This window comes from Accipiter gentilis, chromosome 12 (assembly GCF_929443795.1).
Source record: "Accipiter gentilis chromosome 12, bAccGen1.1, whole genome shotgun sequence".
Taxonomy (NCBI): Eukaryota; Metazoa; Chordata; class Aves; order Accipitriformes; family Accipitridae; genus Astur; species Astur gentilis.
The window spans coordinates 10,310,853-10,455,031 of NC_064891.1; the positions used below are offsets into that span (position 1 = coordinate 10,310,853).

General features: G+C 40.7%; 1 protein-coding gene across 4 annotated transcripts; it reads right to left on the reverse strand.

The window, feature by feature from the left end:
* Positions 1-7,137: 7,137 nt before the first annotated feature.
* Positions 7,138-114,462, reverse strand: LOC126044922 (bifunctional heparan sulfate N-deacetylase/N-sulfotransferase 4). Of its 4 annotated transcripts, none has more exons than XR_007507828.1 (15): positions 113,863-114,462; positions 97,282-98,525; positions 67,504-67,591; positions 62,366-62,520; positions 53,403-53,588; positions 51,563-51,691; positions 27,032-27,214; positions 25,225-25,321; positions 23,960-24,083; positions 22,187-22,361; positions 20,926-21,096; positions 18,629-18,738; positions 13,293-13,395; positions 12,448-12,993; positions 7,138-7,589 (listed from the first exon to the last, which is right to left on the reverse strand). XR_007507828.1 is itself a non-coding variant. In XM_049815322.1 (14 exons), exons 2-14 carry the CDS (start codon positions 98,260-98,262, stop codon positions 12,874-12,876), a joined length of 2,622 nt encoding a protein of 873 aa, XP_049671279.1. In that variant the 5' UTR covers positions 98,263-98,525; positions 113,863-114,462; the 3' UTR covers positions 11,695-12,873. The 4 variants fall into 4 exon arrangements, 2 of the variants coding, with proteins under 2 accessions (XP_049671280.1, XP_049671279.1); XR_007507827.1 differs by having other exon boundaries at positions 12,443-12,993; XM_049815322.1 differs by lacking the exon at positions 7,138-7,589 and having other exon boundaries at positions 11,695-12,993.
* Positions 114,463-144,179: the final 29,717 nt, after the last annotated feature.

Below are 144,179 nucleotides of genomic sequence, written 5' to 3' on the forward strand. Positions count from 1 at the left end.
ATCTAATAACTTTCAGCTGAGGCAGTTGAGAAAACTAAAGTTTTCCAAGTACAAGCAGTTATTTCCAGTTCTAATCACCTTATTTCGGTTTTATGCCATGCAACTCTATTCAGCAGAGTGGATTTTCCTACGCAGTCTATGACTCAAGACCCTTGAGTCATCCTGGCTTCTTGGGATCAGCCAAAGGATTTTAGGGCGTTACGCTTCTTATTCCTGGAGCGGTGATTTGGGATTTTTGAGATTAATGCAGCTTTTCCCTTTGATCCTTATTTTCTCCTTCCCGCGGTGCTAGAAGTGCAGATCTGGACGTGGTCCTCCTCTGCCCCAGCTGTACCCACAGCCATGCAGCTGGGTTTTCAGAAGGCTCCTCCAAATTTTTGGGAGGCTCCTCAAAAGCATTTCCAGCCCGGTCCGACCGCTGTGCTGCAGGAATCCATCCGATCGTTGCACTGGCTGTCATCTTTGCTCTGGTGGCTAAGGGAAAGCGTTTAAACTCTGCCACTTCAGAGAAGTATTTCTGAAATCAGATTTGGATTCCCACGGGCTTTGATTATTTTGGGAAGCTGGTGAGTGATGGTGCGATTCATCGAGCTAATTACAGCAAGGCATACATAGCGTAGGCTTCACATTGGAAGGAGTGGAGCTTGCTGGTGAAAACCAGCTTTGGCTTTCCCAGGAAGTCTACAACCAAAAAAACCCCTCTTGCAAGCTGTCAGATGGGTCAGGACCTCCAGGGTTGTCACCTGTGGCTCTGTGGGTGATGCTCGTGGTGGACCCCGGGAGCTCCCACAGCAATGGAAGTCCCTGATCAAACTCTGCCCAACTGGTTTTGCTTCCAGCAGGCTGGCTTGTGGCTGAAACCAGCTCCCTCCTCCAACACTGCTAAGGCATTTAATAATATGGAGTGTTTAAACACGGCAATTGCTCCTCTGATCTAGTCCCTGTAAAAGTACCTCTTAAGGTATGACGGCTAATTTGTCTGCCACTAAATTCCCTTTGTTGAGGACTCGTACTTCATGCTGCCACCAATTTTCTCCTGCTCTCGCTTGCTAAAATAATACATTGCACTTGCCTCTTAAATTAGATACAAGCTTAACCCTCTAACAAAGTTTGTGAAGCCTGTTTGCTGTGAGGATACATTTGAATATGGTTTTTTATTTGGGAAATGCCACACGTACCAGGTCTGTCAGCTGCCTTTAACATGGCAACTTGGTTTTCTTGTGACAGTTTGCTAGGTTTCAAGACTTTTTTTCTTTACCATAGACAAAATCCTCTCTCCAAGAAGTGCTTTCTGTTTCAGCGTGTTAGTCATTTCCTATTCATTACGGTTTTCAAAAACATCTTGCTGGCATTACGGTTTCCTCTTCATTAACACATCTCTAATTATGGTGACAATTATTAGCAAAGCAGCAAAGGAACTGCCTAGTCCACACTGGAGCTCCTAGCTTTCCTACTCAGGTGTGAGAAGATATTCTCCCGCAGTGCTCAGCCTCTGCAGGTAGGACAGTGTCGTGGGAAGGATTCCTGTAATCCAGACACACGAAACTCTAGCGTTTTCCTTTGCCCTTTTATTACACGGAAGAAGGATGGCTGTCTGCCCCAGAATTCAACTTGTCTTGGAAAAACAACAAAGCTATGAAGGAATAAATTATTAAGATAATTAATCAACAGGTGGCAAATGAAAAAGGCAGCCAAAATGAAATGGAATTATCTGTGGACAAATGAGTCATTTCATTTTGACTCTGAGCTTTGTAATTGAAGGTACAAGAGTGCAAAACTTATCATTGGAAGAAAACCAGAAAATGGATGTACTGAAGGTTGGGCATTTATGAAAGTAGTTCTATTGCACGTTACCAAATTTTATAATGTCTTTATGGTGTCACTGTTAAGTGTCCAGATTTCTTCTTGTTTAATGAGTAAAATAAAAATGTGTTTAATGTGCCAGTATTAAATAGGTCCATGGGAAAGACAAGGCTGCAAAGGATATTTCTACTTTAGTACTCCGTATTTTGTCAAATGATGTCTTATTGGAAGTCATGGAAATAGAGAGCAAAGAGTGGGTCGTTGGTAAATGCTTCACTTAGTTCTCCCCTGAGCTGAATTCTCTGGGGTGGTCTTTCTGAAGGAGGACAAAAATTAATTTCTCTTTTACAAAGGAGCAGCGTAATGACTGGCACGAAAATAGCACTGACAGGCCCATGTGCAGGTGTATCAGCGATTGACTGCAGAGAGAAGGGTGATAAATTTCACAGCATGTAGTTTTCTGACAATTTCTAATAGCTCTAGTTTTTAGATGAGTCAGAGCTGTAAAGCCAGTGAGGTCTTTGTGTAAATTTTATAAACACAGAGCATACACAATTATCTTATTTGAGGATTTCCCTTTAAAATAAGCATTTTTTTTTTCCTGATTTACAAAATAACCTTCAGAGCATTTTTCTGATTTCTGCTTCTGTTTTAAGCCCATTTGTTGACTCAACCTGTGAAAATCACCAGTGATGATGGAGCAGAGGACCAGCTACAGCAGCTCTGGGCCTGGGGGGGTCCTCTGTGCCAGCCTGGCACGTGAACACGTCCCTTTTGGGGTTTAAAGAGTGTGCACAGCTTTCTTTCACCGGTTGCAGTGGGACGGTGGGTTCAGCCCTGATCCTCTTTTTCCTGTGGGATCACTGCTTGGCTGCCATGCACATCTCTCCTGTGGGGCTGGAGTGGATGTGGTTATTAGTGTGTGATTCTGTGATTTTTTTGGATGCTTTCTCTCTGCACAACTCACCTTGTTGCCTGATTAGTGGTTGGCTCTGTTACATGAACGTGCTAAGACTTCAGTAAAAGTGCTTGGGATTTACGAAAATATAGAGCTATTCTGGAAAAGAAGTCTGCAGCACTACAGAAACGGTGATTTAGGATCCACACTAAAACCTTCAGCTGCCAAGCAGGCTCCTGTGGTCGTAAAAATTCTCCATTATACAGATGTTTCCCACGCCAGACCAAAAACACTGTTGCAAGATGTTACCGATATAAAACACGTCTGTCAAAATTTTGTGTCTCGGCTTGTCCCACATGAGGGAAAAAAACCCCTTGCTTCTCCTGAAATGGGCTTTAGAAAGACCACAACAACATGGTCTGTGTTATAGCACTTACACTATAGTTTCCTACAGTCATCCACGCAAGCCTTGAAATATTTCTTCTTCAGCCAGATCTTCTAACATGGAGGGAAAGAAAAGAAGTGGCTTCCTGGCTGTGCCTCTGAGCTTTGGAAAAATGAGTTTTACTGTTGCGCTAAGGTGCTTGTCCATTCTGATCGTTCCGGCTGCTTTGGATTGCTTCCCTGTATCTTCCTAAGCTGGCAATGTTTTTATCTTGAAGTATTGGATCATATCTTTTAAGAAGATTGAATGGAATTAAGTCTCCAGGTTCAAGTCTCTCCCCTTCCGAGCAGCTGACAAATTTTATTTTGTTCTGTGTGGCAGTTACTGGAAATAGCTGAAATCTGCAGAGGATGGACCAAGATCCATAAAATTGTTCTTCCTGCTTAAGAAGACAATTGATAATTTAAATGCAGCTCCCAACTTAACGATGGCGTATTTACACATGGTGCCATCCAACTCTGCCTTGCTTCAAAATGGAGCAGGTTTCCTGAATTGATACTGGGCATCTGAACAATTGGAAAAGTGTGGAAATAATTCAGAAAAGCTAGCAACATCAAAGAAAACCTCAGCACGCTCCTAGTACACGTGGTCCTAATTAACTAGGATATTTAAAAGTAATTAAAGTGAGTATGGTTTAGAAAATGAAAGATGATGCTTACTTGGGAGATTTACATTTTTTTCCTCTGTTAAAGCTAGGAGCAGAAGAAATTAGTACAGAAAGAAATTCAGCTGGTATTGACACTTACAGGTAAAGTAATAGATCTTGATGATGAGAAGTAGCCCCAAGGAGGGTGGGTAGGTGGGAAGAAATGGTGAGGAAGCAGGGTACAGTATGGCAAGGAAGAAGGCCTTTTAGGAGGAGAGAAAACAACAAATATCTAAGACTGGAAACTTTCTCCTTAAATAAAAAATTCATGAGCCCTGTATATCCACATAATAAACAAATGTAAGTGAAGACTATTTCAATACATATTTTTATTTTCCTGTATAAAAAGCCCTTGCTTCAGTTCATATTGTTTTTTATTGCCAGGTGCAGCATAGAAATCTCATGCAATAGTAGATGTGATAACTCTCAGAGACTTGGTAGGCTCTTAATCTCCTTCCCAACCCTCGCAGAAAGGGATCCACCTTCAGTCCATGGATTTAGACATGACCATTAAGCAACCGCTCCGGTGACTTTTACATCTGGGTATGGAGGGGGAATCACTTGATAACAGAGACATAGATTGCCAAAAACAGCCAGGGCACTAAATGTAGGACGTCTTAAATCACGTTTGTGGTGTGCCATCTTAGATATGCCTCAGGCTGCTGGAAGGCACAGATTCCCTGCCCAGAAATGAACCTGAGCAATAGCAAGTTTGCCTTTGGATCTCGATCTGAACGTCTCTCCAGCTACATAGTGCATGAGGAATTTCATATCAGTAAAATCACTGGGGTTATTCCAGTCCCTAGCCATTATGTGGTACCTGAAAAGTGATTTTTGCCTTTTTTTTTTTTTTTTTTTTTTTAACTAGATTGCTTATGAAATTTTAAATGCTTCGCGTTGCAGAACAATTTTTCTTTGCTTACTTGGTGCGATTACACAAAGCTCTGCAGGAAGATGTGCTGTAACTACAATGTCATTAAATAACACTTGCTGTTGGTGGGTTTATTCTCTCCTTCATGAGAATATTTAATTGTCATTGGTGCTAATGGGAATTGTGTGTCTTTGGAGGGCATGCAAATTAATACTGAGATGATTCCCTGGCCAAGGCAAATGCAGTGAAACAAAAGAGTATTAAAGAAAAATATCTGTAAATAAATATCTGCCTCACAGTAAGTTCTGTGAAAACTCATCCCCTCATATATCCAGCTTTTTCTTGTAGTTCAAATCATACTATGAAAGGAAGTTAAATTACCCACCAGGGAATGTGTCTTACAGATAAGTTCTGCAAGACAGCAGAGCATACACCAGAGTTAGAAAAGTGGCAAGTACAAAGTCAGTTGAATGGCATGCAATTATCTCCCAAATTATAAAGCGCATTTTTCAACCCCCATAGATTTTATGGAATTGCAAGTTAGGTTAAGGAATCCCACTCCACCCACTGCTGACCTTCCTCTGGCTGAAAATAACCTCTAAAAAAAAAAAAAAAGAGGGATGATTCTAACTACCAGCTCATAAAGCTAGTTGACCTTCTGTGATGAAAACAGGTTTGTGCATTAACATGTCACATTCCTATTCCCAAAGAAATAGGAGTGCTATAAAAGTGGCCCATGTTTGGTTAGAGTTAGCTGTATCAGGACAAACGGCTTTGTAGACCCGAAGTGGCAGATATGGGTTTATTTAGATATTTTAAATGTTTTTCTCCCCACCCAACAGCTGCAGCTGGCCGAAATGCAAATATCAATCTGGTTTCACTAGCAAGTTTTAATTCTTCATGAATGGAAATATGAGTATAAATTACATGTAGAATTAATTTCTGTAATTCTATAAATCAATCTCTAACTGGAATTTGGATATTTACATGCATGAAAAAGCAGCCTTCCTCTCCTCTCTCAAACTGCATATAGAAAAAGCCCTCTTCACAAACAGATCAGCTCAGAAGTTTATTTACTGCTTCTAGGTTTCCAGTAGTCTGGGAGGGAACAGTCTGATTCCAGAAGCTAGAAGGGAAAATGCAAACCTTAATGAACTTAATAGAAGTGGTAAATCTTTGGAAGAACTCCGCTATCCTTTTACTAAATAAGATTCAGGCAGGAAACTCGACTGAGCATGGAAAGATTTCTGTTTTAGGCAAAACCCATTCAGGTTCATTGGTGGGTTTCGGCCGTGATTTCCACATGGCTTCCTTTCCTACCCAGGGAGAACAAAGGAAATACAAGAGGTGACCAAGAAGGGACAGGGATCTGTGAGTGACAGGAAAAAACTGGTTGTAATTTTTTTTTTTTTTTTTTTTTTTTGCTTTTCAGTAATCTCTTCATATAGCTGTATAAGGGCATTTGGGACCCAAAGCAGCACACAGGCGAATGTCTGTGAGGGCTTTTAAGGGTGCCTAACTGACTCACTTGATAACAAATAATTATGATAGAAAGCTGATTGCTTTTTAGTTTTTAAGGGCTTACAAGGAATTTTTTTGAAAACAGACTTAAAGTCCTAAATTATTTTGAAAATTTTACCTACCACATCCCCCTTGTCTGAAAGTGTCAAGCAGATCCGGAAAGAAGGCAAAACTGGTATTAATATGTCTGTAATGTCATTTCTGATTTGTTTAATGATAAAAGCTCTAGTGAGGCGTAATTTTCTACTGTGTAAGGTTTATACTAAGAATCCTTGACTCTGATACGATTTAACCTCTTTCTGACACAGATCTGTAAAACAAATGAATATTTTGAAATAAAAAGTGAAAGCATTATGATATCTTAGGGGAAAAAAAAAAATTGTATCTTGTAATTCTGAGCACAGGGTTTAAGCCACCTTCAAGGCAATTTGCATCAGCTGAAATCAGTTCCTTTTAAGATTCCTCAAACAGGGCAGAGAAAAAGCCTGGTGTGTTAATTAGAGAAAGAGCTTATGTAGGGCTGTCCGAACATCCACACCTCTCGTTGAGCGCAGGCGGGTAATACTTTGAAAAGGCAGGCCCGTAAATGCACGTTACGCGGCGTAACAAACACAGAAGTGTCAGACTTGCCTGAATTAATGATCCCTGCCTGGGAGGTGGAGGAGGAGGAGGAGGCAGGAGGCAGAGGATGAGGTCGATGGCACTTCTAGCATCGGTGCAGCCGGTGCTGTAAATCCCACGGCGTCAGGGCCGCCGTGTTGAGGACAGGGGAAAGCCTTGAGGAGTTGCCGAAGCAGAAGAAGCTGAGTCGGTGCACGACTTGAAATATATGGCAGAGGTTATTGAAGATCAGATTTTGGCTCAGAAAATGGGAAAGAGGATTTAAGGAAAGAAGAAAAGTGCTCTCTATAATACACCATCAGAAGTGTTTATTCTGCGGCAGTGAGAAGAACCAATAATAAGGTGTGTGCACATCAATTTTTTAAAACAATTCCAGCAAATACAGACTTTGGCCTCCCTCACCACCCCCCACAACAAAAATACTTTGAGTGATCAAAATTTATTTTGATTCCTTTTTCTTCAACACCAAGTGTTTGTTCAACTGGATTTGCTGTCGTCACATAGGAAGGGAAAGAAAAAGAAAAAAAAAAAAAAAAAAGAGCTTGGGCAAGACAGTGAAGTTTTTCCTCAGCTCTATCAAGAGGGTGTCTTTTGTTTTGAAATACTACAGAAATGATAATAAGTCTTATAAAAGTTATCCAGTCACTGGAGCACTGAACACTTCAGAATCTGTGTCGCTTGCAAATCCTTATTTATTTTTGGTAGCTTTTCTAGATAGGATAGTGATGGAGGAATCGAATCCATAGACAGGTCCACGCCTTTGCAGTCACGCTAAAAGGATGAACTGGGAGGAAAAAAGAGAAGATAAAGACAATGTAAGAAACGTTGTCTGACAGGGAAATTCCTATCCTAAGAACATACACTTAAATCAAAAAAAGTCTCTGAAGCAACAACTCCTGGCAGATGTAAGCAGAGCTAGCTGTATGAACTAATATAACGATGGACAGACTGACTGTTAAAGCTAGATTTCGTGATCCGATATCGATGAGGATAAACATAGTGAGGTGATCACGTGAGATGATCAAAGAGAGTATCCACTGGTAAGAGAGAGATGGCACTGCAATCCAAGAGCTAAAATGGCAAAGCTAAATCACGTGTGCAAAGAGAGCTTCTCCTGACACCAGTGGCAAACTTAATCTTACTTAACTACAATAAAATTAGACACTTAGTCTCTGCTGATTTATATACCTGTGTTGTACCTGTTTTACACAGCTGTCACATGCTCACACACCTATTATAAACATCAATTTTAAACCCATTATAAACATAATTTGCTACTGATGGGAACTAAATGACTAGTTTGGACTTGATGTCTAATTTTAAGGTGGCCCAGCTTAGGGGAAATGAGCACCCTGCACCCAATTTATTCTCGGCCAGTCATTCTGGAGATGAATAATGTTCCCCTGTCTCACGAGCTCTGCCCGTCGTGTGCTTTTCAGATGCACTACGCTGGCACAAAATTTAACACGAAGGGGAAGGAAAAGGAGGAGGGGGAAGAAAGGGGAGAAGATATTCAGCTTCTGCTTTTGTATTCAGGACACGTCCCCACTGCTTTATTATCACATCAGAGAGTCTGGACCCATCAGCGCTTTCATTACGCAACATTTTCCTCCCCCAAGAATTTATAATTCCGCCATCTTAATTTGTTTTGGGGACACTCGGCAGTCTGATTCCCTATCAGAGAGAAAATTTGTTTTATTAGAAAACATCTATGAGCAGTTAATCCGGCAACTTTATTTTAGACCTTGAGAGGTCAATGCATAATTTAGAAGGTTTTGGATTCTGTTCTGATTGCTTCTCACTCGAAGACAACCTCGATTATACAAGCTTGGTTTTCTGAGGGCCAAAGTCCTGCTTTAATCATCAAATGCGCTGCCATAGACCCTGATGCTTGTGTCTGGCCCATAGGGTTTTCCGTGTCTCGTAGCCAGCAAGGCGGGAGGATGGAGCGGAGAGGGACCTGCGTGGCACGGCAAGAGCAGAAGTGCTGGAGCCCTGCGGGGGGCTGTAGGTGGGACACAGCTTGAAGCTCCAACCATGGCAGAGCACTGACCAAGAGAGGTGGGGGGGGGGGGGGCAAAATTGCCGCTCGGTGATAGAAATCAAATTAGCGACGGATTTCCAGCAGCTAGAAGGCTACGTGATGCTTGAACCACACAGAGTGTGCCTTATGAAACCTGCTCTTTGGGGCCAACTGGGGTCTGCTGGAATTAATAGGAAGACTCCCACCGGTCTCCACAGGCAGTAGGTCAGGTCTTCAGTGCAGCAAGGCTCCTTCAAACCTCTGCAGGAATCCGTATTTCCAGGGGAATGGGAGCAAACTGCAGCTGCAGCCCTCCAGCGTGTAAAACTCCTATTGATTTACAGCCTGCACCACATGGAGGTATTGTGGAGATGATTCCTGTAGCTTATGAATAGGAAAGAAGGGCCAGCATTATCTTTCCCAGCTACAGCCCCCTTGCCATGAATAAATGTTTCATTTTTATTGCATTTGTTTTGCTGGTCTTTAAGAATCCCAACAATTACATGGTCAGTGATATGAAAGGCATAAAAGAAATCAAGATCATTTACAGCTAGTTCACAAAGGCACCTCTATAATACGGTGGTCCAGAGATATTCTGTGTTGATGGGTCCTATTACAAGTGGAAGGAATGAAACTTTGAAATAGTGTTATTTCATCTTTATATGACACATAATGAAGTCAATTCAAATGTCAGTTTTCAATGGAACACGAGATCTCTTGCAAATGTGGTGCCCATTCAAACTTAAAAAATAACAATGAAGTATAAAAATATCCAGTGTGTTTTAAGGACATGATGCTATTACAGAGCTGAGAGTTGGAAAGATTTTTTTTTTTTTCCCTAACGGAAAAGGTAAGAACAAGAAATACTTTTCCAGATTTTACGGTATTTGTCTCATTTCCTTGAAAACCTCCTGAAGCCAATTTCATGTTTACTTAGCTTTTAATCAAGAAGTTATGAAGTCATCTTTTAATTAATGATGAGCCAATTCTAATGTATATTAACAGCTAAAATTTTATCAAATGGTTGATTTAGGTATTCTTCTGTGACCAAGCCTTACTTATGCAAAACTCTCATCAGACTAGTCATCTTTGGCATTATCAATGCTAAAAGGTAAAAGAGTGTGAATTTGAAAGAAAGTATGTAACTGATTCCCCCCCTCACTCCCTGCAAAACAAAAAAAAAGCCCCAACCCCCCACATAAGGTTCGTTTTATTTGGCATTTAGTTTGCCCTAACTCATTTTGAAGAGTCCTCCTGGTCGAAATAGGAGAACTAGAAAAATTACTTCAGGAAACCAAAACAAAATCAGACCCTTCCCTGAGACCCTCCCTGCTCCCTCTTGTCTTCAACAACTATAGTTGTGAGATAAAACACCATCTCCTTTTCAGCTCACCTAATTTTAGACCTATACAGCCAAGCTCTTCCCCTGAACAAGTTGTCTATTGTCCTTTTACAGTCAATAGAGAGGAAGAGGCAAGATTAATCTCACTCATTTAAGAAGTCTGCTTTGTGATGAGATGAATAGTGTCCTAGAAGTGCTATTTCCCTTCATCAGCTATAAAATAAAGTAGATGTCTCACTTATGTGAAATGAATCCCATTTCAATATTTAAAAGCAAACAGGAGACTGGGCTTTCGGGCTTTCCCGTACGTTCGTGTACATCCTTCTGCAAGTAGGCTGGTGCAGCACTGGTGGGGCTGGGCATGCCGTGCTCTTGCGGCAACCGGCAGCTGTTGGGCAGGGGTTACCTGTCCTTGTCCTCTTCCCACCCCTCCTGGGGGTCCTCCTGCAGAAGGAGCGAGGGCCGAGGTGGAGAGCAGGATCCCAAGGGGCCGTGCGGGGACTGGGTGCTGGTTGCACCTCAGCCTCTCCTCTGTGCAAACCCCGTGGGCTGGACGTGCGGGACCAAGGAGGGCAGTGCCGGGTCTCGCACGGATGAGGGACCTCCACCAGGGCAGTGCTGCGACTGAGAAAAGGGCTGGAACGCTGAGGAGGGAAGGAGCGGCCAGGCACGTTCAGATGGGCAGTGGTGGAGGAGAAGTGATGGAGGCCAGGTGAGAAGAAGCAGTGTGGCAGAAGGGTGGTGCCACTGCTGAGCTGGGAGCAGGACAGGTGGCACTAGGATAGCTCTGGGAAGCACTGGACTTGTCAATCTGAAATAAGCTGGTGTCATGATCTTGGCAGGCAGTCTCAGGATTTAGGCGTTTGGAAATGCTAAGATAGCTATCTACATGTATCAACTGGTTTGAAGCCTAAATTAATTTGTTTAAGTGCTCCTGAATACCATAGTCTATGATGTGCACTGATTTGTGCTCCCCGAGGCTAGCTCTCACTAATCTGAATTAATGGTGCAACCTCAGCGTCCAGTTCTGTCTCCTGAGCTAGGAGGTAAGTATCAAATTCATGGGGAGGGGAAAGCACAAAGCCTCTGCAGCACCTGAAATAGCTTGTGCCTGGGAACTAAGATGGGGAAGTTTGAAAACTAAAACCTACTCTGTTTTGTGCTGCATAAAGAACATGTAGCAAAGCTTTTGCCAGCTTTTGTTTTCTTGAGAAAAAGTGTTACGAGGCTAAAATGCCTAAATGGTATTTGTTCCCTCAGCTTAAATTTCCCAGCGAGTTTCTGCCCAGTCTTGTCGACCTTGCCCACACAGATCTAAGAAGAAAGCGCAATTCATAACAATATCATGTTTTTGGTAAACCACCCTTTCATTTACTTATGGGCACAAAAAGCAGACATTTAAAACTAAGTCTATGTCTGATCTAGATATACAGTAGGTAGATATGCAGGCATAAAAACACATCCATCATATACGTATATGTGCTATTTAGTGGATGCGCTTGTCTTTTCAACTTCATTAAAAGAAAGAGTTTATTCAACAGACTGTAGTTTGTTTTCAAACCTTAACAATTACCTTTGGTCATTAAAGTTTCTTTTCTGTAATAGCTTGCAGAATGAGACCCTAAATGACTAACCCAATTTCTTACTTTGAAGGCTTCAGAGCAAAAATATTGCTTTCCATATAGGAAAAAAGTTGTTGATATTGGGTTATTGTCAGTAGACTGCTTGCACAGGCTGCTTAGATTTTAAAAGACTTTGGTAGTGTTTTAAGGAGTCCTATGGCATTATGACAAAATATTTGATATGATTTCACATCTCAGAGCTCTGTCACAGCTGCTGTAGGAACCCAACAGATGCGATGAAAAACCTTATCAGGGTGGCAAAGTAGCCATGGCCAAAAGACAGGTAATGGATTTCACCAAGACCTGGGAGGAGGGCCACCTTGCTGCCTGCACCTCAACAACCCACATGACGCCAGTAAATCAGGTTATATCTTGTTGTGAAGGGAAAAAAACCCCAACCCAACAGAAGAAAGAGCACAGACTACCATCAGTTATTACAGGAACCCCAGGGAAGCAAGTTAGGCGAGAATTTAGCCCACCTCCTTCTAGGGAGAAAGCAATGATGGTGCATTAATACTATACATATCATAACCATTAGGGATCCCGACTGCAAAGTGCTGAATATCCCCCTATAAAACGACAGGAAAACTTGCAGGGTTGGGGGAAAAACCAGCAAAATGGAATGTGGAAAACACCAGCGGATGACCAACCTCACCGTCCAGCGAGAGATGCTCCCATCCTTTGCTCGTGTCCTGACAGACTGCAATTTGTCATGTACACTGAAGTCAATCCGTCCTGCACACAGTTTCTGGTGTGAACAGAGGAACTACGCTATGCACGAATCCGGTCTGGATAAAGAGTAATGCCACGTAGCTCTGTATTATTTCCTGGAAGCTGACAAAAGGGGTCGATGCTAGTAACTGTCAGCACGTGCATATAAACAGTTGTCGGGTTTGGGGTTTTTTATTCTTTTGTGTTTTGGGTTTTTGTTTTTGTTTTTTTTTTTTTTTTTTTTTTTTTTTTTTTTATAGAAAGAGCATTATTCATGAGGTCCTCTACTGATGATCACAAGTGAGTCGGAGAAGCAAGGGGTCTGACGGTGAAGGAAATCGTCCTTATTTGGGTCCTCCACCCTTGGGTGCTACCTGACCTTCTGCAGCTCCTGTCTCAGCCAGGAAGGCAGGGGCTGCCCCAGCCTGTGCAGCAGCTTGGACAACTCCACGTTGTGGTCTCTGTAGTAGCTTGACAGAAACGCTCGAGACTGAGAAGGGTGGAAAAAAACAAACAAACAAAACAGTCAAAGAAGGAAACCCACCCAACAGCAGATTTCGGCAGGCGTTCCTGCCCAGGAGCTATGCACTGCTCCCAGAGAAGGGCTCTTAAGAGGGGGAAATTAATATCCTGTCATTCAAAGCTCATTAAAAGTTTCTGATTTTTAAAAATATCAAGCCAATTTAAAAAAAAAAAAAAACAAACGGATAAATCAGTATGTTTATTTTAGGAGTCAAACACAAGGTCAATATAAAAAAATGTTAACTTAAATCTCTAGAAAGCCCTTACCTCTTGGTCCATTGGTGGGTATTTTCGACCTTTGCTTTTTCCCAGGCACTTTGTTTTCCCTCCTTCCAATAACTGGCACCAAAAGCCTTTCTGAGGGTCAAACCTATAGAAGATTATATTTTTTGAAAGACCTCACTACAGAAGAATCTCCCAGCTACTAAGGCATCAGTGCTAGCCAAAAATTATTGCTACACATATCTCTCTAAATGACTGAAATACTGAGGACAGAGTGGGAAACAGCTTTCCCCTCTTGTGAAAGCTCTGGGAATTTATTTTTTTCCACAAATTTGCCTTGGGAGTGGCTCAAGGCAAAAAGTTTTTCACATTTTGCTTTGCCTACACTAGCTAATTTTTATTCTACTTGTCCAGCAATATAGGGTACAAGTTTTAAGCATTGATCTATAGGATGCCAGTCAAGGTCCTGAGCCTCAGTCTCAAGGATTTTACACAGCCCCACTCCAGACTGTCTCACATTTTATTGTCTGGTTTTGGTCAGGGATTTTATTCATGTCAAACTGTTCCTTGTATCCTTGTGGGATGCTAATTTTTTGATCAATTTACACTTGAACAAAGAGCGTTTTGTTGAAAAAATGACTAATCAGCTCTTTTCCTGGAATTAGATGCGCTATAGTCTCAAGGACATTATCACCTGTGCTGAAGGAAAGCTCTCTGTACGGCCAGCTGGAGCTGATGCTATTGTAGGTCAGCACTGTCAAGGTGAGAGGGGTTAAAAAGGGCAAGCGGATTTATTTGCTGACTTCAACAGGTATAGACTCAATCCCTAAGTCTATTTATACAGAAAAGCATGTGATTGTTGCAGGACTACAAAACAATGAGAAATAGAATGTTGAAATGTTTTATGTTCATTTTTGAGTGAAATAAGCGGCGTGCAGGTCTACCAAAGGAACTGCTGGTTGGTTGTTGATAATTTAACTGCACCTGAGAAGTTGCTTGTTCCATATCATTAGATCTAAATATCACTTTCATTCCAAAGATGGCATTATAGCATAAACACTGTCTTAGCAGTCTTATCTGAAATACACAATTTGATTTTGATGTCTAAAATTCAAAGGTATAGGAATTTTAGATTAAGGCTTTAAAACACGTACTCACTAAGGAATGAACAACACGCAGTGTTAAGTTTTGAATTTATTGCTGTGGGACTTGCAGCATGCATAAAACATCGAAAAGGTTCGTATTTCTGCTATTCAGCAAATGTTTGAAAAGGATGAAGTATAATTGGCTGGAACATGGAGTTAATTAGTTACAGACTACCTTTTTGCCCTGGGTCTATCCGTACGACACAGGTATACCTGCAATTTGCTGCTGTACATAAGTGAACTAATTTCTGGAGAAGGGTGAACCTTCTTCATATTTTTTTTCTTGCTCAGCCTATTATTGCAGGCCTGACCCTTGTTTCTGAAATTGTCTCAGTAGCTGTATCAATTATAAAGAAATAAATCATTGATTAAATGGATATATCAATGATGGATTCATTGCTACTTTGGCCTTTTCCATCTGCTCATTGCATGGTGAAGTACTTTAGCTGGCTTGCACTAATTTCCCAAGAGAAGCAGCAATATAGTGTACTGGCTAAAAGGAAAACTGCAAAACTGTGCCCCAAACAATATTTCTGCCTCAGAAGGAGCATATTGAACATTATTAAGAGAATGTGCAAATTTGGGTAGGGGAAAAGAGGGTAAGACAGCTCCGGCTGAATTCAACCCATTGTGTTCAGGTATTATGAAGCTCTCAAGACTCCTGAAAACGTAACTGGGCACAATGGCAGTATTTATTTAAAAACAGTGATGGCCTTAAGGCTGTAGTTAAAAGTGAGCTTTTAAAAGCACTCAGCAGAACTCTTTCCTCCACGCCCAGTTACCTTTTCTTCCCTTGCAGAGTAAGCCTGTGGGAGAAGCAGGGTTGAAGCTGGACACCCGTACGCCCACCCCACCTCGCAGAGGTTGGTACCCAACGCTAGAGGTGAGGAAGGTGGCTGCGAGGGCAGGACCAAGCCACACCACTGTGAGGATCTTTCTCATATACCCTGACAGAACGTAGCAGCACTCCAAGAGAAAACATTTACTTAAGCCTGCTCCCCTAATCCTGTGTTTTCCTTTCCATCCTGTTGTTCACATGAGGGAAAATGAGGGAAATCTCCCCGGTGAGGCTGGATGTGGAGCTGCCTCTGCGGGCAGAGCGTGGCGTGATGCGCCGGGCTGGAGGCAGCGGCATTTTGGCAGCCCTTTGCCGGAGCCGTGCTCTGTCCTGCCTCCCTCCTTTGCTGCCCATGGAGAAAAACAAAGGAAGAAGGGAACCACTGGCCCATGCTACCCCGGACTGGGAGTCATCTGAGGGTGTTGGGCATGAAATACATCTTCCTAGCAGTCAGTGGAGCTTCGGTAGGGCCATTCTGTGATTAAAAGGAAAGGTCTTTTGTGACTTTAGTCTCATGTGTCTTAGGTTTCTGTTCATTAAGTTCAGATACTTAAAAAATTTAAGCCCTTGGTTACTGCCTGTGAAAACGAATGGGTGGGGGAAGAGGTAGGAAACATCTCTTCAGTGCCGTAGTGGGAACTTCATCAAGACCACTGACAAGTTTCCCTCTCCTAGCACTTTGCGCAGGGATCCCAAAGCCTTTCTGTTGATGGCATTATGTGTAAAAGCCTTGCAACATTAGTTGATTTCCCCCCTTTGTTTTCACTACTCTCATAAAAAGTGCAGGTCATGGAGCCATCGAATGGTTTGGGTTGGAAGGGACGTTCAAAGATGACCTAGTCCAACCCCCCTGCAATGAGCAGGGACATCTTCCACTAGATCTGGTTGCTCAGAGCCCCCTCCAGCCTGGCCTTGAGTGGTTCCAGGGATGGGGCATCAACCACCTCTCTGGGCAACCTGTACCAGTGTTTCACCACCCTCATTGTAAAAAACGTCTTCCTTATGTCTAGTCTGGATCTAGGTCCTCTTCAGCATTGTGTGTAAGAAGCAACGACCCAGTTGCCCATCTCAGCTGTGGCTCTTATTAATCCGGCGTGATGTGCGCTTCTCTCCAGATGCCCGAGCCCTGCCTCTGTCTCCCCTCTGCTCTCTTTCCATGGCTCTGATTAGTACCTTCCTTCTGCCTGGCTTGATTTTACTTTCCTATAAGACAGCCACGTAATTACTCAGGGTGATGAACTTGTTGCTCACGAGTGTTTGCAGGACTGGGTCCTTAGGCTGTTTTGTGACAACTTTAAAAATGTGTGGTATACAGTTATTAGGCAGTAATGACTAGGAACGATTCCATGCAATCTTTTTTACTTTGACAGTCTTACCATAAAGCAACTACATTGTTTAATGCATTTTTCTCTTCCATCTTAAATCCGTACAGAAGTGTGTGCTTCCACAGCACATTTGCATTCTTGATGCCTCTAAACAGCGATTGCATAATTTTATAGATCTGTTTACAATCCCTTTTTCCTGTCCAAACAAATATGAGAGGCCAAATTTTTTTCCTGGTGTGTGACTCCACTGACTTTAATTTAGTTACAGAAAGGAAGATAGATGTGTGTGGGTGTGTATTTTTGAAAACCTAGCAGAAGGCGCTGCAGATGTGTGGCAGCAGTTGTTCAAACATCAGTAGTTCAGCTGTGTATTCAAATTCCTCCCCTATTTCAACCGCTTCGGAAAGCGATGACTTAAAAAATTACATTCCGAAATCCAAAATTTTTCCTCTAGAAAAAGATTTTGGCAGAGGAACATTCTTAAGACCTAAAGAACAACAAGCACTCAACTCTCACTTTATATTATATGAATAACCATAACCGTGCCAGCAGAGGAAACATTAAACAATAATCATAGGCAGAGAAGAGGCGGTGTAGGGTAGGTGGAAAGTCCGTGGTCTCGTTTTCCCCCAGTTTTTGTGGTACCAGCCTGCAGGGAATTTGAGGTACAGGCTTTTCTGCTTCCCACCCCACGCGCAGGCTTGTGCTCTCTGCTTGCACATTGACTTGGAAAAACCTCCGCCGCAGCCCATGGAGACCCCAGGACTCTCCCAGCCCAGTGCTTCTGGCTGGAATGAGATGATGCTCCTCACACGGAGAGGCTCAGTGCAAAAGCCTCTTACAATTTTCTGCCGGACTAAGAGGGGAGAGAGAAGTTCAGCCCACTCCCGCCCCTGCAGAAGCTCTGCCTTCCTGCGGGGAATTGAGAAATGTGGAAGAGAGAGTGCCGCACAGGCCATTAATCCCCTTTCATGGGGAAAGCCTCACCCTCCGGGTAACGAGGATGAGAAACGTGATCCAGGCTTATCACAGCTGCCTTTGCTAGATCCCAACCCAAGGCTGCGGGCAGTCAATCAAAGGGCTTTCCCTAAGTTCAGGAGACCTTGATGTGGGCTCCTGCAGAGCACCTGCAGTTTGGGCACCGACACGCCAGGCCGTGAACACTCAGGCTGCTCAGTCTGAGGGTTTTGTGCTTCGTAGGCAAATACGAGCTTCTCCCCATGCTCCAGGTGCTGCGCTTAAGCCTGGCACTTCCAGGTTAGGGATCTGATCTACTATTAGTAACTTGTAATTTTACCAAGCGTACAGATTGAATTCTGCTGTGCCATGTGCCTGGCTACCTCCAGGTAAAAGGTCAGTAGAATCGGCTGAACCATATACGAAAATGGGATTAGGGAATGATATATTTGGTCCATGTTTAAAGCAAACAATCAAAGAAACCATGCAACCAGATGAACCTTATCATACTGAGTGCTTCTAATCCACTCTCTGTCATTAGACTCCTATCTGAATGTGATAAGAACATTTAAGCCAAACTTTTCATGCCTGACACTTAGTGGTCTTCAGCTTCTGGAGACTGTCATAAGGTTCAACAGTCTGATATGCAAACGTGTGCTGAACTCTTACATGCACAACTCACATCAAACGAACGTACATTTTAAACAGTGCGGCGATGAAAGCAAAACTAGGTACCCAGAGAAAACAAGTCCTGGACATCTCCGACCGAACACTCAAACTTAGCAGACATTTTTTACGTGAATCTGGACCTTTGTTCTTCATCTAATACAAAATACTGAGCAGTCATTTGTTCTGTATGTTGTGCAAAGTAGAGTTTGCATGTGGAAATGCATGCAATCATGCAGTTAAATTCTGTAATATATTATATGTATGCAAGTTAAGGGAAAACTGGACGGGCATTAAACTGACTTTAAGAAAAACCCCCAGACTCTGCAAAATTATCATTGTTGTAATGTGGTTTTTCTTTGCTTGTAATTAACGATCAAGTGATCTTGGTAGGAGGGGATGTACACCGTGATCCCATAGGGCAAATTGATAATAAAGGAACAGACTCACGTTAGAGCTTCAGAGTAATTATAGTGAGGAGAGACTCCAAGAAACTTCTGCACTTCATCCATCACAGTAGCTGGGTCACTTCTTAGCTGCTGTCCATCAATAATAAGCAACTGTAGGGTTAAATATGCTAGCTATTTAGAAACAGGACTAAGGTTAATGAACGAATGACATTATTTCCCTTCTGTGACAACATGGAATTACATTAGCATGTGACTTTGTATAGTGCTAATAATCATATGGATGAACTTCTTTCTAGATTTGCCTTTTACTTTATTATGTTGAATTTGTATAGGCGGGCACCTTGTCACTCTGTGTGTGCACATTGTTCAAAAGCAAGTGTTAAATCTCACAAGCCAAACCTGAGTGTCAGAGAATTCTGAGAAAAAGATATAAGAAAGGAATGTGAAAATATTGTTGAGGTTTACAATGTGTCCATAGAAAATCTGGCATGGAATAAGAAAAAGAACAAAAAGCTCATATATATATCCTAGAATTAAATGTTCAGAAACTATACGATTACATGCTCAAAAGTGATGTCGTGGCAATTTATTTGAAACTCACCACCAGCCTATCAACCATATAGGCTTGCAAAATTGTTAGCAAAGGGGTTTTTTTGTTTTTAATTAAAGATTGATGTCATGTAAAGGTACATTGACCTCTGGCAAATGTTAAGACAATGTATCAAAAGTCTACGGGAGTACCAAGCAGTATTACTAATAACTATTCTGGGCAGATGTGTTTTATATTTATTGTGAGGGCTTATTATGAATTATTAAGTTTTTGAGTGCACAGGCTGAGTGAATGCATATTACTGAGTGCCCATTAGTAAGCACCGTGAGTGCACTCTCTGTGTGCACCTCATTAAGAATGAGTGCATTTTGTTGTGTATCTTGTAAAATTAATCACTGTAACTATGAAACATGAGCGGTTACCGGTTTTACAAGAAATATGTCAATGTGTCCCTGAATGTTTAATAAGAGGGCTGCACTTGCTCTTCGCTACAGCAGGAGGAGAGAAATATTTATGAGAGGGGGCAGCAGCCCCAGGTGAGGGTGGAGAAGGGGCACAGGTAACAGGGCACGGGGTGTTCGGCACCCTTTGTGTGCTCCGAATTTGCCGGGACAGGCCCTTGTCCTTTGGAGGAATAAGTCGGGATGTGGCGGCCAATGAGGAGACGTGCCCCATTTGCTCCTAGGACAATACTGCCTGGGGCCGGCCCTTGCTGCAGGTTCAGCTGCTTTAGGCAGCACTCCTTCCCCATTTATGAAAGACTAGAAAGGCCAGAGATGAAAGAAGAAAATAAATGACTAACTGAGACTTTCTCCTTTCTCCTGGAAATAGGATTGACCTGCTTCTCCTCTTTGTAGTACAGCTGAGATTGTATAAAAAGAAAAACGAGGATTGCAAAAAGACAGAGCTTCTATTTCTTTTTTTTCTTTTTTTTTTTTTTTTTTTTTTTTTTTTTCCCCAGGTCCCTGACTAAATAGGCAACACTCAGTTCTACCTCCTTTCAACAAAATTCTGTCCCGCATAGAGCAATCTCTGGAGATACTTGTCCATTATGCTTACTCATTAAATACTCTTTTACAACTTTTTCTTACAGTAGGTAGACATATGAACTGTGCTATGGACCATGTCCACAGGCAAAGAGTGCTCAGGCATATATTTTGTAGTAATAAAATGCTTGCTTTAGGTTCATATCTGTAAACAATTTTTTTAGCAATGGGAATTTTCTTTAGGTCTATGTGTTTATGTAAATTTTTCATGGGAAAGGTTATAAAAGACAATTCAGTAAAACATCTGAAGAAAGATGGGGCAAAAAGAAGTAATTTCTGCTCGAACACTGAGGAAGGCTAATTCCATATCAGGATCAAACAAATGTGAAATTTTCTATGAAAGGGAGTGAGTGGGAAGCAGAATGAAACTTCTTTTCAGAAAAAGCCCTGGCATTTTCTTAATGAATTTGTCAAACCTTCCCACAACGTCTCATGCCGCAGCTGCTTGTTTCTTGGGACCCAGAAGCCTCGACAACCTTGGCTGATCCTGGAAGGAAACCCCAAAGTCCCCCATCAAGCCCATGTGGCCACAGTTCATGGCATTTTCCTGTTGCATCTTTTCCATCAGAAGACAGAAAAATCAACACACTTCTGCCAAATAACCTGATCTTGTCAAATCTGCATTTCCTAACAGCTAAGAGTTCCAGTGGGAAATATCCCATCACCTCTGATCATGAGGCCATTCTGATTTGGGGACTTTTGAAGTCGATGAGCTTGGTGAAACAACAGGTTGGAAATTACCTGTGAAGCAGGGTAATGAGTTAACCATCTTTCAATATGGACAGCATACCATCCGGGTGTCAGGCATCTCTTCTGGAGAGTCCTTATCTCCGAGGGTGCCCAATGGCTGGATGTAATGACTTCATAAAAATTGAATTTCAGGGCAGCGGGGTCCTCATGGGATCGCTGATGCTAAAGGGAGATATTTAGGCACATATCACAAGGATGCTGAAGATTAAGCTGTAAGCCTCCCAAGAGCTGTGCTGGCATGGCCAGCCCAGCTGCAGCCCACAGCAGCCCCTTGGCTCCCCACCAGTCCCACTTCTACTGGGTAGGAAGCAGGATGGGGCCACCATTCAGCCAAGGGCCCTCCTGGGACAGGTGGGAGGGGAGCTGAGGAGCCAAATTCTGCCAAAGTAGGCACAATTTTTTTATTACTGCTTTGCATCTCGCATCAGCAGTTGTAAAGGTGCAAATGAGATGTCAAAAAGGGTGCAAATTGCAGCCCTAGGCCATGTTTCGTTCCTTGCAGAACTCATAATAACGGTATCAGAAATGGTGTATTTTATGCTTATTGTGACATTATAAGTTTGTGTCTGTTTTAACACTGCTTTTAGTATTTCCTTGATCTGTATGACTACACCATGTTTTACATGCATGCTTAAATGTCTCTTTAAAAATAGCTTTTTTAAACGGTGCAGACTTTGTTACGGAAAGGTGTGGGCTCAGTAAAAGGCAAGAAAGAGCATCTTAGAGTTTCCTCGGAAAAACAACAGGCTTTCTTTTGTTTCCAAGGAGAGGAAAAAAAACAACCCCAACTCTCCAGACACAGCTCTTTAACTCATTGGAAACTTTAGAAGACACTGCATACATTTATACGCCACCGCATATTGCTCAGCTTACATGCTGGAGGATGGGAAAAGGTACCAGATTCTCAGCATCAAGAGCTCTGATTTTCTAGTTAGGCCATGCTCATTTTCCCCCGTGTATCTACCTGGGTGAGGAGCACTGCTTTTCCTCTATGCAGTGTCAGCTGTAATTGAGATTAAACTGCTTGTTTACAGCTGGTGTCAGCTCAGCGCTGAGAAGTTTCATCGTTTATGACACTGGTGTCACAGGTGCCAACTGCAAAAGCTGGCATTCAGCATCCTTCCATTTCTACGCAGCGCAAAAGCCTTGCAATAAATCCCATTCTTGCTCAAGGACACAAATTCCCACTGATGTTGGCCATCATCCCCTGCCATTGATTTCACTGTCCTTTTCTCAAAGGCAAGGTCCATACCTGGTACCAGGAATAGGCCCGATCAGATGGGTCGATGAGGATGGTGATGATCTTGGCCTTGGGGATGAGGGAAGCAGCTCGTTTAGGGGCTTCCTCAGAATGGAAGTAGTTGGCACTTTTCTCAAAGAGGAGGTCCGTGGTGACATTAGAAGGAGTGGGGAAGAAATCCATGTACCTGCAAGGTGAAGAAACTCGTTAGAATTAGCAGTTTCACAAGTGGGTCATACCCCTGTGCTTCCCATTTCATGGTAGGTGAAAAGGTGAATTTTCAGACATAATTCTCAAGAAGCAAAATGGAATTTCTTGGCTCACTCTGGAACTGGGAGAGGTGGAACACATCTTGGCTCTTACATGGTGCTGGTAATAGCTAAAGCCTTTCATGAAGTCAGGTAATCAGCTTTTTCCTTTGATGGATGGGATTTTTGCTAACAAGTTCAATGTCAAAGGGATGTCTTTCACTAGTTTGGAATGAGTTCAGTTTTAGCTGCAGAAAAAAATGGAAAAAGCTTCAAAACGTCAACTATTTAATTTTAATATTGTTGAAATATTTCATTTTGGAACCAACAAATCTTTTCTTTTAGACGTTTTCAGAATGCAAGATTTGCATTTTGGCATTGAATGGTGTTTTCCACTTAAAACTGATTGGAAGTAAAAGTAAGTAAAACAGAAGGTTCAACTGAAGGGGTGAAGAATTCAAACAAAGCAAAAGATGAAATTGTTTTGGAGGCATTTTTCGGTCCCTGTATTTTTTCTGAGCACTCCAGAAACTTCCAGTTTTGGTGGGACTAACTGTTTTCTGTGTCCTTTCTATAGAAAGGAAGTATGTGGGGCTTCACCGTGCACACAGAACCCTACTGACTTTTGAACCTGCAGACCAATTTGGGTGAAGCGTGGCAGATGAGGTCTCCAAGAGGCCATCCTCTTCCTCCACGTGTTGTGCAAAGGGCTGCAGAGGAGAGACACTCCCCATTCTCCGCTCCTTCTTCTCTGAGGGTGCTACACCATTTATTTACTCTATGACAGCCACAGGTGATCTCTTTCTTTATGCAGTATGGGAAAACAAATGCCAAGCATTTCTTTCCCTTTATTTTTCGTGACTCCTTGAACTGAGAAGCTGTTCTCGCAGCTGCGGGGCCAACCTGCTTTTATCGGTCAGCCTCGTTTGCTCCGCACCCTCTCCATGCCATACGTGGGCAAGGGAAACCACTCAAGATTAATCTGTTTCTGTGTAGCGTGGTGTTTGTCTTATATTTCAGTTTTCACACAAGGATGAGAACAGCTGTTCCCTGTGGAAATGAAAGCCTTACAAAAATGCCTTTCTTAAGCAAAAAGAGTAAAAGCAATATTTAAAATTGTGATAGGAATACCAGTTGAAATGCTTTACAGTGGCGTTTTTTCTCTCATGGAGAGAAGAATCGAACCTTACTTCATGAAAAGCCGCTTTTGAAGAAAAAGAGTATAATTCAGTATAGATACAGTTATGAAAAGACAGAGATGCTATTCAGCGTGAAGACAGACATCATAACTAAGTTAGCTATTGTCTTCAATTGTGAAAAAAATAAGAAAATTGTTATTGTAATATCTAAAAAAAAAATTAAGGACTTGATTAAATGTCCCATCATTACAAATTAGTTTCTTTTTCTGTCTGATAACGCCAAGCATAATGAATTCATTGAGTAATTACATTGATGTCATACATGCTTCTATAACTGTTCCATTGTGATTTACCATGTATTAATAATGAATACTTCTTTTTTTTTTAATTCTTCTTACCAGTCAATTCCCTTGTGATAGTTGTTTCCATTGAAGAACTGAACTTCTTCAAAAGTTTTTGGACTAGGGAGATTGCTGATAATGGAAGGATGCATTAGAAGAAATAAATAAAGAGCTGTTGTTCCTACAACAACAAAAAGAGATGCCATTAGGAAACAGAAAAAAACCTCTTTGAATTTATTCATTAAAGAAAGTACTTCAAATCAATGCACACTGAGATATACAGGAAAATTAGATTACCTTTTATAAGAAAGTTGCCTGTTGATGAAAGGCCTGTGTAAGCACAAGGGGATTTCAGAGGGAGAGGGGAATACGTGCAAACTTCTCTGCTCATCGAACTTTTCCCATTTCCAAACCGAATTCTGCTCTCCGATGCAAGCGTGATTTTGCTGTTGATGACATTGCTTGCTTGACTGCGTATTTAACTAGTGAGGGAATTTGGCCTGGACATGTTTGTTTTCAAACTATTTATGTTTCACAAAACTTTTCAAAAGCCCTAACTGTGGGATTATGCTTTTGTTGCTCCCAGAACCGCACTTTTATCCTCTGTGTATTTTTCCTGGGGCTCTGCTATTGAGGAATAAATCATCTATTTCAATGCTAACAAACCTGTGTGTCACAAGTATGCTTTAAAATCCCAGTAACAATACTTTTGTATTATTTGTTTGACAAAAACAACTGGAAATTATGTATGGTGGTAAATGAAATTTTGGAGAATGTATCTTTAAACTTGCTCTTCAATGATTTTATGCTATGCAGGCTATCATTGGACTATGAATCAAGACCTGCTGTCTCTGTCACTGTCACAGAATTTCTGTATGATCTTGGATTAGTCATTTATTTCCCTGCCTCAGCATCCACTTTTTGTAATATGTCCACAACAGTAATAGCTATCTTCGGAGTGGGAATATGTGGCTTAATTAAAAAAATGCCCCGAGACCCTCAGAGGCCTGCAAGGTGGTAAATACATTTATTGTCAATTAGGTTCTCAAACGATGTTGAAATAACTTGTCAGAGAACTTAATAACAATCTTAACATAGGGCTGCCTGACAGCATGGGTTTTTTTTGTTGTGAACGAATGCAATTTTACTATACAAACAGTTACCCCTTTCTGTTGGCAGTGAAGGAGTTACTACCCGAATCCCGTAAGGATGGGCAGTGTACCATCCCTGTAGCAGGGAGTGGGCTTCAGTTTGCAGGACACAAATACACAGATACAAAACTGGGGGGGGCTAGCTTCGGTTACAAATTCATTACTTCTTACCTGTTTTCTGGGGTCCTATCACAAGAAATTTGGGTAGGTGGTCACAAGTTTTGTCTCTGGACCAAATATCCCTGTGTCGTTTATCATCACACGGATTCTGAAGAAGAAAAGGTGGTTGTGTACATCACACTGAGGCTATCCTAAATGTTCGCATGCACGCGAGTCTTTGCAGGATCTAAATGTTACGCGCTAATGCCAGAGCCTTACACTAAGTAGTAAAATCCCACATTTCCTCATAAGAGTTTACTCTTGACAGATATTGAGCACTGCGGTATGGATCCATGGAAGCATTCAGGTACACAGGGACCAAATCCTTCCAGGGGTCCCAGTGAAGTCAGTAATGCTACACAGTTGTGCAAATCCTGGAAGGATTGGTGTCAAAATCCACACCTTGTGAGATGACTGCATTTAGTTAGGCTCATTTTAGTCAGGCTCATTTAAGAAACTCAGAGTCCATAGGCATGTAGGTAGGCACATATGTGGTCCCTCTGACTAAAATTCAATGTGTATATAATGGTTTTGCATGACTGAGGATTAAGTTCAGTCATTAGGAAAAAAAGAAAAGAAAAAGAAGAAAAAAAGATTAAAACATTGATTTAATCAAGTTTTCATTTGAGGTTAAAATGGAAACCTCTGTTTGAATAGCTTCAAGGCATTACTTTCTTAGGTGACAAAATGGTTTCACATGCATAGGACTTAGTGCCAATTTTAATTTGCATAAGAACCCAGAAGGAAGGACAAAATAGAAATGTGGGATATTATTCATGTCCTTATCTTTCTACTACCTATGAATGCAAAATAAAAATGTGTGAACAAAAGACCCCACAGAAAAGGTTAGGATTGACTGCTCTTTAAAGCAGTTATCATATAGATACTGCTTTTGCATAGTATTAGCTGGTAATAGAAGATACAGCTTGCTAGTGAATAAAGTTAACAAAATATAATGGAAAAAATCAATCACTGCTGTGAATCACTGCAGCTCCACTAAACTCGCTGGAAATATTATAGATTTATACTTCTTTTGCATCTGGGCCAAAAATAATAGGGAAATATTTTGCTCCTTTTTGCCAGTGTAAGCCCAAAATAAGTCCACAGATCTCCGTGGTGTCACTCTGGATTTATAGCTAAAAGCACAGCGTGGCATATCATATTCTGAATAAGGTATGTGTAACAATGATTAGGAAATTACAGTGTAGAGATTACAAGCGGCACTATTGTGAATTTGAAACAGAGACAGAAAATAGCCAGTCTGTGCAGAAACCTTTTTCCGTTCTTAAAAGAGCTGCCCATTCTGCATTTGCTGCGCTGACCCTTCCTGCCCTCCCTTTTCCTTTCTGTCTCATTGAAGGGGGTTCAGATGGTGGGAAATCCTCCTTGTAGCTGCCGTGATCCAACATCAGTGATTCCTCATTAAGGGGATGCAATGAATCTGCATCGTTTGCCTCGAGGTAGCTCTCGCTATCAGCTGGCTGTCGGCATCTTACCGATAGTGCAACACTATTAGTTAACACGACGCGGTGCATCAGGAAAACTACAAGGCAGGAGGGATGGGAAGGGAAGCTTTCTCTCACATAAATGGCAATTTGGTGTTTCTACCATGCCTCATTTGGGGTGAATGGAAGCTAAGCCATTTCTAGTCGAAAGCAGTGGTCTCTCAAGAAAATTTAAATAATCTAAGGCGGCATCTAGGAAGAAATCATGTATCTGAATGTGAAGTGGGATTTTTATTTTTATTGTCTTTTACAGGAAAAGATCCTTATTTCCACGAGCGGGTGGTAATCGGAGGAGGAAGAGGATGTGACGTTACCTGCCAAAGAGGGTCCGTCTGCTCCGGGAAGAGCTCAAAGTACTTCTGAGCCAGCTGGACTGGGGGCAGCGTCTGCAGTTTAAGGTTAGTCGAGCTCTTAACGAAGTTGGCCAGGTTCACAAAGGTGTATAAGCCCAGGCGGTCATTCCCATAATTAGACAGATGGGTCATGAAGATGCTGATCTGGGAGGCGAGAGAAAGCTTTCAGTTGCAGGACAACGGGAGATGGCAGCGTCTGGCTGGAGGGGCAGGCACGGGGGCTCCTGGGAGCTTTGCTGAACCCTCTCTCCCCCACCCAAACCCAAAAGACAATGATGAAAATGTTAAACTGGTTGCACTTCCTAGCCCCTCTGTGAGGGTCAAATCTCCAAACTTGTCTTGTATGCGCCATTTCTTTAAATTCCCCCTGCTTATCTGAAGGGATGTATCGCTCACGGGCTTCCCCAGGGACTGACATTCAGGGGATGCTTTCTGAGATTTGTTTTTCTTCTTCTGTTTTGACTTCTTTTTACAAACAACATAAACATTTATGCATGCCTCCTGTTTACTTCACTGTTCCTTATCCCCGGACAGGCGTCTGGGAGGTGCTGGCGTACGTGACCCCTCCGTTAGGATCCCCAGCTCTCCGGTCCTCGGACATGTAGGCAAAGCTTAATTTCAGGGCTGCTCTTTATGGAATTAACCTGCAAATCTGGCTGATACGCTGCCTCCTCGGAATGCAGGGTTGGCTAATTTGTTTAAAATGGCGTGGCTGTAAGGAGGTGAATAAGTTCTGAAACAGAAAAAATTCAAGCTTTGCTGAATGATGAGATCTCAGCTAAATATCACTGTCATTGTTTTCTCCTTAAAGCCAATATAGCTTCTGCCTTTTTATCACCCTTACTGCGGCTCCCCTTTACATGGCCACTGCTTTGCAGATCTCATAGTTTCTTTCAGAGGGATAAAGACAATTTGTAAGAATAATGCGAAGAATATATTTCCCAGTATTTTTTTTACATGAGGTGATTAAACCCAGCTCTGCGGCTGCAAAGGCCTGGTTTATCTGTAGATTGTCATTGTTTAGTTTTATGAAGATTTGATCAAACTGAGCGTTGGTACTTGACTGTTTTACTCAGTACGCCGGCCTAAGATAGGATGCGCAATGACCGTGGAATTTAATTAAACTGTTATCAAGATATAACATACTAGTGGTAACTGAACAGCGTATATTTTTCTTATTTTTCAGCACCATCTCCAAAGCTGACAATCAATAACACGCGGCAGGTTGCAAAAAGTACAAATTAACTAACGTGACCACAGCAATTAAACAGGACGGCATGTCAGGCGGTGCACTTAATGATATCGTGCTTCAAGGGGGCCTTGACGTGAAGTAAAAAATTAGAGGCATAACGTTGGTTACAGCAGACTCCAGGATATGGTGGTGGGAAGTTTAGCAGTTTGCTGTCCTGCCATAATGCAGGAAATTTCCAGAAAAAGGAAAATAAAGCGTCAGCTTTGTGAAGACCACGGGCAGTGATCCCTTCACCTTCAGGTTGGGCTGGGTTCAGGAGACGGACCCAGGCTCAGCGCTCTGTCTCCTCGCCTTTTTGTGCCTGATTTCAGTTTGGTATCTGGTTTGTAAAGTCTTGGGAGGGTTTGGTGCCTGAAGACTGGCAGGAGCAATAGCCAGCCTGCTCAGCCGCTTGTGTTACCTGCATTACCCAGCTAGGATGTAGGTCTGCAGGCAGGGGTTGGGGTATAAGCGACCCATGTTTTGGGGTCGGAAGCACCTGACTCTGAAGAGAGTAGTCATCAGCAGTGAGGACACCTGATTCCCAGGTAAATTGCTTGCTTTGCACATAGAGATCTATGTCCAGGTGAGTCTCTTTTTGGATGATAAGGAATGGGAAAGGACAGCAGAGCTGGGTGTGAGCTTATAAAGGCAGCAGAGAAGGGGCTGTAGGAGAAGCAGCATGTGCACCTTCCCTTTTTGAGAGCTGTAGCAGGAGATCTGTGTCCCCAGCACCCCGAGTGCGTGCTCAGGTCAGTAAGCTTTTTTCTTCCCCCCCTTGTGTCTCAAGGGAAGCTGGATGCAGTTTGAGTGATGCCTGGCACAACCCAGACAGGGGGGACAATGTTTAGGCTGCAGTATGTTGAAGCCTGAAGTGTATGCTAGACACGTTGGAGATGTAAAGGTATATGCTGTCCTTGCCGGGGGTAGGTTATGGGTGGGAAACCAGGTAGGCTGTGCTGGCACCCTGGGCCCTGAGTTAAAGCCCTGGAAAAATGTGTCTCAGCTGGGTGGCAAGAAGGTTCCTCAGCACGCAAAGTGTTGGGAAGTGCTGAGTCTCAGAACTTGGGACCTTCACGCCTTGAACAGCTGCGAAATGCCCTGGTGTCTCGGGAAGGTTGTTATCACTGATCTACATGGCTCAGTCCTGCTGACTGTGCAGATCTTGCCAAAACAAACCACTGCTACCACCTGAAGATGAAGTTTGCCCTTCAGGATGTTGCCGCTTTGCGGTCTCAGGCTTGAGCTCTAGCAGAAGAAAGTGCTGCGGACAAAAATACCGTGTCTGTAGCACATCATGCTGTCCTGACTTTCAACATAACCACAGAATAAAAAGCCACAAGCTTTCCACTTTCACCATCTTGCTCTTCCAACGTGGTGCTTCTTTAAGCATCAGCCCACAATGTTTAAAAACATGTCCATTAGTTTGTTAAATTATTGATAAGGCTTTTAGTACTTCTATAAGGTGAAGATGGATGGAGCTTCGGAGAAAGTGTCCCTTATGGCCCATCTGTAGTGTGTTTGCGCTGTGCCCACTTTATTCCACAAAAGGTAATTTATTCTTCACTTTTATTCTGTTCTGAGCCTCTGTTGAGCAAAGATTGGCAACTGTACAAGATCTTTATTCCGTCAGCTTGACTTTGGGGGTTCCGGTGCCTATGTATTTTATGACTGAAAGCGTTTAATGTAACTGGAGTGAACACTTAAAATTGCCCTGAGCTTTGTCCATATGTAGTACCCTAGAAACTTATAAGCGAGGCAATGAATCATCTTCTTTGGGTTTCCAGTCTCCTGACCTTCTCCCCCACCCCCAAATACCCCAAGACAAACATATCCTTTTTAGTTTAGAGTTCAACTCCTCAAAATGTGACAAGTGCTTCCTGCAAACTATTTTAAAATGATGAAAAGGAAAACACTTATAGGAAATATTGATAGAGAATATAATCTTGTCTCCGAAGTGGTTTTTTTGATAAGTGGTAAAGGGTCTGTCAATGACATTTAATATTATTGCAGCAAATAAAGTATGCAAGTAAATCTACTTGCTTTTTTTGCTTTTTTTACACTTGAATTTGAATGAGGGTTTTTTTTTAATGTAAAAAGGTACTTACAGGAGATGGATATTAGCTTACTTCAAGAGTTTTATTAGGCTGCAGTCCAATCCCAAAGATCCAATTGATCACTCTTTACCGAGTCAAAAGATCTTGGATGTCTCTCTTGACTTCTTTTGCTCCATTGATCTTTTTTTGAAGTGAAAAAACCCCCAAATATGATGCATTGTACATGGGATAAAACCATATCTAATTCTTTGCCATCTATCTCCAAATCAGTTGAGACAAAAAGAGATGGGTATTAACTGTTCATGTTTACAGCGTGGATGGACACAAAAGTTTGTTTTTTCATGCCAATGAGTAAATCCATAGAAAATGCAGTAGTCTAGAAATGTGCTGAGCTAGCATAATGCTGCTGCATGTCTTGAGCCTGGTGCTGGGATACACAACTCTGTCGCACTGCTTTGCTGTGCTGCTTTGGTGGACCCAAAAAGGCTTTGGAACCAGCCTTGAGGACAAGAGTAAGGGAACCAGTGAAAACCAAGGACTGTCCCCTCCAGTAGTGCTCTGAGCAAAATTGGTGAATAGAAGGAGCGCTTTTTTTTCATACTTTCTATGACAAAAAGTAAGCTATAGCACACAGACTGATGCTAACCAGCAGGCAGCACTTCATCAAGGTAGGGATAATGCTTTTATGAGGGAGGTGAGATGCCGCTCTGCACAACGGTGCGGTACAAAGGCAATAAATTGTTTCAAATTCCTGAGGCTGGGGAAAGGGCTCTGGCTGCATTGCATTACTCTTAAGGTTAAACTAGCATAAGCAATGTGTGTTACACAATTGTGCGGAGAGGCACTTAGTAAAATCCCTTGCTGTCAGAATACAAACTATAGCCAACGTGCTATGGGAAAGGAGGTCAGTTGTGTGTTACTTTGGCACTGGTCGTGTTCCCCCATTGGTGCCAGAACACAGATGGTCTGCGGGGCAGCAGTGTTCAAATGATGCTGTGGTTTGTACTGATGCAGTATCTTATTAGCTTTGGCAATTTATCTCTCCCTCTGCCTCTGTCACTGTGATCGCTCATATTTTGAAAGGTGCAAAGGGGAAAGAATGCTGAAGGTGTGGGTAGGAAAACTTTCTTTTTTCTTTCTTCTCTCTTTCCACCATCCACCCTCTGATCCAGATCTCAGTCGCTGCTTCCCTCTCATATCCTGTAATACGTTTTTCTCAAAATCACTTTCCCTTTTCTGCAGTTGGGGTCCTTTTGTTACAGAAACATTGTTTTTAATTATTTTTTTTTAACCCCTGATTTTATTGTAAGAAACATCCACAGATTTTTAGCTGTGGCTTTCAAAGACTTGCACAAAAAAGAGAATTCTGAGATTTACATTTTGCTGGCGACAAAACTGCGGCACGGAGGGATGGTGTGATTTGCAAAGAATTAATCTCCTGCAGGGGAGCCTGCTGCTGGGCTGGGCTGCCCTCCCTAGGGTGACCCACACAGCACTTCCAGGAGCATCTTATTTATATCTAGATTAAGTGGGAATGAATGGAGAGCTGTGGCCCACAGGCTGTGGAAATTCTGATTTAACTATTGTAATGGGCTTTTTTCTCCTTGTTTCTGTTGTCTGCTCTGTATTAACATTTCAGAGGTGTCCACAATGGTCTGCAATTTCTCTGTTCAAAAGAAAGAGGTGGGAGAACAGTGGTCCTAAATTTCTCAGACCACCTGTGCAGTTAATATGCCATTCTGGTTGATAAATCATATTATTTCCATTAGGCTGTGTGGGCAAGGGGGAAGAAAGGGTATTTTACACTTCCTCCACCTGAAAGAATCCAACAGAAGCTATATCCTACATCTGGCTATTTACCAGCTCCTCTGCTCCTAAACCATAATATTTGGTTAGTGACATATTAACAAACCTGAACTAGTCACACCTATGATATGAGATTGTTTGTAAACTAGTAACAGGACCACCAGACCATTTTACTATCTGGTTCTTGTTTCCAGGGCTTTTTAAAACCAGTTATGTCCAGAAATTATAGATATACAGCATATTCTTTATATGTAATGTTTGTATATGCATGCTTGTGTTGTATACATAAAATGAAATCTAGATTAGCTAGTAGAGGGGGAAAAAAGGGCTTGTTTCAAAATTATCGGCATATAAACCATGCTAGATCTGCTTGCAGTGCCTTAAAACTGCATTGTCTACTCAGAGTTAGTGCACTTTCTCCAGATGCACAGCCCTATGTACCTATTAATGCAGAATATAGAGGTTTATTTCCTCCTGTAAGTGCCAACCTCAGTACAGTCTTAGCTAAAAGCACTCGTTTTTGGACGAAGGTTAGCTACCTGTCTCTGGAGCACACTAGGAGGCTAGTCTGCTCTAAGACTGGAATTCATATTTGTCTTTTTTTGGGGACGATCATCCCTGAGAACTGCAAACCACTGTAGATCCTGCAGTGTGGTCATAGCTTTAAAGAGAAGTTTGCAAAAAGTCTTGAACTATGGTAGGATGTTCAGACTGGCTGGGTGACCCACATCATGCTAGCAACGGCCAGGTAGCTATGAAGATTCCATTAGCCATTTAGCTATACTTTCAGAGGCTTAAATTCCTTACTGTATGTGACTGCCAGGAACGCAAATATCCTGAAGGTCAAAGGGTAAAAGTGACTTCCAAACTCAGGACATATTTGCTTTTAAAACTCTATCCTTTGTGTGTGAGCATTTGTTTACTGCAGTATTCAGTTTATTCTATACATGCAGCTTTGAGTGCAGGAGTGTTTGATGTTTCACTTCAAAGCTGCGCCTTTGGATGACTGAGGGTAAGTCCTACCCTCAGCTGGTGTGAATCCCTCCAGCCTGTGTGAAATCTGCAGTTGTGTTGGTTTGTACAGGAGCTGATATTAAATAAGGCTGCTTCCTCTGTGTTCCCCAGGAGCCCGTGCTCCATAGCCACCAATGTCCTTGCCGTCTATCCTAGTGATTTAAAACAATTACAAAATTAGCACAGAGCTGCTGGTTTCTCCTTGAGAATAAAATATGCCTACATGCTAGAACAGAAATTCCTGGAAAAAGAACTGTAGAATGCTCCAGCTTCCAGCTGAAGCGTAACCCAACCAATCTCACTGGTGTACCTGGCCAGTCTCAAGTATGGCTATCCAATACTGGGAATCAAATATTGGCTGATGCCTTTATGTTGATATTTCAAAATATGCCTATCCATCCATCTAGCCCTTGCAATGAAAAAATCAGTTACAAAAGCTATGTATAAATGTGCTCCCCCTCCCCCTCTCAGCCACTCAATATTTAAATAGGATCAATGTTCCCTTTTAGGTCCTTTCCTCCTGCTCGTCCTTTGGCCCTGCCCCGTTGCTGGAAAGCCCAGCAACAAAGATAGGTCTCATGTGCGAATCCTACTCCTCTAAGAAGAACTTCACTGTCTTTAACAGCTTTTTTTTTTTTTCCTTGCTTCTGTGCCTCTTAAACACAATTTGCAAGAAGGGAGGAATTAATGCATGCAAAAGAAACCGGGGTATAGCTCAACCTTGTGCAGAACAAAGACATATTGGGAAATATATGGTGCAGGCATCCTGTTCTTGTAGAAATTTGGTAGCATATTTACTGCTCTTCTCTGCTCCTCTCTTGCATGAGTGTTTCCCAGAAAAAACGAATTTTGCTATTCCATCTTTTTCCATTGTGCTCAGAAAATGCTGTACAGTTGCTCCAAGAGCAAACTCTCATAATTGGATCTAGATGGCAGTATGTTGTATTTCTGAATGTGTAAATGGGATGTCATGGCTGAGAAATGCAAAACTGTCAAGTGTCCATTTACTAATACCAAGTAGCTCTATGCTAGGCTGACCACAGAAATACCTCTTTCAGTTTCAAGTGTTTAATATATTTCACATCCTGACAGCCTCCTATTATGGATTACAGACTTTTCTTGTACCTTATGAGCCAGAGCCCCATTCACTGATAATGAATCCCAGAACACTTGGGCCCTTAATGCAGCTGTTTGTGCAGTAGCACAAAAAGGAAGCTGGGAGTGAGATTTTTGTGTTGACAAAGCACTAATTTTAATAATGACAAATTGTTTCTCTAGAATTCAGCACTATTCATATTCATGACCCTTCTGCTACTGTAGCAAAATCATTTATATGCTTGAAAATCGCTTTTTTTTACTTTTACTCTATTTCCACTCTGCACATCTTTTTATATTTTAGCATTCTTGACAGGATAATCAAATATTTTCCAAACATGATATCTCTAAAGAAAGCAACAAAGGCAGTGTTTGGAAAGAAACGTTTTTGTCCTGGATTGAAGGGGAAACAAAAATGTCGAATGGCATTTTATTTCCCATGCCCATATTCATTACAGTGTCTGTATTCCACCCAAAGTGCTCCCAGCCATGGGAGGGGAAGCTGCTGTCAATCAATGGTGGTATGTGGCCTTGGGACAGCTATACAAATGCTGTAGTGTATCTATGTTGTTTTAACATGCCCTATTCGAAGAGCAAAATGGTTTCTCATTTACCCAGGAACGCTTTCTACTTTTCCATTATTTAGTTGGTATGATTAAATGAATTCTTTATTATTGACAGAAAAATCCTGTGCGTTGTTCCTTTCCCTATGAGAATAAAGTTGCTATGTTTGTTCTTTATTTTTCTTTTCTAATATCTACCCATGTCTCACTTCTAAAATAAAGGCTAAATCATGACCACATTCCAACGCAGCAACTGTTTCCCATGTTGTATACATCTTTGATACCCCTGACACGTGGGGTACTAGATGAAGAAAGCTACTTAGGAGGTTCCACTCCATTAGGTTCTTGTTGTTTGTTTGTTTGTTTTTTTAAAAAGCCTGAAATAAAAAAAAAAAAGTGTTTGTGGGTTGGTTTTTTTTTTTTTTTTTTACTATTAGGGCATGCTTTCAGAGCCTGTGAAAAAATAACTGCTGCTGTTGATGACTTTATGCAATCAGTGCATAACTGCATTAGAGTGGAAAAACTAAATGGATTTTTTTATGTCTGTTCATTTATCACACTTGTATAAGTGATCAGCAGTACATCTAATTGTGGCCAAAGTTTAATGAATTCTGTGCAAATGCAGTGCTACCGGTTATATCTGTGGGCCCCATGAAGTCTTTGCAGAAGTCTAGAGCAATTCAATCCTCCTGTTATAAACAAATATTTTCATTTTTAAGCCAAATTCATGATATAGGAATTTGTTTCACTGCCATCTGTGTTTTCTCATTGAAAAGATGTCTTTAGACTATAAACTTCCTCTCAAAAAAAAAAAATCTATTCAGTTCAGACTCAAGAATAAACCCAACTTCAAATTACACAAATGAACTAGACGAAAATGGATTTGTGTACTATTGTCTTAAGTCAGATTTGTACACCAACCATTTCTGACAGAATAATAAATGTATCATCAAAGAAACAGCTCTGAGAAGTCTCAGATGGTTTTGGTCTTCAGTTTTCAAAGATGATCAAAGGAGTTTGTATACGGAGATAGCTATCAATAACCCATTTCCTTGATGATATATGTTGCATGCTCCTTGTTAACTTCTATCAAGCAACTACAAAATACTGGTCGAGGCTGTCAACCTCTTTAGTCATAATCCTCTGCAGATAAAAATCAGTTCAGCTTCAATAATTTTCTGCCAATAAATAATGTGAGTATTCCTTGGCATCGGTTTACGATACCAAATTACATCCCGCTCTGGCTGCATCTATAGAAAATTGTGAAGCTTTCTCTGTTACTGCACTGAAATAATGATAGTTCTCCCTTACTGTTCTTAACGTCGCAAATATTGTTCTGACAGTACTGCTGTTGTAGCAGGAGGGCTGGCCTGAGCTGATGGGTGAATGACCACCACGGGCCAGCATTAGTCCAAGATCCTCTGCAGCACCTTTGAGTGGTATGCTGTAGGCAGTGCTATCTTACAAGCCTTGTATTTATCACAGCATGGGAAAAATGCAAAAATAACTCTAAATAATATGCTGTGCTTCCCATGTATATGTAGGTAAAGTAAAATTTTTGCTTTTGGGTCTGTGGGAGTGAAATGATGACAGCACTGTTCATTCAGTTTTGGGCCCCTCACCACAAGAAAGACATTGAGGTGCTGGACTGTGTCTGAAGAAGGGCAACAAAGCTGGTGAAGAGTCTAGAGCACAAGTCTCATGAGAAGTGGCTGAGGGAAACTGGGGTTGTTTAACCTGGAGAAAAGGAGGCTGAAGGGAGACCTTATCGCTCTCTACAATTACCTGAAAGGAGGTTGTAGCGAGGTGGATGCTGGTCTCTTCTCCCAAGTAACAAGTGATAGGATGAGAGGAAATGGCCTCAAGTTGCACCAGGGGAGGTTTAGATTGGATATTAGGAAATATTTTTTCACTGGAAGGGTTGTCAGGCATTGGAACAGGCTTCCCAGGGAAGTGGTGGGGTCACCATCCCTGGACGTATTTAGAAGACGTGCAGATGTGGCACTTAGGGACACGCTGTCAAGTTCACCACTAAACCATGAGGTTTATGGTTGGACTCAATGCTCTTAAGGGTCATTTCCAACCTAAATGGTTCTATGGAAATATGTTACCCTAAAATATAGTTTCTAAGCTCCAAGAAGGAACAGATACACCAACTGGAAGAGGGGGGGCACTGGGCACTTACAAGAAATCTTACGGCTGTTTCCTCTTTAGAACCAGTATGTCCTGTGCAGCAGACTGCCTGATCCTTGGCACTGCATCATTTTGCCGAATCGCAGCTCCAGGCAAATGCTGGATCTAAAGCTCTCCATGGGGATCACGGGGCTGGTGCTGATTAGTGCTGCCCAGCAGCCACGAGGAGGTGGGGTAAGAGCTATGGGTCAGTCCTGTTCTTCATGCAGGAGAGTGGGCTGGCATGGGCTGGGGACAGAGCAAAGCCCACATTTAAGGGTTGAATGTTGCAGCTTAAGAAAGCAACTGCCGTCAGCTTATGTACCTTGATTTCTCTTCAGCAGCCCTCGCAGACAGCTGTTTGGGCAGGAGCTGTTTTATTTCTTACCTGACATTGCCCAGGTGAGAGGGACCGTGCATGGCCAGAGAGGTCACAAACTCTGCTTTGCAACACGGAGCAGGGCTATAGCGGACAAGGGGCAACCAGGCGAGAGTTGTGAGCGACATGAAAACCCACTGGTTAAATGAAGTGCTGCGTTGGATGTGGGTGAAAATATTTTGCTCCCCATTGCACACATGTATGGGGACGAGACAGGTGACAGCTGGGTGCTCAGGCTGGAGCTGTGACCATCAACCAGCCTGCAGGCTTTACTGCTTCTCCCCTCACCAAGTTTTCCCACTGCTTGGCCTTATTTCTAGGGAAGGGTCAGATTTGCTCTCTTATTTGTGCATGCTAGTTCATAAATGCCTGATGTCTAATTAAATAATGACGTGTTTTAGTAGCATGTAGATATTGCAGATAATCCAGGAGGGATCACTTTTTAGCATAGATTAAATATCTTTGCAGCAAAACTAATGACTTTTCCAGAATTTCCAAAATATCTTATGGGGCCTCTTACTTGTGTGAGTGGAAAACAGTCAGAAAATTTCTTCCAGTTTGACTTTTATTTTAATGGAAATTAACAGCGCTCTCATTAGTTTGAAGAAATCTAAATATGATGCTTATGTTTGAAGAAATATTAAACCTTAGGTAGGTAGACCGCAGAGGATATGAGGCGATATAACTGGGAGAGTTTGCTCTACACATGTAGTACCTGCATCCCTACGATTCCTGGAGAAGAGGAGGAGACTCTGCCACTCAGGAATCTGTGTAAACAACTAGACGGCATTCAACCAGGGGAGCCAGCAGTGGCCAGGCTGCCAAACAGCTAATAACAGTGATAATGAATATTTATGAATGCTGCATTTGAGCCAAGCTGTGTGCTTGACTCGAGTTTCTCTGTGTACGCGCTGCGGGTCACCTGGGAATGCTCCGTCAAATTTCTCTCACCTGCAATGACCTGGGATTAAATTTTGTCATCTCGCAGCTTGGAGATGTCCCCTGGCTACTCTGGCAGGTTCTAGAGAAGACAATATTTCTAAGCAGGATGAAACTAGTCCTGAAGTAAATGTGGACTTTAAGGTTGGCAAACTGGGCACCTTAAGAAACAAAACATTTGTTTTAGCACTGCAGGTGCAGAACGTATGGCTTGGCGGGCCGTTGATGTTAATACCCATAGAGGAAGCATGATATTTCACAGATCACAGTTCAGTACAGCAGCCAAAGATGCAAGCTGCCCTATTTGCTTCAATAGGACTTCAGTAAATTCAATAGTAGCCTGACCCTGTGGCAGTGCTGGTCTTTTTTTTTTTTTTTTTTTTTTTTTTTTTTTTTTTTAATTGGATCTTCAGTCATTTTTATCTCTATTGACCCTTCCAATTAATGAGTTAAAACATAATCCTCTGAGCTGGCTGAACTTTGGGAGAAATGTGTTCACATATCTGATAATGGCAAATAATGGTCAAAATGATTATTAGCTTGGATAAGAGTCCATAAGTGACTGTTTCTTTGACATTTCACTTTATAGATATGCTTAAATAAGATCTGGTTCTAAGTGTGTTTCGAACGATGGAATGAATTATGTCTATTATCATTAATGTGGCACTTCATAGTCTCCAGGTAGAGGAAGGTAAAGTCTCTCAGAGTAATAGTGACATTCCCTCTGGAAATTACTGCCCAGGACCCTGCAGAGCACAGAGTTGTAGAACAACCGTAAATCATCCTGTTTAAACTGACCCCCCCCCCCCCCTCCCCTTATAAGCACTGAATAAGAGTTTTCATCAGGATACTTTCTTTCAAACTGCAAAGAAAGAAATGTCAGGCAAGTTGATATAGATTGGAGATGCAGGAAATTTATCATTTGTTTTTATAACTGTTCTACTGTCATGTTGCTATTCTAGCAGTTTTATGAAGAGCTGACTGCTCTATGTTATAGAATATTCATAAATGATGATTAATTAATCCATTTTGGTGGCCTACTCTGAGCAAACAAACCTCACAGTTAATTTAATTCTCCACTCTTGGTTTCAGAGGAAAAAAAATACAGCGTTTTCAGTTCACTAGAGGATATAATATTCTCAAATCAGCCACTTTCCAATTAATTTTGAATGGTGAACACAGCAAGGAAATTTTGTTCTTGTCCATTTACTTCTATTAAGGATTCATTTTCGAAAATCAGAGAATTCTGCGTCAGCTCGTTTTTACCTTAAAGGCTGGCTCCTGACACTTTAATAAATTATCGTATGGTGTGTGCTTGAAGGTAACAGATTCTTTTTCTCTTTACCCAATAACCCTCTTGTTGACACACAGTCATTTGTTACTGTTTCTGCCATCACCTAACTTGCTGGGAAGTAATTTTGATAAAGTACCAAAACGCAGGTTGTGAGTATCAGCTCAGTATAAGAAAGAAAGGAAGGAAGAAGATGCGTTATCCCTGAAATGCTTTCTTCATGCTCTGAGTTTCAAGCTAATTATTTTCTAACTATGCTGCTGAAGGCTTGAGCTTCCATGGGATAATACTTTCCTACACCAGCTCTTTGCAGCTGGGGTAGCCATGTGGGAGGAATGAAAAAAGAATGATTTACAAAGGGGAAAAAAGATTCAAGAGCCTGAGCAAGGTTGGAGTGGATTTAATCATACACCTGGAGTTGGAAGATAAAAGTGGCTTCAACTTTTATGTTTGTATTATAATATCATATTATCAGTGCTTACAGGGTTTCTAGTTGCAAAAGGAAATATCTTTAGGGGAAGGGGCGATTGTGCTGTAGATTCAGGCACTTTTGTAGCGTGCTATCTTTCAAAACAAATGTACACCAGTTGTACTGAACCTTAATGTGTGCCATGGCAGGAAGAAAAACAGAAGTGTTTACGATGCTGAACGTGCGCGGGATGTAAATATTTTTCTAAATAAAGAAGAGGTACTACCGTCTCCTTGGGCAAAAGCTAATGACTACGTCCTGCCATTACGCTGCCTGCCCAGGCAGCTCTGGCTGGGATACCCCTGGGATGGCAACCCCACAGTCCTCCCTACAGGGACAAGTGTCTGCCACCCTCTTGTGCTTCACTCTAACATTCCCTTAACGCGGTAAAATGGTTCTTTACGTTGTCCTGGCAGGTTAATGCGCTCCTGTGCAAAGAATCATAAGGCCCAGCTCTCCCCCTTTTTTTTTCATTTGATTTGGTATGGTTTTGACCATTAAGACAAATTCTGAGATACCTGGTTAATAACAGAATTCCCTTTTTAATTTGGTAGAATGATCGTATCCCTCTCGTCGTGTTGGAGAAGGACACGCCTGTCGCTGTAGGCAGTAGCCTGCTAACTATGGGTCAAGCAGTATTGACATTTTTGTAGTGGGGAGGTTGCTTGCTTTCTTCTTCCCGTACCTGAAATATGCTGAGATGCTCTGTTCACAGGCCCCTTAGTAGAACTGCGTTATGAATTATTTTTGGATTGCAGCGTATTTCTTACAATGCCCAAGGTTATTTTTTATTCTTTCTACAGCTATGCTCAGAGAAACAAAGCAAATAAAAAGAAAAATATTATTAACACTCCAGATGTTTCATAATAACACTCCCAAATCTCTTGTGGAAGGTATAAATTAACCCCTCTCTGCATTTACTTTTAATATTCTACAGCAATAACGTGTGATTCTCATCTGTTTTTGTGATGAGTGAGAGCAGGAAACAAGAACAAAATGTTCGAAGTATGGCACTTGCGGGACATGCAGAATCTAGATCTAACAGACTGGAAATGAACAATAACCCTTTAGTTACGGTGAGAATTTAAAAATGTAAATGCATTTAAGTGGCCTTCAAAATTAAAAGCATCCCATGACACTTACAGAGGATTTGCCTATTTCTGCAACGTGTGATCACGCCTTGTTCAAAGTTAGAATAATAATGTACCTTATTATGGACTGTCTGTAGCTTCTCCTGAGTTGAGTTCAAAGTTACCTTTCAATCACAAGTCTGATTTCACTCTTGACAACCAAATTCCCGCAAAAGAAGCTAATCTTCCTGAAATTCGTATGCCACATTTCATCTCAGGTTAAAGCTGCTTAGGGATGTTTGACTGAAGTGAGAAGAGGAGTTTAAACAAGTTTATCTTTTCCCTTTTTCTGCTATGTTTCTTTATTTTAACTTCAAAAATTGCTTGATCAGTCAGTTGCAAATATATCTTATTTTGTTGCCTTTGCGGACAAAAAACACGTTTTGTGCACGGTATGCATGTGTCTCTAGATACTATGTGGTGATGCGGGTATAAATCTAGAGTAAAGAAATTTTTAAGGAAAAAAAATATAAAAATAAAATGCAGGAATGGTATGTGCAAGTTCTTTATCGTGGAACTATGAAAAGAAAACAGTGGGCGACTGAATTAAAACACCCCGCGAGAAGAAGGGGAAAGGAAGAGTTAGCCCAGCCAAGTTCATGCGTGTAACAAGGAGGTAAAGGAAGAAAGAATAGGAAATGAGAAGCATCTTGTGAATTAAGACACTGGATGTAAGTAACAAGCTGATCCTTGGCAGAGATCTTCAATTTAACCACCTCTCTAGGGGTATCTGACCTTCTCGGTTCAGGCTACAGGAAAATCTTAACTCTGTGTTCAGCTGTGACCAGGACAGACATGGGAATATTTTGAGATGGTGGGGGCCTCATATTAGGTTTCATTTTCTGCAAGCTTTTCCACTGTTTGAATGTGGCCAACATTTGGGTCATACTTCACAAGAAACTTTGCCATTGCATGCACAGGAAGGTCTACGACTACTTTGGTTTCAGCGTTGACTTGACATTGTGTCTCAGAAGGGGTTGGCGTCTGCAGAGCTGCAATGGGGCTAGAGCAGAAAATAGGAAGAGCACTGCAGGAAAGGGGGTGGCAGTGTTAAGGGTTATCCATTAGCTTTTTGAGGTGAACAGATAATGAGAAAAACATGCACCGGACTGGCAAGTAAATCCAATTAACTGACTTCTCAGCTGAGCAAGTGAGTCTTGCTGGTTCTTCTCAAAGCCTGATGCACTGATTTTTGCTTTAGTGTTCAACTGAGGTGCCTTTTGTGCTGTCACTTGCTGGCTTAATAAAAAGCTCTCTGGTTTAAAGAGTTGGGGTTTTTTTTTGTGTGTGGTTTTTTTTTTAGGAGAAATTGCTCTCTCGCTCTTGGTTGTGGGGGTGATAATATTTAGGGCTGTATTTATTAGCTTATCTTGGCTGTTAAACATTTATGACTGTTCTTTATCATCTGTGAAGCAGGGGAGTAAAGGAGACGAACTAGAAAACAGATACTGGAAGACCTTGTGGATGCTGAAGATGTGATATATAGAACAATTTGTAAAAACATGCTTTAAATATGTCAGAGAATTTCTCAGGAGACTGAATGAAGGGCAATGGTCAGAGAACACGGACTGAACCCACTTAGTTTTGAGCCTGACATTTGGAGGTGGAAAATCCCCCTTAAATTTAAACTCCAACTGAGTTCCCTAACTTTTCTTATGAGAAACCTGCTTTTTGCTGCTGAAGAGTATATCAGTTTGGGAACTGTATGTTATGAATGTGAGGTTTTTTCTAAATTATAAATTGTCATGGTTTACATTTTGAAGCAAAGCAAGGGTTTTGCTCTTTTCATCCCATTTGCTTGCTCCACATTTGCTCATGATAGCAGATGATGTGCCCATGAGTGCGCCTTAGAAAAATACATTGGCACGTGACTGGCATGTCACAGCTTTCATACCAAAGCCCTGTTTCAAAAGAAAGAAGGTCACTCAATGCAGGTTGATTTTAATGCCAGTTAACTTGTCTTTCTCTACTGAGTATGTCAAAGACAGAAGTGCATGTGAAGCTGGTTAATGTTTGATGGGAAGGTATTAAAAAAAAGGGACTGGGGCAAAGAAAAGGAATATGACGCCTCATTGGTGAGGTGAACAAAGAGGAAGGGGGATTTTACAGCTGTGTTCTGGGAATGGATAAAGTTATTCTAAAGCACAATTAAGCCAAGTAAATAATGAGAAGTAGAATTAAAAAAAGCTGAAAATGACTGAAATGTTGAATTCTTTGAAATGCCATGGATTTATTTTTTTTTATAGTTATGTAACTGAATAAGCAAACATTTAAAAAAACCAAACCAACTTTGAAAGCGCCTCAAAGCACTGCAAAAAGGTTGTAAAGAATTGGGGAGGTTTAGGAAGAGAGTAAAGGAAATGATGCTGTTTGAAATGGTCTAAGAAGTAAATAAACTAAAAAAAAGCCTTAGGTTGACTGTTTTTTCTGTTGAAGCAGTGGAATGCTGTACACCTGCAGAAAACCTAAATATTTTTTCCCCAAGGGATGGGGTTGCTACAATGCTGGTCAGAACCAGAGAATTTTCTATCACATTTATGTAGCTGGATAGTGTTATATTCAGATTAAGGACATGGTATTCTTCTTGTCTGATGCTCTCTGGCATTAAATTCCTGGCTTTGAAGATATGTCTTGAGCAGCAACGTACTTTCTTGAGTAGTAATATACTTTCTTGTTTTAAGATCTAACTACAGTTAATAGAGACATACACGCTGTCATAGCACAGCGGTAAGAATCTTAGTCTTGCGAAAAGTCTTATTTTACTATCAAAATTAGATTAGGCACAAAAACAGTTTTGTAAAACTTTTTTTACTTTTTTGATTGTTTGAAGTTTTAGATGTCTTTCTATTTTTTTTTCTCTTCCCTTGCTTATTTCTACTGATTGTAGTTGGTTTTGCTGTTTTATTTTCACCACTGACATGTAATTGCTGATGCTATGACTTCTAGGAGTTCTGTCCTAATTGGGATTTAGTAAATAACTGATTTTTGATCTTGTTTGTCAAACCACGAAGTAAATAACATTGATGATGATGATAACATAACACTGCTTGAACATCTAGCTTTGGTCTGGCAAGGGAGAAAAAAATCTTTTGGTTGAATGTTTCGTTGCTTTTCTTGTACCAAATAGTAAAGGAAAACTCCAAGAACACAGTAATGTCTCATTTTCTGTCCCAAACTGTAGGTGTTTTTCTTATTTGTAAATACATCTGAAGCTCCTTGTTATTGTTCTAAGTCTCCAAAAGAATGAAACCCTTCAGAGAGGAGCTAGATTGATACCTTTCAAAAGAGTTGCACTATTTAGGTTTATTTCAAATCCTGTTTGCTGAGACTTTTTCAGATAACTTTAATGAGCTTTGCCTTGGAGTGTTTATGCAAAGAATAAGTACCCCAAACTCTGGACTTGAGCAGCCTTCTGCATTAGCTGGATCCTGGAAAGATCTGGCTGGGATTCCTGTAACCCTCATTAAAACTCAAAAGAAAGTTGGTTTGATTTCTCTCTGTCTTGGTGGAATTTATCCCTTCTCTGCATCCTACTAAATCATCTCTGCCAGACATGACTCATCTTTAGGTTTCATAAATTAGAAAGTGAAAATATCTCTCTGAGCCACAGAGTATTCAGTAGAAACCATTAAAAAAAAAAATCCATCTGAAGATTCCCTTGACAATCTCTCTGCAAACTCTTTATCCTAATGCAATGTCACTTGGGCATTTTCTAATTTAACCATCTATGTGGTATTGCTTTATGGAAGTTCAAACATTTTTGGTATATGAGCTTAATATTTATTTGTAATACACTTGCTGAAATTGCTAACTCCAGCCTGAGTAATGGATGGGGTTTCTGTAAACCACTTGCTTGTCAGGGCTCAGGAGGGGAAAAAAGAGAATTTGCCAGTTGCCTTCACTGGTGGCATGTGTTAAAGTTAGGAAAGGCTAGCAGATATTCAGTTCTGGCCTTTTTCAAGATTTAGTTGCAGGTTCCTTACGTCATGCAAAAACTTCATTATCTCGCACCTGCTCCCTGCTGAGGCCACTTTGTAAGCTTCTCACATGTGAAGTACATGGAATATATACTCACAGAAGAAATAGTGTTGCAGTCGGTGTACTGCAATGTCAATGTTACTGCTCGCCATTATCATTGAGAATTGCAGTCTGACCCTAAATTAGTTGTAAATAAGTTCTTCCTATCTGATACATTATTGCTATTTAGTAAATTTGCTTCCCCACATTTAATTATTCTTGAAATGTGCTTCAGTAATGAAGCTAATTGAAAAAAAAATATTTAATCAAAACTTGATTATTTAAGTTGTGTTCCTACTTCCACTTGTTTGGGGGGATGGGATAAAAGATTATAAATGAATGTTGTAACAGCCTAAGGAAACATGGACTTCTCTGTGCTATCTTTTACAACCCATCTTCACTGCTGAAATCCTGTTAAAAACACAACTACAAATCCAGTCGCTGTTTTTTGCCTGGAAACCCTGGTCTACATCATCCAGGAGAGGCATTTTCCGGGACAAAGCAGAATCATAGTGCAGATGCCGTGCCCACACAATGAAAAGAACTGTGATCTACTGCTTGTTTTTTAACTCTGCTGGGGGCTGTTTCAGTTAGATGTGATTGATCTGCTCAATGTATCGATGCCAATGCAGAAAGAGCATTAGTCGGCGGTTATAGGGTTGAAAAGCAGGCAGTAGTCCTCCTGGAAGCTGGCATTGATGTTGACTTTGGTTCTGTTGTGCTTGGGCTGCTATTCATGCTCAAGTTTATTCATCCACTTATCGTGCATCTGTGTCTCTTCACCACTTATTCACAGACTTTCAGGTTTCTGTTTCTTTGCCCCTGACATCTTAAGCTAGAAGGCCAGAAATAGCTGACATCTAGTTTGGTTTTAGACAGTTAAAAAGATGTAATCCACGGCAAAAGGTGGTGTTGTGCTGATTTTAATCAAGGCACTGTGATTATTTCTAAAATTTGAAACAGTCTAAAAAAGACTGTCTTGAAGTGTGTGTGCATGTGTGTGTGTGAAACCTGTAGTAACTCTATTTACCGGAGGGTAAAATATGGCTTTTCACTTCTGGAAGGCTTGCCTTAAACTAACTGTGGACATGAACTGAACTATTCTCAGCTGCACTCTTGTCCTCCCTAAGTAGTGAATAATATATTCACTATGTTATTTCAATGTTATATTCAATGGTAGTGCAAAGGGGCAACTGTTGGACTAGTAAGATGAAGCAAGGAAGCTGGTAAATCCAGCAAGGAGGCTGGTGCTGGGTGGTGAAGGGAAAAAGGGGCCAAACTGTGCAGTACATCTTTGTACTTATTTAGCTAGTGTTGTTAGTCTACTTATTAATAAGCAATAGATTAACCTACATGTCTCTTCAACAAGGCAAACTGAAAGTCAGAGAAGTTGTTTGGTTTTAGTGCTCCAACAGCTTTGGTCATTTCTGTGCGGCAGTAGAAGACCCCTTACAGCAGCGATGCTCTGTGTGTGTGGGGTATGGGACGTGGAGTGTGCTGCTCCTCTGTATCCGCTCATGGAATAAGCTCATGCCTGCATTGCTCCTGCCACATCGCGTTTCTGCAGATATGGCTCCAAAATAGAATGCTTATTTTGTACGTCTGTTTTTTTAAGTGTCTGAAATAGTGCAGGAACTATGTTGTTGCTTTAGAGGGATGTATGACACCAGTAATGTGTGTTGCACACTGAAGGATATAGAGCAAAAGAGTGGGAAGATATGAGGATTGAAAGTCTGCTGGGAATGGTGTTGGAGGTTGACAGAGAGCCAAAGCCAATGCATCCTTGTCCGGACTGGTTTTTGAGACCGCTCCCTAAAGTAAACCATCCTCAAAACCCAGGTCCAGGGTTTTGATTTGGAGGAAACTAGGTGGCAGCCTCTGAAAGAGAAGCCAAGAGCAAACAGGCACTTGTGCACTGTGTGGGAGACCAGCCCTTAGCGTAGCTGCTTTGGGTAGATGTCACTGAACTGCACAGCTCATTTTATTTTTGGTTGAAAAAGTATATTAGCAACTATTTATGGGTTGGCTTGTTTTTATGGAGAAAGCATCTAGATTTTCAATCATCTAAAGCTAAAAGGTTGTTATAGATCACATCTAACTTGCAATTGTTGCCCAACTATTCTTAAGCTCATCTAGAGAAACACACCAATGTAAAAACTGGCAAAGAGAACAAAAAACCCCACAGAAATGAGACGGGCAACAACCACAAACTTGCTCAGAAACCCTCTCCTAACTTTCAGCCTACTGGATGATCAAGAAGGCACCTCATAAAATGGTAACAAAATGATCGTCTGCTGTAGTTGTAGAAAGGGGTCTGTGAAACCAGGTATTCCTTTTCTTGGTTTTTTTTTGTTGTTGTTGTTGTTGCCCCTGTGCTTTTCGAATCAGGTGGGGGTAGTGAACGACACTGTGCACCACAGGGCAGATAACTAGCTGCATAAGGAGATTTCTAACCCAGTCTTGGACTCTGGAATATGATCTTTTATGGTAATAACACACATAATTTGTATGTAACTTCAGTTGTCATGGTAGCCTGGCAGGGCTGTGAGAGTGCACATGCATACATTCTCTTTCTGCAAGCAGAAATAGTTTTATACCACCTTCACCCTCCAGAAGAGCACACTGCCCTTGCGGAGGGGTTTCCCTTTCCCCTTGCTGTATGCACATAACTCACGCTAATGCTGGTGGCAATTGCGCACACCCGCTTGAGACCAGAGCCCGGCGAGCAGACTTGTGCAACCACATGGCAGTAGAATTTGTAGGAGCTACTCTATTTCTGCGAATCATCTCCACACCAGGAAAGAGTCTGGTCAGTGTTTTTAAAGAGTAAAAGAAAAATATTTTTAAACAATGTCAACAATGCAAAAATAAACAATGGTACAGGCAATCCCTTTCCTGCAAAACTTGAAGCAGGATAGCTGGAATGATGTGTAAAGCAGCCTACCTGCTGGGGGGATGGTGCATTCTGGTTAGGATTTTATTGTATGGATATGGTTTCTATCCACAGACTACATTAGACATCTCATTCACTATGACTCAATAACAACTACAAAATGTTAAATTATGATTTTGAAAAAGCCTTTACATTCCAAGCAGTTGTTCTTTTCCATAATCCATTTGGAGAGCACACGCTGGTTTACACTGGACTGCTTGCAGTAAACCCCTGAATTGTGCTCGTGGTAAAGCCCTGAACTGCACCAGGGTGATATTCAAATACTAAGGAAGCTTACAAGTTAGTGGATGTGTTTGAAAATTCTCTAGGATATAAGACGGGAAGTCCCTTGTTGCTATTCCAGTTTGCACTGCTGCCAGATTGGAGAACACGCATTCAAAGCATGTTTTTTTATTCAACTGAATTTGCGATTGGCCAGTGGAATAGGCTCTCTATTGATCCTTTTCAGAAGCTACCATAGGTTTTTGGATATTAATCTATAAACTTTTTCAAATTAACCACCAAAACACTACACCTCTTACACTGAATAAAATAAAGCTCTTCCCATTTGTTCATTTGTGTGCTGTCCAAACTTGGTATTTAAAAAACGAAAAAAAGGGTGTATGAATATAGATGACTTTGTTTCCTACTCACACCAGTTTCCTTCTGAGATAAGGCTAGATTTTGCTTTTACTGTTGTCAGTGCATATTTCATAGGGTAGTGTACCAACCTGACTTGAATGATGGTGGGGTTTTGTGGTATATCTTACTTCAGCTCACAGATGATTAAATTATATTTCTTCCTGTCTGAATAAGCACTTATACTGGAACAGATTCATACTTAACTCAGAGTTAGGTAAGTGCATGTCAGTATTGCACTTGTGTCGTTTAGCTCAGTAAAATATCAGTTTTGATGAGGTAAAGATAGAAAATCAGGAAAGTGGGAGTGGGGAATCAAACATTAAAAGTATAGAAAAGCTGTTGTTTTCAAATACTACCCAATAATATATATTGCACTTTCAAGTTAATGGAACATAGCTTGGTCAAACCAATGAGTTCATGTACAGAAGAAAATCAAAGAAAATCTTCACTCCCCCCTCGACCTTTTTGTTGGAAGATGGTCTTCTCAGTCCTGAACATCAGAGATGCATGATTAAATCTGGAATACTTTTCCTGCCATTATGTATCGCCTTCCTAGGAAAAGTCCTGCCTCTGCTGCATCACTCCTGAAACCTAAAAGACGGACGGTGGCACAGTTTCTCTCAAGAATTCTTTGTGTCACGCTCAGCAAGGCACCAAGAGCACCTGTCTGTGCTGCAGGACTTGTCTAGGGAGACATTTGGCCATTTCATGGGGAAGCAATTGGACCCGGCTTGGGGAAACCTCCTGCAGGGCTGGTGCAAGCAGCTGGGGGTGTTAGAGCTCCCAGGTGGAAGATGCTCTGGCACCTCCAAGGTTGGTCCTGCTTGGGAGCTGCCTGGAAAGTCCAGGCTAATGAATTATGGAAAGTGTAATAAATGGTGGCATAAGCCTATCTGATTCCATTTGAAGTTCAATAGTAGCCTTTAAAATAATTTTTAGATGAATTGAAGAGCAACTCTTCCCCATGGCCTCAGCCTGTCTTTGGAAAGAACGTTTGGATGCAATTGTTTAAAAGATCCAAAGGCTGAAATTTCTAATAAGCACCTGTGAGCTTGTGCCTTCTTGCTTATTTGCTGTCAGTAAGAAAGAAAAACCTGCAACTAGGGAAAAAGGGAGTTGTAGGGGAGGAAGTCAGGGTGGCCTGAGCATGCTCACAGGCTTGGACATGGTGATCGACTGAGGAATTTGGGCTATTCTGAGCATCTCTCCTGGAGTAAGAACATTGCTACAGACTGCTGCACTGCCTAAATCTGAGGAAATCTTCAGATAAGTGAAAGATGCCCAGGTTGTTGATCAAAGTACGACAAAGCTAAGGATAAATTCCAGTAGCATCCCAAGACAGCAATGAGCCAAGTTACACTTAAGGAAACCATGGGAAGAAAAGCCAGCCTGAGAGAACTGCAGGTAATGGAGAGACAGGGTAAAGAACAGGGATATTTTTTATTCTCAAATTAGGTGTCGCATGTGTGGTACAGAAAAATTCCTAATAGAAATGTCCCATTTCTTTAAACCCACTGAATCTTTGACTTGGCCACCAACTTAGCTCCCCAGCCAAAATTTTCACCTACAAGCATCTAATTATATAATACTAAAATCTATATTTAGGTCTTTAAATAATTAAAGTGACCTGGATTTGAGACTTAGCTCCACCTGAATTTCTTTACCTCTGCAGAGAAGTCAATGAGTACTGCAATTCAAAACCACTGGAAATTAGGCCACCTGACACGACATGAGACATTTATCTTGTGAGTAGTATAGCTTGTTTGGGTGGAACAGGAAGAAGGGAGGACAAGGGCAAAAAAATAATTGATATATGATTTTTTTGTGTGTGGATTTTTTGTTCTTGTCCTCCTTCCTTCCACCTCTAGGCTGCCATCTTAAATGGCACCAGATTGTTGTTCACAGGCAAGAAAACTGTGACTTCAAAATATAGCATTTGCAGTCAGGTAGCTTTCCTCCTTGATCCTTGGTAAACCCAATCGCTCCTATGCACCCACCTACATTGTCTTGTCATACGTGTGTGTGTATGTGTATATTAGCGTAGCGCAGTTCACACCACTTTATTAGTTGAGAGACAAAATTGTGTAATAGCCCTGCAAATCCTTAAAGTCTGTGGCACTTTTGACTAAACCATATACATGTGTGCTTATACATATGTAGGTTGTTTACATGTGCACACAGACATACGTATATATAGTTTAAGGTTCATGTAATGCTGACAGGGAAAAAGAAATGCAGCACTAAGCAAAGCAAAAATGTTCATTAGAAGGCTGTGTACTGCTTAGGGTAATTTTTAGCTGCACAAAACCCGTTTTCAAGAGCCAGTGGTGGGGGAATGACATCAGGTCTGAGCCCTGGGGTTTCCATTGAGCTATATCAGGAGTGCCTAAGGGGCCAAGCGTATGGAAAAAAGGAAAAGTGGAATAAGATCACACAGTTTTCTCTACCCTCACTGGTTTCTTTCTGTTTCAGTTAGACAAGTCAGCACACTCTTCTCTCATGGGGACCAGGCTTCAGGTTGGGAAACAGTATGGAGCTCAAATGAATGCATTTTCCAGTAACTTGTTGCATACAGTTGTAGTTAGAAATTAGCAGAAGACATTTTGTTCCTTTCCTCTTCGACTGCTTGTTACCTTTGAGCAAGTGGTCTTGATTTTTATTTCTCAAAAAAGATCGAAGAAAACTGATCTCCTTCCCTCCCTCCCTCCTCCCCATTAGTCAGAGTGTCCAAAAAATAGCAAAAGAAGGTACCTACGGGATTCAGGAGAATGGTGAGGAAGAGTTCACCTCCTCGGATACTTTTGTCCAGCTCCTGAGGGCCCCCAGGATATTCCTTGTAAAAAATAGTATGAGTGAAAAGGCCACAGGTCTGTCGAGGGAGCACCTGAGAACAAAATAACAGCACCGTTGTGACATTAACTTCTTTCTGCAAACTTACCCTGGCGCAGCCACCCGAATCCCTCCAGTAACTCAAAGTAAACAAAACTGTAACCCTTTCTGCCTCTGTGCACTGGTGTTTTTTATTTATGGGCTCCTTTGTGCCTTCTGTAGTCTTGTGGTAAGCAAGCACGGTCCTGCAGATGTGGAGATTTCCAGATGCCAGCTCCGAAAAGCTGCTACGCACATGTGCTGCGTTTTCGTGCAGACCGTTTTATTCAGCTCGTACGCTCATAGGAAGTGTTTGTTTCTTGGGATTTGGAAGAGGAAAAAAATAAAAAGCCAAACCTCTCTTCCCTTAGCAAGGTTGGTTTATTAGCAGATAAATAGTGCTTCCTGGCCGTCTCCTCTATCTCAGGCAATTAATCTTCCTGTTCTTGAGACGCTGAACTGAATTTGTATTCAAGGCTGCAGACCACAAAAGACCTGTTGCTTCCTACTTTCCTCAGTCCTGAAAACCATACCGAGCCCCTCATCCCTGTTGGTGAAATGTTTACGGACCGGTGGGATGCTCACAGGAGACCAGCCTGAGGTCAGCTCCCTGTTCCACCATAAATCAAGGGGCTGCGTGTCAGAAACACGCCAGCTAGCAGGAGAGGGAAAACAAACTCATCTCGGACCACTAGATAGTTTAGTTACATTATTAGCTAAGTACAATCAAAGGTCTCTGGTAAAGTAAGGACAACAACTGTTAGGGCTTATGGGTACTGCCTAATCCATGCAGAGATATAATTCACCTGGGAAAAGCCTTTTGTTTCCCTCCGGTCATGTTTTCACTTTTACTCAATTAAAACAACAAATAAAACCTACATTCGGCAGAGGGTTTTAATACATGTGTCAATGCACTGCTGAATTGGAGTCTATTTCAATATTAATTGGACTCTGGGCAGTAACTTCTTGGTTTTGATTAAGATGTTCCTTTTGTCTTGTTTAGGGGATCACAGTTTTGACTTCATATGCGTAGGCAATATTCAAGTCAGCTGGGACTTGAAAGCATTCTGGGACCTGCCCTTAAAATATTTCTAACTTCACTTATGCATGTTCACTTTTGGTGTTTCATCTATGTATAGGGTTGCAGCTGGCTGGTTAGACAGGCCAAATAATTTTATAAGTTATCCTGCCCTTCATGCGGTTCAAGTGTGTATGTGAGGAACCTTCTTTCTCCTCACACAAATACATGGTCTGGAAAAGTAGGGCACGTGTCCGGTCCCTGGCTCTGAGAGTTTCGGAAGCAAAGCTCGGAATGAAACCTTGGCCTCAGAGAAGCGTCATCCTTGCTGGAGGAGATTACTTACACCTGCTCACCTTCCCAGGTGGTGGATTTCTAATCCTTTCATGCATAAAGATGAACCATAGCTTGAAACATAGGTCTTAGGCAGTTTAATGAATTTCAAAGTACGCCTTTATAACTCAGTTGATAGTTGATGGGACTACAAGTACGTTTAGTTTCTGAGGATTACATTTGCAGTTGCCTGAGTTTGTGTGACTTTTTTTTTTTAAACTGGCTGCATAACAAATGCACTATTTTGGCACCCTTACAAAGCCTCGATCACAGAGAATTTTAATGATTGCTGTAAAACTTGAAGCATTCGGTAAAAATAGCATACTTTTGAGTCACTTAAAGTACTATTGCTATGAAGCATGGAAATGCAGTGTACCATGATGCCATTGTGGATGAAGCCCCGTCTGTACCGTGCAGGCTTCAGGTGTGGATATTCTTCTGTGCTGGTCACTCGGATGCGCCAGACCTTCTTCCAGGCCTCGTACAGCTGGATGTGAACTGGGTAGACTCCGGAGTGGTGCGGAGCCACTGCGTACCCCATGCCAGTCGGTATGCCGTGCTCCTGCGACACAGCAGAGGGAGGAATATATTTAGGAATGGGAAAAGAACATGTAATTATTCAGAGTTTTTTTTCCTGCAGACAGCAGCATCGGAGAAGCTGTTGTCCTTGGACTGACTTGTGTCTATTTGTATGTAGCACAAGCTAAAAATGGGGAAGATATGAGGGCAACTGGAATTACAGTTTGATAACTGCAGAGTGATAAATAATCCTCTTGGATTATGTTGCGTTACTGTTACATGGAACAGATTTGCCTGCCTGTTCATTATAGATTGTGTGTATTTTAATGTGCATCCTACCTGTTTGGTTCTTTTTAAAGGTAATCCGGCAAGCTGATGCTGCTTCTTTACTAAGCTATCAAACAGCATTAGAGCAGTAAACAGATGGAAAAAATTGTTGTAGTGACATATGTGGGATTTTTATTTCCTATTTCTGGAATAAGAGCAAGATTCCTTCCTGATTTAGGAAAAAAAAATCCTGACGCTCTCCTGCCTTTGCTCTGCTCCTCATCCCTCCTGCTTCCAGCTTAGCATGGGCTGTCTGTAAACCCCATCTGATGACGAGGCCTGATAACCACATCCATAGGCCGGGATTTAAATATATCTTAAAAGAGAGCAAATCATACAAAGCGTAAGCTGTACACGTGAAAATGAGGTAATTAGTTTCATTGGTCGGAGGGACCATTCAGAAACGCATCCAGCGTTTATCATCAGCTACTGGCAGAAAGAAAAGCTGCGCTCTGCCTCTTCTCCTGCTGAGGCCCATTTCCAGCAGGTCCAGTAAAAGCCCCATTCAACTCTTCCACAGCATCTCCAGGTTTGCAAGGGTGTCCCACCACTGCGGCTCTCGCCAGATCCCTTCCCAGGCTCCGGGTGTTTACTGAATTAATTTTGCTCCCAGTACTACAGGATACATCAGCTGTTTTCTGTTCATTTAAAATTGATGTTCAGAGGGAAATGGCTAAAATGCGAGACAATTTTTTATGCCTTTTTGTCCTTTCTCTTGCCCACATTATCCAAGAACTGTTGATTACTTTAATTCCAGGAACAGCAGGTTCTGCTGGGCATCTTCAAGTACTTTGCAAAGAAAGGTTTTTGGTTCATTGACAAAAATTAGGTTAAAGCTGTAGGGAACACTTGTTCATACACCATATAATGCAACCACTTAAAATTATCCATTCGTTATCAGTAAAGATCTTAGGTTACTGGCTGATCTTGAAAAAAAGAAACCCAAACTCACTACTTTTGTAATTTACTAGAGCAAAATGTAATTTCTGCTTATTAATATTGTTACCTGCCTGAAAGGCTTGAGTCAGTTTAAGGGTGAAATGAGGAGCAGTTCTATAATGAGAAGTGTTAAATCGCTCTTTTCTCTATTTTTTTTGCCATGAACACATATAAAAGAAAAAGCTATGTCTAAAGGTTTGTGAAAAATCTGGTCATTTATTACTCTGCCTGAGTAGTTTACGATGCTCACGCAGTCAAATATGCTGTGTTAACTTAAATATACTGTATTAACCTGAATCTACAAACCTTCACCAAACCTGTGTTAGGGAGCATACAGACACATAAATGTAAGGCAAATGTGTCCTGAGCTAGATAATGAATACTACTCCGAATGGTATGTCCGAAAGTAGGTATCTGGATGAATACCTGCAAAATCCTGTTTATCTACTTACTAGTTGCTGCTGGTATTGCCATAGCAACAGAATGGTGAAATGGTAATCTGCCATTCACAAATAAAATAAGGCAGCTTTTCATGAGTTCTTAATATAAAAAGCTACTATATAGTTCATCACACAAATACATGTCAGTCACTCAGATACCCAATATGACTTTAAGAAACAACTAACAAATAACCAGATTTTCTTTGGTCAGTTCTATGTTCAGTTTACTTGGGCAAATTAAATATTGTATGTCCTCTTGTAGTGATCTCTGTTGCTCTGTTTCCTTTTTTCCTCTCATTTTGTTATTAAATTTTGTCTGGGATTGAGAACTAATGTCTTAAAGGAGGAGTATACATTTGAATCTAAGCTCTTGGGCAAAATTGGAGATGCCTGTAGTGAGTATATTTCCTTCTACACTCAAAGGAACATTATCTTACAAGATTTTATTAGGTTAGCTTTACATTCAAGACCTCAACTGATTTTTTTTCATTTCAAAATTTGTTCACAAATTTTGTGCATGTGTTTGTCTAGTTTGGAAACTTTCTGGACCTTTTTGGCACTGAGAACAGCAACATTACATGCCATTGCACGCTTAAGCTGGGACCCCAGAGCCATTAATTTGAACAGGTTAAATTTGTATTCTTATTTTACTTGTGCGTTGAGAGACTTTCAATTCTAATTTAAATGACGGTGTAAGCTGCAGCTGCAGCGGTGGATGAGTTCAATATTAAAGGAGAATCACTGTTATAACCAATGAGATGGGGGAAGGTGATTAAAACAGTCATTGCGTTTTTGGCAGAAAATTCCCTGAGTTGATGCTACTTCCCATGCATTGGTTTGCATCATGGAGCGAGCGGTCTGGGAGCGCGCACCCTGCCTTGTTTTAAGGGCTAGACCAGACTAAAAGACGTTCTCCAGAAGCACACCTCATGTCCTCCGGGGACCAGTGAGCAGGCTGGTATGTGGATCAGTCTACCCTCAGCTCAGAAGAACCCTCTCTCTGATGCCTGCATCGGCCAGCACATCTGGCCAGCGGCAGCCGCTTCACGTGGCAGAGTGCAGGGAAACGCCGTCTCCCACTTGCGATGATGCACCCGCGCCGGGAATTGGGAACTCGTAGTCCTGCCGACGCAGCCCGGCTTGTCTGCCCACCCTCCAAAGTTACCTTGCCCAGAGCCCACGCGTAGGACAGGTACTTCTACAGGTGATCGGAAAGGCTGAAGCAAATTGCCAAGGCTGCTTATCTCTCTCAATTATCAGCTTCGTTCAAGCAAGAGAAGATTTGCTTGAAACTCCTGACCTCTTTTGACCTTCCTATTTGTACAGAAATGAGCTGTGTTTGCCATGAGTCAGCATGTGCTGTGCGTACTTATTCTGCATTTGCAAAAAAACCCCTCGGCTAAAGGAAGGGCAGGTAATGCTGAATGAGCACCGCTCTCCAGAAGGAGGTATATTCTCAACAAGTAACTTGGCATTCCTATAGCAGTTTTTCTGTAAGCAGACATTGGAAACTTGAATAAAAAATGTCATATGGAAGATTGACTACTTATAGTAGCAGGATCTTGTCCAACAGAAAACCCCCAGTTTTTGATGCACCAAATATTACATGTCCTTGTTAAAATGCAGTAAGAAATAAAATGAAGCAAAACCTAAAACTGTTGTAACATAACTGGCATTCTGGTTCTTAAAATATCGGGTGTTTTTTTTTACAGAAACATCTAGTATTGGCTATTGTCAGAGAAAGAATAAAAAAGCAAGCTTTTGTTTTAATTTAATAAATCTAATGTCTACTGTAGAACTCGTCACACAGTCAGTTGAACTGCAGGATTCCCTTAGGTGTAAAGACTTTTCTAGATGAAAAAGTTAACAATACAACCTCAGTTAAGTTTGCTAAACCTTTTGACTTTGTCCAATGGTAGGTGATAGAGTAAATGTAGTACTTTTTAAGATGTTACCTGCCAAAGTTAAAAGATTTATATAAGCTTTGCATATTTTTAGTACTGCGATACATTTCTAACATTGCTGCACATGGGTGAGATTTCCTGTAAATTTATATGTTACTATGCCAGTTTAAAATACTTAGATTTCTCTTATTTGGTAAACGAATTTGCTACTTTCTTGCTTGTCTGCAGTGACAAACATGTTGTGTTGCATTTCATCCTTTATGGACACATGATTTTTGTTCTCAAGGGTTACATTTCTAGATAATTTTTATTGAATAAATATTTCAGCCTTCAATTACTTTTAGTTCAATTCTAACCTTCAAAAATCTGTTTAAAAGCTCTCTAGCTAGACAAGACTGTTCAGTGAACGAGAGGTGATTGTTACTGAGATACAGGGGCTCTGCGTGTTGGTATTTGCTCTTGCAATTGTTTTTTCGTCTCCGTGGCATGTTTCCTTGCCACGTGGCTATACAGCGCGCTAAGCAGAGAGTACGAGGGGTCTTAACAAAGCGGGTTTTCTGGTGTCGGCATTAGATCCAGGATTGATAGGGGCATGGGAAAAGCCAGCTTTTCACCAGTTGTACATAGGAGTCTCCCAGATATCACCGTGACTCCTGCTCTAAGCGTGCTTCTCACTGTAGTGGGCTACCAAGAGGCGGAGATGAGGTTGGGATTTAAGATATTAAGTTTCGGAGGATGTGAAATGAAGAAAGGCAGCCCAGCACTGAGGAAGCTAGACATGACTAGGAAATGCATAGACTCTGCATGTGTGTGGTACTAAATAAAGCCGAGAAGTTACAGGCAGTCTTAGAGATGTGCTGTCAAAGCACACGCCTGCTATGGACAAAAGCACTAATGAAGATGGACTATTTTGGAAGGACCTTAAAGTTAGGCAGAATAAATCTCATCCTGTCTGCACAAGACAAAACTATCCTATGTATGCAGACTATTTACAGAACAGTTTTAGAGGCAATGTCTAGTAGGCATCTCTCCTTCCCAACGTTAACTACAGATATTAATAATGGGACAAATTAGATTCTCTTTTCATCACATGTAGATACTTTGCCTTCGATATGTGGTCACTGGTCTTCATGTTCTTGGTATTTAATTGGTATATTAAAAGCTCATGGTTTCTTTGTGGTTTGGGCAGCTCAAAAGTTTTAGGCAGAGGAAGTGCTAATGTGCAGCTGTAGTTGGTTTATAAACAGGAGATTGAAGCCAAGGAGTGTTAGGCAGGCTCTGAATTGATTTGTTTGCTTTGTATATGTGTATCTCTGAATTGATTTGTTTGTTTTGTATATGTGCGTCTCTCACTTCTTCATATAAGATCACAGCTACCTTTTTATAGTCGATGGTAGTTTTTGCCCTATCTCTACCGTGCTTCTGGCACATGTGCTCACAAATGAGCACAGAAGATAATCACTGAGCAAACAAATCAAGGGACAAAATAGAGCTACAGGCTTTGACTTAGATATATTTTTCTTGTTTTTGTCAGATAAGGATGTACAAAAGGCGGGGAGGGGGAGGAACGATATCTTGTGATTAGAGGATGGCAGTGAAAACTTGGTTCGTTTTATTTTTGGAATATGTACTATCAGACTTCTGCTTGCACAATTTGTTTACCTCTTTGTGTATCAATTGCATTGCCTATAAAGCAGGAGAATAATACTTGAGATATTATCAGTTTGTAAAATTTAATCCAAGGCTTAATCCATTAGTGTCTTTAATGGATTTTGGGATCCTCTGATAGAAAAAACCCCCACAAAATATGATTAAGTCAAACCCAACTGATAATCAAAATTAATGTAATTTGCCATTTTCTTAGCCAGGCTCTGAAGCATACCATCCATATTTAAGTAAATAAGACAACACGGGGATAGCAAAGTTCTGGGTAGTCTGCAATTTACTTTACCAGAGTTAAATCTCTGGCTCTTGTTCCTCTGAGGTGGAGGATATCGGGAGTGCTTGAGAAGGGATTTGGCAGGGAGGGCTGTGGGAAGGGGCTATGGATGGAGGCAGCTGTGGGGCCCAAGGCTCAGGCACGTGTGGACAAGGATTTTGTCAGGCAAAGCTTCCCATGCTGCTTGCCAGATCCAGAGCAGTGGGGCAATAACATTTCTGAAAGATGTGAGAAATTCTCTTCCTCTCACCAACTAGGCATGAAACAGTAGAAATGATAAATATCTCAGTGACATATAAAATATAATAATTTGGAGGGCTGTTGTTAAAGGCAGTCTCCTGATTCATAAGCAATTCACATGTAAAGGAATCCTTTAAACACTGTTGATTTTACTAAGCCCCAGGTAGAGAGGTATACATATCTGCGCTGAAATCAAGGCAGTTAGATACCTCATTAGCAATTAGTTGTATGTATACAAAACTGTTTAGATATCCTATTTCTACACCTATTTTGTGATACAGCCATTTGAGGCAGGCTGCAATTGTAAGCCCCTACTTTATAGAGCATCATATGAGATATGGATATATCAGAGTAAACCAGAACGAGCTCTTATTTAGTTGCCAGCTGTAAGACCTGTATTTCTTGCCTGTGTTCAGTAGACTGTATGTGTACGTGAGCTCCTGCAAACCAAAGATTATGCATACAGTGTAAGTACAAGAGCCAATAAAAATTATGCTTGTGTACATTTATAGCTCCATGCAATAATATCCATGAAATACTGTTTCAGGTGCACTGTCTTGTGTTTATTAAGCTAGACTTTAATCCACAATAATCAAGAGAAGGACATTCCTTTCATGAAACCTTTTCCCTTGTGAAAACCTCAGTCCCAAGCCTGATACTCACTTCACGGAGAAACAGCTGACTGTGATGGGATTTGTGTGCAAGTTTCCAGACAGTGTGATCTGGTTTAGCTTTCTTCTAAAATGATAAAACCAGGAGGAGCCAACAGGTCTTAATGAACAGAATTTTTGCGGTGGTGTTTGGGATCTTAAAGCAACTTTGACTGTTCTTCTCAGGCATAACGATGGGCTCTCCCATCTTGAAGACCCCATTGCCTTCCTACCCATGTTTAAAAAATGAATGAAGAAATACCACAGTAGGTGAATAATGAATGTGATCATATTTCCAAATAATTACTGCAGCTTTCTTTGCAGAAAGTGACACAAAGTGTCATCTCTACTTGCAGCTTAAAATGGGAAATGCGAGAGAAAATGGCATCAGCATCAAGCTGTGTTCCCCTGAGTATAATACTAAATAAAGACATTAAAGCACAAATAAAACATGCATAACATCGAGCAGATTTTCTATGTGTTGTTCTAGATCTCTAATTTAAATTTGGATCCACACTGTGAAGTCAAAGAATAATGAAAAGAGGTTTGCTTTAACTTTGGAGGACTTATAGAAATGCAGCTGTCAAACAGGGAGTTTCTTTCCAAAAATAAGACATGATGCTGAGGATGAGAAAGCAGAAGAGGATAGAAAACTGCTCTGAAGTCATGGCTGGGACCTCTCTGATAGCTATCAGGAAGGTTGTCATATCACGAAGATAAATTTCTCCCACAGAGAGGATTTCATGGGAAGCCTTTTGAAAAGAAATGTTCTCATAAGTAAATTGTACAGCTCATATAGATTCAAGGTTAAGAGGTTGGTACAACCCCTGTCCAAATGTTAGCAGGAAATAAAACTGTAATAACAGCAGCCTTTCACTGACATCAGCTTCTTATTTATAGGCACCCTAAGGAGTCTCTACACTTCAGTAATGATAGGGACATGGGCTTTATCTTTCTGTAGTTGAAGTTGAAAACAGATTCTATTACAAGCTCTGTTTTCAGGCTATGCTATAGATTTTACTCCTAAAGGTTGTTCGACCTAGAGGACTTCTTGTTTCCTGAAAATACTAGGAGAATTTCTCCATAAGTTTAAAGATGAACGGACCATGTATTTTTGAGATACAGTTTATTTAAATAATTACTCTTGCATTTAAAATCTCAACTGTATTCGGATCTCTGGGCCAGGCTACGCAGAAGGCACACAGAGGCCATGCCAGGATGAAGGCTGACAGTAAAGCAGAACTGTAGAAAGGAAAAGAAGTCATTCCACACACTCCTGTACTAACACCCTGCCAGGCAGGAGATGGGAAGGGGGGAAGTCTGGCAAGAAGAGTTAACAGCTAAGCCATTTTTAATGAATTTTCTTTAAAGGTTGTGGAGAAAATATTTTTGTAAACAAGGGAATAAATCGCTTCCAACTGCTTGTTCAGGCATCTGCCTCTGCCCATTCCCTGATGCACCTTGGCTGATGCGAGGGCTGGGAGGAAGGGGCAGCTGCTGGCTGGCCTTTTGGAGCTGCAAAGGGCTGAGATTTGTGTTCCCTGAACAGTGGAGAAAGCCCCGCCGTGTCACTCTGCTCTTTTGAGTGGCTTTGGTTGCTTGGCATTTCTATGCCTTGTCTAAGACCACACAGTCTTTTTTCCAAAGTGAGCATTTACAGAATTCAGGTTGTCTTTGTCATGCTCAATAAGCAAGTCGTATTACCCTGAAAGGACTCTAAATGGTTTTCCACCTGACCTTGGAGAACAAGTACTCCAAGCTCTGGACAATGCTAGGAGGATAGCTCTTGTAAGTTAACAACAAAGATGAGCAAAAATGAAACATCATTATCTATAAATATTAGCAACAGGTCAGCTGTGTAAAAAGTATATTTTCAAGCAGGTCATCTAAAAAAAGCACAGTGAAATCCAGCAGCTTCACTTATTTGCTTCATTAACTTCAAGATTTCTCACAAACCATATACAACAAACATTTAGGGTTCACTGCAAATTTCTCCCTCCCCTATTGAGGATGTTCGCACCAGACTTCAGGAAGCTGATAATCTGTGTATAAACCCCTTCCTAAAGCTTAAACGGCCAGCTGATACCTGCTGAGATTTCACTGCTGCTGGTCCCTGTGGTCTCACAAGGTTGCTTGGGTGAAGGGCTACTACCTTTCCAGAAAGCCCGTGTCAGAGAAAAAGGCTAAGACAAAATTCAGCCCAAGTTTGAGTCACAGGAAGGCTTTTTGGGGGGCTGCGTTTCCAATCTTGCTGCCTTATTTGCATTTCTATGTAAATATATATATATATGTATAATATCGATAAACATAAAAACAGCTTGGAAAGCATAGCTATAATATGCAAAGCTATCCTAGTGAACCTTTTGGTATCTTTTACTCACTATTGCAAATTCTTTGTTGAGGATCATCTGCTCCACCAGTGACGACTCATTGTGGAAGAGGTGAGGCTGCATATGACTCCACATATGGGGAAACCACCAAAACTCATCCACAGATCTCAATAGCAGGTCATCACCTTCATCTTCCTCTTCAGTCCCTTCAAAAGAAAGAAAGAAAGAGAAAAAAAAAAAGGTAATAGAAAACCAACAGTAGAAAAGGCCTATAATTGTTTTTTCAAACACAGAAGAGGCTGCCATAAAACCTGATGTCCCTGGCCTGGATATCACACTGTGCTGCAGACAGGCTCTACCATGTCACAAAAAAGTGAGGTGAATTACCATGGATGGTAGCTATCCCTTTCTATTCCTGGCAAAGTGTTAACTGACAGTAATTCGAACAAGAATTAGTTTTCCTGGGCTGATTGCTGTGCTATGTAATGGACTAGGAGTACTTAGAAGTTCAGGCTCCCCGTAAGGGTGGAGATTGGGTGGACTTGTACCCACCAGCTTTGGTCCTGCCAAGCACTGCACTGTTGTAGCTGGTCAAAGTGGCATCACATGTGTGCCAGTCTTGCCAACACCACCCTCTCCATTGTAGCTACCTCATTATTAGCCTTGGTAAATTGAAATCTGATAATCTCTGGTAACGTGTGAAACAAGTTTGCAGTAGTCTCAAAATATAATTATGTAGAAAACATGAAGCTGTAATGGCTAAGGGCTTCCAAATGTTGTTTCCTATGGTTCAGTATTTAATTTCTGCTAGGTTCAATCTTGAAGTAAAAACAATAAAAACTCCTGTGTTCGTGAAAAGTATCTGCTTCAGGCAGAAGCAAGCATGTGTGGTTATAACAAAGAAAACCTTCCATTTGAGAAATGGTACAATGCTGCTTCCACCATCTGCAGACATATGTCTGCAGTGCTTTTGCAAATTGGAAAGACAGAGTCACATTTCAGTAACTTCACTTTCAAATTACTCAATGTATTCAGTTTATTAGCAGCCTTCCTTCTTGTTCCTTTACCTTTTAAGTACTTTTATTTAGCTTCAGTCAAGGAAATAATTGTCAAAATCAGTCTACTGATGCAAACCTAGATATCTTATCTTCTTACAAGCTTTTCAATGTTTTGCAAAACTCATTGGAAGAAAATGCTCCGTGGATGTCACTGTTTGCTTTTGTGGCATGACGCAGGAACATACGAAGATGGCTGTTCAGTGCGTGCACTTCAGCTCTTTAGTTTTATTTTTCACTTCTGCAGTGTTTTTTGAAGAATGCTACTACACAAGGAGAACATTACTTTGAAACTTTTTCCTGGTGTCACTGAATCACTTTACTTCCCTCTTTGCAGCACTCTGCGAGTTCTAAGAAAGTTGCTCCCACTGATGGGAGTGCTGCTGGAAGAAGAAAACAACCTTGTTTTCTAGGTAATTCCTTGTTGAAAAGAAAGGACCGATGGCTGCTCCTTCGTGCAAAACTTCTGTATACTGCATCTGTCGAATGACCGCTCTCTTGTTTTTTGGGGCGTGTGGTTCACTTGGAGTCACCCAGGCACGTGCAAGGGAAATGTGATTGGGAGAAGAAACTTAACGCAGGCTTTCAAAACAGGACAGGATAGAAAGGGATAGGAGTTTGTGAAATCACTGAAGATCTCTGGTAACCCAGAGGTAGAAAACTGAAGGTAGGGATGAAAAGGAAAAAAATGGATATTTGAAATATATAAAGAACTACAGTCATTTGACGTAAGATTTAGGTCAAAGTATAATTTAGTGCCTTATTAACATTTGAAGTAGAGTATGATTCTTGAAATAATTTCATTATTAAAAACTGTATTTTAAAGTCCTATTTTTTCCTAATAACTTCTTTGTAAACTTAAATACAACTAATCAAACTTTGCACTTTTTTTAACGTAACAAAAATAAAACAAGATAAAGCAGTTTAAACAAATAAGCCCACCCTGTAATGGCAGAGCTGAAACAGAAAGGTGGGAAGTTTAACATTTGGTGGTGGTGTTGCTTTTGAGGATAATTTTCTTTACAAGCCTTTAAAAAGAGTGTTGCTTGATTTTATAAATTCTGAAGTAATATTATTCCCAAAAAATCTTATGCAAAGATTTAATGGAGTGTTTGGTGAGTGTTTATATTATTTAAATATTTTTGCCCAATCCTTTATTCAGAGTATTGGAGGCAAAACAAGGGATTCTGAGGCTTTAATTTCTTGTACAATCAACATTCTTTACGTAACTTTCTCTCTTCAAAATTAATGTGAAATCTGAAAAATGAAGTAGACCTAGAATCAAGGACTTGAACATATATCTGTTTTGAGATGTAGTATGCACTTTACACAGGTAAGTCATAATTCAAAGTTTGTTTGTGCATAATAAATAATCCCATATTTTAAAACTACAACCATAACTTAGAGGTCTCTTGAGCTCAAAACTCCAACTAGGTTTGAAGTTGCTCTCAATAATCGTATAAATCTTAAATGCAAATCCTGATAACATCTTAATTTCTATTGCCGCAGCATGAAAAAAGTAGAAGCGTTTGCTAAAACTGCATAACTAATAGGGTCTAGTAATTTTTTTTGCTAATAATGTTATGTCTACAGTGCATAGTTTACCAGTGCCACAGAAGGGAATGGTGGTGGTGGCGAGATGATGAGCAGTGAGGCTGATGTGTCAGCTATTGTACTTGTGTGCAGGCATACCTACTGGAATTGGTATTTGTAGTACAGATGTCAGCAACATCTTTTGATGAAAATGTATAACTGTTTAGTCTGCCAACACATTCCCACGCTCATCTCCCTCCTGTAGTTTTAAAATGATCCAAGTTTTGGAAAGGAGAGCAAAATCACACATTAAGGAAGTCAATAAGGCAGAGTAGTTGCAGTGCGCTAATAAAACATGTTGAATATCTGACACTGAAAGCCTTTCTGGGTAAACAAGCCACATTTACAGTAATTAAAGAATACTTTTCCATGTTTTATTTATAATGAGTCAGTAAAGTGTATATTGCATGGAGAATACTTTGAGACCTTTCCACTAAGCTGATATGACAAAATGCTACCACCAACCTGTAAATGAAGTGTTCACTTAAAAACTCAGACACATCGCTGAGTACAGGCAGCGGCGAGTCCCTTAATGGAGGCAATGACATGCTTCAACTCATTAAGTAGTTCTGTGCTATTTTTGTAAGCCTTGAAAGCCTTAGGAGGACAGGCACACATGCGCATTCTCCTATTTTCTCTCTCTACAGCAGCAGCAAATCTGAAATCGGTCAGCATTATATCAGCCAGGCAAGAAAACCTGTGACAACAATATGGAGGCCATTGGGATGAACAAAATAAAAATATATTGGCAGGTAAGGGGTTTGGTTTTTGTAGAAAGGCTGCATGTTTTGTGCCAGCCACCGTTGGGTATGTCAGAGTATTTATAATAAATTATCTCTTTCTCCACCTCCTCCCCTCCTTGAATTACCTTTCTATGCAGTGGACACTAGAATGACTGATATCAGCTTTACGCTGTAGATGGCCACGACCAGCAGCATCCTACTTCAGAGTGGCTCAGAGCCTTGGGCTATTTTTCTTTATTTTGCTGTATTACGTGTGTGTCCAATTAATCTCCAGAAGGAATAACTACACAGGCAGGTCAAGATGAAGTGAGGAGAATACTGAAGTTCGGTCTCCGAAGTTGCTCTCTAATCATAGGTCTGCCACTGGCTTGTTATATGACTCCAGGCAAGTAATTCCATTTCTCTCTCCCTCTCATTTTTCTCTGGCTCTCCAGCCTATATCTTTAGCCTGTAAGGTTTCCTGGCCAGCAGTTACTTAGCATTATGTGCTTGCACGAGGGGAAACCGGCCTGGACTTTGAAAGTGACAGTGATACAAATACATAATTTTGATTGCCTTCACTCTACTCATCCCTCAAATGCTTCCTCATTTCCCCTTCTCCCAGGGACCTCTGTACTCTCCTAATGAGTGGTGGGACGGACAGGTAGGATCTGGGTCAGCCTGTCCATCTGGTGTTCAAATACCAGCAACGAAAAGGGGAGTACTGCTACGCCAACGCCGAGAGGGGTGACCTACCTTGCTCCACAGGTGACCTGCCTTACTTTTTCCGTGACAGCCGGGATTCCATCTTTCCTAGCTTTTAAACTTACCCTTCCACCCTCTTGCTGCTTGTAATGCCTCCTCTGCTTCAGATAAGCTTCTCGGCTTCCCTAGCATCGCTTGGTGAGTGCCACTAAATGTGGCTGAATGGCTGCTGAGGATTTTGGAGGTGGTCTTCAAAGGTGGGAAGGGTGTGGGCTTTGGAAAGGAGAAGGACAGGAGGTGTCTCCTTTTGAAGGGAGTTGCTGGGTATGTCTTTTTTTAGCCTTAGCAGTACTAGGGAGCAGCGTGGCTCAGTGGCAGCAGAGGTAAGACTGAGGGGAGGTGCAGCAAAGCGTTAAGGAGAAGGCAAAGGAGGAGGGGAAAAAAAAAAATTTAAAAAAAAGGGGCATTGTGCTGTGGAGAAATGGAGCAAAAGAGAGGAAGAGTCAGGAGGAGGAGGAGCAGATGTAAAAGTGCCTAATCTTCCACAGAAACACAGTGCAAGTGTGCAACTTGTTACTGCACAGAGTGTGAAAGCAGTAGGGTTTCAATACAAATTGCTTTTAATCTTGTTTTCCTTTTATCATCCCTGCTGATTTGCAGGCCACTAAGGTAGATTACTTTTACAGTCATAACAAAATCTTGTGCATAGCGTTCAAACAGTTTTGCCTCTTCAGAGGTTGTAAGCCATGATTTTTCCAATCTTTTATATTTCATCATACCTATCATAGTGGAAAAACCTTAGTATGTCTTCTGTGAAATTATAGATCACTTAGCAGCTACTTTGCCTCCTTTATAACCTTAAGATTTACTACCACACATCTTTCAGAAAAGCACCAAGGGCATCTACATGTTCCTGAGAAGCTCATCCGTAGCGTACCTTTGCCCCTTTGGACGCTGAATTAGACACTGGATGCTAAAATGGTGGAGCATGTATTTCCCACTGCTCCACTGAGTCAACATGTTACTTACTTAAAAAGGGCATGTTTAAAGCTAGGTTTAAAATCCTGTCACCTATTTAACTGCAGCTACCTGAGAGCATGAAGTTCCTTCTTACCTGTGTGGTAAAATTTTCCTGAAAATCCAAGGTTGAAGGTAAAATTTGCAACCTGAGTGCGCAGTAAATTTTGAGTCTCTAGTAAAGCCTGAAATAAATAAGAAATTAACATGCATTTAGAAAAATGAATATTAATTTTTGGAATGCCTCATTTGAAAAGTTGTGTCCATCTGAGGAGATACAAAAAAGAAGATCCTGTTAAATATTTCACGTTTTATTTCTGGCTCATTCTTTTTTATAAGGCTATACAGTGAACTTAATTTGTTCCATCAGAGTTTGATGGTCTAGCAATGGTAGTAATAGTACCTAAGTAGGTGATGGTTCTGTAATTTGGTATACTTTGTTTGCAGTGATGTGTGTCAGGGCTCGAATCCAGCCCTTCAGAGGCAGCAATATATTAAATCACTAAGTCACCCATGCTTGGGGTTATTAATGGAGCTTGATGAGATGTGCTTAAAACCCAAAGTAAAATTAGGAATACTACTTGCCATCCAGATGTGGAGGTGTTGGGATTTACTTACCTGCAGAAACAGTTTTGATTGTGTCTGAATACCAAATTCAGGCTTAAGTGTGAATGAGCAAAACTCCAATTTTGACCTATGGTAGAATTAGTGTCCATGTCAGAAATTAAACCCCTGTTTATTTTTATTCTCTATTTAATTCCTCCAAGCAAAAGATAAGACCAATCTAAATGAAATGGAGGAAAAGTGTAATGCTTATAGAAGAAATAGGTGTAGTCTTGGTCACCTATCTGTTTTTTCTTGGATGTACTTCCAGCCACTACAGAAAGAAAAAGATGGTTCAGCCCGCATGAGCTATCTACATCTACTGTTAGTTGTTAACTCTACCCTGCTTCTAAAGATAGTCCTCGCTGCACAGATACCTGCCCACTTTCAATCACCTGCCCATGTAATTTGGACATGCTACATATGTGAAATGGGTAGTGCACTTATCTCCCTATTGGTCTTGTCAATGGTGAATGGGTTACAAGCTCTATTTTCATCAATTTTCTGTGTCTCCATTATGTGGCTCTTGAGAACTTTTACCATTATCTATTAATAACATTTCTATTGATCGAATGTTCATGTTCTTGCACAGTTCAAAGACAAAATGAATGCAGTGTTTTACATGCAGTCCGAGTCCAGCTAATGTTTCCTTTCATTTGAAAAAATTACTTTTTTTTTATGGTCATTAGTAATTTCACTTAACATTACAGGAAAATAGTTTCACGTTTTTTGCTCAACCCACTGGTCTAATTTAAAAAACAACAACAACAAGCAGCTTTACTTGTGACCATAAACCAAAAGTATCGCCAGTCCAGCATAAATGATGAAACCAGGTTCTAAGCAGCTGAGATGCAGACTGATGGCCTGTGCAATCCTAGTCCAGAGCGAAGCTGAACTAAGCAGGTCAGGTTTTTGTAGTCTCACGATGTCCTATTTCCTTCGCACTGCGATGGGTTGGGAGGTGCTGTCAGCTACCGTCAGCATTTGCTGTAGGACATTAACTTCTTAAAGTTACTGCCTCACTCCTAATTACACCGATATTTGGGCACCGTGCATGTTGGAGCGCAAACCTCTTCGGAATCATCATTTGCTAACAGCCATGTTCTACAGAGGCATCATTCAGATGCCAGGCAGCTTGGGAGTGTAATACAGAAGATTGTCAGACTGTGTGCATCTGCCTTCATTTTTTAGATAGAAACATTTATTGGGTGTTAAGAAAGATGTAAAACAAAGATAGTGGTTGTCGGCTACAACAGTTACCAAGCAAATTCCTTTCCTCGCTAAAGGAAAATAGTCTAATGACAGTAAATCTTGTGCTTTAGCATTAAATATTAAGATAGCAGTATGGTTTCCAGCCTACCTTGCCAGACATTTAATAAGTTGGTTATTTCAATCCTGTGACAATTCACATGTGAGACTATATTTACATAATATATAACAACTAAATGTTCACTAAAATGTAAAACCTTAGAGATCAACACCACTGTTAGCTAAGACACTGAGGAAAATCCCCAGTTGGTAAAAACTGACACTAAATTGACACCATTAAAGTCACAAGCATAGAATCTGAGTCATTATATTTTAGAACATAATTTTACAAGCTATCTAGAGCATTTTATATATGTTGAGAAAGACTGATGGGCTGAGCAAAATCAATTCAATTTTCCTTTGAGGAAAGAACATCTTGAGAAATGATTATCACTTAACATATAGCATAAGAAGGTACAGGAAACAAACATCATTCTATCACTTCAGTTTTTCCTTCTGATTTCCCCTCACACTCATGTCTCAATAAGATGACAGCACTGCAGGATAGGCAGAAGCCTTCCAGCCCAGTGAGGTCTCATTAAAAACACAGAGTGAGGATTAAGATGTAAATCCTGTAACCTGCAGTGTGTCAAGCATTTTTCTCTGTCTAAAGGGCAAATCTGTCACTCAAACTGGATTTGCCTTGGTCCTAAAGACTTTTTTAAATGGCAATTTCCATATATGCATATTAATTTATATAATATGCAGCTAAACTTCATTTTTGTGGCCCCACCTAATTTTAACACTAAGAAGATATTGTCAGAGAAGCCAGTCCAAACTTATTTTGTCACTACTTGCCTGTTTGTAGAGGTGGAGGTTAACGTTTTCCGCATCATTAATATAAAAAACCGATTTCTGTTTAGGTGATTAGGGCCTGCCTTATTTTTAATAAATATATATTCAAACAAAATTGCCAATGACTCGTACTGCCTTCGCTGGTAGTTTTGCACGGCAAATAAGGAGAACTTTTGTCTCCTGTAGGTACAGACCTTAACAGCAGGCAGCCTAGGGAAGTGCTGTGGCAGGAGGGCAGACAACTTTCTTCCATCACCCTTCTGGCCCTCTCCTGGGTGGGTGGGTGGGCGAACCCCCGCGTGTTTGCCCGTTTGTGAGGAGAGCTGCAAACACCGCTGCTGGCGCAGCCCTCTGGCTCTCCAGCGCCTGGATGGAGGAGCTGTGCATCCGTGGCATCCCCATGAGATGGGAGGTATCTATTTTATTTCGCAGGGTTTTGCAGGATGGAGAAGGGCTATTGAATTTTAACAGCTGGAGATCCTACCCGAGGCCACGTGCAAACACAGCTATTCACGCTCTGCCTGGTTCTGCCATGGTGTCCCCAGTTTCTCTTGGCAGCCCTCCTTCCCCGTGGGCTTACCTGTCCCAGTCCCGCCCCAGTCCCATCCCTGTCCCCATTGCATGCTGACCTGGGGACTTTGCTGCCTTCACTGAGGGAGAAATGGTAGGCACTACCCACAACTTCAGCAGAAGGCAAATTCATGTAGAGGAATGTGGATTAAAAAAAAAAAAAGCATGACAAATCTTGTTTTGTAGAGAAGATTTTTCTCCTGGATATTTCGTCTGACCATGGTATTTAAGTTCTTTCTGCCAGTGTGTGTCTTTTCCTCAGGGTCAGTGGGATTACCTTTTTTTTTCCTCTGAGTACTGGGGCTTAGAAGAACTGTAAGTGAAGGAAATCTACTTGCATGTGAAAATACAATTAGCATTCCCCATTGAACTCATAGGGGTGTGGTAAAGCAACAGCTGGAACTCAGTGTTGTTTTATTTTTGGACAGTTAAATAGATGATGTTAAATAACTATCGTTCTCCAAGGAAAGAACCGTGGAGCACACCTGCACATGGACAAACAGGCATGCCTCATTGCCAGGCTGAGCAAGTGTGCTGTTTTTTTTTTGTTGTTTGTTTGTTTTTTTGTTTTAAGGTAATCCAAGCTGGTCTTTCAAATACAAATTTCAAATATTTGCCTGGAATCTCTCAAAACTCCCAAGTTTCATTTTATTGATTCTTTGCTTTGTCAGTGAGGCTTCTCTCTGTGACATCCACAAGACACAGTTTCTTCTTTATATTGCGTTTACATTCAGCAGTCTTTTACATTAATCCATATAATTACCTTTTTTTAGATTTGAAGCTGCTGTGTCTTTATTCTTTGTAATTGGTGCATCTATTAAGAAGAAGTGATATTTTCCTGCTATGTCCTTGTTAATTATAACTCTATCCTCCATTTACATAATAAACTTTTTGGGGCAATTTCTGCAGTAACATTTCATGCCTAATAGGAAGTAATTTGCTTTCCTTTATTAAGTACATTAAAACTTCATGCCCCAGACATCATTGACTGTAAACATTTGATTCTGCTCAAATTTAATGCACCAAGGCATTTTGCTCTGCTATATTAGGTATATTTATGTGCTATGTTCTGGATTGTTAGCTGCTAATGAGACTTCGGCTCTTACTGCTCTAAGGCCTGAACACTAACCTCATTTTAATGAGTTCATTATTTGCTGCCTTCTGAATGGAAGACAACAAATTTTCCTTTTAATTAAAGGTCAAAACACCTCTGGCTAAGGAAAGTGTAGAGGTTATCAAATCCTTAGAGAAGGTAAAAGAATGACTTTTTCTGATTTTGATGCCAAGCATGGGCAAGTCAGGCTGAGGTAGAAGGTGTTTCTCTGGGGACTAAAACTCTAAATCTAAGCTAAGTGATAACAACATTAAAACGTGGTACTAGTCTTCCCAAGACATTGGAAAAAAAAAAACCCCAAACCTGAAAGTCAGCCAAAGTAATTAAAGAGGCTTTACTCCTAACCCAAAGGTCTGTGTGGATCAATAAAACTGCTAAAGCATGAGCCCTTCTTTGCATGTGCAATGATTTATAGCGTGCAGAGGACAGATGCCAGATTAATTGAGCCAACAAAAACTAATATTTCTTATCGGGGAAAGTGAGGCAAATGTGATCAAGCTGTTTGTAGTGAGACAGAGGTATACGCAACCGTGTGTTTGTGTGTGTGCGCAAATGCATGTAAAAGGGATTGGTGATACCTTTCTTTTGAAAATACAGGGCAGAAACGTTAGTCAAACTAAAAAAGGATTAATTACAGGAATTAATACACAGATCCTTGTCCTTCATCTAACATTTTATACCTGGTCACCATCTTAAAGGCAGGCTAACAAACATTGGTTTGTGTGCCTCTTTCGAGAAGCTGCTTGCATCACAGTTAATAGTGTTAAAGACAGGAGGGGTATTTGGGAAAGAAGAGACCGGTGTCTATGAGAACAGCTGGTGAAAACTTAAACTCTGGTTTTGGAGGAAAATCCTAACAGTTTGTGAAACATAGGCATTGTTTAGCATGAAAACAAGTCAAAATGTCCTTATAACAGCTCTAAACATTATTTCTGCAAAACTGAACCAAATTCCTGACTTTTGCAGGTGTTTCAGGGACCTTCCCGGAAGTTGCTGAACATGTCTGAGAGCATCAGAAGAAGCCTAGGAGGGACCCAAGATTTGCAGGACTCAACATTATGCCGATGTGGAACAAGAAGCCCAACGTTTTATTTGGGCTCCCAGTCATACATGTGGTCTTCCAGAGGCAATATTGCGAATGTGAATTTTGGGAACTATCAAACTTCAAGGTCTTGGAGGTTCCTGTCTCTGTGGCAAGGATCTCTGTAGTCACAGTGCCCAGGGTCCCTAGCCTCCACCACCAGCACTACTCCTCCTCCTCCTCTACTAGGTAGAGCTGCCCAAGGAAACACAATCCCAAGTTTCTACATAGCCTGTCCATGAGGACTGCACAATGTGGAGGGTGGATGAGAAAGGATATAGTTCTTCACGCAGTTTGGAAGGAGATCAAGGGAAGAAGGGGGAGTTAGCTATTTCTGCTTTTCAGTGTTTCTATAATTTGCTGTCATCATGAATTATTTTATTTCCACAGACTCATTTGAGGAAGCGCTTCTGGTGCGGGAGGATGTACCAGTGTTTGGCATCCCAGGGTTACATGGCCAAGGTTATGTTGCCCCATCACCATCTGAGGGATATGACTGAGAATCTTGTCAAAAATGGGCTAACTTGCCATTACTCAAAGTCATATATTTGGGAATGGATCCTAGTGCTGGGTAGTGGGTGGTTCCTCTGCTGCAGGTGGTTTTTTTTCTTTTGCGTGTGTGTGCATAATATATATATATGCTCACTATGTGCATATTACTATTTTTTTATATGTACTGTAGATATAAAAACTGTGCAAATATATAAATGTAGACATTCTTTACATTCAAGCTTTCTATACATGATATTCATATACACGGCCTAGTAAGCAGGATTTTTGCCTGGGACAGGTTGCCCAGAGGGGCTGGGGAATCTCTGCCCTTTAAGATATAATCTGATCTAACTTTGAAGTTACCTTTGCTTTGAGCAGAGGCTCAGACTAGATCACCTCCAGAAGTTCCTTCCAACTAAAATTATTTTAAGATTTGATGAAAATGTTCCCTGTATTTTCCACTTCAAGATGGTTTTCTCAGGCTTCTATGGTACATACTTATTATTAATAGCAAGAAGTCTTTTAATGCATTTATTCATTTTTGTCCTTAACATCTGTCCTTAATGCTTTTGCAGTTATATAGCCCGGAGGTTCATTCCCAAGCTGTTCTGTACAGCAATTTCCTGGTAGTCTGTGGAAAGATGGAGGACTACAAAGTACCAGTTTAGCTCTTGATTTCCAGCTGAAAATTTGTAGAGAGAAAAAGCAAAGAATACTTTCTGCAATGTTTCTTTCCACTGCAAGCAGCTGCTGTCAGGATGTGATTTTTGATTGCCTCTTCCCACTCTTGCTCCTTCCCTGAAATCTATGCTAGGAAAAAAATCTGACAATGCCTGATGTGGTCTTGGCAATCTTCAAAGCCAATGCAATCTTCATAGGATTACCATGAAATAGTAATAATCACAGTAACCATCATAAGGACGGTGTGAAATGGCTAGACACTGTTTTTCTGATAGGAAAACTGAATTTAAAAAAAAGTCATGGCTAGCCTGACATCACTGGCAGGGTCACTGCAAGACCAGGACTCCAGGTTCCTTAGTTTCAGCTTTTGGTTTGGAGCACAGGTTTCTGCCGTAAGGGGGACAATCAAACCGGCTGTAGCTGCCCTTCTTGAAACACGGTTCAGTGAAGAATTTATAAATCCAATGAAGCTGAGTCATTGATTTCTGTGTGGTGAGGATTTCGGCCCACTTCACGTGCTTATAACAGAATTTTAACAGAAAATTCTTTGATACTATAATGTAGGAATTATAAAGAATTCACACTATTGACTTACTGGCTAAAAAGGAGTTTAGGGGTTAAAGTTAGTCAAATCCTTAATGGGATTTTGAAATCACTTATACTATTTACCCTATGCCAAAACTGATTTGAATAGCTGTTAACCGGGTCCCGGATCAATGGGCAACTGTCAACCCTCGCAGATTTACTTTCCCTCTTCAGACGCTTTTCACCCAGTGCGTTATACAAACGGTGTAATACCCAGCGATGGCTGCAGACCGTTCGCCGCATCCAGGGAGCCAAGCAGGGCTTTGGCCATTGCCCTGCCTTCCTGAGATATGGGACTTCACTTCTTTTTGTATTTATTTCGGTGAAGTACTATGCTAATCTGTAGTGCCATATAAATAATTAATAGGAAGGTCTGAACACAGCCAGCTCTGTCTGCAGATCTATTTTTTATTATGGAGCTATTACTTGAGTCTGTTCAGCATTTCCCTCGAGTAGCTGTCTTAGTGTGAGGTCTGAGAGGATATGTGGGTTTATGTGGAGTGAGAAAAAAGTCATGTTTTGCACTCATATGTAATATGTTTATTGCAAACAGAAGAATTTATTTTTCCTTTATGAGTGGAATACCTAATTTATCAGATCTACCTCTGCTGCTATTTTGTAACTCTGTCCTAAAGTCAGAAAACCGTCAGGAGTCTAACTGCATTTAATTCAGCACAGAGGAATGCATCTGTTCCAGTAAAAGTTCAGCCAGATATAGCTGAATGAGATGAATGGGGGGATATTGCACCAAATTTACTAGCTACTCATGACTAACTGGTTAATAATATCACTTGAGAACTCAGAGGGTGGGTTTTGGTTAAGTACTATAGGGGAGATGATGCTATGATAGTGACACAGATATCCTGGCAGTGAGAGAGCACCTTGGCCAACTGCACATGTGCGGGTGCAGGCAAATAAATGGCCGTGGCAATTGTTCAGTCTCTCTTCTTGGAAGAAAGAATCATAGCTATCCATCTTGTACTTGTTAGAAAGATCTAACAACCAAAAGCTCAAGTGAAGAGCAAGGGGACAGTCTATCAGGGCAAAAAGGATGAATAAAAATAAAGAGCATTAATCAAAAGTAGGGTCTATTTTAACCAGGACCGCATAGATAAGTAAATGCAATTGCTTCCAATTCTCCAGCATTAGCTGGCTGGGGAAGGTCAAAGGCATTAGGCAGTGAGCAGCCACAGATCCTGCTCCCGATACCATTGGAGCAGGGTATCGCTGCAGTGGTTACCCGCCAGACGTGATTGCTCCTCTGTGTCAGTGTTAATCGCTGAAAGGATTTACCGCCTATTTGGGAAATCACTGAGGGTCTTTAATATAAATCACGACTGATTCTGAAGGATTTTTTTAGGAATACTAACCAAATCTTGCTGACAAATCCTGGAAAAGGGATAAACCAGCACATGCCCAAGGTGAGAACGGGCGGTGATTCCCTGTGGCTGCTGACCAAGCTCCGTCCCTGCAGGTTGCATGCAGCAGGGACAGAAACCGGTGGCTCTTTCAGCAGGGCAGTGAAAGGGCTTAGAGCCTATTTCTTATCAACTCTGATTTTTCAAATCTTAAGCATTTTCAGCAAAAGAAGTCTCTCGAAGAAAGGCTATTCAGGCTTCGGAATCGGGAGGAGGTAATCTGCCAGCTGTAGGTGAAGGATTTTTGGTCCAGTTTTTAAAACAAACATCATGATCAGGAACGCTTAGTCTAATTTATAGAGGACTCGCATCTTCTCCCAGGCCACCGGCCCACTCAACGGAAAACTGTGGTAAGTATTTTGCTCTCTGAATGAGATTACAAGTCAGGTATGGTGTCCTTGCAAGGGCATGGCCCCTTCTTCCTTGTTTGTAATGTGACAGCAATTTCAGCATTTGAGCCAGAATTTAGCAGCTGTAGTAATAGCTCAGCTTTCTGGGAAGGAACTGAAGAATCTACGTAATGTCCATCAACCTTTCTCCCCTCCTGTTGTTGCAGACCATGCTGGAAAATATGCTGAAGTGTGAGATTTCCCCACTATCTCCCTCTTCTAATCTGTTCAGCTGCAATGGTTTTGTTGCCTCCAAGCAGAGTCAGTAAGGGCGGCCCCTCATTAAGAGATGCTCGTCTGAGAAACAGGTTGAGCCTGCAACTTTGTCTGCTGGTTCGTTCTCCGCCTTGGACATAATGGTTTAATTATCTTGTGTCTGGATCTACCTCTGAACTGGGGTCCCGTACTCTCCCACCTCAGACTTCTGAGTTCATGGCAGGTCTCAGCTGCGGGATGCTGCCCCAGGGCTAAGCTGGTTTCTCCTGGTTTCTCCCCCAATGCAGGCTTGGAATGACAGTTTGGAGAAGGAGCTGGTCCCTGTTTCCCCCAGCACGGAGGCAGCCAGCCCCACTGGGTGGTGTGCCATGAGAGCCTTTCCCCTGACAAGGCGAATGCCCCAACCCTTCACGGAGATGAAGGCTGTTTCTCTTTGCAGTCTGATAATTTTTCTGGCTGCTGCCTGGGGAGCACCAAGTACAGCCTTACACTGTTTCCTGCTGTTTTCTACTCCTGTCAGAGGCTGTGTGGTCTCTAAAGAGCAAAAAGCCCCAGCTCCTTTGCTCCCTATGGCTGCAATTCTGCTTGGCCAGTACAAGGAAAGATGCTTCTTGCATCTTGCCCTGTATCCACAGCTATGTGAAGCAGGTGGGGTTTGTCCGTCTGTAATTCTGTTGGAGTGCTCACATGAGAGAGGCCAGAAAGGCAGAGGCAGAACCATCATCCAGCTCTGTTCAATCACCAAAAAAAACCCTAAAATAAGTAATGAACTGGGAAAAGCATCTTGGGGCTTTAAAGGGACAATGTCAAGATTTAAAATAGTACGTTAATAAAAAATTCATGTTCAGCGATCGTGATCCTGTTGCAGCAAACTGTATTGGTGTCAGTCATTGTGCTGCATATCACTAATAGTAAAATACAGAGACTGGTGTTTAAAATTCTTCTCAAGTAATGTTTGCGCCGTGCCAAAAAGAGATCAAAGTCTCCCCTTCCTTGGCAATACAAATATATAGTAAAGGACAAGTAACATTACCAACTGCATTTTCTTTTAGTTGCATATGCTATCTTTCTTCCTTTTGTTTCTTGTTTGTTCAGAATTGCTTCTTTAAGCAAAAAAATCCCCAGCTACACAACCCCCCCAACCTGTTATAGGTGGGCACTCAGTTGTTATAAATTATTTAAGGGCTGGACTAATGGAGGCTATCTTCTTTATCTTCTTTAATTTATGGATTTGGATGTACTAAGGTTTAATCAGAGTGGTTTTCTGCTTCTTTACTGCCCTTGGAAATCATTTACTTGGGTATACTTGTCATAAAAATAAAAATTCCTTAAAATTCTCATCATGGATATTTATCTCAAAATTCTGAACTCCTACCAGCAATCTCAAATTTCTACTTCAAATTTATTGCTTAAAAACTAACCGATGTATACGTTTTGTGGTGCAATTAAGCTTTTTTTTAAACACACATTGAATCATAAAGGAGAGATTGGAACAGAGGTGATATATTAAAAATTCAGGTCTGTCTTTCGGTTTTCAGAATGGGCATGTTTGCGTGATGATGGATATAACTAGTGGCTTTAAGAGGGTACCTCCATATGTTTAAATGAAGAGCTTCTAAAGCTTTTGGCCTGGGAGGGGGAACAAGGAAACCACAGCAGTTAGTAATTCCTCTGTTCTTGCTGTCAGTGGTAAAAAATGGCAACGTCCAAAATATCCAAATGCAGAAGGACAGAGCAGAAACGTGGATCCCCTCAGCATTTTCTTGTCTGTAAACAGATATTTTTAAACTCATACACTCAGTGTGCAGACTTTTCCAATTTTGTTGTCTTTCTTACCATTAATTGCTATTTTTCTTTATAACCCCTTCTAAATTATGTAATGGGAATCTCAAATCATTCATTCAGATGATTTCTATATACTTTTCACATAACTTCTAGCACCTATACACCAGCTGTGTCTGTGGTCTGTTATTCTTTTCCCATTTGCAAGTCTGTCCATTGCCCACCCTCCCTGTAAAAATCAGAAACACGGGAGTCTAAGTTAATGGCGTACCGAGAAGCATCATAGAATCATTTAGGTTGGAAAAGACCCCGAAGATCGAGTCCAACCATGACCCTAACGCTGCCAAGTCCACCTCTAAACCATGTCCCTAAATGCCACGTCTACACGTCTTTCAAATACTTTCAGGGACGGTGACTCAACCAGTTCCCTGGGCAGCACAGAGTGGCTGCCGGGGCAGGCACAGCACTTCTGCCTTCTGCCAGCAGCTACAAAACCCCAAGTCCCTGTGGACTCCATAAGCACCGATGGTTGTGCTGAGGTGCCCCCAGAAGCTTTGGAGATGGGTGGAAGTAAGAAGACAGATGGCAGTCGTTGTCCTTTCCCTGTCTAGCCTTGCCCATCTTTTTCACTGTGCAGGGGGGAGAGGAGAGTAGATCCTGAACAGGTAGAAAAAGTCACACTAAGTTGTACTGTAAGTGAGGGCGTACCTTGCAGCAAAGTGATAAAACCGTTTTCTGGCATTCTTTTTGGGCAAAGTAAAAAAATGCCTTAAGATTAAGAAAGGGCTGTCTTTTACATTATTGTGGAATATTTCTCAACCGAGTTACAGGTAACGTACCCATACCACACAGTCTCCTTTGCACTTACTTCCAATGATCTAGGAATGCTTCTGTTTTACAGAAAGCCCAAACTGTATTTAATTGATCTGTCTGCTTTTATAGGTTCCTTTTTATCCTCAGTGGATTGCAATTAGACATCTGGCTGCAGTCTGTAAAGAGTGTAACTGTGCTAGAACTTGAGTCCCTAAAATTAAGTAGGCTTGCAGAAGTCTATGCGCAACATTTTTCTTTGTTCTTGAATAAAAGGATGGCTTGCTAGGAAATTCCTATCACCCAGCTTTCTCTGGTGGAGCTGTGGAGACTTCCATGTTTTCAGTTATTCTGAAAACTGGAGTTTGCAAAGTCTTGACAGGTAAGGATGTGCTTTAAAAATCACTAGGATTAATGTTGGTTTTTAATATTTTTGAGATGTTTGATACTTGTCTAGCAGAGCTCAACTTTTTTGACCCCTTTTCCTCCTTCGTGATGCTGTCTTGCATTATCTAGGGACTTCAGTGTGTTGATCGTGTTTGTTAACTGGAATTGGAAGTTTCTGCAAAATGAAAAAGGAATTGCAAGGCAAATGTTCATGCTTTACACCACACTCATCTCTTTTACCAGAGGTCAGACTGCTTCTGCCACCCTATGTCCTTCAAGTTTAAAGTAGAGGGAGATAAAGCCTGTCTTGTCCTCCAGGACATGTTCAAAATCCCTCCATCCAAGAAAATCCTCCTGCTTACCACTGCTTTATTATGCTTCCCAGCTTGAAGACAGCATAGTAAGTTGCCCAGAGAAGGAAGCTGGAAGATGCAAAGCTAAATGGCAATGCCCATGGTAAGTTTCTACTCAATTCTCTTGAATAGAAACATCAAAGGCCAGTATGTTCTCCAATACAGTCAAGCCAGATCACCAAATGAGGCTGACAAATTTGAAATCAACTATTTCAGAGGTTCTGGTAGGTTAGTTTTTCATAAAACTAAGTAATTTTAGGTAAAATTGAGAACAACTCTCCCTAAGAACCAGAGGAAATGCTTCAGGTCATAGATGTATGGTTAAAAAGTATCATCACACCTTTCTAAAAAGCGGGAAAATTATACTTAGAACAAAACTGAAGTATTGCCCTTCAGATCACTCAGGATTAGAGACTTGAAAAAACCCCTCAAACCTCCACCCTTGAGAAATTGAAGAGGTACGACGTATTTGTCGAAATGTATGAAGACTTTCAGCCCTTCCAGTGAGTTCCTAGGAAGGAAACTTCTGATAACAGGAAGCCCTTCTACCTGGCACCACAACCCAAGGCAGATCCAGGGGCAGCAGATAAGTCCAGGCTTCTGCTGGTTGTGACAGATGAAGCTGGATGCCCAGATTGCTGGCTGAGTTTCTATGCCCTGTGTTATTTAGGCTGTCACGCCAAATTATCCCAATGGTCCCCTCTGACCTTCCCAGCTTAAACTTGTGTAGGAGCTCGTGGCATGCCAGCCTGTCTCAAGCCCCCTCAGAAGAGAAGAGGACCAGCTGGCTCGCCAGGCTCTGGAAAAGACCCTGAGCAAGGACAGTAGCTGCTCCCTCACCCCATCAGTGGGAGATCTGGCAGGGAATTTCAGCCACGAGAGAGAAAAAGAGGTTTTGGGTGAATTCCCTACCGTCTGATGGAGCTCATCCCTTTCTAGATACTGCTAAATCATTCGTGACAGGGACAACTTATCCCCAGGGCTTCTAAAACTGCTTCTGACAAACAACCTTTTTTGGTATTGGAATGCATTGAATTTCCCCAAGCATCATGCATCTGTGAAGTATTCCCTGTTAGAAAGGTATGCTGGTGCTCTCTTCAAGCTCCTCATCCCTGATTTTGTAAATTACAGAGGGCGAATTCTGTGCTGTGCCGTAAGTACACAAAGTGAATTATTTGGAAGGGAGAGTAAACATTTCTAGCAAGCATTTTTTAATCAGAGAGTGTTTACTGATGTGTTTTATGACATGTTTTCTTGGCTGCTTGGAAGAGAATGGGAACATAATTTTGAAATTTCTTATACTTTTCCACAACTTGTAATTTGTATGGAACACATTCCTGTGGTATATAGAGCCTTCCACAGGGAATAATTTTTGGTGAAAGATTCAGCCCACACCCTAGAAGAAGGGTATGTCTTCCAAGCATAATAATGTCTGATGACAATAATAATACAGTAAAAATCAGTGTTTCTAATATTTGTGAGCCTTTCATAAGTCTCACAATGGTGGAAATTTTTGGTTTTTCTCTGTTGGCACATATATGAGAACACCAGCTGTCAATCTATATGGTGAATAAGTTTCTAGCACTTAGGAACAGTGAAGAAAGCTAAGCTCACCAGCATCTTAAATGCTTGCATAGTATTATCTCAGAAAACAAAAGATGCACAGGAAGGTTGGGGGGGATATTTGTTTTGGTTTTTGCTTGAAAATATTCCTTGTTCAAAGCCATTCACATGCATTTTGGTGACAGGCAGAAGGTGGATTACTGAGCCAGTTAACTTTTAAATCTAATTGCTTTTGATCTTAGTCATTATAGGTAGTACTTTTCTCTCTAAATATTCCTGTTGAAAACTGTGTAGCTACTTGTGGTGTAAAGTATGAATCCATGTAACTTAGGATCATTAAACTGAGAAAAACATGTTCACCAAAGTATCAACCTTTTAATTATAGGTGTTACACTAAATTTCCACTCATTTCTGAAGTGAGAGGTTCTATTACTCTCCTAGCTGTAGGGGAGTGCCATAGTTTGATTTTATATGGGAATAGCTGTTTAAAAATCATAAATACTGGATTGTTCTGATAGGTTTTACTTGGCTAATGCTCTGCTACCCAAATGAGATTGTTTGAGAAGGCGCACACTGAAATCCTGAAAAGAATTTGCAACTGTAAGATGAGAAATAGCTAAAAGATAGGTGGTATTTTTCCACTGTGGGAAATCTTCCTTATTCCTCAAGGAATGGGCTCTGCATTCCCCCTTCTTTGCCCCCTTTCTCCTCTGCTGGCGTTTAGCATACCTCAAACCTTTGCTGTCTGAGGCTATAGCACCAGCAACCAGCCACTGAGGTTGTTAAACCCAGGATATTTCTATATGACAAATATCAGCTGGATTTGATCAGTTTAATGTCAGAAGAATATTAGAAGACTGGCTTTAACTGTCCTACAGTGAGCTCTTTCCAGCCTTTTGCATACATGTAGATCTACAGGCACATACCTGTGTCTATATATATCGTTTCACATTTACAAGCTGGTCCTCTTACACTGGCATAGCACAGAATATCGCCCAACATAGCAACGCAGGAAAGCGAGGACAAGTACTTATGAAAGTACATGATTCAGCCAAAATTTTTCCCCAAACATATTTAGTCAGTTAAACAGTTTCAAGTGATTTTACTCTAGCCTGGCCAGCACTGCGCTGCCCTGCTGTACCCTCATGTCAATGGATGGACTTTATTTATTGCCTTTGGAGAATGCCCAGTGCAACATACAGGGGCTTGTTGGCCATGCCCCCAGCATAAACCATGACAATAATCGTAAAAGAGTAATAAACGCCCTTTTCTAAAGACAGTTTCTTTCCCCCTATGGCTTAGTCCACTGTAGTATCAACTATCAACACAGGAGGGAAGAGAAGGGAGTTTCTTCTGACCCCAGCCCTCACGAAATCTTGAAAGGAGAGACAAAGAGTAAGTTGAGCACAAGTAATTTTACATCCAAGTCCCAGCCGAGATGCTGAAAATGCCTAAACCTCCCTTTAGTGTCATCCTAAACTCCTGAAATCAATGTGTGTATTGTTGACTCAAAATGTTTCCTTATATTAAGCAGACAAATGACAAGGTGTCACTAGGCTGAGGCTTTGCCTTTTGCTGCTGAGCTTTGAAAGGTACCTGCTGCCTGAAGGCTGAGAGTAAATCCCCTCGGGTCTTTAATACAGAGCTGCTCTGTAACACCCACCTTGCCATATTTACAGCAGTGATGGGTAGCTTTTATTTCCTGATAACGTACTGGCAGCATGTTCCCAGTTACAAGAGAAATAATAGTGAAAGCATATGGGAAACCTTATTCCCTTTCCTAATAACAAATACAGTGGAATTACACTTTATAATACCACAGACATATTTGTTTATGATGCACATAAATCTTGGAATATGTTACTAGGAAGACACACGCAGAGCTTTTTTATTAAAGAATTCACATTCTGCAGCTGAACCTATTTTTTAAAAAAGAAATGCATTATTATTATTATTAACCATGTAGAGCGTAGACTCAGCAGCTCACACTTACGCCTGGAGCTCCATTAAAGATTTCCTAAATTAATAAGATTATAGAGTATTTAGTCTCTATTAATTATAGATACATATAGATTAATGCTTATTTATCCATGTATATTCAACTAATTTCCAAACATTTGTGCTAATTTGTTGAAAAACCCACAGTAAATATTATTACAAAGGAGGTCGTCAGTCTTTATAGCCCTTGGGGATTAAATACGACTAGAAAAATGGAGAGAGCATAGCCCTGATCCAGGGTCCGCTTTGATCCTCATCCCTTGTCCTTCTGTTCTTCGCCACTTTGCTTTTGCCCTGGTACAACCTGCTGCCCGTGGCATCTTGCAGCCCCTTTCCCATTGAGGATTCCCACCTTTCTTTTCTCCTGGCACGTTCACGGCACCAAACCAGGCAGAGGTAGGGGGTCTGGGCCGTCGTCTTTGCTTCTAGCTATTTTATCTGCGCCTATGGCTATAGGAGAGAGGGTGGGGGGAGCACCCAGGCACCCCAGAGCCCTGAGATCATGGTCAGAGCTGCTCTTCCAGAGAATATTTTTGAGGCCAACCCCCCTCGACATTGAACTCAATATCAAAACTTCCATTAACTAAACCGATCCTGATGTGGGCTTTGTATCTACACTATCAGCAAGCAGGCTAACGTACGGACCTACAGACTTCTGAGGAGTTAAAAAACCCAGGGAATGGAAAATTAGATTGAGATCTACCCTGTTAAAACAATTGGACCTCAAAAAAAAAAAAAAAGCACTTGTGCTTTCAAGAATCACTGACAGCTTTAAGAGCCAATATTTCATGAGTTTTGGGGAAGGTGAGCAAATACGGGATGCTGTCAAAAACGTGAATTCAACCATTCTTTATACAGCCTTTACTTGAAGGTCTGATGTTTTGGGGTGAAAAGCATAGGGCCTTGAATCCCATGACTTTGATTCAGTCTGATTCAATGGAGGCAGTTCAAGTATAATATTGAGACAACTTTTAGAAAATGCTTAAATGTTGCTATTTTGGGTTTAATATGTAACATAAAAGTTACATTAATAATTCTGGCTTTTACATAAAATGAAGAGGCAGTAAAAACCTGACATACCCATTTCCTGGGATATTCTCATATTAAAAAAGTCTCTCAGCAGAGTGTGAATTATTTGCATTTTTTAATTTCTGGAAGATCAGCAATTCCAAAGCTACATTTAATTATGATCTTTTGGAATTTTTTTTTTTTAATATTCTTCAAACTGCCTGCTTTTCCTTCAGCCTGCCAGAGCAGATGAGCTGGCAGATAATAATTTTCTTTAAATCACATTCTAGTGGAACATTCTGCATTTAATAAATCAACATTTTGCCATGGGAAACTGTTTCACTGGAGCAGTCCAAGTTGATCGAGTAACAAGAATATAAACTTCATTTTCCCCTGCCTTGCCACTTTGCCATTTTGGAAGGATTTTTCACCCATTTAGTCCAAGGATAAATGGCTAAACAGGTTGGAAGGAAGGAAAACTTAAAATCCTACTCTCTAAATCTTGGCATTTCACCATACCTTGGTCAGAAAGTATTGGGAAATATATTTAATTTGTGATTTAAAAAAAAATAATATGCAAAAATGCCAATTAAATGACTACATCAATCAAAAAAAGAAAACTCTCTCAGATAACTAATTCAGCCTTCTCCAATCAGAAGTGTTAAAAATAGTGTGGATGTCATGTGCTAGAGAAGCTGAGTGTATATCTTACCATAGATCCCACTTCAGTTTGGGGACTGTCTGGATGAGAATGTGAACAGCAGATTAAAGGAGTGCTGGTAATATGAAGAAATAACACAAATGTAGAAAAGAGTAAGGTTCACAGAAATTTAGAGAAACTGTCATGGCTTGGTGAATGGTATTTATAATTTGTGCTCTTGAAGGGGAAAAGAAAATAATCTGTGGCTTTATTTCCTCAAGAAAACATCTTATCAAAGATTAACAGTGAGGTGGTGTTTTGCTACTAGAGTATGTTTGGGGATGGGGAGGCGTTAGTTTCGTTCAGGTGAAAGTTAAAACAGCAGGTCACTGGTTCTGGTTTTCTAAAATGAGCAAGAGGTGGGATAACAGCTTTACCGCTCAAACTTAATGGCCTCAGAAAGGAACAGGCTAGTCTAACCTTTGCAAGCTTGTCGTAAATCTTACTGCTAATTAAACAAAAAAGGGATTTATTTTTTTTTTTTAAAGGAATCTAGGATTTAGGAGACCCTGTCTCACAAAAAAACCAATTAACAAAAAAATAAATAAGAGTTTCACTCAACTTCAAGAATTTCAACTTGTTGACTACTTTTCTTCCCAAGCTGTATCCAACTATACTTTAAGCTATCCACAGAACAACACTTGTGAGCAATATGGACAGGGGTGACAGAGCTGGGTAAGGCAAACTCTGGACTCTAAACAGGCAAAGTCGCCCTTAGGAAGGACACCACGTTGCCTTAGTAGTCTTTCTGTGCCAACCTTAACTGGAAATGCAAAAGCTTTTTATCGTATGCTGTATTAATCAATGGTAAATGCTGGAGTTTTAAATCAGAAAACTTTAACACATGCAATGTGTTGCAATAAATCAAATCCTAATGAACAAAAACACTGTTCAGAAAGCTCCAGAGTGTTTTTACTAATACACTGGTTTGCAGGAAATGAAGAATAACTTATCCTTTCATTTTCTTGTTAATTTTGAAAATGAATTCTCTTAAGGTTAAAAAAAAAAAAGTTTTGTTTTGTTTTCATTCTGACATTACTTGAGAGAAATTCTTAACTTTTATGAAATATTCTGTATAAAATATTGTAACTTGAAATAATGATTTATCATATTTAATATTTCCATTAAAAATTTAGAATTTTGTCCACATGAAATGGTCCTTTTAAATCACTAGTCTTACATTATACTATTATAATTTCCCATGAGACCAAAAATTTCTTTTGTACTTTTTTTTGATAAATGAATTAATAGCAATCAAAAATCATTTTTATGTAAGTGTTGTAGGACTAGAGAGGGTTTTTTCACAATGTTGTATTCAATAGTAAAAACAAGAATGTGAAAAAAATATTATTTTAATAAATGGAAAGACACTTATACTGTAAGGTCCTATGCAGATGAATCTCATAAGCAGTTAGAAACCTTGATTTTAGGACCCCTGTATATTCTGGCACAGGTAGAAGGCTAATTGTAAGGAGAAGTATTATTTTATTAGGACACTGTTTCCAGAATAAAAGTTTGCCATCAACATAAAAATTTAACGTGTGGCTTCCTCTCTGTGGGTGACGATGCTCTATGGGCAGTAGTCCTCAAATTACTTTTGCTTCTTATCTCTAAGAAAATCTCTGTAGAAACATTGCCTTGTGCATTTGGCCCATAAGGAACAAAGTTTTATTCCTCTCACCTCCTGTATTTATGTAGTAATTGTGTTTTCTGCCTGCAGAAAATTATTACGGTAGGATACAAAGCCATGCTACATCCACGTACATCACTTGGAAAGGGTACTGATGTGCACTCAGAATAGGCGCCGTAAAAGGGACGTGTAGAAGGCAGTGCTAATAAACGTATGGATAAGACATTAAAGGCCACGGAACGAAAACGAAAAGTAAGCTAAAACTGACGTTGGCATCCTGCTACTGGACTGAGAATAGGCTGGCAATGAAGAAGCATGGGGATTTACTGGAGAGCCTTGCCGCTGCTAGCTGGTGTGTGACAGTAAATAATTTAAACAGGACCTCTCCTGATCTGGCGCACAAGTAATTTGTACTGGCAGCAAAAACGCCTGAAAAGAAGTGAGAGTCGCTCCTGTGAGGGGGTTCAAAGGAGCGGGGCAGCAAACAGTGATCTCTGCAAACGGGGTCGGGGTGCCCTGTGTAGCAAAGTGGGGGGCTGCATTGGAGACACATTACCGTCTAACCCCCAGCAGGTGCTTCCAGGCTTGCATGCGGCACACAGCAAAAAAATAAAGCCATCTCATAAAATTCCTAAGCAAAGGAGCTCTGGGAGTCTATAGGAAGGGAAGATTTTTTCAGGAACTTTCCGGCACTATGGTGTCCGTGTTTTCACTGTTTTGTAAGTTCACGTGAGCATGGGTGAAGTTTCATGGGTGCTGCAAACCGCTAGCCCCAAATAACATCAGCACAAATATTCCCAGCCAACCCTAGTATGGAAACAACTGAAGTAATTGAAAAAGAGCTTTATACTTATGGCTGCAAGCGCTGCCCTGCTCGCTGAGCACAGAGTAGGCTGCCTCTCCTCCTGGGATGCTGGTAGTGGCATGCACCTCTATCACGGGCCATAGCAATGGAGAACAAGGCAAATCTCCCACAAATTTCTGGTTCAGCCTACTATATATGTTGGCAATGTCAAAAAACCCCAAACCCTTAGAATCAGCTGAAAATATAATATGTACTGGAAGCTGACAATGCAGGTGAATGGATCAGCGCTCAGTACTGCTGGTGCAGTGCTAACTTGGTGTACGCAGATGTTGGCCTTATTCAGGAGGTCGGAATATGGAGAGTCAATCATCTGCAGTTTCTTACCATCCTCCTTTGAAAGCCCTAGTGATACTGCATTGCCACAGGGTCTGGAATAAAGCAAGAGACTGATAGAGACCATTCGGTGCCCAAAACTCCCAAATGTGTACCTACCAGACCCTCCCGAGACACCCATTGAACCCTAGCGAATAATGAAGGGTTTACCCATCACTTGCCATTGGTGCTCTTGGTTTTAAACTGGAGAGCCTTGATTTGTGTCTCCACAAAGGGTCAGAGAGTTGCCCTGCCAATAGTCATAGGTCAAAAACTGACCATCGGGTCTAACTAGTCGGCGTCTGATGGAAAGCCACAATGCATCATATAGTGTTTTATTACAGCTCGTGCTTTCACAGCAAACCCTGAATGCTTTGCGCAATTTTATCTTCTTTTGCTTGGCCAGTCACCAGAATATTATCTGGTGACATAAACATAAAAGGCAGGATGATTTTCTCATCAAATTTGATTCTTTGTGTGTGTGCTTATGATCATTGCAAAAAAACCCAAGAAACTCTGATGCACAGACATCCCCTTCAGTGGTGAAATAACTTTATCAAACTGTCACAGATTCAAATGTTCAATGAAGTAATTCTTTTTTTGTTTGTTTGTTTATTTATTAAAGTAGCTAGACACAGATCATATGAAATTTCCTAAATAAAATAGTTTCTTGTGAAGTGAATTTCTCCAGATGAATCAGTGTGTTTGTATGCAAAGCACTACTCTCGACAAACTCTGCTGAAAGCGATATATGACTCATTCTAACTATTCCAAGCTACGCATGACTCATGTTGAACAATGGAGTCAGAAGGTCATTTGTTCTTATGTCTCTGTAAAAGTATTTGGACTCCGTATATGTCCAGAGGAAAAGGAAACCCTTATGAAAATTGTCCAGCCCTTTGGTGGAAGCCTAAATCTTCCCACAGATGAATGCACAGCTCACTAGAGGAAGTGGTCACATCCTAGATTTTGACCAAATGCATTTTTTTCTGAAATGAAGCAGGAGGTTTAGCTTGAATGTTATCCTATTATCCGGTATCATAACCTGCTTACGATTTACCAGTTTTGAACTTCCGCATGCTGGCATGTGATGTTTACCTTCAGGAATGATAATTAATAGACAGTGTCCATCTATGAGAAAGTAATTTTGCACTTTAGAGGGACACCAAGCCCAGTGTTTGAGGGGCAGCTCTTGCTAGACTCTTATTCTGCCCTCTGCGTAAGCTGGAATTTGGTAACTTTTACCTAAAAGCCCTTACATTACTCTGCCTGTGTGGAAAGAAGACAGGTGGAGACGTGTAACATTGGAATTAAAAGCATTAACTGAAGGGGTCTATGGCCATATTCATAAAAGAGACAAAGAAGATCATAAGATTTAATTTGTGTGAGTGTATGTGTATGTAGGTCTATGTATACATATATAGATATATCTGTCTAAGAATTTGAAACCAGGCATAGACGAAGATTTGTTTTCATACTACATTATGATACAGAGGTGGGCAGAAAATGCCTAGTTAATTATTGCTAAATATATTAAGTTTCAAAGTTCTCCTTTTCTCTTTGCGATTTTCTCTTTTCTCTTTGTCCATCTTCCATCTATTCACCCTTTTTCTGAGTATTGCCATTTTCAAATCATTTGAATAATGCCAATGATATTAAATTGAGCTTTTGCTCTAAGTGTTGTTTCTTCTGCTCACATTTGGATGACAAAGGCATACTTAAAGTTACTTAAGTAACACTGCTACTAAAGTAACTGCATTATATATGGCATTCATGGTAATGTGTTTATTGCTGCATCAAGTGCTTCTAAGGCAATAATTATGACTGCTCTTTAAGTCTGCATCGGCTAGCCTTTCTAGAAAGGTATTTGATCATTTCATAGAGTGTTACTTTGCTATACAGGAAGCAATTGTTATTGCTCCTTTTTAGCTAGTATGCATTGTTTTAAAACTCAGGTTAATGTAGGCCTCTTGAGAGGCTGATATAAAGCAGCCGTGTTTTTTGGCTCCTATGGATTCCCTAAATGTTATGAAAATAATTTAAATTAAATTAAATGAAGTTCAATTAAATAGAGTACCAAGCATATCCTGGAAATATACTCCAGTGTGATACAACCTGTGACTTCAGAATTATTTTGCAGAAGGGATTTGAGAAATCAGTATAAATCCAGGGAATCAGTAGAAGTGTAGACAAAGGAATGTGTCAGAAGACAACGATGCTGAGCACAGGCTGTGAGCACTAGATATTTCTGAACTAGAACAATGACTAAAAAACCCTGGCCTTTCTATATTTTAAAAGGTATCATGGTGTTTTTTAAAATTTCATAGTTGTTAATTTTTTTTCAAATCAAGTTCTATTGAGTTCTTACAGTTAAAATGCTGGAAGAATGAAGGATGATTTTTCTTTTTTCTTTCTTTAATTAATTCGCGTGCTTTGTGAAAGATTAAACTTTTTTTTTCTTGGGGGAAAAAAATGTTCATATTTGTGATAATTCTGTGGTGCTTGTACAAACAATATCAAATTGCACTGCTTGGAGTCTTATAAGCCTACAGGCAGAAACCCAGTGTGCTCTCTGGGACAACAGAACATTCACCGAGTTTTCAAACATTCAGGAAAATCTTGCTTAGACCATGTGATAGAGGTACCCTATTAATGTGTGGGGTACATGAAAGGAACATAATTGTCTAAACTAACGAAATAGAAGAGCTAGAAAATTAGAGCCACCAGAATGTGTTTTCTGGCAAGACTGTATAAAACACTGTCAAGACCTACCACATCTTCAGTGGGAAACCTGGCAGATGAGAGAATCCCACATCTATTATAATTCAGGTGGGGTACTCAGATAGCCAGTCAATCCGTCAGGCCGCCAAGGAGAAAAATAAATGTTTTGCTGATGGCAAAGGAAGTGTGTTTTTTAACTACATCAGTACTGAAATTCTGAATGAAAGAACAGGCTTTATTGAAACAAAAAAAGTATGAAATGTTTCGTGTGATGTGTCTTGACAAGGCACTTGAACAGTATTCAACACTCAAATTATTGCAGAAAGGATTGGGTGATTCAAGAGACCTCAACAAGGGAAATATTGAGGGAACTGTCATCTCTGCTGAAGCAGAATGGAGTAGACACTCCCATTTTTAAAAAAGATTGTCTGATTATTAAATTTTTCTTATAAAGCCTTCTCAGCTGCTTTTTAAATTAATTTTTAAAATCTTTAAGACTATCCAAAAGTGGGAACTCCAGAATTTCACTTCATTGTGTTCTTCACTGCCACTCTGAAGTGCTTTAAAAGGTGACATAGGGGCAACACAGCCTATAATGACTAATGCTTGGCTGTCTCCTCTAGCTCCTATGCTCATACATTATTCCATTTTTAGTTTCTCCCTGTATTGCCCATTGGTGTGGTTACTTTACAGGCAGGAGTTTATTATTATAAAAAGGCTATAGGGATGACTATTGTATCTCACATTATCAGCAAAGAAGTGATTGCTCTTTGCAGCTTCTGCTGAAGGAAAAAGCCACAGATGAATGAACAATAAAAAAAGATTTGTTTCTGGTGCCTATTTATAGCACTAGGAGTTTCGAATTTTGCTCAAGCTCTGGGATTTTGGGGACTGATATTGAGTACATTTGGAAATAACCGGATGCAGATTGAGGTATTGGGTTGCTGTAACTTCCATCATAATCTTCCCTACAGTTGGGTGTGAGTGCAGGATGGGTAGAATAGAGTAGAGCATCCAGAGAAACTCTTCAGAAACCTGAGTTAGAAATCCAAGTATCCATTGTAATCCTCCCTAACTCTTAATTCTGGTGTTGACCACTGCTGGCCAATTTCTACGGAAGGCTGGGCATATCCTGTGACACTAGATGCCAAATTCTGTGAAGGGGTGCAGAAATGTGTTCTTGACTGTTAAATAGAGCTTCCTTATCCACATGCCTGGCATGGGTCCGTACCACTAACTCCGAACAGCAGGAGAGGTAAGGTATTGCAGCAGAACTGAAGTAGGAACTAGCATTGGACTACACCAGTTTATTAAATTCCTTCTTTCAAAGGGCATTTAGAGTTTGCATGGAGAGGGAGGAGGGTTTGCATGCAGCTGCACAGACCCACCCTGTGCCTACCTGCAGTTTTGTACTATCATTCTGCCATGCCTGGTGATGTGGCCCAGACATTTCCAATTATTCCACCTGAAAGCAATTTTCCTTGCAGAAAGATCAGAAAAAGCATGTGCTGGAGACATTCAGTTATTGAGCTCAGCCTCCTGCTGAGCCAGTACTCTTTAATTTGGAATTATCAGAAAAGATGCAACTCCAACATGAATTCTTGTCTTTAAAATACTAAAGTGAGCAAGAAATCACAGCCTTTATGCATTCAAGGCTTTTTAATGATGGTGAAGGTCAAAGACAAAGTGCAGACTTGTGGAATTGAGGAGGTGTCAGAAACTAATGTAATTCTTATTTCCACTGAAGTAAGTGGACTGAAGCTTAGAGTGGAAGAAGTGGGGAGAATGGAGACAGGCTATGCAGTACTGCGAGGAGAAGGACGGACTACAGTCAACAGTAACACAAAGGACATTCCCAAGCATTGCTCCATCGGTTTATAGTCTCTCAGAAAGCGCAAGGATGCTCCTGCCCTTATGGCAGCAATTAGAGGGGATACAGAAAAGGGAAGTGTAGCTTTTGGAGAAAGGGGCTTTGTGATACGATGGTGCTGGGATGAGCAATTTCTCTGTGATTACTAGCTCCAGCTGGGAGAGCAGTGGAAGAGAGGGAAGCAGGTGGCTCCTGAGAGAGTCCACCTGGAAGAGGCTATGGAAAGGAAGCTGTGCTGTAGTACAAGTCCTAGAATTATGAGGAGGGCAGAAAGTGGAAGGTTAATGTGTTTTTGTTTAAGAGCCTTAGTTTGTACTGTGATCTTGCAGGGTTTTTTCAAATTAACAATAGAAAGTGTATTGTGAAAGGTTCTGGTTGCTGCATTGAGCTCTGCCTGGAGTAAACATTGTACTAGTTCATGCTATAGCAAAAAAAAAAAAAAAAAAAAAGACTTTAACAAGTTCTTACTACCTGTTTGGGTAATGCAGCTCTGTTTCTGCTCAGTTAAAAGGCAACTTTAAAGGTAGAAGTTTTGTATTCTTTATGTATGGCAAACCCAGACACAGCATAACCAGATGTTTCTAGGGTTTTTTTGCTAAATCACTCATGCCAGTGATCCTGGACTTGTTGTGTGGCTAGAAACCAATATAATTTGCAAGTACATGAATTCAGTAATTCTGCAAATTAACTGATGAATTCTTGAGTCTTTTGTCTTCTAAAAATCAAGCAGTGAGTTAATATATTGGCAGGAGGGAAAGGGAGAAATTCATTTGCAGAGGCTTGCTATGCTCAAGATAGATCTCTGCAAAGCTTGGGAAAATAGCTTTCTATGGCTCTGCTGAGTTCCTGTTTAATTACTTAGCCAGATATGACCTTGTACAACTTCTATAATACAAGGCACTAGGAGATCTTTTGTGGTAAACAGAGCCCATAATAACACTCTTCTCTAATCTCTGTTTCTCCAGCTGATGCCCCCCTTTAAAAAACTATATATATATCCCTGAAGCACCTAATCAAGAAATGGCTTTGTGGGGGGATAAAAATGTCTGATAATTACACAGGAACAGTGTTACTTGTCTTTTTTATTGTTACATACAAATACTATTATAGGAAGACTCCTTTCTAGTCGTGTGTCCTTTGGGTTGGCAGCTATATGTTTGGTCACTGGAAGGAAATGCCTAAGAGGTTGAACAGAGTGATGTTACTCGGTTGTATTTTTCATATGCTTTAGGGGGCGTGGAACTGTTCATTTGCAGTTTTCTTGCGTGCACCTGGGAATCTGCTGTGTAGGAAAGTATTCCCAAGGGACGTGGGTGTGCGTGGCACCTTAGGAGAGCCTAAAGGAGAGTCTGTATAACTCTGCAAAGTGAACCTGCGCTGTTTGCAGCAAGAAATGCTAAGAACTGAAGGAATTGGAGAAGTAGTGATGTGGCATAATGCAGTGGATTATACTGTGATGAGAAATTACTTAATTACAAGCACTGCTTTATACGTTTCTCTTGTTTTGGTTTTGAAAGCACTGTATAAATAAATATTTTCTTTTATGTTCGTGATGCTGACGTTTTAAACTTGCATTGCAGGGGACAGGATAGAATGAGTTTTGAGGTGCGTGGGTGCATGACAATATCTCTGGGGTTTTTTTAATTTTTTATTTTTTTTTTGGCGAGGGTGGTGGGGGGGAAGGTTGTGTGTTTTTTGGTGCTAAATATACCTGTAGTGTGCAGTTCAGGAAAGAAAGGAGATGGCCCAAATTCTGCAAGTTTTTGTCGAACAACATACAGAGCCTGTGCTAATCCCTCTAGCTATCAGAGCCATTCACACTTCCACCCTTATGGTAGTCTTACAGGACAAGCACAACCTGCCCCTAAATCTCATGGTGCCTCCACGTGTCAGAAACAGCCTCTCACCTGCCGTGAAAATGCAACCCTCTCTGAGCAGCTGGCCACAGCCGCTGCTTAAAAATGCATGGCAATACTTTGACATCACTTAAATATCAGCCTCTTAAATATCGTCTTCCTTTGCTCTACCTTAAGGGGTGAAGGCAGGTCTGCTGGTTCTTAATTGCCCCCTTCCCCAAGTGACTTGGGAGATTGTTCTCTAACTGGCTGCAATCATCCTTTACTGTAAACTAACCAAAGTACACTCTGATTTCGGTGTTATGTTCATTAGCAAGCATCCTGTTTTGAATGTTAATGTATTCTGGCAATGTCCAGTCTATATGAATGGACTGATTTGTGTAGCAAGTGTTTCTGAAATACCCCGAGGAACAAACCTGTACTGGGTAACTGATTTGAAATGAAACCCACAATGTTAAGGACAGAATATCAATGGATGGTCGAGTTGCAGAGTGGATTTACGTGTGAACATCATCTAAAAGGCAGGTAAATTTTTATTATCCCCAAAAGAGTGCTTGATGGGAAGCTTGGTTCTGAGCCTGTGCCTGCAAAAGATTTCTCCGTGTGGTCAGTGCTTGTGGCGTGATTTCTTGTTTGAGGTGAAGAGGGGATTTATCCTGTGAGTGTCACTATTGGTAGTTTTGCGATGGAAGTGGGCTGCTAATTTAGCACTGGAGAAATATGGGAAGAATGAAAGCTTCCCTTCATACCTTGACTCAAACATAATCCATGAAAAGAAGACTCACTACACATTCCTTTAAAAAAAATAATTTAAAAACCCCATGTCTGAATCCTAGAAGATGCTTTCTCTTGTTATTTTCAAGATATTCAGCAGCACGGACTGCTCTCTTTTCAGATGGGTAAATGTATGCAGCATATAAAAGTGATGCTGAACGCCTTTAACAGCTACAGTTCTGCTATCCGGGTCCTACTCAAGCCCCTGGATCTGGAGTTTTCTGCCATGTCTCCTATAACGAGCAATGAAGCATGGCTGCTCTGCCAAGCACAGGTGGAAAGGTTTGCATAGTAATGTTGTCAATTGCTGGATAATAAAGGAGGTGACTTGGTTTTTTTTCTGCCTAGTGAGATTATTCTAGTCAAAAAGTATGATTTGAATTTCCAAGTGACTCTGTGTGGACACTCTTCTTATAGTAATAGGGGCTTTTTAACCAACGTAGAATAATAGACTTCCTTAGTGGAGCAAACCACATCAGAAAAAGACGCTCTCAAAAATGCGCAGGCAGAAAGCTATTGCTGCAAAACTTGTTCCACAATTGCCTTTTCAGTTAATTTCCTCTTATATACAAGCCCCTTCTCAGAGCATTTTACCATATATTTCCGGAGAGAGAGCTCTTGATCGCTGAGCTTGTGCACAGTGCTCAGATCTCAAGACCCTAGGCACTTGGAGTGCCTGGTGCTAGAAAACAGCCCTGATGAGCATTCATATGCCTGGTTTGGCTAATAGAATTACCCAAACTGTTCTGATATGCAAAATTGTTTTCATTGTGTATGAGACTACTGCTTTTGCTGGGTATTTTGATATCTCTCGTAATGATCTGGATGAGGAGGCAGATGAATACAGATTTGTAGAAGTGGAAGTAAGAATTTAGAAACAAAATAGAAATCTGCATTTAAAGCCAAAAGGCTTGCTTATTGCTCATGAAAGTATTGGGCTATTTACAGGAAAAAACCTGCTAGAATAAAGGCTTGAGAATGTGATGTTGCATGCTTAGGAACTTCAATTAATCTCTGAATTTGATGATTCCCACATGTGGAAAATTGCAACGAAATAACTGTCATGCTATTGAGTTCTGTCTATTCTTTGCAAGTTGCACACATCTTTGAAAATTACTCTGAACTAATGGTGTCCCTGGATACTACAGACTATGTAAATAAGTTTAAAAGAGCCCCCGAAGAATAGTTTGTGGGCTTTTCACCGTATCAGATGGTTATGTCATTTGCTGAAGTGTAGGCTATGCTTCTATCGTGTTACTGGTAACTTTAAATGATTATCTGCTAGTCTGCTAATGAAAATTATCCTGTTAATTCTTGTAAATCAAAATGTGACTATAACTTTTTCAGGTTTTTTTCCTTTTTGCTTTTTCTGTTCTTTTTAAATATAGTGATAGTTATGTGAGATTTAAAAAGGCACCCATCTTCTCTTGTTCTGTCTACTTTTCAGAAATAGTGAAAGAATACAGAAAATGCCTATAAATGTTATTATATATATATGTCACATGTGTACACGTGTATGTCTGTATGTCCATAGGGAAAACCAAAGTAATCCAGTGTAAAACGTGTGCTGTTATCTAAAAATTCAAATATCTCAGCAGCAAACTTGTTCCAGACACAGAGATCCTTTTATTTAGTTTAAAGAAAGATCTCCATTATGTGTGGTATAAGAAGTCTCCTTTGTTACCCAGGTGCTCTGGGTGAAGCCCTTGAACAGAACCTATATAAGCAAGAGGCAGCCAGTATGTGCACTTTATGCATTACCGTATGAGGCCATGCCTATGTATCAATGTATATACACATAGGAGAATGCATTTCTGGATGTGTGTGAGTAAACAGACTTTTAAAGTAATCTCAGGTTATGGCTTCTATATCTGTTAGCTATACTTGTGCACCTGCAGCCTTTACCAGGAAAGCTTTTTCAAGCTTTGTCTCTCTTTAAATAGCCATTTGCACATACATCTATCTGGGATGGTATCCCCCAATTCTTGTCTTACCTTCACATCGTTGACATTCATCCTTGTTCCCTCCTTCCCAACGAAGATGTCATCTATGTCAACCAGAATGTACCTATCCAAGGACAGCGTGAGCTTCTTCCCCGACAGGAAAGAAATGGCATCAATAAAGATCAGTTTGTGCAACCAGAAGGTCAGGTTGTTTCCAAAAAGGACTCTCTGAATCCCATCGTGAAGCCCCAAGTCTTGGATGACGGTGGCATACAAAGCAGCCTTTGGCAATGCTGCGGGGGGCAGTCTGGAGGTCTGCAGTTCGGTTAAAAGCACAGGTTGATAGGTGGAATGGTTAAACTGGAAAACCGTCCAGTCTTCGCCAGGCAGTGGACCTTTCTCAACCCTCGGTGCTTTGGTGATGTGCAGCAGGGGAGACTGAGGGTTGACCACACAGTCTTTGAGGGCTACATTGTTGTAAAGGTGTAATGGCAGTCCTTTCAGTTTTGTACTTGGGGAGCTGTTCTCATTGGCTTTATGAAAACCAATTATGCTAACACTGTATTCCACACAGTATTTTTCCAGAAGCTCTCTATTCCATGAGTCCATGGATACATACTTTAAAATATTCTCATATATAATAATGGTGTATTTTCCTCTTCCGTTGTCTGTGAGGGGGGGGATATCCCCCTTAGCTGGTGCAATGACCATGTGGTACTGAAATCTGCTGGACTCGAGGATGGCTATGATGTCTTGCCCAAGCTGGGAGTACTGGCTTTCCACAAACAGGAGGACAGTGGGATCAGTTTTAGATGGATCAATTGGCTTAGCCGTTTTCAGCTCCGCAGACCTATATGGTAGAAGCTTGAGGTCTTCACACTCAGCTTCCCCGGTGCTTTCCACAAGGGCCATTTCTTGCTTGTAGCCGGTGTAAAGGTAATAGGCAGAAATGACAATACTTGCCAAGCAGAAGGTTGCGAGGAGAATGACCAGCGTTCTGAAACTTCTGCGGAGCTTCACAATTAGATTCATCTTTCGCAGGACTTCCAACTTGTGTTGGACTTGCTGCTTTTTTGGTGTTCTTTCCTAAAGTGCCATCGGAATGAGGAGGTGCAGAGGTGCTGATTCCCCTCCCAAGACGTTCATGTGACCATTGCAGTGCATTTATGAAGCTGTCGGGGAGGTTATAAAGCTGTTGGAGAGGGAAGTCAAAGGATTCGGAAAGCTAAATTGAAAGAGGCTTTCTCAGAATGCAGCAGCTGCCAATAATCAATGAAGAGGACTCTTAACATTATCTGCAACGAGAAGTAAAAGAAAAGTAAATAAAATCCATAAAGCAATGAAAAACACATGTTAATAAAGACAGTGATTGATACTGGTAATTTGAGTCGAGGGAAATTTAAGAACTGTTCAAGGAGCACTCACTGTCACTTGCTTTCTTGATGGATGAAGATAAGCCATGTTAAACAGCTCTCCCATATTCTTTGGGTATAAAAATAAAGTCTAAACATAACTTTTTGAGCACGTGTATCTCTTCAATTATGGACATTTCTCAGCTAAAATGATTTGTTGCTATTGCAAATGGGAATGACTGAAGATTACAGGACAAAATTAGGACCAAGTAAATGTTTGTTAAATATCGGGCCATGTTCCATGTCAAACTCAAACTCCATAACTATTTTGAAAGGGGTAACAAATTCTGTGCTGGAATGTGAAACCAAAGTGAAAGGCATGGAAGGACTTTGAGGAAAGATTTGTAGGACTTTTCTCTCCAGTTTCCATTCTGGACCTGGAGTGATCAGTACTTTACAGTCTGTTTAAGGACTGTCTGGAATGATAAAGGTTGTGCATGGAGTTTCCAAGCGAATGAGTACGCTACTAAAACTGCAGAGTGCGGCTGTGCATGCCTCTGCCTCCATCAGGGATGAAAGGGAGGTGGTACGGAGCATGAAAAGGAGCGCAAGAGAGTTGCTGGGTGGGCACGCAGGTGGGCCTGAGGGTCATGATGCCTCCAGCTAAAGGACTGGGGCTTTGGTCTGCCCCGGCTGCGCTGTATGGCAGGAGTACTAGGTGCTTAAATCCGACTGCCTAGCCGGCTCTGAAGCCTTTGTGCCATTCTGGGTAGTTCTACCTAAATCCATGAAAAATTACCATAGATAACACTAAACCGTGTGGCTTGGAGGCAGTTAAAACTAACTGAATAAATAGCCCATGCTGCTCTATGGACTTAAATAGGAATTAATATCTTTCTGAATTATTTATATTGTTTACCTATTGGAACAATATGAGACTAAACAATGGATGATTTTTGAACTGCAAGGAAGAAACACTCTTTCCAGGAAGATACTTGCCAGTTGATGTGTCCTCCTCCATTAGCTTAAATTACACTTTTGAGTTTAATTCTGAAAACTCTTCATTCATCTTAAGCTTTGCACCTCAAACTGGAAAATGCTTGTAAGACATGTATTGAAGAAATTTGTCTAGTATATTTTATGACTCTGGTATACAATTCTAAGGAACCTCTTGGTTTTGCCAGTTCAGGGTCATAAAAATGCAAGTGAAAAGTTTAAATTTTGTTTCAAATGCCTTGTGTACCACTCTTCTAGTATTAGGGTACTCTACTGCTTTGGGGAGCTTATCAAGCAATGAACAGAATGCTGAAGTAATTGTGAATTAATAGGTCTACTTGCTTGTGAGACACTTGTTGCTGCTCTCAGTTTAGAGAGAGGGAGTTGTTTCTGAGGCCGTTTGTGGCTTTGCTGGGTTCAGATTTTTATGTGCTTTACTTTTCTCAGTTGGAAGCTTGCGAGGAGATTTTGTACCCCCGTATCGTGGGCTACTCCATCAGTGACCATCATAAAAAGGTGAGCAAGGTGGGTAGTTTATCCACGTACAGAAGTGAACAGAAATGAGAAAAGCGTTCTGTGTTTAATAATGTCTTATGAGAGAAGGAATAAAAAAAGAAATCACAGCTATCGCTAGGAAATTAAAATCAACCTGATAATTGTCAGAGTATTTGCCCCCCTTTGGTGCTTCCCTTCTTCTGCAGTTCTGTCTGCTTGCTGGGATCTCACTTCTTATTAAACCTCCAATTAAGATTTTATCAAAAGATAAAACTGGATCAAGCGAAGCATCCTCCGCCAGGCCGCGTTCCAGTTTTGGTGCCGTTGATGAGTCACTCAGCCTGACTCTGAGGGTTCATCAGCTCCGGAGAATTGCTCTCCGTGGGAAGGGCAGCCTACAAAACAACTCATTGCAACAAGCCTTGGTTTTGTTAGCGTGAGATAGGCAGGTATCTTGGAAACAATAATTAACCCCCCCCCCCCCCCCCTTATGCTCTGCATCCTCTGCTTGCTTTCAGCACTAGAGGGCAATATTTTCTTGCTTTTTAGCAGGCAGCACCTACTCTCACCTCGACTCAGGGAACAGACGGTCCTGCCTGCAGGCAGGGTCTTTCCAGAGGGGTCTCAGAAATCCCCAAGGTGGGTGAAACACCCTAATTGAGACTCTTATGTGTTAAAATAATTGAAAAACAGGACTTCTGCTCTAAGAAACCTGCCACTAAATCACACTGAATGCTTACCAAATATCTCAGCCTACACCTGGAGCACAAGGCAACAGCATGCAAGGACACCTAAAATTGCACATTTTTTCCTCACTGTTCTGTCCCGCTGGATGTCCCAGACAGTGGTACTGTGAGCTGTCAAAATAATACACCTCATGAGCCATATCTTTGCTGCTACTATTGCGTGTATTACTAAAATATGAGAAGCCCCTGACTTTACACTAGCCAAAACAAAAACATGGTTTTCAGCCCAAGTTATTTGATGCAAATAACATTGGTAAAACCTTTTCCAGTTAAAATATTAGTAATCAGATTTCATGTAAACTAGTATATCTTTTGTATGCAGATGTTATAACAACTGCAAGTATTCACACTTATCTAGATGTCTAAATATTAGAATTGATAAGGAATTTAAACTTGCATGTGGAAACCTGGCATTGGAGCTCATCTTCTTAGTTTGTGCATTGTGTTTGAACCGTTCTGTTGAACTGATTATACTGTTCAGTAAAAAAAAAAAAATAGTGTGAAGTAATTAAAGTTCATGAAAATAAATCAGCTATATTAGCCATTAGTGGGACATTTTCCAAGGCATAATTGGAAGTTAAGTGCCGTTTGTGCCTTTGAAACTCTCCCCCTTAAAGTTCAACAGCTTTATATTCACTCAGAAATTCAAATATCTTTGGAGTATTTCTGTGCTATATTAATTTGAAAAACACGGAAATAGGCTGTATTTCATAATTAGCATTACTAATGTAGTTTCATTTCAGAAACCAGTCTTTGAGGTCCTGTGTTCCTGTGGTCACTGGTCACTATCCATTGACTCTTTAGGGGTAAAGCCAAAAGCTGGGTACATTTGATCAAGGAATCAAGATTACGTTCATCCAGAGTTAGTCCTTCAGTAGATCCTCAATCTCACGTTCAGCTGACTTCCCACACATGGGGCCTTTCCCCAGGTAGAGCAGAACTCTGCAATATAACTCTGTTGTGATGCCATAGCTGTCTGCAGGAACTGTAATTTTTCTTTAGTTCAGGCAGCCAAAGAAAAACAGAGGCTTAAAAATTGCTGCCTCCTTGCTAAATAATACTTCTTGCTTCCCCATAAAAATGCATTTGATTGATGATTAAAGCATACTGATTTTGAAGATGATTGATTGGGAGATTAGGACTCAACTATTTAAAACCGATAGCACAATACTGAAGAGAAACAGCCTCTTATTAATACCATGTGTTAACATTGCATCAGGAATTAAAGCTGATTCTCTCATGGTCCAGTTCCTATGTGCAGACCTTCTCACAAGGCTTGGTGATTTACCAAGCATCGTGACCAAATTAGGTGTAACTAATCAGTGGGGGAAATACGGATGTTGCAGTAGGCAGTTACATAATGGGAAGGTAGCTGTTAATTGCTAACGAGGGAGAGCTGAAATAATGAAGTTATTGCCTGGGTAAATAGGGAAAACTCCATTAAGAGCGAGAGTCGTTGTCTTCTATTATCTACCAGGAGAAAGAGATGATGAGCGAGCAGTTTGGCTCTGGCAAGAGGTTAGTGGTGAGTACGTGGTGCATGGGCTGACCAAAGGGCCGTGGAGCACAGCCTCGAGGGGCTGTTGTAAGCTCTTGTCCTTTCCTTACGTCTCCTTGTAAGTAGGCTGAGGATCTGTGATCTAGTTCAGCGTTATGGAAAGCAGAGGCACTGATGTTAAGCAAGCAGTTGTGTTTATCCACCCTATGGATTGAGCTAATAGACCTCACATCTGCAGCAGGTTAAGAGCACGTTGATGATAAGAGGAGCAGGACGCTTGTATCATGACAATACAGTTGTTTCTAGTCTCCTGTCTGCACCGGAGTCCAAGGTTCTGTGAAATAGTACGGGTAATTCATCTGGAGGCAGGCCAGAGGTTTCCTCTCATCTTATTCCAGCATAAATCAGAAATCAGGAAGTCTTTATTTTCTATATATAAAACTTCCCTTTAGGCTAAAAAATTAATGTAAACTCTTTCCTCTTCTCCTTCCTTTCTAAGCTTGTATGACTCCTGCCATTTATTAGCAGCCCAATGATCCATGATACCTACTTGCTACTTCTTACATATGACTGCTCACTCAATACAGAAACAAGCAACCTGATTTGAGTGAAAAATGACTCCTGTTGACCATCAGCAGAAGTTCAGGGTTTCTATTCACTGTAGAGGAAAAAACAGCTCTTTTTCTCAGAAAAGTTTCCAAGAGACTTTTACTGAGCTCAGGAAGCTTAGGTGCTTCTTGACAGTAACGTTTGCCTTTTTCAAGCTTAACAGAGTTGCAATGTGTTTTGTATTTATAAATGTGGCTTTGCTCATGAGGGATGTTGATGCCAGCTGCTCACAGCTTACCAAAAAGTTTTAGAAAACTCTTTTACTTAGGATAAGGACAGCTTCTCAGCTGGTAAAAGCTGTCACAAGTCTTCTAACTTTGTTCTAACTCTCTCTTATAATTTGAGCGGAGAGGCTCCTCAGCACTTTCACCTCTTTCATTTGTTTTCAATGCATAATCATCTGTAAGTTAAAACACCAATTTTTCAGTATTTTCAGCAATTTGATCAGTCTATAGTGCACATATAATCTTGTGTGATTCCAGAAAGCTAAATGATGCAGAAGTTGAAGTCGATAATCAATGAATATAAAGCAAAGTGTTTGAAATACCTCAACTTGTGCACTCAATGAAAGCTGGCACAATCTTGTGAATGAAACAATACTTGGAAGCTAGCTATTTGACTCTTTTTACTTCAATCTCTTTGGCTTTAAACTTTTCCAGATGATTTCAGAACTTGGAGATTTGAAGAAAAAAAACAAGGCTCCCTGGTGGAAAGGTGGCAAAAGACATTTGGAAATAGGTTTTACACACGTACATATTCTCAGACATGTGTTCACATATCCCCCCCCCCCCCCCCTCCCCCCTTACTATGTATATAAGATAGTTGGGAAACATGGTGTAAAGGTACCTGGGAAGTCTGTAAGCTCTTTGCTCTTGATAAACTGATAACATCTGATTGCTGCAGACAGATTTGTGCAAAGCTAACAGTTTGTCTTGCTCCAGGACCACGAAAGTTGATCTGTTTTTATAATGGTTAGTATTCTCAAGCGTGATTTGAAGTATATTAACGGAGTGGTTTTCTTTATTTTCAGTGTTTTACCTGCCTTTTGACTGAGTAGGGGAATTGCGATTAGAGAAAGCCTTGTAACAATTTTTATTCCTTAAACACTTCTGAAGGTATGCAAATAGCCACCATCGACTCACCACAAGTCCCACTTTCTTGAACATGTACAATAGATGTGCCGTTGTAACAGCATGTAAGCAGACATATTTTGTTCTCATTAATTCATGTGATCTGAAGTTGCTGACTCGCCAAGTGTTTTTTTTCTTATTGATGCTTTTAGGCAGGTAATTATAACCTCTGCTAATGAGACCCCTCCCCCAAGATATTCTACATGAATCAGTGGGATGCTTTTACAAATGTGAACTAATGAGTCTATAAGGAAGGTATTGCTCTTTCTGCAAATCCTCATGGAACTGTTGCCTCCTTTGATTCTCCAGCACATATGCAAGACTTCACATTGCTGAACTCAAAGTAGAAATTTCTTCTAAGACTTAACCAGACCACACTTCTGGTGAATGTTGCCTGATGTTCAGCTTCAATGGGTCAGAAGAAAAAAGGGTTAATTTCTAACAGTCCCACGGTCATTTGGACCACCTAGAAATGCACATAAATGTCCCATCTGTGATGTTTCAGTGACATTTCTTCCAATTGTCACAACTGATCAGTCTCTATCATGTCAGCATTTTTGAATATAAGTAGTTGTAATATTTCCTCAGAAATCACTGACTGCTTATTTTTCTTGAGTGTCACATGTAGAAGCTCCTAGAAATCAGTGATAATTTAAGTATAGTCTTAGGAGGGCCATGGATGAAGACAGAACCTATATATATATTTCTTGTTTCTTGACAATATGGTTCTAGTCACTATCGCAATGGGTAGGTGTTAATGACCACATTAACCTTTTGTGCAGCTCCATATGTGGCAAAAATGTTGTGTAGTGATATCAAAATACATCACTTTATCAAAATATACCAAAATATACATAACATTTTGATGTCATCAGACAAAACATCTTAGTTTTGTGGCCAGACTTAAAATAAATTTAAAACAAAAAAAGTATCTTCTCAATGCTGTTTCCAATAAACGTGTCCATCTTGCCTGAGTGGTGGTAATAAGATCTATCACTTTTTACCAGTAACTCACCAAAAATTCAAAAAAAGCTAAATAGCATTACTCTTGGGTACAGGCCTGACTTTTTCAAGGCCATTTGGCAGACCCGTGGCTGAGCTGGAAGCAATAGCCACTTGTTCTTGCGTAATGCCCTTCAACTGGTATGTGTCTTTACAACCACCATAACATCTGTAGAAAAGTGACTGAACTACCAAGGATGAAAAGAAGGTTTTCAGAGATGATCTGAACCTCAGAAGCTTGTTGCTTAAGCCGTGGTGACAGAGCCAAAATGTCAATGCAGAAAGTTATGGCTGAAAACAGAGCAGAGATGCCATGGCACAAAGTTGTGTGTGACCTACAGGATCGAGTCCTTAGGGCTGATGCTTTGCTTTCCCAGTAGGATTAATGGAGAGTGCAGGTGTAGTGAACATCTTATGATTGCCCCCTTTTGTATGAAGCTGGTGAATAAAAGCAGGCTTCACATGTTTTCCTGAGGCAGCCTGCAAAACATTCTTCCTGACTTGATGCAACAAATCTTCTGATCTCACTTGGTTAATGGCTCTTCATCACTTTTCAATTCATAGTTTAATGCTTCAATGGAAGCCAATTTGAATTCATTTAACTTTTCAAATAAAACTTTTGTGAGATGCTGTATCAGACGTTTTATTACAGTCCATCTATTCCGGTACTGTTTTCTACTTTTATAAGGCTGTCAATTAGCTATCCAGTTTCAATAGAATGATTTGTGTTGTGAATTCAGTTGAGAGACAACATTTGTGCAATATAATGGCTGCCTAACTATAACTCCTTAAAGTCAATCAACGCAATAGTCAAACTTGTACATCTTGTTTGATGATATATGAAAGCTAAGGCATAAAAAAAAATTAAATCTTTTTATAGTTCTATTAGCATCTAAATAACTGCAGATTTTCTTTATCTGTTTTGAAAATTTACCAAGGATTACAGATTTGCTGGATTGCTATTGAAACGTTACTTTTTGGATATTTCTCACACAAAAAAAGGTGTATAAGCTCTCTTTTTAATAAAAAGGCCCTTTGCCTACAAGACATAGTCACAGGCTCTGGAATAGCTTATTAGAAGCTAAACTCTTTGGTCTTTATACTTTTTTTTGTAGTAGTAGTAGTAGTAGCTAACGTTTTCCCACACTTTCTGTTTTCCTATTGCTTTTATGGGACCTAAAAATGTTAGCCACCATAAATATAATTAAAATGTCTCCACCCTTATATCAATGACAAGACATTTCACTGAATAACATGTTTTGTGGTGTCTGTATCCTGTCACAGGGACTAGTTGTGAGAAAGTCTGATGTGGTCACATCTGCGCTAGGACTTAAAAGGAGGCCACTAACTTATTTCAGAGAGACTGCTGTTGTCACATAGTCATGATCTATTACTACTGCAAAGGAAGTCTATTTAAATTCAGATAACAAAGATTTTGTACCTAAATCCTTAGAACAGCACATTTACCGCATGAAATTTAAACAGAGGTTTATTCTGAGTTTACTCAAGCCAGGTTGCGGCCAGCCAGAGACTCTTTCCAAGCTCTGGGTACATTAGCTCTCATTATAACAGCTTCCCTATATTTATTCTTTAAGTAAATTCTACTGGAGTCCCCTGTCCCCATCTTCATCCTTGTTGGCTGAAGGGTTTTGTTGTTATTGAGAGGATTTGGTAGAAAAATGGGTAGAATACACGGTGAGTGAATTTGGTCCCAGCAACCTCCGATCAGAGTAGGTGTGTGGGCTAGAGCATCATCTAAGCCATCAGCACTGGTGACAACCTGGCAGGTCTTAGCCAGCAAATGGTGCTAATGGCATGTAGAGGCTTTCAAGTGAAGTAAGGTGAACAAAGCAGCATGTGGAGGGTCACCCTGTCTTCATTCTCTTTGTGTGCGTGTGCTTCTTAGACTTCCAGTCAACATTGTTCTAGAGGAAAAATCAGTCGCTTCCACCTTGCTCGTGAAATACTTGCATTTATCACTGCTTTATTACGTGACAGTTTGGGGGCAGGAAGTTAAGTTTAGAATCTCTCTCCTGTCTTTTTCATCTATATTTAAATTGCATAAGTTAGAGTCTTAGTCCTAGACCAGGTTCCAGGCAGTCCTTCAGAAAATTCTGGGTCTTATTACCAGCTCTTTAAAACTGGAAAGATTAGCTTTTTGTGGCAACCAGCTATGGCCTCACATGTTGTCAGTAAAACTAATCTAGATGAAGAAACTTTATCATGTACTAAAAATACTACAATACCCAAGAGATGATATCTCACTTTAATGTATTTAAGTATTTCGGAAACTGCCAAGCAGACAAGATAGTCCAACGAAATTTTATGGAAGATATTAATACAAATTCAACTTCTTTTTATCTTGAAATGATTGGATGGGTATTGTTTGCCTATCAAGAGGAAAAATGCCTAGTGGTGAGAGGATAAGGCAGGGAGCCGAAACTTTGAGTTCTGTCTCTTTCTGCCACCAACATCATATATTGCCCTCTGGAGGCCACTGATTTTTTTCAGTACTTCAGTTTTCCTGTCTGCGTTGTGGAAATAATACCCTTTTCTACCTTTACATGGGCATTAGCTATAAAATGTTCTAAGGCGATTCATGTTCGGTTCAAATGTATATAGCATGGGTACTGCAAACAGGACATTTAAGAAAGCCAGTGCAAAATTCATACTTTCATGTGCAGTCAAATGTATTTGCAGTGCTTGCTTCCTTTTTCGTCTTATTCTTCATACCCTGGTTAAATTTCTTCTCTTTATTTCTGCCACTGTTTTATGGGGTTTCTCTGAGAAAAGCCACTTTGTCAGTCAAGTGCAAGATGTCTTTTGAGATTTCTGGTGTGTCATCTGTGACCTGTAGGTACTGTTTTCCTTTGGTTCAAAATATAAACAATTGTTTCCTTTCAAATTATCTATTCTTTGTTTTGTCTAGATAAAGTTCAATTTAGAAATGCCACTAGTAGGATAAGGGTTCTACTTGGGAACTCAAGGGATTTTTTGTTGTTGTTGAGTCACGGTAAGCTCAGAGACTGGAACTAGAACTAATACCATTAGAGCTATGTGATAGAAGAGCGAGGCTTTGATTAACCTGTTGCTTTCGTGAAAAATCTCTGCTTATTGAACTACTGAGGCATTAACTTATTTTTGGAAATGGGGGGTGGAATAAAAAAAAAAACAACCCAACTTGTTGTCAAAATCTTTCTGAACATACTGCCCCTGCACCAGGCTGGAATTAGTTACGTTTCTTTACACTCCTATTCTCTCCCGTGCACTGGGGGCACAACTGTACTATGTTTTCTAATATGCATCTCCAGGATGCATCTTGGAAGAGGAAATCCAGCCTGGCTTTCTGGTTTATGGAAAGGGCTTACAAGCCAACAAAATGATGTCTCGTTAGCTGACACAATGATATGTTGTAATCCATAAAGGTCTGGTTTAGACAGTGCGTTCATAGATATTTAATTTTCTGCCTGAATGTAAATATTTTCCATGGAGGAGAAAGCCTTTTCAGAGGTACTTTTAGTTAAAAAGTCTGAAGATGCAGAATGACTGCTGCTGATTCATGCTGGCAAGTGGAGCTTGCTCCAAAGCTGATGAAGAGTTAGTCTTATGGGAGTCTGAGAGCGTCAAGTGTTTTGAGGCATGCACTGCTCGCTCCACCTGTCGTGCGGACAGTATGTACCACAGAGGTCTCTTGATCTTTAACTGTGATTTTTTTTTTTCGGGTACAAATTATAGTAACATGTGCTCCTGCAGGTAATTTGGAAATAATAAGGTATGGGGAGACAAGACTCAGTCGATGTTGTGTTAGAAGACGTAGTTCCAGAATCACTGCTTTTCAGTTACTAATGAGATAGACCTTAAGAAGGAGTAATGGTCGCTCTATCCATTCAAAACAAATCTCAGTTGCTAACAGGAGTTACTGGCTTGTACAGTGCCCTGTGCAGGAAAGGACTGCACACGATGTGTGCATGCATGGTTCCACCCTTAACAGTGCAATCGTAGGAGGGCAGAATAGTGAAACCCTTTAAAATGGCACAACAAATACAGTTTACTGACTAGTAATGAATAAAAATGGCCTAGTCCATTATACCAGCTATTTAGGTAGGTAGAGTGCATGTAGTCTGGCAAAAGTACCAAGGGAGATGGCCCTGCTTTTGTTTAAATTAAAAAAAAAAAAAAAAAAAAACACCAAACAAAAAACTATGAGAACTTTAAAATCAGAAGTGACCAGTGAAAGTACTTCCCGTATCTTACCCAGAAACCTAAATGCTACTGCGCCTTCCTCTCATTCCAAAAATTTCTCTGTGACTCACTGACCACCTGCCCTCCCCTCCAGTGGTTTAGGGGGTGATAAATATCCCAGTGCCAGAGAATAAATTCAAAGAATACCCTGTGGCTCTGGAACTTGAGCTCTGGCCTTCTCCTTGCAAAATATGGTCCCATGCAAAAGGAAAGGATGTGGGATAAAATGTTCCCTGAAACTAGAACATAGAGGTGGGTGCATATTTCAAGACAGACTGTTTTAACTTTCCAAACAGTCGCTTCTTTTATGGCCAGCAGCTACTATTAATTATTTATCAGAACACTTATTTATACACTAAAAGCTAAGTGCAATCCTTTCAGTGGAAGCCTGGCAGAGTGTGGGTTGAAATAAGTAGCTGTGGATAGTCCTTCAGGAGGATAAGTTTGGTGCACAGCCCTGCTCAGGGAAGAGCCTGTTCACATTATTCTGTCTGCTGTGTGTCTGATAATGATATATACGTATGGGAGATTAAAACCCAGCCATTAGTAAAACTCTATAGCTGTAGATGCATCAGCCCTGAGCATTAGCTGGGCACGTGTTTCTTGGTGCTTTTGTGGGCTGTGACGGGATGGCAGATGCTCTTCTAATCCCATCGCCACGTATGGACTAACTCTGAACTTGGAAGATTGTCCTAGCTGAAATTCTGCAACAGCAGCCTTAGGTGCAGAAGCATGCACTCTCTAAGTTTAGCTGTACCATGGTCTGGGACAAATGCATCAGCAGCTATACGTGTACAGATTTTAGATTGCTGTCTGCATTATGCTGTCTGTTTTGGGGCTCTGCTATGGAATACCTTGTCTTAGCATGTTTGGGGGAAGAACAGGAACTTGCATGGTAGCCTCCATGTGACATGCTGAAGCAGGGAAAACCAAGACGTCCCTAGGTCATGAAAAGCAAACCAGAGACTCAGCAGGTTTTCCCTTGGCGAGGCTAAGTAAGATGAGTACAGTTCAATTATTTCATCAGCTGCCAAGGAAGCAGAGGGTTCTCCTTGCTTTTTGCTTCTTTTCTCATGAAAGAAGCCCACCCTGCCCCGGCTTGTACTTCGGTGTTTGCTCTGGCTCTGCAAAACCCATCCTTGCAGCAGAGGAGGGAGGATTAGTTTGCTCTACTTGCCCGCACTTGGGGAAAGCCGTTGTGACCCTTCCTGTAGCCAGAGGGGAGGAAACAGGTTTAAATACTTCTCTGCTCCTTTCAGAATTGTGTTTAAATCATGTCATCACAATACATTACTTCTGCCAATGTGCCAATGTGTTTTCTTCATCAAACACTGACATGGTTTCTACACTGTTGTGCTGTTGCCATGTGATTCTGGTGGCATTACTGTTTAGATAAAATAGTATTAGTTTTCTATAGCAACTGTTAATTTCAGAAGAATCTGTGATTTCATTGTAATTATTACTGACAGTCATTGTAATAAATGTTTTGGATTGATGTGCATGGTTTTCATTTTCTTCCAGCACCTGATTTCTTTTTTTTTTTTTTAATAGCTCAAACAATTTTTCTAATTTAAATGTTGATATAGATGGAAAATAAATTCTGTATTTGTATCCAGCACTCTTCTGGGTGGCTTACAGTTCTTGAGGGGCATAGCTTTAACATCTCAATGGGAGAAGCAGACTTGTTGCTGTGATATGAGCATTCTTCAGCCTTTCTCAAAATATGAGATAGGACACTTAAACTTAATGCTCCAAACCATTTCCAGCACTGAGACCCTCCTTCTCCCGTAGTCCAGCCCCTCAGCCTGCTTTAATGGTCCTCAGCTGCATCCCAGGCCTGAGAATAAGGGATCTGCTAAACTGCCACCTTACACTGTACTCCTTAATCCTTGCAAATGGTTTCAGACCCAGGCTCCCCTCACTTTGGAAAGTGTGGAGAGCCCTTGGCTCATTTTAAGCTCAGCACCCTGTTCCTGAAATGATTCCACAGGCGGGGGAAATTGCAGCTTTCTGCACAATTCCAAATTATCCTTTCCTTGAGCCACCCAGGCCCCAGCTTGAAATGCTATGCTGCTCCTAGCCCAGGGTTTGCCTTGTTAAGAAAAGCCCATTTTGCAGGTATGGAAAGCAGTTTCTTGATGCACCTAAGAAACAGAGGCATTATGAAAGCTTTGCAAAGCAAACACTTGATGGAAGCAAACATCAGTGTATACATGCAGCTGAAGCTCACCCGGCCCTATGGTGCTAGAGGCAGTCAGATCAAAATTGATTGTGGGCTAAATCAGAAAGATTTGGAACAGAAATGTTGGGGGTTTTTTGTTTGGTTTTTTTTTTTTTTTTGTAAGAGGTCATGATATTCTTTCCCTTACTGTTTGTAGAAAAATAAAATGAGAAACAAAACTTTTCCTGGTGGCATATAGTTAAATGTAATTTTTTGTTTATCTAACTGAAAACTCAGTCACAACTACTAGTAACTCATCAGCATTTTTTTGATCAGTATTGCCCAGGGATTGCAATATGTGGCCATGTTTTCCTTAAAGTATCTCATTACACCTCTGAGAATTCCTGTACTGTAAGCCTTCAAAAAAAAAAAAAAATCTTTACTATTAGCATATTTTTCTCCCACTCATACTGAATGATAGTTGAACTCTGGAAAAGCTTATGATTCCCTGCATGCTGCCACATCAGCTAAGTTTAATCAGTGCCATGACAAAGAGCAATATAGCAGATATCACAACCTCTTAACATCCATAAAGTTTTAATAGGACTTCCAGAACTTTATAATGTGAGTTAACAGGGTGTTCAGACTGCAGTGGAAGTATAGGTGGGGGCATATGTGTGTGTATGTGAGTGCAAGTGATCAGTCACTCAAGCATCCTGCTCTGTGCTTAAATCTAACCCTTTGGATTTGATTTACTCCAGTAAAATGAAAGTTAGAGGAGCATTTCTCCAGCCTCACAGAAAACAGTGGTGTCAACAGGACATGAAGATACTCCTGCTTTCATTTGAGGCTTTCAGACATTAGGCATTTATTATGAATCAAAAAAAAAAAAAAAAAATGGCCATGTTCTAAGGAAATAGCACAAAACCTAATACACGATCTTAAACTTCTGCACAGAGCAATGCCATTAGGAACATCTAATCTAATTGAGCAGATCATATTATTTGAATTGATAAGATTCAGAAGAAAACTGGAAGCCAAGAATCTTCTTAGTTAAATGCAACTTGGCATCCTCCCCCCCCCCCAGCCCCCCCCCCCCCCCCCCTTTCTTTAAAGCAGCATTTTAGAAAGCGGGTCACAGAGTGCAGCTTGGCTGATGATAAAATGTGCCTAATCAAAGTACACAGACAGGATGGGGCAAGACAGTGAAGCACCTGGCGACATTGCGAACTATTTAAACTTTAGGAAGGAGGAGATTCTGCTATTCTTACACAAGCTGAAAATCCTATAGTGGTAGGATCATAACTGAAAACTACTGAAGAAATGGGGTGAAAATGACTTATTTCTGGTTTTATCTTTTGCTCTGGTAACATTCAGGTAGAAAAGGCAGAATAACCTGCTACACGGGGTAGGCCAGATCCTGCAGCATATATTCACAGGGAGGGAGGGTCCAATCAATGTGATTAAGAGCTGCAGAAGTTAGTAAAAAAATTACATGGTACATTCCTTGGGGAAAAGAGGACTTAATGAGCGTGGGTTTTGTATGTATGTGCGGTTACATTAGTGCGGTGCTCGTAGGAAGAGACTTATTCACCTCTAAACATTTCTCCTTTGAGTGTTTATTCCCAGCAGTAATGACTTGGAGCCAGTATGTCAGCTGTAAGATAAAAACGCTGGGCTGCTGCTGTGCTCTGACTTGGTAGTCATCTGAAGAGCAAACACTGATTTCTTCAGTTTACCTCTTCCTACCTGAAACAATCCTTGCTTCCACGCTACGAATGATCGTACTGTTATAAAAAAAGCAAATGTTGCTGAGTGATGTTTGGATATCAAACCGCTGGAAGAGAGCAGATCTGCAGGTCTTGGCTTCCTCACAGGACAATTGCTCTTACTTTAAATAGTGCCTGTTTATAGCCATGGAAAGCTTTTGCATTGCCATTTTAATCCACTAGTTTTGCTTAACTTGGCTAGATGGTAGCAAATAAAAGCCAAGTATGTGGAGTAGACCAAAGAAGAATTGCAACCTTATCCCCCTTTTTTCCTCACATAACTTCCTATGCTCTAACTTCTGTGGTCTTTCATATATTTAGTCAGACAACTGTTCCCCCTCGAGGGCGCGCATCCGTTTACATCAAGGGCACTTGCATGCAAACATGGCAAAGACTGTCTCAAACTTTCAAATAATCCTTTGAATGCCAGGCTCCAGGCAGCTTTCTGAAGTACTTACGATACATAATTAGGTACTAGGCAAAACATTTCCCACGCCCTGTGGGTCTTTATACCTGGCCAGGAACTGTTTTCCTGCCTCTGGGTGCAGGCACCGTCTATATAGTCGTACGAATATATAGCCAGAAGTATAGGTTAACATAGCAATAGGCACAGAAGCTGAACGATAGCTTACCTAGGGAAGGATTTCTCTTCCTAGGGTGCGGGAAAGAGACATCTGCTATTCAAATCTCTTCGCATGGCTCCAGGTAGACTAGGGAGAGTTTTCAATTGAAAGCAGCTGTCTGAGCGGCATCCCGGGAAGGTTCCTCTCGCTCCAGCCCCAGTAACTGAACTCTACCAGCAGAGTCACATCTCATTTATACACAGACTGTCCTTTTCCAAACAAGCAGCCAGCTGGAAGGATTCAAACCTCTGTTCAGCACGCCGTAAAATATGCAGCTTCCTCCTTGGCCGCGGGGATTACACCGGGGAGCAGGCAGGCGACGGCAAAAAGGCTGCACGAACTATTGAATCGCCCGAATACCAGCTGCTCCCGTTACTACTGCCGGCGTACCTCCCGTTTGCTGTAGCCAGCCTCCCTCTCCCTCATATCTACGGGAGTATCGAGGCGGCTTTGCAGGGTGGTGATTGGCAGAAGCGGCCAATTCCTCCCGCTAATCAACCCCCAGACTTTCAAGGACTCAGAGCCGCTCTGATGTCATTCCAGCCGAGGGGGGACGCTTCACGCGAGGACGCGGGCGACGGAGGCTAATTCGGAGACGAGCCACATTCCTCTCCCACCGCCGTGATTGATTAGATGCTCCCGGGAGGATTTGCATAATCTGTCGTTGTGCAGTTGGACCACCTCCCCTCCTGCCCGCTCGCTCGCCCGCCCGCCCGCCCGTCCGTCCAAAATGCGGGAGGAAAAATGCCGCTTTTGGCTTCTGATTTTACACCTGGAGTCTGCAGCTGAAAGCCTGGGAAAAGGGAGAAGTTGAAAGAGTCATTTTCCAGCAGGAGAATGCTCAAGCCCCCAGCACCCCCCCCCCCCCCCCCCCCCATCCCCAGATGCCAAAGAAGGCTCAAGAAAATCGCAATACTAGAAGACTTGTTGGTTCCTACTCTTGTTAGGTCACTGATAAGATCACCTGCTACAACAAAAGGTGGGGTTTAATGCACGGCCAAAATCAAGCAGAGGTCACCCAGCAAGTTGGTTACAAACTATCTCCCTGACACCACCTCTGGGGGGATACGAGTAAACGTGTGGCGCTCAGAGGTGCAAAGTATTTTCCTACTGTGTGCGATACAAATTCCACCTATTTGTTGCATAATTTCGTATTAAAATCCTTTATCTCATCCAGCTAGAGATGAAGCCTACCTCCATAGCCAGGAAACACGATTGTGATGCGACTTTAAATTGCATTACAGAGGAAAAACTAAACACTTTCTATATTAAAAAAATTAGATTTTATACCAATCTAATTTTCAATTTTTGCCAGCTTGACACCTTTCACTCCAACACCGTTCTTTGTACGATACACCTTGGAATTGAAATTCAGCCAATTCTGTGCAGCAAATGTGAGGAGAAAATAGTTTTGTTCAAGGAGACTGGAACAAACCCATTTGGAGATGATGAATGACGCTGTAAACTCAGATTTGAATCATAGGAGGGTCAGCTCAACATTTCGTGTTTCCAAAATAGTGTAAATAAATGGTTTCCATGCAGTTTACCATTTACATCCTTCAGCTAGGACCTTCTACGTGAAGAGCTATTTGCTCTCTGTGAATATCCAAGTTTCAGAGATGGTAGATATTCCTAACTGGGGACTAATTTATTCTTTCTGGTGAAATTAGAAACTGAGGGAACATTAAAATTCAAAGTATGTCAGAGTCATTGCCTGCAATTTCTAATTACAAAGCACTCGCTGGGGGTCTTTAACAAACGCCTCGCACCTATGGCTGGTTCTGGATTTGAGATTTGTTTTCCAAAGACCGTTGCGAAGTTTGGGTGCGGGGTTCCCACCACAACTAAGCGGTGAGCGGGTCCCTCCTTGCATCCTGTGCGAACACCAGAACTTAAGTCGGGCTGTAAACTAAAACCTCCGAACCAAGTGAGAGAGTCTCTTCCCAACATAAGGAAGACTTCTGGTGCCATTGGTCAAAACCCACCAAAAAATGCGAGAGCTTCCTATTAGTAATCTGCTGCTACAACAAGTCCAGTTGTTTTGTCCCTCTTCCTACTCGTGTACTTGACTCCTAGCTGTACTTCAAGCACCAGAGATGTCCTTGTGGGTGGAAGGGTTTGGTTTGGACGCAGGATGGCTCTTGGCTGCCGCCAGATGTGGTGGGAGCAGCCGGCTGCCCCTTTGAAGCCGCTGCCGCAGATGTTCCCGGGGTGGGCCGGCGGCCAAGTGGTTACGCGTACCGTCGAGAGTGTGTTTTAATTCAGATGCTGAAGTCACTCTTTGAACTTAAACCCTTGGCTTAAGAGCATGCTACGCTAGATGAATTCAACATGAAGAAGCATGGCTGTTGATTCATGATGCCTCAATATCTGTTGGCTTTGTTAGCAATTCATTTTAAGTGGAGGATCAGAAGACTTACTATGCCAGGGTCTGCCCTTATTAGAAATGTGTAGAAATCAGTTGGCAGAATTGCTCCAACTCTCTTTATGTAACAAAAAGAGCACATCAACCCTTGGGAAAAAGATAGTACAATTTGATTTTTCATTTCCCTCTCCTTTGGGTAGTAGTGAGAACTGAATGCTTCTTGCTCGGACACAAAGGCACTCGAGTTACCTAGAATGTCCTTCCAATCTTGATATTATTCTCATGCTCTGCTTTAGGAAAAAATATACATGACAGAAAATAGGACAGCAAGAAACAGAAAAGAAGTATGGTTGGAGAGAAAAGGTAAAAAAAGGGAAATTCTAGTAACAAAACACCATATTAAGAGGTGCCACTTCTATGCTGAAATCCTTGTCACAGCATGTGTGGTTTTCTGAATCTTACCTGCAGCACAGATTTTGCATTAGCTAGTGGAAATTCTGCATTAGTTAATAGTTCCGTGATTTATTTTCCCCCCTGTATGGGTAGGGGATCACAACTGCCTAGCCCTCCTTTCTCAGTAGTTTAAAAGTTATAGAAGAAACCTACCAGTACTTTGCCCCAAACTAGTATTGCCTTTCCAAAACATGGCTTTTTGGGTTTATAACTGTAGGTTTGTTGGAGGTTTTTTTGTTGGTTTGTTTTTGTGGTGGGTTTTTTTTTTGCTTCAGACTCCCTGGTGGAAGTGAGCATTGCTTTGTTCTGTCCAAATTTTCTTGGAGCTTATACACATTACAAGACATACAAATGCTTTACTTTTCTAAACCTAGTGCTTTCACATAGACCTCTGCTTAGCACTGTGAAAGTTAACAAGACTTTGAATCAGATTCTGTTTTTAAAGGGGCATCTGCATTTACGTGAAAGGCAACTGCTGAAAATTCAGCATCTGTCTCCTATTTAGATGCTTAAATCCAGACTGTAATGCTCATAGTTATCTATTCTAAGTACTATACTATCACGATAATGTCTGCACACTTATTTTTAATGTATTTATCTTCACAGCACATGATGAGGTGGAAAAACACAATTCCTGTAGTTCTGTGCTTAGAAACATGATACAGAACAAGCAAACGCTTTCAGAAATTAATACGTATAATATACGGTATCTCCCTGGTTCACACCTCTAGACTATTTGAAAACTTTCATTGAAACATTTGGATTGATGTTCTGTTGTTACGCTGAGTTTTTGTTTTCTCTGATTGCTCCCGGTTTTCTCACCTGTTATTACAGTGTTCTGATGACACTTTAATAGGTACTCCCCACTTCTCCTTTCAAAAACTACCTTGTAGCACAAAGGCCGTGCTTCAGAATAAAGTTGACTACAATACATGTAACTGTCTCTTCCAGCTAAAGAAGCCTTTATGGCCTTTATTGACAGAAAGATGGCTTTTGACGATTAAGTTCGTAATGAGTTTAAAAGAACAAAAAATGACTACTGCTGAAAGGGCCAGCTTTTTCTTGAGCTGTGGAGACATCTTATGAACTTCCCTGTAATTAAACAACAGTGTGTCTTTTATTAAATACACAGAGCAGTTCATCAGCTGGTGTAAATTGTCAAAACATCCATTGATTTCAGCGGAACTATGACAACTTATAAGAGTTATAGATTAGTCTCTAATTTTCTAGCAGCTCCTCAAGATATGCAGAACTTAATTATACTCACATCAAAAGTGCAAGAAACATAAAGGCATAGCAGAACGTGTTCTTTTTAGAGTATTCGAAAATATATTTCATTAAGAAAAGTCTGTTTGGGTTTTTTTGATGTCTCAGTAAGTTGTTAGGGTTTTTAATCTGAATATTTTGGCTCTGACTCAAAATGTGTTAGAAGTTTTATATACTCAGAAATGTAGGGATGAAATATAGATACACTTGGAGCTGAGTTTCACGCATCACAACTCAGTTAAGGCATTCATGTCTTCTACTGAAAGTGCCTTCCTTGTCACGGGTTATTCTTATTTCCCAGATGACAGTGGAGAATATGCTGCTAGTAGTCCACTTAAGCATGAAGCACTGATTTGAAACAACATCAACAGCAAAAATGATGCAAAGACCTACAAGCAAAGTAGAAAAATATGAACCAGGTTCCCTGACTGCTGACTTTCTCCAGCTACACAGTTTCTGTTCAGCTGCTATTATGCTCCCCTGTTTATGGTTGGACACACTTCTGCAAATGATAAAGGCAAATCAGTGCATACCAGTTCTGTAATGACCTTTATCTTAAACTTTTATTCCTTTGTAAAATAACTTTGACATCCTAGTGTGTTTTTGTTCCTGTAAGGCTTCGGATGTATTAGTTGCAGAGGGTGTGTTGATACAAGCTAATGTTGAAATATCTGTTAAACTAACATACATTCATTAACATCTAACTTCAGAGCTGCTCCACATCTCTCTAATTACATTACTATTTTATGTCCTGAGTGCTTACTCAACTATAAAAATATAAACTCTGGTCTTTTAAGTACTGTTATCAAGATACTATCAAAGCAAAAAATGAGTTTGTTCTGCTTAATCCACAGTCTGATCTGTGTCACCATTTCCCGAGTTATCAGCTCACCATGACACCGAGACAAGGGCTCATGTTCTGTGAGAGGGAAGCGTGTCTTTGTGTATCTGTAAAGCCTTCTGGGCTCTTTCCCACAATTTTCCTTACAGACTCCTTCCTGGGTTCAGCTTTGGCCTGAAGTCAGTAGAAAGCTCCTGGGAAGTGAATGGGCGTAGGACTGGAGCTTAGGAAGAGAAGAGCTTTTTACCAGGCCACGCTTTAATGCAGCAGGAGAGACTGAAGCATCGGAGAAGGTTTATGTTCTGCTCAGCCCCGTTGTGATTTGTGTTTGCACCTGTAACACCTTAGCAATGTATGGGAGCTGTTTCTCATTTGGTCTCTTTTCACGAACTCTGTTCTTGTGACCTCTCTGCTGATAAGCAAGCCAATCTATATTTGTAAATCCTCACAAAAACTATACTAAAAGCACGTCCAATTCATCCAACTGCCTCGCTCGGAAAAGCTTGCTGCTGCCTGCCTCCACTGCATTGCAAACTGTTGCAAATGTAGATGTTTGTTGATCTAGAAACTCCGGTAGCACTCCCATTTCCCCTTTCTGTGGAAGCATGAAGAATCATTTACTGTATTTTTTTCCTGCGGTGTGACTCACAAAGGTTATCCTTCACCAGAGATCATCATATAGCTTCTCTCACCCCCAGTACTGCAGACAGCAGAAGTGTTGTCACCCCGTTGTACATCAGCTGTGGTGCCATTCTCCAGTGCCCACTCACAACGTGAGTTCAGGGGAAGTGACTTATTTCGATGAGTAACGCGTTTTGTACAGCATTGCTTTACAGCAGCGCTAGGAACTCCTTACGAGAAGACTCTGTAGTACTCTTCTCCAACGTGAACTTCAGCAGACCCATTTACCAGCTCCAGATGATCTCTGGACAACCCGCTGTGATTTGTGTTGGTTTATGGTTTCCATAAAATGGAGCGAATCCCCCTTGACTTGCAGAGTATGCGTTGCAATGAGGAATGTGCAAAAAATGCCCAGTTCCGCTCTGCCTCCAGTGAGGGAAGACGCCAACCCCAGAGACGAGGCAATGCTGCTGGTGCGGAGGGACTAGTCCCCGCTGCGTCACTCTTCTGCTGAGGTTCTTTAAGCCTTTTTCCATTCTCCCAGTCAAAACCTAGTGGGGGCTATTTTTGGAAAAAGTAGAACGAAGGGAGGAAACCAAAATGTGCTGGAAGGAAAGGTCTGTAACTTGGCCCTTGGGGAGTAATATATATCCTTCTCTCCGCTCCCCTTGCATTTTAAGGAGCAATTATCTAACAAATTATGGTATTATTTTGGGAAAGAAAGAGGTAATTCTTTCTTGCTGCTCTACCACAACACTTGGGACCGTGAGCACAATTATCTCTGTGTAATGTCAACTTTCAGTTGTCATGTGCTAGCTGCATAGCTGAGCTTTGGTGGCTTTCTAAATAAAAAGAGAGTAATGGGCTTGTATCACTGCAGGATGTTGTCTTCCTGACGGATAAATCAGCAAACCAGTACTTCAGATAAATTATTTGATGGTCCAATGGTTAACAGCTCATGCAAGACCACAAACAGAATAAACAGCGAAGTTGTAGTAGGGCTGGTAAAATGCCTACACGAAGGTGCCTTCTAATAAAGAGGAATCCAAACCAACTCTTGGCAAAGCCCTTATCACAAAGAACATCATCTGTAAAACTAAGTGATAGCATACAAATCTTAAAACTAAGCATTTCTTCCTTGATTATTAAAAATTAAGAAGCTTGAACTCTTGGTTTAATGTATTTTTGAGTTATTCAAACTGTGGAATGATTCATAAAGTAGCTTAATTAGACCATAGCTCCAATGGGAGTCCCCTTTAACATGTCTACAGAGGCTCTTTAAATACTCTAATCCACTTCTGAATAAAAGGTGAAGCCAGGAATGGTATTTTCAAAGGAGAAACTACAAAGAGCATTTATCTTTCTCTTTTTACTTTTCTGTCCTTGCGATCTAGATATCAAGCTTCCATTACATTTTAAGGTTGACTTTTTTCCTACGTTAGCTCTCACAAGTATAGTTTTTTATATACCCTAATTTAAAACTTAAAAAACCCCTCAAAGTGAAAAATCCATTACTAAACCACTTTCAAACTGGTATTCTAGCATTACTGTAATAAATGGATCCTGTTCTACAGTGTTGTTTCACCTCTTAGCAAATTTCTTTTATTTTAGATAATCCTATTATCATTTGTTTTCTGCTTCTTCTAGTCCTACAGGAGGAGGCCTCGTGCTTATGAGCTACTTCAGCTAATGCTCCGGCTAGCATGGGAAATCTTGATGTTGAATGAAGCTTCTGTAAATCAGTTTCTGTTCTCTTCTGTGCCCTTCTTTGCAAGTTGCTACTGCCCTGAAGCAGGTCAGTGGTACCTGGAGGGAAGCGGTCTTCCCTCTTTTAGGTAAATTGATTTGCTCCCAGTGGTTATGGGGTATAGGAACGTTTTGCACTTGAAAGGTCTCCAGAATGTGTTGTGCAGCCTTCTGTTTTAAGGAATTGTGTTTGTCTCTAGGTGTGTGAACATGTTTGTCTCCTTAAGATGAATACCTCTGTTAGCTTCAGTGGGATTAATTGTGTTAAGTAAAATAAGTACCCTGGGTCCAATGTTTCGACATTACAGTAAGTGCTAGCTGTTCATTACGGGAACACTTTCAGTATCATAACTTTCAGAACTATGCTGGGATTTTGGCATCCTCTCCAGTCTGACAGAAGCTCTAGCTTATGCTGGTACACACTGGGAGGGCTCTCCTCATTTCTCTCGTGGGCTGAACTGCACCACTTCACAAAGGCCACCCCAAACCATGAAACGTGACACACTACACTAAAACAGGAGGATGGAAGCATTCCCTCCGAGGTTCTATTTTTAGACTGATGCAACTATGCTGCGTCTCGCTGTTACCGCCCCCCCCCCCCCCCCCAACAAACCTGGGTTCAGCAAAAGGGAGGCTAACATACTTCCAGAAGTTGTAGTCTGACAAAGGAAATCAAGATCATGATTTTATATTTACATTGCACTGACATTCTTTAGAAATGTGAAATCTCTCTGCAACGTCTTTAAGGAGAACAGAGTTAATAAGCTCCAGAAATGCTTTTAATGTCTAACTGCTATTGATTCATTTTTCTAGAGGTAGGAGTTACAGAGTTTCAGCACAGCTCTCTTAAAAAGTCAGGAGGGCAGCAGAAGGATGTTTTTGGGGTTTTTTTTGGAATATGCAGTACAGTTCAGTGTGAATAATGCACAGTGATCATCATTCTTCAAACAATCATCTTTGGACTCGGATTCCTTTTAAAAAATTATTTTTCTCATGGGAAGAAAATAAAGGTGACAATATTAAAATGATCAAAGGAAAACATGGATGGAGTAACCAAGAGTGAGAGCACTCCAAGTGAATAAGATCTTGATATTTGACTTCACCATTACACTCCTTTATCATGCTCATTTCTTCTCTTCTCATGCCAGTCATGTTCAACAGGTTACGTTTGAAAGTATCTGTTTCTATCTATAATGATGTTTTGGAGTTGCCCCTTCGCTCTCTGAAGATTGCTGGGCACTTTAAAATAATATTCAAAATGTTGTTTGCCTATTTATACCACCGATGCAACTATTGGGTTTTGTGCATTTTGGTTTAAGTTTGATGGTTTTTTTTAAAACATGGCAGAAAGGCATACACACTTGGAGCAGCGACTCTGTGAACTGAATTTGTCATATAAAAGCTAAACACCAGCAACAGATGTGTTTGTTACAATACAAAATGTAGGCTCAAAAGAAAGAGATTAAATGATGAGAGGGTAATAGGTTGATTCTCCTGATGTCATAAAGCTTTTATGTTAAAAAGAAAAGCATTTAAGGAAGTAGATATTGTACTAAAAAAAAAAAAAAAAAAGACAAAAGAACAGCAGCATGCTCATTTCAAATCTCTTACATCTTGTGCTCCCATAGAGGGCAATATTGTATAAAAGATAGGTTTAAGCCATGTATTAGGGATCTGCCAATTCATCTGTGTTAATATACTTCAAGGAAAATTGCTGTTACAATAAATTTGATGCTGCATTTCCCCTCAGTCAGGCTCTGACTAATACACACAATAATGCACACCAAACCACATAACAGAACCTCATTAAAGGTGAAGGAAATTAATTTGTAGATTACCTAATTGTAGGTTGTAATGGAAAAAACCGTCACATTTTGGCTTACAATTTTCTGTTCAGAAACTGAGCACAGGACATGCTCTTTTTTATTGAAGTTGGTTGAACAAACCCATAAGAAAAAGGACACAGGTTTGTGTTGTCAGTCCTAGGAATAGGATTTGGAGATAGATGTGTCTTGGGTACAGTGAAATCGTCTGCACTTCTGTGTTGTATCTGGTATTTTTTCCTGTGGAATGCATGGGTGAACTTACCATAACGTTTTAATTTACTTTTGTGCTTCTCTGATTTTGATGTGTTGTCAGCACAAGGCCCTGGACTTCAATCTTTCTCAGCTTCCCTGGGTAGCTGAAGCATGGAAAGAGCCATGTCCCTTTAAAATAACCTCGTATATTAAATTTCTCTCCTGTCCTTATTTACCTGCTTCACAAGCACTACTGTAGAGTTCTGTCACAGTAAGTTGTTTACATTGTTTACCCTGGACATGAGGGTATGGAGGTCTAAGTTCACGTATAGTGATTGGAGCTGGGCACGTTCCCCTTTCAGAGGAGTGGGAGCCTCATAGTTACATGTCTACAATTAAAAGGCATTTAGCGTCCCCAGCGTTTCAGGTAATATTGTTTCAGGCGATGAAAACAAAATTCGTATGAAGAAAAATCCTTTACAATTGTCCTGAAATGATTCAGTCAGATTGGAGATGACTGTGATTAAGTCTTAAAAGGTGATAAGTTCCCAGATTTCAACTGAAAACAGATTGGTTGATGTATTGATGAAGGCCTGCTGAATTAAACAGTAATAATTACTGCATTGAATAGCATACTGTTTACCTTCAAACCTCCATTAAAAATCAAGTTTGTTTAATGAGAAATACTTGCTTAAGACTTAAGGGATCCATTTTTTTCAATTCATTGCACTTGACTGGCTTTAGGCAGAAAATGAGATGTCTTCTTTGGAATGTGTGTAGCTCACTTTTAGGGCCAGGATTCTGTATTTTTATTAATGTTAGCATGTAGCTCCTTCTGAGAGGTAAACCACTGGCTGAGTCTAACGAGTAAACCTCACCTCAAGGTCTTTTGATCATCTGGATAGAAAGGCCTGTTGGAGGTTGCTGTGCTGCTTCCCCACCTCTACTCAGGTGTTGGCTTGCAGCTGAGCTGACAGCATGTGTGTGTATGGGGGGGGAGTGGGGAGGGGGGCAAGGTGGTACCTTGGGTCTCAACTTGGCATGACATGGTTGAGCTGCAAGGTGGGGAATGCACCCTGCAGTCCTAGCATGGATGTGCCCACAAAGAGCCCTTCCAGAAAAAAGATGCTTCTCGGATGTAGGCACAGGTATCAGAATTTGGGACTACTGCAAATTGCTTTAGGTAAATATGAAAAAATATATGTGTATTCTCCATCATATTATCTCACCTAAGTTGTATAAGTACAGTGATGGTTATATTCATTTTTTAAAAATCTATGTTCCAGTAGTGATACTAATGACAAACCCCACTCTAAATGCTATACTCAACCCTGGAGTTCAGTCAGTGAGGCTTAAGTGCATGTCACTGCTTGTTTCAGTAATTGTTTACCAGTGTAAGTGGTCCGAGGAGGCTTACAGTAGTTTCTCATTGCTGTCATCTCAGAAATCTTCATGGAGTAGGAAAGAAAAGCAACCAACAGGAAGAGGTACAAAAGTAGTTCTTCTGCCCGCTGCATACGTTTCACTGCCCCTACATGGGTGTGAAGGCTTTTTCCACCATAGCAAAACAAAGGAGAAGAGAAAGTGTATTTTAGGTATCTGTGGTATGATCTTACTGGCTGCCATAGCTCACTGAAGACGGATAGAAGGTGCAGACTGAATGCAGAAATTGGGTGAGAACTGACTGCAAAGAGGTAGAGCTCATTGGGGATGGCGTGGCCTTCCTACAGGGCACTCCACCTGGTGTCAGGATAGAGAGGCACTGTCAGGGGCGAGGGCAGTCTACTGACAAATACAGGGGCAGCAGCAAGTCTGATGTGACTTCCACCAGAAAAGTAACAAAATTTCCTAACTACTTCAAGGAAAAGTTCTAAGGGGGACGCTATTCAATAAATACTAATGGTATCTAGTGCCATTAGTGCTAACACACTGAATAAACCATTCTAAGATGTCTACTGTAGAAAACTACTGATGATAAAGAAAGAGTAAGGTATTTCTTCTCTCTTTTTTTTTTTTCATTCTTATTCTCATTTCTTTTTTTCTTATTCTTTCTTTATTTCCATATAGCAGCTCTAAAGTCCAAGAAGACCTGTTCTTCTATAATGAGAAATGCCAAGACTAATTCTGTTCCCAATAGCTGGCTTGGAGACACCCCAGAGATACAGTCAGGAGTGAAAAAAAAATCTTTGTCCAGAACTTGAATAGGGGCTATCAAATATTTTGGCATATAAATGCATATATATATATTTTATTATTTTTTTTTGATTCTGAATTAAGTTTTCCATCCAGATCTCATATCTGAAGCCTGGTCTCCACCTGGAGGTCCAGAGGCAGCTATAGGGGCTCTCTCCTTGCTGCTATGGAAGTCTGCTCTGGCAGCCAGCACCTCCTCTCTGGAGCCATATGCCTTATTTTCTGCCCTCCACTACTTCGGGAATCTGGAAAGAGCAGGTTGTGGCTGTCTGTACTAGCCAGGCTCCAAAAATAGGTAGGGTGAATGAACTCCAATATATTTATTTGAGGCTTTCTAGAATGACATGTTTTTATGGTCACATAGACTACTGAAGGGGAGGATGAGAGAGCAGGAAGCTTAATATTTGCTTTGCAAGTATAATTTCTGTTCTATTTAGGGCTAAATTCAGGCCTGACATCTCAAATGTAGTGTCACTAATGGAAGTGCATCTGACTGCACTGGATTCAAACGTGGTGTTGACAGACATATACATTACCACTGAGCAACAGGTAGCTCTAAGCATTTAGTCATGGGAGAGAAAAAGAACAAAGAGCTTCCTCATGTACAAAAACTCTCAATTTCCTTTTTTCTTCTTTCTTTACTCCTGATTTGCTAAATGAGACAAGAATCAAAAAGGGTCTGCTGCTTTTTTTCTATCTCAGATTCTGCTTTAATGGACTGTAGTCAACCTTTCCCTTCCTACTTTAGGCTGGGCTATACTCACTTTCTGATCCTCTTTCCTTTCTCCCTCTTCCAAGAGTTGTCTGAAACACGATCTATGAGAAAATCCCCAAGACTATGTAAACATATGAAATTGTTCCTTTTTTTGACAGAATGCAGATTTTAGTAAATTCCATCTAAACAAAGCATACACTTTCCCAAGATAGATTTAATTTGAAAAATAAATAAATAATTCTTATAATTGTAAACTCCAGCTTTAACTATAGCACAAGTACTGGCTTTATCTAATACACCTGTGAAAAAACATGAACACTTCACATATTTTAACAGCTTATTATTCAATAATCAATAATTCTCCAACACTGTTGTTCTTTTTATTGTTGTTCTTTTACTCCTAATAAGTTGTCAGTAACGACATTCCAATGCAAAATGTATATGGAAAATGAAGACATGTCAATAGCATGTATTTAAAAATTATTTAAGTCATAAATAAGAGCACCAATTATGGCAGCGGATCTATCTTCCGTTAAATAGGAATGAGGTGTCGAGTAAGGATATTAGTATTTTCTTCAGGGCTCTGCTCTGCATAACTATAGCCAATTTGCATAACCTCTGGGCTTTGGATAATCCCACTGTAACATGGACATAAGATTTTTAGGTCCATTGTAAAGCTCTGTAATTTTACAGGCTTTGCACAGCTTGGTGTGAAGTATTATAGCACTACTTCTACAACAACTGAAATGCTGCTGACAGAATTATAGTTGGAAGAGGAAAACTTGAAGAGAGATTGGGTTAGTAATGGAAAACTACATAGTAAAGTGCGTCCTAGAAGTTTAGTCATGCAAAAGATTCACGGAAGTTATAAGTTTTGTTGTTTTTTTTAAGTCATAGCAGATTTCTGCTTTGCAATCATGGGGTAAAAATCTCTTCAAGAACTTCCCATTTTGACTTGCTTTTCACGGACTGTAAGGGCAAGAAGAATTTGAGGGAAAGTGTAATATTTGTATTTATGGTATGAGAATAGGGAATAATTTTCATTCTGCACGAGACTGGAGGAGAAAACTCATTTGGGGGCATTGCAGAAGCTCTCTGTCCTGCCTCGTGGCCCTGCCAGAAGAAGAAAACCAGCTGTCCTCCCCTCTTTGTGTCGCAGCTCTGGCCCCACCGGCACAGGGTACAGCGGGGCGTGATTGCCTCGGGGCAGGGGGGGGGGCCCTGAGCACCCTTCTCCCCAGCTGGGACCCTGCAGGTGGTAGGAAAATTGCAGGGGGTCAAGTACAGCAAGCTGTCAGCTCTTCAACCTCTCATCCAAAACGCCGGTGGTTGGAAGCCCTCCAGGTCATAGACAAGCGAAGCCATTACGTTAACAACCAGGAGGTCTGTTCAGTCATTTCCTGCCTTTTTTAGCCTAATCTTTGCCTTTCAGAGGCACTGCAATATGTCTGACAGAGATCCAGCTCCCATGAAAACATCTCTTCCGCCTCACGCGTTCCCGTGTTAACGAGGAGCGCAAGGGCGGCTGAACAAAATCACAGAATTTGAACGCAGATACGTCGAAATGCTTTATGTGCATTGGTAACAAGCCAACACAACTGCAAAGTCTGCGATGGCACATTTGGAACTACTTTTTTCTAGTACAGGTTTAGGGGCCTTCTAGTGTATGTTCGGGAGGCTGACAGCTCGGAAGGGAGAATGGGCGAAAATATGGATAAACCTGACCAAAAGATCACATGTCATTAACTGGAAAGTGGGGATAGTGAGATTCCAGTTTGGTAGAAATAATTTCATTTCAGGATAAACCACAGTTGGAGGGTGTACCTGGTGTAGTATACCTTTTATGATTCAAAGATCTTTTGTGTCTGTTGAATTTAATATATCAGCAGGTAACGTTACCCTAATTAAAAATATAATAGAGAATGCAGAAGGATTCAAGATTAACTAAAGAAAGATTCCAAAAAGAAACAGTTTAAAAGTCTTCATTGATTATTCTCCACTGCTTTTCTTGTTATGTGGCTACACAGGCATGCAGAGGAGATGTTACTAGCAGGAGATGCTATTTAAGTCAGCATTTCACATCCACTTTTCCAGACACCAAGAACTTGTAAAACAAGGATGCAAATCTGAGATGAGTCACAGCCTTAAATTCAGTTCAGGTAAACAGGAAAAGTCAATGACGTGCCAAAACTCCTCAGCTGTCCACACAGAGGTCACATTATTGTGCAGACAGGGCCCATAGCCTTAAAACAGATTTAAAAAATCGCAGTGGGTATTGCTAGGATTTATTTGATGCGTTCGCTAAAATTTTCCTGAGTCAGCAGCCAAAAGTAGGTTTATTCCCATGCCCATTGTGGGAACCAATTCTGTTTCATACCAAAACCCACTTCCATTTCAAGGAAATGCTAATTTAATTTAAAAACTAAATTAATTCTCCGCCATTCAAAATTCTGCTCACCGTTTGTCCATGACCAGAGAATATTCACAGAAAACAGGCTTACTTAATTGTCATTCAGGACTGCCACACAGCTTTCTGTACTGAAAGAATGAAGCAAACAAAGTCAGCTGAAATAGAAACAGGTGTTTCAAAGCCAGCAAGAAGATATGAACATGAAAGCTCTGCTATTAGAAAGCAAAAAGCTCATTTTCTCAGTGTTTAAACTTACTTTTTTTTGTGGTTGCTATGCTACCATCTCTGCACCTACTTTATGGCGTTCTGAACCAGAGCAAAAAAAGCCTTTTTTGAAAAAAATCCCCAGGCCTGAACTAAACTGAAAACCAATGTGAGACCATCCTATAAAGTTTTGATAGTGGGTAAAACTTGATATTCAGCAATATTTAAATGGGTCAGTCTGAGGGATCAGCTAGCCACTTCCTCCCAGCCCACTGGACCATTTTTGTTTTTCCAACACTTTTGATGTATAGTATCTTTTACTAAGCTTATACCACCAATGCTAACATTATTTGTTTCAGGACATAAGCAAGTTGCAGCTACTGATGACAGTAATAGCTGTTATACCCTTTAATATACACAAAACCTGATCAAACTCTCAGTAAAAAAAATTTGCATAATAGGAAAAAAATAGCCTGCATTCAGATGATATATCACAAGAGCGCTAGGCAAGTACTCTGGTATTCGGAAAGCAGAAACTCACTACTAAGCCAATGGTCTGAAGATACTCAAAAGCTTTAATAAGCAAATTGGTGAGATAAGAAATATGGGAAAGAAAGAGCAGCCTTTGGAAAACCAGGAAACGCAGTTAGTTATAAGCATAAAATTGTCATGATAGAGTTCTTTCAAGGACACGTTTCCAATAACCCTTTTAGGGAAGATAAGGGTAACATTAACACAGAAGGAAGGAGAGTCACGTGTGAAATAATGAATTCCGTGGAAGGGGACATGGTGGTAAAAGACCCAAGCACTGGAGCCGAAGAAGACTTAGAGGTGAAGGGGATGAATGTCGTAATGTACACTTGCCCATCTCTAGTCCTGGTTCAGCCAGATAAAGAAGCCTGGCATAGCTTTGGGCATAGCCGGCACTCTGCCAGCTCACGTTGGCCCTGGGGCTTAGCTGTGGGTGAGGGCTCCAACACAGACAAGCAAGGAAATCCCGTTGTTTAAGGCTTGCACAGCTAAATGCAGAAACCATGAAGCATTATCATGCAATGCCCAGTGGCAAAGAGGTGGACAGGATCATCTCATATGCCTAATTTGATCTCCAGATTGATTGTTTCTGTGAAGTGAAAGTAATTAAAATTGCAGACTGATAGCTCCATCTCGCTGCTCTCCAAACCCCTTAAAAGAACCATTCCTTGTGGAGGAATATTCGTCATGCTGAAAACCCTTTCTCTTTTTTCCTTCCTCCTTTACACAGCTGTGTGCATACACACGTGCTTGCACTTGGGATAGTTAATTCCTCTTTATGCCTTTGAAAGTATTCTCCCATGTGATTCCTCAGTTTATCAAGTAGATTTGCTATTTATCATACTGCTGTCACTTCTGTGCCTCCATACTGAAGCAATAAGCAAGGGACGTACTTGTCTATAAATACCTGACTATAGTGACAATAAAGTTGGTAAGGAATTATTGAGTACTTAAAAGATGTAATGGACTGAAACTAGAAAAAAGAAAATTCATTTTATGCATTAAGAGAAAAGGCATTCTTAAGGGAAGGTCAGTCTTACAATGGAATAACTTCTAGAGAAAGTTCACCATCACTGCAGAGGTGATGATGTGAATATTAGATATGGTACGTGAGAAAATAGAAAAGTATAGAAAAATAAAGCTGTAGTAAATATTTTGTAGAAAACGTTAATGCACTGATGAGCAGCTGGAGGGGAGAGCCCAGTATTTCTTTTCCATACTTTTGCTATTTAAGATTCTGCTCTTGTGACACTAGTAGTTGTTAATAGCAATGGGAAGGGAGGCAGAACAAGATGATCTAGGAGGCCCTTTCAGCTTGAACGTCTACAGGATTCATTCGGCTCCCTCTTGGCACAGGAGTGAACTCACCCTACTCTGATTTATATAACCAAAGTTTTAATTTTAATACTCTTGCATGGAGGGAAAAATATTACAGCCTGACGGAACTTTAAAAAGTTACTTGCCATGTGAAGAAGCGCATTCTTGCTGTTGTCACCAGGTATTGCTTATTTTCTGCCCACTGGCCACAAGTGCATTAAAAACTCAGTAATGGTAACACCAGTAATAAATAATTATCGTAAGCTGCAATATATGCTGTGCAAAGACTTTTAGCCATCATAAAGATTACTTTCTGTACTGTCAGATTTCTGTACTGTGGAATTACAAGGATTTATTTTACTGAAAAGAAAAAGCTGTCTGCTGATAAGATCACATATCAAATATATGCAAAAATGTTCCCTTTACATTTGGCTAAGGCAGAGACTGCATTCTTCTTCTGCATCCTAATTTGGAGACCCAAAAAGTACAGCAGTGCTAATGTAGACTGTGCCTCACCAACTTGCTTTCTTTGCATTCACCCACCCAGGACCATCATCTACTTCTTCCATTCATAAAGTGCACAGAGAAGGGGAGTAATTTTTATATAGGACCAGAGCGTGCTTCGAACTAAGATCGGTGTGCAGTCTTGGGTATTTGCTCATCTCTGGAAAACTGAAAAAGTCAGGCGGGAATAAAACCTGGTCTCTCTCTTTTACTCCTAATATGCACAGTGAGCCAAATGATGAAGGGAGTGGGAGGTGGAAAAAAGGCAGTGTGTCCTTCTGCCTTTTCTTGATCAGCTTTGTGGAGCGCACACACTTCCCGAGGGTGAATCCCTTACCAAGATATTAACAGAAACCATTTTCCTGGGGGATAAGAAGTATCTGTCCTAACTCAGATTTCAGTAGCGTAAATGGAATAAATGGAATGGACAATTTTCCTGCTCTTCTATTTTTAAGATTGCCATATCTGGGAAAAGTAGAGGTTTGGTTACTAGGGGAGCAATATCATGAGGTGTTCTAAGTGATCATAGCTTCGTTGACTATACTATACTTTCTGAAAAAGAAGGATATGCTTCAGGGATTTTGATCTCCCTGTGCTTTCCGGACTTTCCCCTAGGATGGTAATTATTTGCCCAGTGCAGATAGACACATCCAAGATGTTCAATTTCCAGCAACTGCAAGGCAGCAGGTGTGGGTAAAGGTTGTTATTTCCTGTTTATTTCTTGATTTCAGTCTTTTTTTTTTTCCCAGAAGAACTTTCTTTTGTGCTTTGTTTTCCTCAGTGATACACAACGGTTTGTAAGCTTTATCTGCACAAAACAGACCAGACTCTGTTCCACTTTGTAACATCAATATACTTCTCTCCCCTTTTAAAACTTAGTCAAGAATGCATACAATAAGAATTTGTGAGGTCCTTGCATAGTGACCTTTATATCTTATCTTTTCATCCACCCCAGTCTAGTCCTTAAACTCTCTACTGTCTAGTTACTTTATTACACATTCCTTTCAAGTTTATGCAGGTCTCTCAGATTTCTTCCCAAGCATCCCGTGGAAAAGCCCAGACAAATACACCTCAGTCTTAAATTTCTTCCATCACTGACTAAACATTCGTACTTGGGACTGCTTTTTAATTTTTGCTTTTCCCCCTGTTTCTGACCCCAGGTTGTAGGGCTGCTGTATTTCAGGTGACCCGATCGCTTTCTGAACTCTCAGTCCTCATATGCCAACCTCCCTTCCCCTCTATCCAAAGCCCTTAATATCGATTAATTCAGACAGCTGATCTCATGATACCCTCTGTATATAATTATACCTTGAGGTTTCTCTGGAAACAAAACTACTGCTTGTTTGGTGCTCCTGATGAAAGTGCCTTCCTGCCTAGAGCAACGTATAGGTAATTAATTAGCAGCAATATGCTGCCACAGGGAGGGATGCTGCTGTGCTTGCCTGAGGAGACTATGTACAAGTAAGCTCCTTTTCCCATAAGCCAGGCTCCTTTCGTCTGGAGACACTGGTGTTTAAGATATAAGAAATTTAAGAACTGGTCAGGAGAAATCGTGAAATAATGGCATACAAATGAGGGATGAAGAGAGAAGATGCCGGGTCTGCATTGCAACAGGATGTGTAAGCAGAGACATTGTCAAGCCTTTTCAGCGAGATACACATTTAAAGGCATGGCAGATTCAGTAAATTGCTGTTGTAATCTGTAATTGTACACAAGGTTTTAATAGTCTCGTTTTCTGAACTAGTAAAATTTCAAATGGAATATCAACACTCCCTTTTCACTGCTTTTCCTATGATGAATTTGTTTTGAGACCATAAGCTTTTCTCTCCCTGTTGACTAATGTTAGGTACTTCGCCAGACCTGTCGACACGATATCTCTGTGACAAAAAGAACCACGCCACTGGCTAAAGCATTACCGGAGTCAGCTGCGTGCGATGTGATGCTCCCACACTACATTAAGTGGCAGCTGCCACTCCAAGCCCATTGCTGAGCAGAGCCTGAGGACTGCCACGCTCCCTCCAACAGTTGCAAGCGTAGCTCCACAGACAGCAAATTTCCCCCCGTGAAGTACCGTCATGCCCGATAGCTGATGGAGACCGGTCTTTGCATCAGAGAAGGGTCTGAACGGGCTGGATCCAAGTTTTGCAGCTACTTCCTCCCTTAAATCACAGACCAGGGAGGAAAAAAAAAAAAAGAAGAACAAAACAAAGGGAGACGGGAACGCAAAGATAGGCTCTCGACGGTTGTTCCCAACATCGTCCTTTTCTCAGAAATGAGGAGCGGCCTGGGAAAAACCGTGTCGTGCTCTTCTTTCCAGAGAGACTGGGACCCACTGGGAACCCGCTGCTCTTCCCCGCGTCCCCTGCTGATGGGTTTGCTCTTCCCTGGGCTGAAAAACCTGGCTCAGATGCCAGCATGTACGACAGCTGAAGGCAGCCTACTTGTTCAGACTATGTGCAGGTCAGAAAACTTGCCAAAATGTCCGCATCGACGTTATGAGGGAGTTGAAGGGAGCAGATATGACAGCTTATATGTGCGTGTTCTTTAACTATAGTCACTGTAAGTAGGTGTAAATTGCCTACATTTTAAGAACACTTTCTTGTTTTCATTGACATGCCAGTGAATTTCTGGCAGTTTTCTTAAACATGATAATTTTGAGAAAAAAAAATAAAAAAAGAAAAAGGCCCTTCAAGGGAACTCGCGCATCAAACGCAGCTTAATGTAGTGTTTAAAAATCCATTTGGCCTTTATCATTCTTTCTGTTCGGTGCCACAGTGTGTGTCCTGAGAGCAATAGCCAAATTAATTGAGCAGCATTCCTAGTAAATGTAACTAATGCCTGTTTTAATCACATTATACATTGTCGCCCCCTTTAATTTTATACCTCGTTCCTCTAGGCTGAAGCCCAGCATCTTGTTTGTGAATTCGGATTCGGTTCTGAAATTAGCTTATGGTTCTTAACGATTTTTCTTTCACTGCTCCTCAAAACACTCCCTCTGTCAGCCTGCCTTCAACAATAACACGTATGACAAGGTTTTGATTTTTTGTTCCTAGGCCCTACTTTATTTTATTCCACCTTGCATGAAAAGATCCCAGGCCAGGCGCATAGAGTTAGGAAAATCCTTCTGAATCTCATGGGTTTGTTCCTATTTTTCTTTGTAATATCTTTCAGTCAATTAGACCCAAATTATCGAATGAAGTCAAAATCTTGTCTTCATTACAATGATCTCAGCAAGCAACAGCAAACAAAGAATGAAAAATCTCCAGGACTGCGGGGGCATCCTGCACAACCTGAAGTCCAAGCATCTACCCTTTTATAAACACAGAGAGAATGTGAAGTGCTAATGATACATTGGACAGAGAAAACAGACACCAGCAGGGGAATTTTTTACCTGCATTATTCCAACAGAGCTTTTGAAAATAATTATGCCTTTTTTATACCATTTCAATAGATCCTCACGCCTACTGTATTACAACCGTGCAATTCCAAGTATGAAATCACTGATTAAATTGTATTCACAGCAAGGTTATTTATTGAAATGAAATAGTTGGGGTGGACACAGAACACTCTTGAGACTAAATTAGCCTTTCACCTATCAATAAAGCACAATGGAGATAGATGAAAAAAGAAAAGAAAAAGAGAAAGGGTCCGGATTCCAAATTATTCTACTCTATTTGCATGTTTGAAGAGTTACGGGTGGGAGAATTGTGGTTTATTGCTGTGCAGCGAAACTATTTAATAATATTTCACCTTTCACCAGCTACCTGGAGTTGTGTTCGTACTCGAAGTCTCAAGGTGGAGGGAAAGGTAAAAGGGGAAAAGGTAGAAACAGTGTTGAAATACATTAAGCTGAGAAGCTGCTGCTGCCCCAGATGTAAGAGGGAGCAGTCGCACTGAAAGCTGCCGGAGGACACATCAGTTGGGTTTGGTCCTTGCCTGAGCAAAACATGTGCTCCCAAGTGGGAAACAGGGTAAACGGGGAAGAGGAGGGAGTAGAGTTAAAGCGGATCTCCTCTCAGAGATGAATCCGTCCTGGGAGCTGTCGGCTGTGATTTCCTGTGCCAGCCCTGGTGAAGATGACCCTTGGACTTTTACTTTTATTGGAGAAACCTGTCATCAAAATTGATGGAGGGTATCTTATGTCCCTCACTCTCCACCACCACGTTCTCTCATATTTGAGCCAACTGTGTCAGTTCATCTTGTGGGATTACAAGCTAGGCAATGAGCATTAGTCAAAACAGACCATTTAAAGCAACAACTGCAGAACAGTTACAGCAATTAAATTTGGAATTGTGAATGCAAATATCAGGACCCTAGTTTTCTAAGAACTTGTATACAATCAGGAAGCAACCTGTATCAAGAGTGCTAACTGTTTGATCAAAATGTGCTTCATGTTGAATATTGGTTGCTCATGAATAATGCGAAGCCAAGGAATTAAATATTTTATCCACAAATAAGACTGAATACCAAATATCTAACTTCAAAGTGAGTTCCTTGGTATCTCTTGCAAAGAGCCTGGAAATATTACAGAGTTATGCTGCGTTTTCTCAGTTGTGTAACTCGCCACTGTACTTGGTACAGCTTACATATGGAGTAAATCAAGGTGGTTTTGCTAATTTCTACGTTCCACATGCTCTCCAGAGCCAGGCTTAGCATACAAGAAAAGTTTACTGCCAGTGTATCTGAAAAAAAAAAAGTAAAGACTGGAAAAACTTTATCTTTGGCTTTCCCCATTAGAAACTAAACAAAGTTGTAGCTACCTCAAGTTTTAAGACATTTGTGGTTTTGGCTCCTCAAGTAAAAGCATTTTCAAAGTAGCTGGTTTTCAGGAAATGGACACTCAGCACTTTTTAAAGGCCTCTACAACATCCCACAAATTGGGCATCAAAACTTCTGGGACTCAAAATCATCACTTGCTGCACAGTCTCAGTTCTTGTAAAATGAACATGAATGTATCAGTGCAGTGTGGAAAATGCCGAGTGTCAGCAAGGAGGGTTGTGTTTTCATTACACGGGTCTCTCCCGATTGGTTTGGCGTTCCATGGGAAGCTTATTATGGAACTGTTCAGCTAGAGTAGTAGGCAGTAAGGTCTGTTACTCTGCTCAACCTATAGATGTCCTTGCCCTAAAGGGAATTTACTCATCAATTTTCTAGGAGAAAATGGGGCTAAAGTGAAACTGCTTCTGTGTGAGAGGACCTCTAGCTTTAATTCCAGCTAAGGACACAACTCCAGCTCAAACGATTTTGCTCTTTGAGCTGCACTGGTATTTCACAACAGCCTCAGACACAGAGAAGTAGGTGGAAGGGTTTCCTGGTAACTCACTGCTCTAGCATTTAGGTAAACTGCTAGTCCAAACCTTCAATGCTTTTTCAGGGCACACTTTAAAACCTTCTACAGCATGCTGTCCTTTGCATGCATGTTTTCTCGTGGCAGTGCCTTCCATAATTACTCTCTTATGCATAGGTCCCTAAAAAAGGATGAAAATTACCCTGGTCATATTCATAATCTCCCATACATAATCCATTCAGTATTGACCTTCCATTTCATCTTGTTATAGCTAATACATTGGTGATGGTCACTATGAATTTGTTTTGGAGACTTCAAAAGTATTTCAGATAACAATAATGTCTTTACTATGCCTGTTATTTGACTTTGTTGAGTATGAACAGGGAGCCACTGTTTCTACATTATATATGACTCTTTGCTTTTAGGTATTTTCTCAGGCACTTAAATTTTAACAAAACGCTGGTTTCCACCTCTAAATCTCATGTGAAAAAAAGACTGTGCTAAAATCCCCTGGATTACATGGGTGTCTAAGATACGGTATGACATATTTTCGAACAGGCTAAGAAAAAACCTGAAATCAAATAGGATCAAATGAGGTTGTACTTTATTTCCTAAGAAGTGGACAGCATGTCCGTTTGTCACATTTTTATATTTCCACTAACCCAATATTAATAACCACATGATGCAGCAGTTCCATCCCATGTTAGCAAATCAACATACCTGAATACAAATATCTGTGTACGTGACTAAAAACTTCAGAGCACGTGTTCTTCAAGATAATTGAAAGACAACTTTTTTTTAATCAGAATTACTTAACAATAGCTGCATTGTTTACAATGATTAAGATGTATTGGCTATCTACAATAATTTTTTTTTTTGCACTAGACATTGTGGTTCTTGACCTTACAAGAGGAAAATTGTAGTCAGCCTCCTGCATCTGTTCACCCTCCTCAATGCAGCCAGGCTTCTGACCAGCCACACTGTGCTGTTATCGAACGTCACCTAAAATGACACCTGAAAAGCTGCTCCTGGAGGATATGTATCTACACTTAGGACTGCGCACATCCATTTAGTAGGTAAACAGGCATTTCCAGGGATACTTTAATACCCTATTACTCTGCAAAAACAGATACAACAGCACTTTTATGGGTGAAGCTCAGAAGAGTTGCTTAATTTTTTTCCTAGATGCTTACATAAAATTTTCTAAACTCCAAGAAATATATATAATGTTCAATCACATGACAGTAATAGTGTTGCGATGCTGACAGAAAAGGCTGTAGGTATACAGCTGAGAATGTAATTTTCAGTTTACCTGTATTTACTGGCACATAGCAAACTATCTTTTTTTCTCTCCCTTTCTTTTCCTTTTGTTTCCTCCCTCCTGTTTTTGTTTCCTTTCTATGGGTATTAATTTGCTCTCTGGTGCTTGAACACTTTCTCTGTGTCCACCCATCCACTATTCTTGCTGTGAATATGTTCTTAATTAGTGTTCTAAAATGTGGACTTATAATTATGACATAGTAGGCGGAGAGGACTGAGGAAAAACAGTACTAAAAGGGCATAATTATATTCAAAGGAAACAAAAGAAAAAATGAAACTTCAAATGTTCTCACTTTCCATTAGGTTTTACCATTGATTTCTGCATTAGCGCATTCACAGTGGTTCTGAGTTTAAAGTTAAATTATGTTGTCCATTACAAGTAGGGAGCTTTAGAGCTCAGTTCAGCAAAACAATTTTACTTAAACATTTAAAGTTAAGCATGTGCTTGATTTTGTCTTTCAGCTAGAATTTTAATAGGGTTGTAGAGTTTTACAAGAACAGAATTTACACCTTAGTTTCAATCCTGTAATGGTTTTGCCTGGCCTGAATCAAAGAGTTTTGACAGTGTCATGTCTTACAAAAAACTGGAAAAAAAAAAATCAGCAAACAAACCATATGCAGCAATATTTTCCTTTTGGAGCTGATTTGGGAGTCTTTATATAATTGTGGTTAATGATTGTGGATATATCAGATAAACGAGATAACTTTGCTCAAGGTGAAGAATAAATGCCATCTGCAATGAAGTAGAAATCTTGAATACAGCAGAATAAAAATTGGTAACAGCCTGTTGTGAAATGCAAAAAATAGACCTCAGACTGCTGTATTGGTGTATACGGTATATATTTGCTTCCTAAAGCCCAAAGAGCAGGGTCTGAGCATAACTAGTTGTCTAGAGTAAAAGCTGACATCTGATCCCACAGCATTCCTTATTAAAGGACACAAAGCCAAAGCAAGAAATATGGCTAAAATCTGGAGCTCACAAAACTCAAATGCAAATATACTTTTAAGAAAGACTCCAAGTAATTTTTTTTATTCACTTGCAGAATGATAAAGTAACTTCCCCTAGTTGCTTAATGTCTCTGAATCTGGTTCTTTTCGCAAAGGTGCACTTTACCGAAGCTATTGATCTCGGTGCCAAATTAACGTGTTATACAGGAGTTAATATAATTTTGTCATAATGGTTCCTGTTGCTTGTAGATCTATAAACATAATTGTACTCTAAAGGAAGAGATACAGTATTTTTCAAAGTGATTAGATGACATTGTTTTAGTGTCACTGTTTCAGCACAAACCATGACTATTTGCCAGAAGGAAAAAAAAATACCCTGCCCAAAATGCTACTTGGATTAGTTTTGTGATGTTTGTGTTCTAGTCGTAATAATGAAAGATAAGAAAAATAAAACCAGCCAGATCTTCTGAGTAAAATTAGAAACTAAAATAATTCTGAAGCATATGGATAACTTAAAAAGAAAAAAATCTGCATTTCTGGAAGCGTGGTTACTGACTTCACTCTTATCTAGAAGGGAAAGAATGTGGCACCTGGATAGACGGAGTTTCCCCTCAGTTTCCTCCCCACAAAGAACACGGCAGTGTTGGAAATTTATTGATGAGGAATTTTCTTGTAAGGTTCCTGTCTAGATTTCTGTAGAGATGAAGCCCACATATTTTCTGATGCAGATCTAAATTTTTGAATACTCTTCTGCACAGACCACAGGGCTATGTCTAAACTGTGTTGGGTTTCTGGTTTGTAGAATTGGCTGTATCCAGGAACACTCACAGAGGTTTGAGGGGCAGAGATCAAGCAGGAACCAGTGCCTCTGCTGTGAGGTCCTCTGCCCATAAAGCCGGTTTATTTTTCCCTAGAATGAGGCAATAAGCCAGAACAGAGACTGTGTGGACATCAGGAAATTTAACCCTCAGCTGGAGTTGTAGTGCTAACTCTCCAGTCAATACATGGGAAAATCCCAGAAGACCCTGCTGAAATTCGTGTACCCATTTCTAAATTTCACAGGACATGGAAAACAGTGCAGAAGGCTGCAGTACCACTAAGGCACTCCAAACTTGTAAAACAAGGAAAAATAAATGCAGCTTAAAGTAATACCAAAAAAAGCAAGGGATGTACCACACTCTGACTTGGATCATGGGAATCTGGTCTAACACTACAAAAAAGCAGAAAGATAGAAGCGAAAGGGGAAAGTGTCTGTGGTTTACTGGCTGTTCTGCCTAAATATAAACTTCAGTTAATTTTTAATTTGATATTCAGAACAGAAATATTCTGAGCATTTCACTAAGTAAACCCTACAGGAATTCAGGTGGTAGCTGGATTTTAATCTGGATGTGATGAAAGATATAAATTTAGATGTCCAGAATAGGCTGGAATGTGATTTCTCCCATAAAGAAACGTATTTAGTGCGGGTGCTGACAGAAACACTAATACAATTGATGCTGCCAACTTACCACCCAACAAAAGCAGAAAAAACACAAGGAACAAGCCTGCTGCTTTGACTCATTTGAGAGAATGAATCTTATTATTACCCAATAACAAATGCATTTTATTTTGATTTTATCTGTCTGGGTCTAAAGCTGTTGTTTAAACAATATAAACTTCCACACAGTATGTTTGAGGAAGAAAGGTTTGGTTATTTAGTCTCTGGCATAGAAACATCCACACTGTAGAAAGTTTCCCTCTGTCTAGCTGCACGTGTTGAGTTACATTCACTTTAGAAGCACAGATGAGCTCTGGCTTAAAAATCATAAACAAGGCATAATAACAGAGTTATGCTGAGCTGGAAAGAATTATCATCTAACATTTTTCATAAAGATTAGTCTCTAGAGTGTTCTCATCTAACAGGTTTCGTACTTTACAGATCTGCAGCATTTAAGGTTGTTGACTCAATCCTTCCCTTGTTTGTTGGTTCTAGTTCTTGACTTGCCCTCAGAGTTAAAAGTTCTGCCAAGTTTACACAGAAATGACTTGCTATAATGTTTAATTAGAAAACAGTCTAATTTGCAAATGTAACCCAGGGACTTTTTTATCAGGATCAAGAAATAATGTCAGGTAGATTCTTTCAGAGGTTTAAAGCCGGTCTAGATTAGCTGTGGAACTAGCCTGGCTTTCCTAAGTGAGCTCAAAAGCAGTTGAAAAACCTTCTACATTGTACCAGATGGTTTTTTTGATTCCTGTAGCAATCAGAACTGTTACGTTATTCCCTAGACCATGGCCACACCAGCCTGACTTTCAGGACCTGGCTTCTGCTTACCCCAGGGCATGTATTTTGGCTTGAAATTCAACGCAACAGTACTTCAGTTTGAAAATCTTTCTGCAGGATTTTTGCTTGGTTAGCTATTTATTTATTTAAATCTAATCATGCTTAATTTGTGTAATTAATGTATGTTTAAGTTTCAGGAAAATGTGTGCACACGCCAACTGATATTGCAAACCCCTAAAAATTCTGGGCAAGGGCAAGCCTCACAAAACCTCATACTACACACTGTTTATTCACGGCTCAGTTGGACACCCTTTGGAATGGCATCGACACATCAGGATGCTTGTCCATTTGCTGAATTGATTGTCCAAAACTTGATTGTCCAACCACGCTCACATCATTGCTGGAAAGAAGACCTTGACTGGCCAATATGGACTATTAAACTCAAAACCTTGGTCCTTTTAACTTCTGAACTTTTTAGAGCAGCACTATCTTTACTCATGAAGAGATGTTCATGATACAATAAAATTCTCTGTTGATTTTCTTTTCAGTCATAGAAAGGAACCACAATCACAAAAATTAGATCAGGTCATTGACCTTAAAAGCTGAATGCAGCCACAAGTGAGAAATAATATATCAAATTCTATAGTTCACAGATTCTTTATGAGAGCAAATCTAAAGACAAGAGAGAACTAGAGCAAAGGAAGATCTAGTGCAAATCTGTAGACTTTAACTTCTCAGAAGGATTCAGAACTCATCTTTCTAGCTGTGTACATGCTGACAGTGCTGTGTGGATGTAATGGAATGTAGATCTCATTTAAAGTGAATAAAATTGCATTGCTTAGAAGGAGCCATCATTCTGGGGATAGGCAAGTACTATCAGGTCCCTGATCAGGAAGAGTAACTGTGTTTCTCAAGGTCTTCCTCAGTGCACAAAGGCCATGAGCAATCCATTCCTAAGAGTGGGAAGCAAAATGTGTAAATTTGGTGTTGTTTTTTTTTTTTTAAGCTCCTTGTGACTATTTTTTATATCATGTTATTCAATATTAACTAAATAGATGTCCTGTTGATAACTTCTATATAGAATATAGATTAACAGTCTAAAGCTGATGTGGATAATTATATTTTAGTAGGAAATAGCCATTATCTGATGCTCTAGAGAATAGAAATCTTTGTCCATACTTTTTCACTACTGAGGATTATGTATGTCAGGTTTCCTGGGAAAAGATGCAAGAGACAATGTTGCCCACATTCTTCTAAATTTTGAAGTAGTCTTTGCTTGTTAAAAATGTGTTAGGCAGCCTCTCAGTCAGATAGGACAAGGGGAGAACAGATCTATTTTTTTTAATAATTGATAGATCCAAAACTGCCGTACATACAATTTGTAGCTATTATACTGGGGACTTTTGTCTGTGCTTTGGCTGACATATGGGTCTTTTATACATTCCTATCAGAAAAAAACTTTGGGCTCGTTCATTTTCTGCAGACTGTTATTTATTTTCAGGAACACCTCACATGTAGTTAATGTCCCTGAATGATTAGTTGTGAGAAGTGTGAGGACATAGGACAAGTTTGAACAAAGTACAGTATTTGTCATCTTTGGCATCAAAGGGGGGGGTTTATTTGCTGGATAAATTTGTGAGGTCATGCAATGCTCAAAATAAACTCTCCCTACAGGATTAAATATAACTTTTAATTGTTATGTAGCTGATATAATATCCTAATCAACATCTTATCTTGGGTTTATAGAAACGTTATTATAAACACGCAGCTTTAACCTTCATTGATTTCAAGGACTCTGCCATTATCCCATTTTCCAGGGTGAGGTGATTTCTAATTACTGAGCATTCTGGTGTTTAATTTCATGTGATAAGCCTGAAACTAATAGATAAATGGCTTCATTCTGAGGACAAAATCATTTGTAGAAAGTAGAAAAGGTGGAGAAAAGACATTTGAAAGAAAAATCTACATACAGTACCTAGAAATACACATTTCACGTAGCAAAATATCATTTAAACAAGGCTTGTCTACAATTTACTATTAGGGCACCAAGAAGTTTCTTCACTGTGCTAAAAAAGCTCCACCGAAGGAAGTGGTCATTTTGTCTTTTTAGCCAAACATCTAAACACAAGGCACACTGCACTAATAGGAGGTTCATTATTCATTGGGGGGGTTTCTTTGTACCCCTGACTATTTGCTTTGAAGAAGGCATGTGGGTTATAATTTCAAAATGCTATTTCCTTCTCTGTAATAGTACTGTACCTGCTAGCGTAAGCTGCCCACATAGTCCCATGATGACTACTTGCTTTTTTGCAGCTGACGTCAAACTTCTTTACTACCCTTTTTATTGCAATATTTTGCTAGGGTGTTTTAAGTACATGCTAAGAGGCTTACCTTCCCTGAAAAGATTAGGCAGGGCTAAAGATACCTTAAGATACCTATTACTAGGCTGTTAGTGGTGAGACCTTTGAAGTAAGCCTTCATCTTATTGAAAACACAAACTCTTGTTTTTTCTATAACCAAGAAGGTCTTCTGAAGATTTATTTTTTGCAAGTTCCATTGTGCAGCACATGCATAGCCAAAAATGGGCTGTCAAAACAGGGTTTGTGTAACTCAGGTCTATCTAAATCCCATCCAGTACTGCCATTACAAAGGCAGCCAAGTGTCATGGACATAGCTTGTGCAGTACTTGTTACTCCCAAATACAGAATTTCATCAGTGAAAAATAAAGCCAGATGAACAACAATCAAGGTTTTTTGTGGCAGTTAAAAAACTCTCCCTTTTTCTTTACCCTCTGCCCATGAGTAATTATGTTCGACTCAGCTTAAAGAGTCTTGGGGACTATGTCATTGGTTTTCATTTTAAGCATTCAGCAATAGGACTAAATTGCAAAGTTGGGGATGCCAAATTAAAAGTAAATTCCTGTTCTGATTCGATATCTCTGCAGATGTCAGCCCTTACAAAACTGCGCTCTTTACACAATCCACTCCTGAAGTGCCTTGTAACCAAGAGATTGTCATTGATCTCTGTCCCACCTCAACACCTACTGTGTGACGTTGCAGAATGCAGAGTCTATAGTGCCAGGGCTCGATGGAGGGTCAAAAGGACAGAGGCACACATGAAACAAATGATTTCGGCCTGTGTATTATACGCTCTGGTGTACATGAAGTTAACATATAAAGTAGTCTTACAGGAAAATCCTGACAATGTATCAGGCTGAACCATCTCTTTGCCTAGGAGAAAAATCTCCTTACAAGAGACTCTGGTTTTCTAAGTAAGGTTTCATCTATGTATTCATCTGGTGTCTTTCTTAACTGTATCTTTATGAAG

Bases quoted from the DNA above. Each gene is read 5' to 3' on its own strand.
- LOC126044922 (XM_049815322.1), bottom strand. From the start codon at position 98,262: ATGAATCTAATTGTGAAGCTCCGCAGAAGTTTCAGAACGCTGGTCATT. The intron at 62,521-67,503 runs GTAAGAAGGAAC...TTTCTTTTGAAG, and splicing joins AGGAAAATTTTACCACACAG to GGACTGAAGAGGAAGATGAA. The intron at 25,322-27,031 runs GTAACGTCACAT...TTTCTTCTTCAG, and splicing joins AGACGGACCCTCTTTGGCAG to AATCCGTGTGATGATAAACG.